The sequence below is a fragment of the Durio zibethinus genome, chromosome 1, assembly GCF_047325235.1.
Source record: "Durio zibethinus cultivar Kanyao isolate XHJ-2024 chromosome 1, ASM4732523v1, whole genome shotgun sequence".
In the NCBI taxonomy this organism is placed as follows: Eukaryota; Viridiplantae; Streptophyta; class Magnoliopsida; order Malvales; family Malvaceae; genus Durio; species Durio zibethinus.
In genome coordinates, this window is record NC_143162.1 from 32275409 (window position 1) to 32419587 (window position 144179).

General features: G+C 29.9%; 9 protein-coding genes and 4 pseudogenes across 26 annotated transcripts; 6 read left to right on the plus strand and 7 right to left on the minus strand.

Annotated features, from left to right (window-relative positions):
- Positions 1-2976: 2976 nt before the first annotated feature.
- On the plus strand, positions 2977-5745 carry LOC111312350 (ABSCISIC ACID-INSENSITIVE 5-like protein 3). Its single transcript, XM_022912539.2, has 3 exons — positions 2977-4196; positions 4294-4365; positions 5395-5745. Exons 1-3 carry the CDS (start codon positions 3429-3431, stop codon positions 5473-5475), a joined length of 921 nt encoding a protein of 306 aa, XP_022768274.2. The 5' UTR covers positions 2977-3428; the 3' UTR covers positions 5476-5745.
- LOC111312349 (uncharacterized) lies at positions 5241-13383 on the minus strand. 7 transcript variants are annotated; one of them, XR_016344667.1, is made up of 14 exons: positions 13095-13383; positions 12915-13002; positions 12729-12837; positions 12573-12646; positions 12411-12482; positions 12191-12268; positions 11757-11881; positions 11486-11558; positions 10727-10788; positions 10268-10648; positions 9410-9512; positions 8281-8490; positions 7961-8013; positions 5241-5257 (listed from the first exon to the last, which is right to left on the minus strand). XR_016344667.1 is itself a non-coding variant. In XM_022912537.2 (13 exons), exons 1-12 carry the CDS (start codon positions 13175-13177, stop codon positions 8290-8292), a joined length of 1440 nt encoding a protein of 479 aa, XP_022768272.2. In that variant the 5' UTR covers positions 13178-13383; the 3' UTR covers positions 7748-8013; positions 8281-8289. The 7 variants fall into 7 exon arrangements, 4 of the variants coding, with proteins under 4 accessions (XP_022768272.2, XP_089621316.1, XP_022768271.2 ...); XM_022912537.2 differs by lacking the exon at positions 5241-5257 and having other exon boundaries at positions 7748-8013; positions 12738-12837; XM_089765190.1 differs by lacking the exon at positions 5241-5257 and having other exon boundaries at positions 7872-8013.
- Positions 13384-16726: 3343 nt separating this feature from the next.
- On the plus strand, positions 16727-17333 carry LOC149520544 (uncharacterized; annotated as a pseudogene).
- Positions 17334-21833: 4500 nt separating this feature from the next.
- Positions 21834-26000, minus strand: LOC111312351 (uncharacterized protein At4g37920). 3 transcript variants are annotated; one of them, XM_022912542.2, is made up of 6 exons: positions 25731-26000; positions 24883-25295; positions 24260-24428; positions 23423-23667; positions 22623-22816; positions 21834-22224 (listed from the first exon to the last, which is right to left on the minus strand). In XM_022912542.2, the coding sequence occupies exons 1-6, from the start codon at positions 25885-25887 to the stop codon at positions 22182-22184; spliced, it is 1221 nt and encodes a 406-aa protein (XP_022768277.2). In that variant the 5' UTR covers positions 25888-26000; the 3' UTR covers positions 21834-22181. The 3 variants fall into 3 exon arrangements, with proteins under 3 accessions (XP_022768277.2, XP_022768276.2, XP_022768275.2); XM_022912541.2 differs by having other exon boundaries at positions 21834-22232; positions 22629-22816; positions 25731-25997; XM_022912540.2 differs by having other exon boundaries at positions 21834-22232; positions 25731-25997.
- Positions 26001-26584: 584 nt separating this feature from the next.
- LOC111311262 (pentatricopeptide repeat-containing protein At4g18520, chloroplastic pseudogene) lies at positions 26585-29546 on the plus strand (annotated as a pseudogene).
- A 3146-nt stretch (positions 29547-32692) lies between these two features.
- On the plus strand, positions 32693-41874 carry LOC111312352 (uncharacterized; annotated as a pseudogene). Its single transcript, XR_016344759.1, has 8 exons — positions 32693-33650; positions 34176-34180; positions 37965-38934; positions 39708-39763; positions 39853-40086; positions 40194-40485; positions 41004-41200; positions 41534-41874. The product of XR_016344759.1 is annotated as an uncharacterized LOC111312352 (transcript).
- A 14974-nt stretch (positions 41875-56848) lies between these two features.
- LOC111311263 (putative glycerol-3-phosphate acyltransferase 2) lies at positions 56849-58865 on the minus strand. The gene is made up of 2 exons (XM_022910637.2): positions 58119-58865; positions 56849-58013 (listed from the first exon to the last, which is right to left on the minus strand). Exons 1-2 carry the CDS (start codon positions 58824-58826, stop codon positions 57141-57143), a joined length of 1581 nt encoding a protein of 526 aa, XP_022766372.2. The 5' UTR covers positions 58827-58865; the 3' UTR covers positions 56849-57140.
- A 1607-nt stretch (positions 58866-60472) lies between these two features.
- LOC111312355 (S-adenosyl-L-methionine-dependent methyltransferases superfamily protein) lies at positions 60473-63711 on the minus strand. Its single transcript, XM_022912547.2, has 4 exons — positions 63431-63711; positions 61625-62738; positions 60867-60950; positions 60473-60727 (listed from the first exon to the last, which is right to left on the minus strand). Exons 2-4 carry the CDS (start codon positions 62644-62646, stop codon positions 60676-60678), a joined length of 1158 nt encoding a protein of 385 aa, XP_022768282.1. The 5' UTR covers positions 62647-62738; positions 63431-63711; the 3' UTR covers positions 60473-60675.
- A 309-nt stretch (positions 63712-64020) lies between these two features.
- On the plus strand, positions 64021-69588 carry LOC111312354 (putative LL-diaminopimelate aminotransferase, chloroplastic). 6 transcript variants are annotated; one of them, XM_089765193.1, is made up of 12 exons: positions 64021-65001; positions 65140-65192; positions 65437-65700; positions 65814-65842; positions 65950-66017; positions 66173-66289; positions 66381-66443; positions 67802-67906; positions 68043-68093; positions 68316-68636; positions 68731-68937; positions 69064-69588. In XM_089765193.1, the coding sequence occupies exons 3-12, from the start codon at positions 65600-65602 to the stop codon at positions 69358-69360; spliced, it is 1359 nt and encodes a 452-aa protein (XP_089621319.1). In that variant the 5' UTR covers positions 64021-65001; positions 65140-65192; positions 65437-65599; the 3' UTR covers positions 69361-69588. The 6 variants fall into 6 exon arrangements, with proteins under 6 accessions (XP_089621319.1, XP_089621317.1, XP_089621318.1 ...); XM_089765191.1 differs by having other exon boundaries at positions 64021-64555; XM_022912546.2 differs by having other exon boundaries at positions 64064-64555; positions 65437-65676.
- Positions 69589-75700: 6112 nt separating this feature from the next.
- LOC111312356 (uncharacterized) lies at positions 75701-90824 on the plus strand. Of its 3 annotated transcripts, XM_022912550.2 has the most exons (12): positions 75708-76141; positions 77208-77347; positions 80161-80361; positions 80566-80688; positions 80917-80954; positions 81034-81163; positions 81901-82783; positions 82919-86370; positions 88251-88406; positions 88577-88678; positions 88762-88904; positions 90159-90824. In XM_022912550.2, the coding sequence occupies exons 2-12, from the start codon at positions 77270-77272 to the stop codon at positions 90436-90438; spliced, it is 5586 nt and encodes a 1861-aa protein (XP_022768285.2). In that variant the 5' UTR covers positions 75708-76141; positions 77208-77269; the 3' UTR covers positions 90439-90824. The 3 variants fall into 3 exon arrangements, with proteins under 3 accessions (XP_022768283.2, XP_022768285.2, XP_022768284.2); XM_022912548.2 differs by having other exon boundaries at positions 75701-76141; positions 81901-86370; XM_022912549.2 differs by lacking the exon at positions 75708-76141 and adding an exon at positions 76493-76885 and having other exon boundaries at positions 81901-86370.
- A 260-nt stretch (positions 90825-91084) lies between these two features.
- On the minus strand, positions 91085-93755 carry LOC111312357 (membrane-anchored ubiquitin-fold protein 6-like). Its single transcript, XM_022912552.2, has 3 exons — positions 92980-93755; positions 92008-92178; positions 91085-91480 (listed from the first exon to the last, which is right to left on the minus strand). Exons 1-3 carry the CDS (start codon positions 93107-93109, stop codon positions 91425-91427), a joined length of 357 nt encoding a protein of 118 aa, XP_022768287.2. The 5' UTR covers positions 93110-93755; the 3' UTR covers positions 91085-91424.
- A 12885-nt stretch (positions 93756-106640) lies between these two features.
- LOC111312358 (F-box/kelch-repeat protein At1g22040 pseudogene) lies at positions 106641-109306 on the minus strand (annotated as a pseudogene). The gene is made up of 2 exons (XR_016344873.1): positions 109142-109306; positions 106641-108462 (listed from the first exon to the last, which is right to left on the minus strand). The product of XR_016344873.1 is annotated as an F-box/kelch-repeat protein At1g22040 pseudogene (transcript).
- A 29469-nt stretch (positions 109307-138775) lies between these two features.
- LOC149520545 (uncharacterized) lies at positions 138776-140024 on the minus strand. Its single transcript, XM_089765032.1, has one exon. The coding sequence runs from the start codon at positions 140022-140024 to the stop codon at positions 138906-138908; it is 1119 nt and encodes a 372-aa protein (XP_089621158.1). The 3' UTR covers positions 138776-138905.
- Between the last annotated feature and the right edge of the window lie 4155 nt (positions 140025-144179).

Here is a 144179-nt window from a genome sequence, read left to right on the forward strand (position 1 = left end):
ATCATGTAGTATATAGAACATAGATATATTCACCTTGGAATATAGTTAATTATTCCTTTTTATTTATTTATTTCAGAAATGAAAATTTAAGTTCAAATTTTAGATTAAAGATATATTCACGTGCTTCTCATTAAGCTTAATGCTTATGAGCAGTTGCAGTAATTCCTTGAACTGGCAACTTTTTAAAAATAACCAGCAAAATTATCTATATAGTATGCAAATTGAATAATTATAATTTTTGTTTATGTTTTCTTTTGAAAAAAGGGCAAATAATTAATAACAATAATAATATACTAAGAATTAAAGTTGTGCACGACAATTTGCTGTCACAAAGCAATCTCTTTTTTTTTTTTTTTTCTTTGTGCTTGCTTTGCATGGCCAAAGCAAGGAAATCATTTGATGTAATAACTTTGTTCATTGATATCAGTGATTAGACTACATGATAGGATATTTCTCCACTAGTGAGACTTATTCTTTTTCGCCCTCTTCCTTTTTGATCAAATTTTGGAACCTTTTTGGAAGCTCATCACCTCATAATTCAATTCTTCTTCCAGTACATTCTGCCTGGAATTGCTTTTTGGAAATGAGCTCCAGGCCGAAGGTGTTGGGTACCAATTATATTCATGCAAGAGTCTCACTTTTCGCCACACAATGAAACAATATTTTCATAGAAAATTCTCTTCAAAGAGCTTGGGATTCACTCTTTTCTTCTATCAGCCAACAAAAAGTCTGGCATATGTATATATAGACTTCAATCACAGTGCTTGATTAAAGCAATACAAAGAACTAACCATTCAATGAAAGTTATGTTCACAATGTATATGAATAAGCAAACAAAATAGTAACTGAACCTTTTTTTTTTTTTCTGTTTGATGGGAAAAGAAGTACAGATCGTATAAGTGGCTGCACAAATATTTCCACAAGGTACCAAGTATAAAGAAAAACTATGCTGCAATATGATATATTCACTGCAGGCATGGAGAAAGTAATCAATAATTATTTGTTTAGTTTTGATTCTGCAATATTGGGTTTTTTTTTTCTTTCAATATATTCTTTTTCATGTGTCCTGGATGTTTTCCATGGATACCATTCTATGCTAAATTTGGTGGCTTGAAAACAAGGAAAGATTTGAAGCCAGTGGAATTGCTTCTACGGCCAAAATTTTCATGTGGTGTGGCTTAAAAGTCGAAAAAGTGCAAATATAAAGTGGCGAAAGCACTTGGATTCCTAAAGTGGGGGGATTCTTGAGTCTGATGTAACCATTAAACAAAAAAAAAAAGAAAAATCAAAGTGAGAATATTCTCACCTGCGACTGGGAATTTTGCTGTTTAGAGGGCTATAACCAATGAAGATTTTAGCCCTAGTACTGAAATTTTGTCAATTGTCACCTTCTTATAGGGCAGCCCTTGGAGAACAATAATCAGGATTCGTCAAAGTGATCAAATGGCATACTCTCATTCTGTCCGTTGGCCAGATTGGAAAGGCGTCATTCCATTCAAATGTCATCTTTCACTTCTATCAATCTTTGGTTAGATTTCCTTCCCACAATCCAAAAGGCTACAAAAGATCATCAGCATTCGGCACCTGTTCATAGGTTTTTAAACTTTTATGTAGAAAGACCATGCTTCGATGAACGCATGGTGCACTAGACTTTGTTCCAAAATTTTGGGACCATGTTACCATTAAGAAGATCGATCTATGAATAATTTGTCACTTTCTATTTTCATTTCTTTAACAAAAGTAGAGAGAAATAATTTTCTTTTATTTTATTACTCATACTTACCGTCATTTTTTTTTCACAAGAGTAGATGTTCATTTACATTACATATGCTATCAATTTTATATTTAAATTTGATAATTTGTATATTTATATATATTGTGTTTAACATATATAAAATATAAAAATTTTCTATCATAATTTATGTCATATACATCAAATAAAAAATATATTTTTATAAAACATATTTTCTATATATTTTGTCAATTATATATATATGATTTTTGTTAAAATTTTAAATTATATTACTTTTATTTTTTTCATATTATATTATCATATCATTTTTAAAATTACCATATTAGCTTTCTAAAATCATCTTGAAAAATTCTAAACAATACTCATAACATCATTTCACTCACGTATTGGGACACAAACCTAACACTTTAATTAAGGATATCAAATTAATTAGATTACACATTAACTAAATATGCATTTCTTTTTGTCACAAAACGTATCTCATATCTACACTTTCAAGGAAAAATGCACATTGTCAAAGATTGCATATGTTAAGTCAAGTTTTTTAATGTATCTTGTTAAGGAAAAATAATTAATATTTATTTTAACCTAAAAGTGTATTAATAAATTATTTCAATGTATATTTTAATATTATTTAATTTTTAAAACGTTACAATTTTTATTTAATAAAAACATTGACATTATTTTATATTAAAATAACAATTAGGATTTTAAATATTAAAAAATTATCAAAGTACTTTGGAATATTTAATGTTTAAAGAAATAATATTAAACATATGAAATATAAAATATAAAAATAAACTAATTTAAATATAAATATAAAATAAAAACTTAAAAACAAAAACAAAAAAGTTTTTAGTTGAAGGGATAAAATGGTTAAAGGTCCAGCAAAGTGGATCACTGCACTCTTTCCCTCCAATCCAACATCATGGCTTCAGTGCCGCTTGAGCAATTGCACCGACAAGTCCTAAAATCGTACATTCAACTTATGACATGGCAAGATGTCTAACTACCTTAACGGTCAAATGTTCCTTTAATTTTTCCCTATCAAAATGGAAACAGCAACCTACTAATCAATCCCCTCAAAAATGAAAAGAAAAGACCTTAAAAAGAGAGTGATGAAATGAAATGAAACTTATTATTGTTTGGGTTTTGATTTTTTTTTTTTGGGGGGAGTCTCTAATCTCTATATATAGATATCCCAACAAATTAGCAATGGAATCAGGTGTGGCTGTTAAGATGAGTAATCTTTTCTCTCACTCACACACACACACTCTAAAAATAGGATTCTCCTCAACAATTTTACATCTGCAAGATAGTTTCCAACGCCTTCTTCGATCTTTCTGGCAGTTCAGATTTTACTCTTTAGATGCCTTTCACTTCTCACCCACAAATTTTCTTTTTTTCTCCTTGTTTTCTTGACAATTTGGTACAAACCCTTTCTTTTTTTTTTTTTTTTTTTGGTTTCATGTCATTGTTTTTCTTTCCTTGAATCTGTTTATAAATCCCTCTCAGTCCAATATTTTACTTTATTTAAGTGATAGTGTGTGATTAGTCAACTCAACTCTGATCTGAAATTTTATCACTTTTGATGGGTTGATGTTGATCTTGACCTAGGAGGTTGTTTTGCTGGGAAATTTTTGAGTACATTGTGATTTTATTGATTGATTGGTGAATGGGAGATAGATTTATGATGTCTCCAAATAGACTGAGTTCTCTATATAACCTCACTTTTGATGAGGTGCAAAGACAGTTGGGGAAGATAGGTAAGCCTTTGAATGCTATGAATTTGGATGAGTTGCTCAAAAGTGTGATAGCTGTTGAAGGAGGAGGATTGGTGCAAAACCCATCTTCTTCTTCATCATCTGCTTCTTTCTTTCTTGGGAATTTCAGTTTGAACGGAACATTAAGTAAGAAAACTGTTGATGAGGTTTGGAAGGAAATTGTTGATCATCAGGGCAATGTTAATCCATTGGATAACCAATTTGTTCAACAGCAGTTAACTCTTGGAGAAACAACGCTCGAGGATTTTCTAGTTCGTGCCGGTGTTATCAACAGTGGGAGTCAAGATTGTGTCCTTAATCCACAACAATATATGGCAATCGATCCAATGTCTGTGGTTTCACAACAGGCTGATTGGCTGCAGTTCCAAATGGCTGCTGTTCAGCAGCAGCAGCAACAACAACAAATGACAATGATGGATTCAAATTTTAATGTTCCCGAGTCAGTCTATGAAAGCCAAGTTGTAGATGTTGGGTACCCGGAGAACCAGCTGGCTATGACAATGCCAATGCCTGCAATGTCAGCAACATCTTCAGATTCTCAGCCAACTACTGCGACGAAGGGCAGATATTCAGATGTAATGGAGAAGACCATCGAGAGAAGACAGAAGAGGATGATCAAGAACCGAGAGTCAGCAGCAAGGTCGAGGGCAAGGAAGCAGGTTGATATATATGAAATCTTTTTGCGAACTTTTTGTTTCAATGATTGGAAAACTGAAAAATAAAGTTTTTTTGTAACTGTTTGTTTGGTAATCGTAGGCTTATACCAATCAATTGGAGCTTGAAGTAGATCAATTAAAGAAAATGAATAGCTGGCTCAAGAGGCAAAAGGTACCTTACTTGAACCTCTTCTTTTGTAGAGCAAGTATGTGTTTTAAGCGATATTTCTTTCAAAGTAAGTGTTTAAACATTCTAAATCTGTTAGCATTGTCTTCTTGATTCACCTAGTGATGGAAACAAATCTATTTTTTTGTTAACCTTTGATGAAATTAACAAAACTGAGAGATAATAAGGTATTGCTTGTTCTTGCAGCATATTTATGTTATTAAAACAGAAACTGGTTGAAAAACAAGAAAATCCAGTTTGATTATAAGCTTTCAGAACTGTTTTTAAAGAAAATGAGATCTTAAAATCTGGGCTTTTGAATTCATTTAAACAATTTTTTATGTTCTTATGAGTTTCAAAGAATTCTTATCCCTAGAGCTTTGAGAACATCCAGCAAGTTTTCATGGCTTCAAGTGTCTACTCTTTCAACCGTTATCAAGATTAATGCAATGAAGGGAATTTAGCCCAATTCAGACCCCCAATATGGCACTAGCTCGTTAAACTAAAGTCTTGGATCTAAACACAAAGTCATGGATTCCCCTGCAACATTTGGCAAATTAGCAGTTTCTCATGCACCAAGAAAACAAGGAACTGAATAGCATGGAATTATATTTGTTGATGCAATAAACATCATAGGTAGCTGGAAAATTAAACTAGACTAATAATAGCTGCCTATCAGTTGATTGCTGATTAGATATAGATATCAGTCAACCAATTCATGAGAAATTAACGGCATCCTCCTCCTTTAGGTTGATCAGATGGCCATGAAACTTATGAGGATCAAAAACATAAGTTACTCAGTCGTACTACTCCTTGCCTCTTTGTTAGCAGTGGAGCACCCAGATTGTGTTCTGTTTTTGAGCTGTATATCTGATATATATATATATATATTAAAAAGCAGCAAAAGACATGCATGCTGGAAAATGTTATATTTGACTTTGTTTTGCAGTTAAAAAAAAAAAAATCAATTTACAGGTTTTAGCTTCTATAAACGGTGGAAACATTAATAGTCACAATTAACAAATTTTTTAACAGGAAGTGGAGATGGTCTTGTCCTCAAATGCAAATCCTCTGCCGAAGTACCAGCTGCGGCGTACCAGTTCAGCTTCATTTTAGCATTTTTGTCCATGGCTTAGGCCATTTTTAGTCATCATAAGCTATTCTATTTATTCATTCTTTTAGATTGACTTGGAAATTTTTTTGGATTGCACTGTGAGCTTTCCTTTTTCTGTCAAAATAATTCCTTTTGTGTCTCAAAAGAATTTGTCTACAACAACTGTATTAGCAATGGAACAAAGGATAACCTAGGCCAAACATCTTCTCCATGAGGTTCATGACTCAAAATGGCACCACATTTTGAAACAGATTATACAGAATTTATTATGTTAGATTGGAGTTATTTTCATTAGTTTTATTGCCAAATGATGTTAAAGTTAGGATTTAATTGCTTAGATGTACCTCATACAACAGCATATTCTAGGTATGATTGGTTTCCTTTTTAACCAGGAAAAATGGAACCAAAAAATTGAGTGGGATTCATGTTTCAATTCTCATAAACACGATATTTTTTACATTATATTATTAAAATAAATTATATTAAATTAAAAGTTTTCAATTTATAAAAATATTGAGTATATCTCATTATTGAAAAATTAATATAATAACAATAAGATATTATCTCATACCTATATGATATAATCATTCATGAAATTTATGAGTTAAGTTAGGTTTCATTTTGTTCTTATTTTATTATTTATCCTTTTTTTTTCTAAAAGAAAAAGATAAATAATGTATTTAGGTACAAGAATTAATAATATTGTTGAATAAGTAAAGGTTAAAGATTACTATGTAATTTGATAAACTGAAAAATTAACTACTGAAATTTTTAGTGCGAATTTTATAAGCATTGATTTGTATTATAAAAACTATTTGTAATGTTAAATTATGTACTGAACATAATTATATTATTGGATAAATATAAATGTTGATTTTTAAAAATAAATAGATTTGAATAAAACTTAAAAGGAATAATTTAGTTCAAATATAATTTTTAAATAAAATTGACTGAATTAGTTCTGCATTAAGTGATAAGTAATTCCTTGTTACATATAATTGTTGAAATTTTTTTCAATGCATTATCAAACACACCCCAATTTTTTGATAATATATTTGAATAATGTCACGTTTAAGGCTTTAATCGAAAATTTTTATTAGAGTAGGATCATATTTTATTGAATAAAAAATTTTAAATAAATATTTGTTATAAATATAAAACTTTTTAAAGATTTTTTCAAAAAAAAAAAACATGTCATTTATCTATCTATAAATATAAAAATTTTACTTATTTAACCCTTCTCTCTCTAGATTTTTGTTAAATTTTAATGGAGTCAATATAAAAAAAGGTACACAAAATTTATCGTTCATACCTATATAAGCTTTTTTTTTTTTTTTTTTTTCTCTTTTGGCCGTTTAATTTTTCTCAAGTTGAGTGGGGTCTCTTTATAAGTAACTACGCCACTGAATGGAACCCAAAATACACAGAAAAAGCAAATTATATGCAAGGAGTGGAGCAATCTCAGTCTTGGGGGATCGGAGCCCTTAGAAAGTGAGATTGTACTGTGAATACAGGAAAGAAATATTGTATATTAGGTGTGGGTCCGACGGAGAACAATATCGTCAGCAATATTGTATCTTAGAATAAATGCCGATGCCATTTTTATTTCATTTCTAACCCCCTTTTTATCGTCTACTAGGAAAAGAAAAAGAGAAGAAAACTTTACTTTCTCTAATCTAATGAAATTTGACCACGTTAATTCTAACGATGCAAATGGCAACTACGAGACGGGAACATAAGGAAGGACTCAAGCCCAAGGAGGATAACAATGATTATGAAGACAATGAAGGTGGCGATGAGGAAGAGAAAGAAATTGTAGAAGATGAAGAGCCTGAACATAGCGAAGATGAAGAGTGGGCTCTGCCACCCAAGAAGAGGAAGAAGTAATTATAGAATTTTGAGTTTTCTCTTTTTGTCGGTTCAACAATGAGAACTAACTTCTTTAACCAAACTTTTACGTAACTTAATTAGGAGGGAGAACAATTAATGACTTCAATTTAGTCCATTAGCATGTTTAACAACTTTGAAACCTTTATAATTTGGTGTTAATTAGAGAGTAGAAAGGACGTTATGATGAATTTTTTAATTTCATCAGTTAAAAAACCATCGCTTATTTCACTTTTTTTTTAATTATTTTTTTACTATCCCCTAAAATATATGTATCACCTAACTCTACTCGTGGAATATAAAAATTCCACTATCAATGCATGCAATAATTTTTCTTATTTTACCGAATAATGTTTAATTAGTATAATTTTATGATAATTGGATAAATGAAAAGCAAAGCTATAACCTTTATAATAAATTAAAAGTTTAAAAATTTTGTTACTCAAATTTGTTTCTGCTATTTCCTTTTCCATTAAAAATAGGAAAAAGAAGGCCTCAATCTATATCTATAAATATAATTATATAAAAACACATCTCTACCCAAATCATCTCTATTTACTTTTAACACAAGCCAAAGGCCACGCATTAAAGATATAGTACCTTGGCAATCCTCCATTCCAGCATTTGTTTTAAGTATATCTTCTTCCGTAAACCTATCAGTTTAAACAAAAATGAAAATAATCTGTTTAAGAGAGAAAATTTAACAATAATCTACATTGGAGAGGACCAAACAAATTATACGTTTCTAACATCACATATGGTAGATACATGAATTCTTCCTATAGAAATGACATCGGCAACGGTAATGCTCAACACCATAGTTTTGTTTGGTTTAAATCTATAACTCAGGCGAAATAAGCATTGGCCTAAGGTATCATTACTCGAGACTTTACTAGATTAAATTACAATATGCCACTTACAAGCACCGGTCATCTCTTTGTGGCATCAATAAACATGGCTCGAGTCCAATGCTCAACATCCTCTGTTTGTGATGGTGGAGGGGGAAATGTCGGATGCTCCACAAGATCCCATTCATCAATAAGGCTTTCGTTCTTTCCAACATCAGACACCTCAGTGGCAAAAAGAAAACTAGCAGCTGAACTTGGAAGGTTACGATCATAAAAGTTTTTCTGCAAGAATCACAATAATTTACTCAAAATTCTGAAGCTTCCGAGTTTCAGATCAAAACCAATCTCATCATTGTGGTTATTACAGTTTCTCTAGAAGTGGAGATAACAATGGGAAAAGCATATAAAATCACTATCAAAGCCAGAATAAAAATCAAGAAATGATCAAACCATGCAAATGGCTTTCAATTGAATGGAAACAGCTTAGTAGTAGAATATATTTTAGTCATATTTTTCCAGGACTTCTACCTCCCAATGGTAACAGCAACAAAAGAAAGAAAAGTAGATAGAATAGAATGCATATAATGTAGGATCTTTATAAACCGCACACTTAGACTAGATAGAGGCTGATTTAGGACTTAAAGTTTAGGTTCAAACAATAACAATAGGATGAATAAATACAATTAGAAAATTGCGAAGAGGAAAACAAAAGGAATTTAGGTGAACTATGAAAACTGAAATCAAGGAAGTCGATAACTTCAGAAAACACACTTAAGATTAAAGAATCACTCCCTAGGAATGCATCATACATTCAACACTCAAACTTAATTAATTTCTCTCAACTCTACCAAACACACAAAAATCTCCCAAATACATAGGCAGCCTGTTTTAGTCATGATTAAATGACAGAAAGTAGATAATGGCTTAGGCAGCTTTGCTATAGACAAGATTAGAAGACAGCCAGCTTCTTCTTAATGTCCTAGTACGATGGATTATCATTTCCATAATATATTATTTATGTTGTTGTCCTTGCCCCTCCTCCTATAGGCTTTACTAGGTTTCCATCTTGCATCAGTATATAGGAGTATGTATGTCAAAAAACCACACAACAAAATTCCATTATTAATCTTGTGAATCAGAAAAGTCAACAAGCTAAAATCTCAAAAGTTTCAGTTGAACAAGGTCAACAGCAATTTTATACCGTCAAAGGAAGCATGTGTGCGCTCTCCAATAATGTGCTTGATGACATGGTAGAATTCACATTCCATACAGATTTGTTAAGTTGTTGAGCTTGCTTGCCTGACCTGAAAATAAAAAAGATAAGCACAACAAACAGCTCTAAAATACAAAATAGATAGATGTGCACATGTATAAAGAAAGCAGCAAATAGAAAATAAACAACAATTGTTCTCATCCTCATCATGCCAACAATGATACAAGAGACTCAAAACAGGTCATGTCAAAGTCTTGTCCTTCACACTTGATCATCAAGAAGACAATTCCTACTTTGCAAGACCAAACAAATAACAATAAGTGAATTAAACTATAGGCTGTGAGTAGATTTGACAAATGAAAGAGCTAAAAACAAATAAAATGCAATTGTACGAAAGCTAGATGGGGAAAAAATAATTCATATCCTGCCCAAGAGATGTATTCCAGACCATTTATTATCGTTATGTTGGTGATCTATTCACTTGAAGCAAGTTAGAACTGGGAATAAGGTGCATCTTAAAATCAAAGCACTATAATTTGGTTTTAGCATGTATGATGACACCCAAACTCTTCCCACGTGAAATGTGACTGTGTTCTGATAGGAACAATTCAAATCGCTCATTCATGAATCCAACTCCTGATACTTCCAAGTTTAGTAATAAATTTCTCAATACTTACTTTGTGAAGAAAATTTTCAAACTTAAGGTTACCATCTGAAAGATAACTACAAATACTCTTCCTATGTAAGTACAACTAAACCACTTGTTTTCATACTTCAAAATTTTCCAAATAGTACATTTAAACACATAATTTAGCTCATAGATCAGAAATAGAAGGCAGGATGTACCTTGTACAAGCCATTTTCAAGGATAAAACAGATCGAACTTCCTTGGTTGAAGATAGTGTGGCCAATAGTTTAGAAAATGCTTCAAAGGTAGATGCTTCTGCAGGAACATCTACACAGAGTGAGTTATAGCAGTAAGCTGTTATGCATGCCACACTTTTCTTCAGAAGAGATATCCCTTTCTGCAAGTCCTTATGAGTTTCAACAGTGTGCGGAGAGGCAGAAGAATAATTAAAGCTATTACTTCCAGATGAATCCAGGCGGGACCTTCTCTCAGATTCCATTGAAGCAACACCAAAATTACTAGAGCATCTATCTGTCCATGAATTATCGCCACTAGTGGAGCAATAATTTTGTCGCGGTATAAAAAGTGGATATTCATTGCTGCAAAACACAAAGTATATTCAGTCCCACAAGATAAACCTTAGTCAGCAATGTCAAATAACATTTCTGGTGAGATACCTTCTAGAAGAAGGGCGTGCATCCCAATAAGAATCTCGTTGCCATATCCTTGAGCAAGACCCCTGAGATGAAACTATAACATGATGAGTATGATAATAATGGAGGTAAAAGAGATCTCACATACACTCGATTTGTTTGTTTATCAATATAGAAACATACATCCTCCTATCTGAAACAGCAGAACTTCTAAAAAGGAAAATATTTCCAAAAGATTGTTGCTAGTAGACATTTCTCACCACCCGAAGCAAACAATGCAAAACGAACAAATTTAAAGAGAAAAAAAAGAGGAAACTATCACCAGCACAAAAGCGTCAAGAAGCAAAAAACATTTTACCATTTTAAAACCAAAATTCATTTGAAGGAAGAACAATCATCATAATGCTTTTAAGCATAAATAAGTCACAAACTTTGAACTCTTTGAAAGTCATTCAGAAAACCGAAATGCAAATTAATTTTTTATTGTATTCAACAAATTTTAAAGATGCAAGTAATCATAATAGAAATGAAGTGATATTTGAGTCACTTACAAACATAGACTACATTCAAACATTAAAAAGAAAAATCTAATAAATGCTTAAGAAAATGCCTAAGAAGGATGAGCTATTCTTTTACCAACACTTCACATTTTTAGACCCTTGAAGTTACACACAGGAAACCCGAATGACTGAAAAACTCAAAAAATTCAAACAAATCCAAAACCAGAATTTCAGGAAATTTTTTAGACATAGCATACAGGTGTAATCGGTTCTTCGTTCTTACCGCAAAACCCGAGTTATGAAGTGCAGGAGCAGCCAAGTTATGAACAACGAGATTTAGAAGTTGCACCATGTATCTGATTTCAAGTCATATGGATTACCAAAGTGTTAGAATTCAGAAACTGGAACATTCATACTAATAAATAACTTAGATAAAGAAGAACAATTAAAATTGAGGAAAGGGGTGTCCCAATGTTATATTATCCAATGAGTGAAAATAGTTGTAGCAGGGATACAGCTGTCATATAGCCTTCTATGAAATAAGCAAAAATTACCCTAACGAGGCAGCAAGCTCCTCTGAGGGAACAGAGTGTGGGTCAAGCCCTCTTGGTAAGCGTGCATTGCAAATCAGATCATACTGACCACTAGATCCATCTCTTCTCTCCCCATCTAAATTTACCTGCAAAAATAGAACCAATTAGCTTACTTAAAAGAAACACGATTTAACCTAGGAGAGCTAGTGCCTAGAATATGAAAGGAGATGAGGCACATATTGGGCTAAAAATCCTCATCTTAACCACATTGCTGCGTCTTTAAGTGCTTGTAAAAGTAAAATACCATCCTAGATTTTTGGTAAAAACCTCTGTAACTTGCATAATCAATGAAGATTGTCAACATACAGTGATAACTAAAAGAAGCATATCAAGCACACTTACTGGCCACTGATCACTATCAGTGATCAAAACAAATTTAACATAGAAGCACTTACTCGACGTTGGGGAAACAATTTGCATATCTGTTTTATGACCATGGACTGCTTATGAAGACGTTCCGAGGTAATTGCCATCTACAACTCAGAAAAATTCTTAATTCAAAACTTTTAGAAAAATAAAAGACATTCTATGAATTACAAAAACCAAAGAACCCAACATAATCGCAAGCCTAAATCCTCAAAAGTAACACAAACATCAAAAACAAGTAGTCCTCACATGAGCCAAGCTTTGAGCGCAAATATGGTTGGGATATATCTTCTGGAGCTGTTCCACACGATTCTTTTCCAACTGCAAAGAGAAAAAAACACAATGCATATAGTTATCATTCATACAACTTCCGGTTCTTGCAAAGAAACCGAAATGGAATAAGGTCAGTACCGTGCCACGAGCAGATTCAAGCACTGCATACTTAACCTTTAAGTCATGAGACACTCTCTCAATCTCAGCCTTCCCTGTAAATAAAGAATCATTTAGCATAAACCTAACAAATATAAACATGAATAAAAAAATTAGTAATAGTAACTAAGGAGCAACCATCAAAACCTTGAGCTAATTGTTCTTTACTACGACGAAGCTTCTCTTTCAAGTTAGCTAGCTTCTCATTTTGACGAATTTTCCAATTCAGTTGATCATCAGCTTTCCCCTAATAATAACACAAATCAAAATTACAAAAATCGAAAAAGGTATTAAAAAATTCCAATTAAGAGAAAGAAATCAAACCTTTGCAGCAAGCACTTCGGCTAATTTTGAATATAAAAGATCACGACGGGTTTTCAAGGATTTTAACCAAGAATTATACTCAATTAATCTGCAAAGAAAAGTTTCATCAAAAGAACAAAAAAATTAACAGCTTAAAAAGTAAATTCAATAAAGTTTTTACCCACGATTTTATATATATACCTGTAATTTACGCAAACGGCGCAAATAGAAGCGCGATTTGAATTGTCACAAATAGCACAGTTGCTGGCTTTTTTGGACATCATGTAATTTAAAAAACCTTGGTATTCTTCATCAAAAGAATCGAAATTCAAAATCCCTAAAAATAAAATTAAAAGATAAACGAGAAATCGTGTTTAATTGACAGAAAGATATAATATTATGGATTGAAGAGGAAGGATTTCCCTTAATTATTTTTTTTTTCCGCTGTTTTGAAGGGAAAAGCGTAGCAGAGATTAAGCTGAGATGGGATGGACGGTGATTGATGAGTCTGCCACCATACACCTGTCATGATGGGGCAGAGTGCAGTTTTGATGCGACGACGTTTTATTCTCGCTTGTATATATGCTTTACCGTTGACGTATAGCTGCGTTATTCCAAATCCCAAGGATCTGTCTTGCGGACAAAATTATAATATGAAATGCTAAGATAATATTATAAACTAGTTTATTATCCGTATAATGAATCAGTTTTATTTATTTAAATATATATAAATTAATTTTATTTAATCATTTATATATTTAAAATATATGTAAAATATATATAATATAATAAAAGTATTAAATAATAATAAAATTAATCTTTAATTAAAAAATTTGACGAAAATCAAAACATATTATAAATAATATTTGAGGAAGAAAATATCCAAAAAAATATTATAAATAATGTTTTAAGTACACCAATAAATTATTAAAATAAAAATTAAAAGTTTTATCATTCAAATTATTTTTTTTTTTTTAGTTTTCATATTTATGCGATCATTTTTATATACATACAAGTTTTTATAATTTTAAAGTAAAATTTATTTATTTAAAAGAAACAATAATTTTAAATATATTTAAATAATGTACATGATAATTTACTTGCAAGTACAATATTTTTTTTGTAAGAGTTTAAGTTATATTTTGATCTTTAGCATTTATAAAACTTGCCAATTTTTATGCCTTCCAATAATTTTGAGCTTCACATTTGAAATATAATTCTAAATATTCCTGTAAAAGCTGAAATAGTTTTAAATTTTGAATAAGTAATAGTATTAAATTTTAAATTATTATTTGAAAAAAATTATTATCAAAACTCAAAAAATTTCATTAAAATGTATTAAATTACTTGTTTTTTGTATTTTTTTTGTGTGTAAATATTGACTTTCTTTTATATAAAACATGTGTAACTGCATAAAGTATTTCATCTGCATAAATAAATTAAATAAATTTATTGAATTTATTTTTTATTTATTTTTAAATCATAATAAAAAAGATATTAGCTTAAATAGACTTTAATTAATTTTATTATGAATTGAGAAATAAAAAAAAATAGTAAAGTTGATTTGAAAGAAAAATCTTACGTAATTAAATGAATAGTTAAAACTTAAGTAAAAAATGCTTATTAATAGAATCTATAAAATAAAAAAATAAATACTTTGTAACTTTATATTTTGTAATATATAAAAAAAAGAGTTACGTAAAAGTTTTACCATTAATTTTTGAAAAAAAAAAGAATGAATGCTTCTATAACTCACACTTTATAATATATATATATATATATATATATATATATATATATATATATATATATATAAAGAGGTGCACACAGAGGTAGAGAACAATGATAGAGAAATAAAATTCTCAAAACTTATTTTTAAAAGATGTATATTTAAAATATCATTAAATAAAATTTGATCTTTTGTATGATAAAGGATTATTATTAAATATATAAAGATAAAACTACATTTAAGATTTATTAAATTTAAAAAATATCTAAATTATTATAAAACGAATTTTAAAAGATAAACTATATATTTAAATTATTATAAAAATTCATTTAAAAATAATATATCTCTACATTTGAAAATTTTAATTTTAAAATATATATAACTAAATTATTATGAGATTCATTTAAAAAAATATTTGTATAATTTGGCGAAACCATTCAGAGCTATTATTGGCTTTGGTTTCCCAATTGGTAGATAAGGCAAACGGTTGGTTTAATTAAACTTTTGATGGGAACTTGCGATTCTTATTTACTTCTAGAGGATCAAAATTTGATAATGTGAATTTTGATCATGTTCGACTGCTAAATGTGTTTATTGCCAGCTTGAGATACAACGAATTGTAGCGGTTATTATTTATCTGATATTATTTCAAATCTCCTTCATGTATTTGATTTTTGAAATGTTATTTGGGTTTGAACTAGTACGAAGGATAATGATTTTTTAAAAAAAATTTATTAATTTATTTTAAATCATATTTTAATAAATTTAAAATGTCACATTTCAAATAATTTATATAATTTTATCTTTTGGATAACTAATAATTTTTTAAATATATTTATTTGATAAATAGTATAAAATTAGAAATTGTTCTATGTGTTATCTTAAGGATAAGTTTTCAAAATTTTCTTATGAGTCAAATAGGAAGATAATCCACCTAGTATATGCATAAATAATTTTTATTATTTAAGCATGCATTATGTAATATAATAGATATAAGTTTTTTTAAAAAATTTTATGTGTCAAATAGGAAGTTCATCCACCTAAATGTCCACATAAATAAATTTTATCATGTAAGCATGCATTCTCTAATACAATATATATATATATATATATACTACATTATGACTCCTACAATACATGAAATAATGTTACTTATTTTATGTGCATATACATATAAGTTAGTATTCTTTTTAAATTTCTTCAAGTTTTCAATTTTTATAATATATAAAAATTTTATATTTGACTAACTTAGCATAAAAATAAATTTTAAAAAAAAGGAAGAAAAAATGACATGTTTTCATTTTGCACCATTTTTATTTGTAATAATATTTATGCAATTAAAATTGATATTAAATAAAAATAAATTGCATATCTTTTATAAAAGAACAAATATATATTTTTTTCAAATGATAAATTAATAATAAAAAAAGTATAGGGACACTTTCACTTTTTTAATTTTGTTCAAATTATTATACAAAATATAAAAATATGTTAGGAGATCTGTGAAAAAAAATAAACTGAAAAAATATTAATTTTCATAAGAATAAATTTACAATAGTAATAGAAAATGCCTTGAAAAAAGAAGACTTAATAGCACATGTGGTCCTTAAACTATAGGTTAAATTCTATATTGGTTTTTAAACTTTAAAAAGTTCCAATTGAATTCTCAATTGTCCAAACGTGTGTTAATGTGATCCCTCTATTTGCTGGAATGTCTAATTTATGGTAAATCCTTTGTGACATGACACATAATCTGAACAAGTTGTATTACATGAAATTTTTTAAATGCCAACTAAGCAAATAAAAAATGCAAAAGAAATTTTAATGTCCACTTAAAATAAATTAACCATCTAAAAAAAGAAACTTGTGAGATCTTGTCAATCTTTCATAAACTTGTGAGATCCTGTCCATGTTTCAAGTGTTGAAGAAAAAGGAAGGAGTTAATGGTTGAAAAAAAAAAGCTACGAGTTGTCATATTAAAGATATCGGCTTGTAAGAAACCTAGTTTCAGTCTTTGAAATGAGATGATTTGGTGACCATGAAGGACAACCCATTTTCTCAAACCCATTTTCAGTTCTTTGGAAATCTTAATCTAAATTCAACCATGAAGGAGTCAAAAAATACCATGGTTAAAGTAAGATAAAAGCTCATGGTTTCTTTAATAGGCCAAAACCAAAATCCTTGTTCAAGAACAACCTATTTTCTTAAACCCATTTTCAATCCCCTTAAAAACCTACTTTGCAAGCTTTCTTCCCTATGTCTTTCCTCTTTGGAACAACTTTCTTTTGAGCCTAAAAATCTACATTTGAGTATCAGCTTTCATGGGGTAAAGATGGAAGGCAAAGAATTGGTCCACATGGATTGATAAGATGGCTGCTTTACATGAATCGACTTGGAAAAAAGTTGATATATCTATAAAGCCATCATAAATTCAGCTTATTGGATCAAAATAAACAATGATTTGGTTCTTGGTTTAGCTAAAAAATGGTGTTGTGAGATCAAAAGTTTCATTTTTCTTAAGGTGAAGCCATTGTTACACTTGAAAATATCATGATCTTGGAAGGTTTCTCTGTTATGGGTTTAAGGTATAGAAACATTAAAGTTTCTTTTGCTTTTTTTATTTACTTGGTTGGCTTTTAAAAAATTCCATATAATACAATTTGTTTAGATTATGTGTCATGTCATATAGGATTTACTATCAATTTAAATAGTTTAGTAGACAGAGAGACCACATTGACACATGTTTGGATAATTGAAAACTCAATTAGAATTTTTTAAAGTTTAGAGACCAATACAGAATTTGGTCCATAGCTTAGGGACCATGCGTGCTATTAACTCAAAAAAGAAAAATGCTCAAAAAATAAATTACAATAACAATAGAATTCTAAAGGCTACAAACTGAAAAATAAAAAATGATATAACACATTACATTTATAGTTTTTAATTTGTAAAATAACTCATGGATGACATTTAGGATTGAATAGATAATTTTTAAATTGATATTTATAAAAATTAAAAAGATATAATAAGTGATAGAAATTAAATCAAATTTCTTATATATTTTTTAAATATAAAATTGATAATATGAGTTGATATGGATACAGGTCCTATCATTTAGAGATTTAATATGAAAAAATTATTTGAATTTTTTATATTTTAAGTAAACTTTTGAAAAAATAATTTTTGTTTGGTACAAATAAGATAAAAAGATATAGTGAAATTTTTAAAATTTTGTATAAATTTAATTTTTATAATTAAATAATTTATAAAATAAAGTTATCTGGTAAAAAATTAAAATTATTAAGATAAAATTTATATTTTTAATTTTTAATTTAAAAAATATCTCTAGATTAATATTTATTTGCAATTATAATTTAAATAATTTTGATATTTGAATAAATTTAAAATTATTTAATTCGTAATTAAAAGAAGTTATACTCTTTAAAAAAAAAAAAAAACTATCCTACATGTCATCTAAAGAAATTGCCTACATAAACATCTATGTGACAAAAATTATCAGGTGTCTGTGTATGTTGTAATCTAATAATGTATGTGATAAGATTAAATTAAATAAATTTATTTTATTTTATATTTGATTTATGCAAAAGTTATGATATGATAATTTTATTTATTAGTCAAAATTATTCTTTCTAAAAGTTTATATAATTCAAATTATTGATGTAATTTTTAAGGTTATAATAAGACATATAAGTTTAATCTCATGAATTAAAAATAATCATTCATACTTTGGGATAATCGAATCATCCTATGACAAAAAGATAATTAATTATCATTTCAATTCTATTCTTTTTTTCATACACAAATCAAACATAATATAAGATGATTATAATTCTATTTTATTTATCATCTTATACACCAAATATGATTTAAGGATGTATTTGGTATACAAGATTATAATAGGGTAAGATAAAGATAATATTATCAATAAGATTATATTAAATAATATCATCTTATCTTATGTTTGATATGTGCATAAATTAGAATAAGATAATTTATCTATTGGTTAAAATTATCTTTCTTCAAAGTTTATATAATTTAAATTATTGATGTAATTTTTAAAGGTATAATTGAATCATCTTATACCAAGAGGATGATTAATTTTTCTTATAATTCTATCCCTTTGTCTAGATACAAACTAAATATAATATAAGATGATTATCATCTTATTCTATTCATCATCTTATGCATAAGATAGAATAATATTATTTAATTTAATCCTATTCATAATATCATCTTATCTTATCATTTCATAATCTTATGTACCAAACATATCTTAATGATATTAATCATATTCATAATATTATCTTATCTTATTCTATCATAATTTTGTGTACCAAACACATCTTAATAGTATTATATTATTTCCAAAAAAATATAGTGTCAGTAAATTTTTTTTTTTTCACCCAAAATTATCTTATTGTTTAAAATTACATTGAGATTTTTAAGAATGATTATACAGTGGAATTTAGTAATTGAGATATGGATGAGACAAGTAAATAAATAAATAAATAAAACTTAACCCAATAATTCACCCACCTTTAAAGGGATAATAGTTCACCCACCTCTCAAAAAACTATAATTCAATTTAAGCGATTAAAATTTTTCTTTTTTCCATTTCTTCCTTAGGTGTTATAATATATAAATTCATAGATTTATTGTTAGACATAGACTTTAAAAGTTGCCACCAATCTTTTTTGTTTAAGTTTGATCAGCCACCTTAACAAAATCTACCTATTTAAAAAGAAATCTCAAGATTGACTTAGGTTTCTTTAAATAGTATATTCAAATCTACGGAACTATATTTTAAGTTTGAGAGTGTAATTACATGTGAAAAAGGTTATAATATCCTTATAGCATTCATCTAAAAGATGGTACTAGTTTGATTTCAATTTATCCAAACTTTTAAAGATATTTAAAATTTATCAAATAATTTAATATTAAAAAATTTTCTTAAATTACTCTAATACATTGGTCATAATTTATGAATATTTTTTCACCTTTGGAGTATTCAAAGAAACTATTTGTCACGCTTTGAAGAGACTTCGTTGTTGGATTCATTTAATTTTGTATCTAGAAATAGATATCTATAAACTAGGTTTTTAGTTAAAAATATCCTCAAATTTGTTGGTAGGATTTTATGTAAAATAAACAAAAAATTTTGCTTATTTATTATTTAAAACAAAACTTATTTTTGAAAATTATAAGGTTCTCCAATACATTGATAAAATCCTATTTAAAAAAAAAAAAAACATTGGCCCCTTAATACGTTGGTAAGGTTTTTATTTAAAATTTAAATATTTCAATAGTTTTGTAGGGTTGAAAAATATTTTTTTTTGTTTTTTGAAAACTTTCTTGAAAAGAAAGAGAAAAAACTCAAATAAACTAAGTAAAAATTATAATGCAAAAATCATCATGCAATAACATCTAATATATCATACAAATATAATAAATTTATGTTGAGTAAAAACTAAAAATAAATTAATAAAAACATCTTACAAAAATAAAATTTTCATCACATCAATATAATCAATAAAATATAAATATAAATACAAATACAAATATAATATATATATAAAATAAAAATAAAAAATAAACAAAAAAGGAATACCCGTGCTATGGTTTAGATCTTTGTCGAGTTGACGCACAAGTCACATGTCGGCTAACGGGTCCTTACTCCAAACCACGCCATTTTGATTATGCTATATAAGTAAAAAATCCTTTATTTTTCCTCAAACTTGGCTTGGTCCTTTCTCTCTCTAGAAAAACGCTCTGACATCTTTCTAGAAGATTTAATCGAAATTTTTAACCTCTTCAGAAACTGGCCAAATATCTAGTCTTCGATGCCGTGAAATTCAAACAGTTGCCGAAAATTTCAAGTTTTCTGAAAACCCTTATGAACCCAGAAGATAGCTACCTTGGTCCCCCCTCAATCGCCATGAAAATCAACCAAAAAATGCAAACCCCCATCGAAAAATTCAAGTTTCAACCACAAAATTCATATCAACCTAGAAAAAAAACCCAGATAAACTTAGAAAATTAAAATACCTTCCCAGAATCCCAAATTAAGAATAAACCCAAAAATTTCAACTAAATTTTAAAGAACAATAACCCAGGGAAAATTTTTTAAAAACAAATCCAAAGGAATACAAAAAAAAATTTGACTTAATCCCTAAACCCCAAAAGATTCAAATTTCCCATAACCAAACCCTAACCATGAATTCTAGAACCCAATTTTCCCCAAAAAAATTCCTAAAATTTCTTTATGAAATTTTCCTTATTCCTTTATGTCTTATTTGTCTAATTTCTCTCTTTCATACAAATTTATGTTTGATTTATATGCATTTTTATGAGATTTTAGGAATTCATTGATTAAAATCACACATGAATGTTGGGATTCTATTATGGTTTGATGGAGGTCAATGGTTGCATGATTTTAGTTATTCATTTTGGTCATATGAAATCCCATAATCTTACTGTCGGATTTGCTCAAAGAATTTCTAACAGATTTGATTTTTTTTTTAATTTTTTTCTTTTTATGATTATTAACAAAATAATAATAATAATAATAATAATAATAATAGTAATAATAATAATAATAATAATGAAAGAAGGTTGGGCTTGAAATCTACATCCAATTAACAATTATTGGGCCTATAACCCAAACAACATAAATAAAATTGTAAAAAGCCCCGAACGCCTTCAAGGCTCAATGATCGAAAAGATCTGAATAAAAAATTCAATCACACCCTGGATGAAAATGGGTGTCTATAATTGCCTTTTTTTACGCATTTCTGTGAAATAAAAATTATGCAAAAATTAAAAACATCCATTTTATTCAAGTCCATAAAAACTGAAAACTTTTAACTTGAAATACAAAGGTTCACAATTTGAAAATTCAAGATTTTGTTATAAAATTGCTAAGATTCGCAAAACTTCATAACAAAAACTGAAAAAGTTCAAGACTTTAAGATTCACAAAAAATTTATAATGATTTCAAAATTTGCAAAGATTTAATATTCGTAAAGGTTTCTAGATTTGCAGAGATTCTCAAATTCATAAAAGACTCAAAATTCTTAAAGATTTCAAAGATTCAAGATTCGTAAGATTTTAAGTTTTACAAAGATTTCAGATTTATAAGATTTCAAGTTCACAAAGATTTTAGATTTCACAAAATGGAAAATTCATAAGAATTTAGATTCGCAAGAGTTTGTATCATGTAATGAATGAGATGATTACCAGTAATTCTTACAGAATCTGACTAACAAGTTTTAATAATATAATAAAAATTTTAGAGTTGCCACTAATATATGCTATCTTGCAGAAAAGCAAACCCCTGGACTTAAGAGTCGCCACTCAGATACAGATTCTCAAGCAAGTCAGGCTCAAAGATTATCATCTTTGGACCAAGAAGTATATGTGAAGCTCCATGTCACATGAAATTTTTCTCCACAATCTTTATCAACTCCTCTAGCTTTACAATTATCTTTGGATTCATCAAATCTCTAGCTTCCCTTAAGAGAGTGCCTTTCGGGCTTAAGTTATAAGCATCCACCAAAGTTCTCATCAAGGTATGGAGCTTCTCTGGAGTCCTAAAATTTCAACACAAAAAGTTAAATGAAGAAAACCAAAATTAGCCAAATAAGGAGAACCATCCAAAGTTAAAAGATAAAAGTAAACAGTGTGAGCTTCTGTCCTTGGTTTGTTTAGATAAATTATAGGAAATCCAAGCAACCCATCCTTTTCTTTTTCCTTTAATGGGATAAGTACCAACCCAAGCTATCATTTACACCTGAATCTTAGTGTATCATTTCACCATATACCCTTGGAAAGGGCAATTCAAGGATGCTCACTAGGTGAAAACTATAAAAAAAAATAAGGGCCTGAAACCCTGACTTAAAAGACTAAGCCAATTCATTGCAAAGCCTAATTCATAGATGTACTAGATTTTGACATAAATTAATGTAGAGCAACAGACATACACATACGTGTAGAGGTAGTCCAGATCCTTCCCTTCAAATTCTTCTCCTGGTGTAAATGCATCATTTAAGGCACATAATCGCTCCTCAGGATCCTCAATTGTAATAAGATGCTTCACAATCCTAATCTCTTTTGGCAAGAGTCTCTGTAGACTAGCTACCGTAGTCATATACAAGTGGTACATGATGTCTTTTACCTACAATCAATAAAATAAGTTGGTAAGATATTTCAAAACAGCACCTTAACACCTGCAAATTAATCATAACATGCATTTTCTGAAGCAATTAGCTGCTGGTCTTAAATAAGCTATCCTGTTCAGTATAGAAATACTAGAACTTCCACAATTCACCTAGAGCACAACACAGACAAAAAAACAAAAAAGGAATAGGAAGAGGGCAAAGGTTCATAATCAGGGAGCCAATATTGCTTTTCATAAGTTATTCATCAGCTGGCTTCTCATGAATGACTATATGGTTGCACCTCCTAGAATTAATTCTAATTTATTCCACTTTTTATTGAAATGGATAATCATGTTTCCCTTTCTTTGCATCTAAAATCTCTTCTCTATCTCCCAATTCTTCCAAACAAAATGATGCTGGAATTCAAATTTTTGGGCCATTTGGAGAATTTTCATCCTTCTAGTCAGATGAATCAGTCCATTAATTTATAAAATCATCATAAGGTTCTTCTCAGTGAAGTCCTCCTGAGTCAAAAAACAAGAACTACAACTAGATGACCCATCATATGATAACACAGAACAGCAGGGCTTTTTCTTTTTCCCCATCAAGTCAGCAACAGTCACCTCATCCTTCGTCATGCTACATTCCTTGGCAGCTGACCAAGCTTTAGTGATCATTAGCACCAATGCTGAATCAAGTTGATTTTTCTTAGCCAAACTGTCTATCTTCCGGCAAGCAACATCTAGAGAAGGAGAATTCATGATATCTTGGAGTTTCAACTCTGCTGCATTAATTGCTTCAGTGCTTTCAGCTGCAGTATCATAAGCTTGTACAGCAGCCAAGCATGTATCCCCAAGCTTTACCAGAGCTGACATATAGAAATAAAAAAATAAAGGAATATTTTCATAAATTTCTGCAAGGCATAAAATAATAATTAAGATCTCAGGCCAAGATGAATTTTTCTTCAAGCTTCAGTTTAGGAAAAGTACTGGCTTATTAAGGCCTTGCCCTCCAACAAATGGATTGACTAGGTACAAAAAAGCTAAGGTCAAGGTGGAATTTTGCTTTCAGGTTGAGTTTCTTTATCCTTATTCAGCTCAACGGTGCCAACCCATATGACACTGGAAACCTGAGACTCAACTTGTTTGTAGCCTTTTCAACAAGAAATTAGGAAGTGATAATCCTGGATTTATTAAGTCTGACTATTAAAACAGAGTGTGATTCTGTAGTTATCCAGTGGCCAAATTTAGCTAAGATAAGGCATGGACTTTCCTAGTATTACAATTTTGCATATTGATTATTGGATAGCTAAAAGAGTTTCAATTTCTAAATCTTCAACCTAACACGTTTGTTTATGTTGTCCGGAATATAATATATTCTGGCACACACTAAAAACCTATATTATAAATTATCAACATAGAATTGATTAAAAAAAAAATCACTCTCTCATTCTGCCTTACCATTTTGCTCAGTTGGATTGTTATAATATGATTCTGCTACAGTGTAAAAATGCACAAAGAATTCTTTTGTAAAATCTTTACGACGTCTAGCAACAATTTCACTAATCTCTGATGGTGCACCCTTGATTGCTTCAAGAAGTTCATTGTGTCTTTGCACATCTTCATCGATCTGTATAACAAAGTTTCCCACTGAATCACTATGACATCAGCATGAACTTAAGAACAGGAGCAGGATGCATCAGACATGCCTCTATTATTAAATATCGAAATGCATTTTATCTCCATAGGATATAACACTGCAATCCAAAGGATATAAAGAATTGGATTCCTAGGAATATTCACTGCACATGGATCTGCTCAGCATGAGAATATCATAAAAGGAGGGTATGTTTCTCTCCCTCTCTCTCTCTCTCTCAAAATCCAAAAGTAGGGAGGATGTCAAGCACTAATTTTCTCAAAGTAAACAAGTTTAAATACAAATAATCAATCCATAATTCTGAATAGATCATGTGCAGCCAAACAAGTCTCCAGATTGAATATCTCATATAAAAATCCTGATAAAAGAAATCTGTAAAAAATTGTTACTGCTGTCAAAAAATCATATTATAAATCAGATAACCCACCTCTTTCAATTTCCTTCCAAGTCGGAGAAGCTTATGCTTCATTCCAGGATCACTTTCAACATCAGCTCGATTCTGAGAACGTTTAAAGAAATAAGGCCGGATGCTGCTCCATTCCTTACTGAAAGCGAATAATCTTCTCCAATCAGTCGGCGTGGGCTTGTCCACCATGAAAACCTCAATTAAATTGTCACAAACTCTGATCATTTTACAATCATCCAAGCCCTCAAGACTACCTTTTTCATCCACATTTTTCCTATCTTTATTGATCTCACCAATAATAGGTGAGGAATCAGAAGAATCCGGACCTGAAACCTGCTCATCACAATCGTTTGGCACTGCAGTTTTATCAACAACAATGGCAGCAAGAGAAAATCGATGCAGCCTCACCCGATTAACACCCAATGAAGGACAACCTGCCATTTCATGACAGTTATCAGTTACTAACATCTTTGCAAGTACCAAAGAAGTTCCTAACAAAAAATGCTTTCCCAAATCATCATGCTAACCAAAGTTCCCAATTTTCTTTATTGAAACATTAATAACAATAGGGATTTTTTAAAAATAAACTTTTTTTTTAATAAAAGTCGAGGAAACTAAAACATTCCCGGAAAGCACCGAGGAATATAAAAGTGACCCAACAAAAAAAAATTGAGCAAATCATAAAATCTTTAGCAGTTGCTTACTACTACTGCTACTACTACTATTATTATTATTATACAAAACTCCTGGTGTAACCCAAGTCATTTACGGAGGACAACACAGGAAAGGGAAATAAAACAGTAAAAAGAAACACTACAGTTAATAAACGGCGGTTGCAAATTATCAGAAAAGAAGAAAGAGCATCTTACTTGAGAACTTTGAAGATAAACAATGAAACCGAGATGAATTCCAATTTTTAGAGAAAAAAGCCAAAGCTGAAGACGACCCAGAACTAGTAACTTTTGAAGATTTTAATCTCACTGGAAAGAAACAACAAGCTTGACAACTTGCACAAACCAATTCCATGGAAAATGATTAAATTTTAATTTTATTAATTTAGAACAGGAGGAATCTAGCTAAGTTCTCGCAGGGAGGCAGGGTTCTCTTAAGGCTTTAGACCCAGCCAAAAAGGGGCTGATATTTTAACGAAGTCAAGGACGCAAAATGTAAATTGCAAGCTCTCGGCTTCGGTGGTTGAAACGACATCGTCGTTTGTGGCTTAGTGGCAAAAGGGTCTTTTTATAGTTTTTAGCCGAACGTTCTGGTTGGATTGAGGTACTAAATGCAATTCTAATTTTTCTCTCCATATTTTAATTTTTTTTAATTTTTTTATAAATAAAATTACTTAATTACTCTTTTCATAATTTTTTAAAATTTTATAATTTTTAAAAAATAAAAATAAATTTCTAAAAAATTATAAATTTTTTTCAAAAATGAATTTTCAAAAAGTTATATTACTTTTTAAAAATTTATTTTAGAAAGGTAAGATAATGAAAATTTTTTTTAAATTATAAAAAGGAAATTTTTTTTAATTTTTATTAATTAATAATGAAAAAATAATTATTAAAAAAATTATAACTTTTAAAATTAATAAAAAATTAATTTTATTATTTTAATATTTTATAAATTTAAAATTCATATTTTTTAATTAATATTTTTTATATCGATTATTAAAATTTTATAATAATTCTAATTAAATTAAGTTCTTTAAAAAAATCTCTTTATGTACTTATCACAATCAATTGATTCAGTTAACATATTAAATTTTAACAAAATTATATAATATTAAATAATATTATTTGTACAATTTCTAAAATTTTTAGATATTTATAAAGCTTTATAATTCTTTTGTCATTTCTTGTAATATTAATATATGAAATATTTAATTAGCATTTCATAAAATTTTATTATTTTTTTAAAATCAAAATAATAAATCAACTTATTTTTTATTAATTTTAAAATTTATGATTTTTTAAAAATAAGTTTTTTATTATATTAATTAATAAATTTTTTTTGTAATTTTTTTTAAATTTTCATTTTCTTACCTTCCATAAATTCATTTTTTGAAAATTTTATGATTTTTTAAAAAATTATTTTAAGAAAAGTTTACGATTATTTTTAAATTCATTTTTAAAAATTTTTGCAAAACAAATATATAATTAAATAATTTCACTTACAAATTTTTTTGAAAAAAAAATTGGGGTGTGAAGTGAAAAGACTTAGGCGGATTTAGTCCTATTGACTTTGTAAGAGTTTTTTTTTAATCATTTCATATATATTTTTAAAATTAATTTTAAGTTAAATTATTTAACTATTTTCTTATTTTAATTTTAAAATTTTTTATTATGCGTTTTTATTAAGTTATATAATTTATTTAATTTTACGTTTATTAAAAAAATACATTTAAAGTTTTAAAAAATTAGTTAAGAAAAATATCTCGAAAATTTTTTTAAAAAAATATAAATTGTTTCAAATAATTATAAGTTTATTTATAAATTAATATAAAAATTTATATATGTGAATTTTTAGATTTTTTTTTTATTTCAAAGTGTTGAAATAGAAACTTTTAAGCTTTTAAATATGTGAATTTGAAAATTTTTAAAAGTTTATTCACAAATTTTAAAAAAATTTTGAATTTGTAACTTTTGTATACAAATTAAAAAACTTAAAACAAAAGAAGAGAAAGATAATTAAATAATTTTATATAGAAGTAATTTAAAAAAGTTTGAGGAGGAAGAAAATAGTTGTTTTTAGAACCACTCCTTTCTGAAAGCCCAGGAAATGTGAAATGGGAGCTCGAAGGGAAGTTAATCGAAGCTCGAAAGGAGTTTGATAAAATGGCGTAGAGAAATGTTATTGGTTGGACGGCGATGATCCATGGGTACTCGAAGTTGGGTTTTGATGATGAAGTTTTGAGGTTGTTTGGGGATTGGATCTCAAGTGGGTTCGTGGGAATGGGAAGATGTTTGTTTGTGTGATGTATATGTACTAGGAAAGTGGATTTTGAGTTAGGGAGACAAATTCATGGGTGTATTCTGAAAGGGAATTGGAGGTATTTGATTGCAGATAGTGCCGTTCTTTATTTTTATGCGCAATGTGGGGAGTTGTCGACGGCTTTTCTTGTGTTTCGTGGGATGGTAGAGAAGGATGTGGTTTGTTGGACAGCTATGATAACTGCTTGCTCCCAAAAAGGATATGGGAAGGAGGCTTTCTCAATGATTTTGAGAATGATAAGTGATGATTTTTGGCCTAATGAGTTCACAATTTGTAGTGTTTTGAAGGCTTGTAGAGAGGAAAAGGCATTGAAATCAGGGAGACAACAACATGGCGCTATAATGAAAAAGATGTTCAAGAATGATGTTGTTGTAGGGACTTCTCTTGTGGATGTTTATGCAAAATACGGGGAAATTTTGGATGCTAGAATTGTGTTTAATGGGATGAGGAGTAGAAATACTGTTACACGGACTTCCATTATTGCAGGGTATGCTAGGAAGGGGCTTGGCGAGGATGCCATTAGTCTTTTTCGAGTAATGAAGTAACGAAATGTAATTGCTAATAACTTTACCATCATAGGAATACTCAGGGCTCGTGGTTCAGTGAGGGATATACTTATGGGCGGGGAAATCCATGCACAAATAGTAAGAAAATATATCCAAACGAATATGTACAAAGGAAGCACTCTAGTATGGTTCTACTATAAATGTGAGGAGTACAACATTTGCCTCCAAGGTCCTCCAAGAGATGCCACTTAGGGATGTTGTCTCATGGACTCCCATGATTTCTGGCTGTGCAAACTTGGGGCATGAGGCTGAGACTCTTGATTTTTTTTTAAGGACATGATGGATGAAGGTGTAGAACCCAACTCTTTTAGCTATTCTTCAGATTGGAAAGCTTGTGCTAAGCTTGAAGCTGTTTCAAAAGGGAAGTTAATTTACTCCTTTGCAAATAAAACTCCTGCCTTGTCTAATATGTTTGCGGGTAGTGCTTTAATAATGCGGTTTTGAATCAGAGGCTTTTTGATGCCAAAACGGAATTTGGTATCTTGGAAGGCTATGATCATGGGTTATGCAAGGAATGGACTATGTCGAGAAGCTTTGCAGCTCATGTATCGAATGGAAGCAGATGGTTTTGAAGTAGATGATTATATCCTCACTACAGTTCTTATTGCATGTGGAGATATTAAGTGGGATGCAGAGCCTTCCACGAAAATATTAGTGGCGACCTAATTGGCCTGGTGAGCACTTGAGGTGTAAACTTGTTTATGAAGGCATGGAGTTGGACTTGTCAAAATTATTTCCATTAATGGAGGTTGTATATAGGATGGACAAGGGAAAAAAACAGTTCAAGAGAATGTTATACTGATATCCGATTAAGCCATGGCTTGCCCTCGTGTGTGAAGAAAGTTATGCCAGACGAAGAGCAGAAGACAAAGGGAAAATATTGGCACCAGTGCTGTTTCTTGCGAGCTATATAACTGTCACAAGTTTTTTATCATAGTAAGCGGTGACTATCACTCCAGCAACAGGAACATATATGTAGGCATGTCCTTTGTAAACTAAACACCATGTAACTCTACATTCATACAAACTTCAAAAAAATGAGGTTTTAGACAAATTTACAGAAATTTGTCCTCTGCTTACACATTTGTCTTTTTAATTTGTTTTTTTTTTCATTTTTTTGGTATATAGGAGGTCAAAGGCTTAAGGGAAATCGGGGCAGGAGAATTAGTAAAAATATCTTTTATTTTATTTATTTATTTCATCTAAAAATTTATGGTTTATTTTAATAAAATTGAGTATTTTATTTTTTCATCTATTAAAAAACACAAAATATTATAAAATATTTTTTAATATTCTACAACACTTCTACATAAAATTTTTCCAAACATTATAGTCTTCATACAACGCTTTTAAAACAATTCTACTCCAATTAGATTGGTTAAAATAATAAAAAAAGCCCTTAGAATTTTATAATTTTATTTAGATAAACTTTTATATTTTTATTACATTTAAATAATCTTTAATATTTAATTTGCACCTAAATAAATTTTTAACCTTTAATTTATATCTAAATAAACTCTGAAATTTTTTAATTTGTATCTAAATAATCTCTTAAAATTAATCATTCTTTTATTTGAAATAAGATAAATATCATGAATAACCTCTAAACTATTGTAAAATATTTAGTGTGGTATCTAAATTTTAAAAATTTTTAATATAAATTTATAAAATTATTAACTAATATAATATTTTTATAATTATTTATTTTTCACGTATCATCATTTAAAGTTAATCACATTATAAATGAGTAGCACATTTGTTAAAATATTTATAATTCAAGTACTCATGAAAAATTTTTAAAATTTATGTATTATATTAAATATTTTACTACAATTAAAAAATCATTTATGACATTAATTATTTGAAATAAAAGTTTATTTGAATAAAAATTAACATAAAAAAATACTAATAAATATAATAATTAATATAATATATTTATGATTGTTTATTTGTCACGTGTTATCATTTGAAGTTAATCACATTAAAAATGAGTAGCACATTCATTAAAGTATTTATAATTAAAGTACTCATTAAAAATTTTTATAATTTATGTATTATATTAAATATTTTATTATAATTAAAAATTTATTTATGACATTAATTATTTGAAATAAAAGTTTATTTGAATAAAAATTAAAACATAAAAATGTTTATAAATATAATAAAAATATAAAATTTTATTTAAAAAATAAAATAGTTTTAAGACTTTATTTTTAATATTTTAACGTACATTTCTTAAAAAAACTCATATCAATGCATTTGGACTCTGGAGATTTATTCATGGACCTGCCTTTGAATGTAATCATCACATGCAATGCCCGAGAAACAGAGAGCTACTTTCATGTAGCCATTGCACGCAATATATAATCATGTGTTTGAGAGACACTTAAAAAAGTTTGTTAACTTCATTCACCCGTTCACCGCTGTAATCCAATACATTTTACAACACAAAGAAGTGTTAATAATTAAGCAAAATATATTCATAAAATGTGTCATTTATCTTTGAAAACTTTCACAACATAAAAGCCAAAAGTTAAATACACGAAACCCAAAATCAAAAGTTGTGCTATAGTTTTAACAAGTTGTGTTCAATACTATTATACTTTATGCTAACAAGTTGTATCAAAACAATATAATCCATTAAGAAGTAATAGTGCATCTATAAGATAAATTTCTTACCCTTTTCTAATCTCATTGTTAAGGGTTGTCTACAAAAATCATAAATATCAAAACAATAAAAAATATCTTCAATTAAAATTTGAGTTTAATTTAATTTAATTAATTTATACAATCATTCAATAACAACATTTTATGATCATTTCTTTTATTTTTAAATTATAATTTTTTTATAAAAAAGATCAATAATTCAAAATTATAACTTTAAAGTTTTATTGATGACTGTCTTAAGAATATTCTTTAAAATTATTATATTAAATAATATTTTCTTTTAATGAATTGATAATCAATATATTAACTATCAATTTCTATATTTGATGAAAAAATTAATTATAAATAAAATATTAACTAAACTTAAAAGTGTCTTAAAAGTATTCCTTTGTAAAATTCTATAATTTTATCTTTTGACTATATGATAATACTAAAGTACTAATAGCTAATTCATTTATACTTTTAAACTATGTTTAATATATAAGATTATAACAAGATAGAATAAAATAATATTATGATTAATATTAGATTAAGTAATATTATATTATCTTACGTTTGATGTATACAATTATTATAATAAAATAATTTATTTATTTATCAAAATTATTTTTTAAAAAATTTATATAATTTAAATTATTGATATAATTTTTAAGATATAATAAGATATTTAAATTTAATTTTATAGATTAAAAATAATATTTTTTACTTTAAAATGATTGAATCATCTTATGTCAAAAGAATGATTAATCTCTTTTATAATTTTATATATTTCTTAAAATATAAATTAAATATAATATAAAATAATTATCATTTTATTTTATCAATAATTTTATTGGTATATTGGTTAGCGGCGAGCCTTTACCTTGTAGAAATTAGGCAAAGATCTACCAATGGTACATTTCTTAAATGGGTTGATTTTTATGAAAATTTAAAAAGAAATTGGGTTGATCCATAATAATGGAAACAATGAAGGGGTTTTTTGCAAAACAAATCAAGAGTTGGGGTGTCCAAAGTACACAAAGAGGATATGGGGGTCCTAAAATCTAAAAACCAAAAAGTGATAGTAATAAAAGAACAAAAAAACCAGCCCACGGAGTTCCTGCTTCTCCCGCTGGTGTCCACCACTGAAGTTCATCCCCTATCCTACGCTTTCATTTCAATTCAATCCCCCTTCAAAACAGAAAATCGTAACTCCATAACTTATTTATTAATTAATTTCCTCTTTTTTTAATTAATTTTTCTTTCCATTAATCCTTTCTCTTCAGACAAACACGACCTCGCTCTCTCCAAATCTGTAAGTTCTCGCTCTCTCCCTTTCTCATTTTCGATTTTCATTGTTTCCATTACGTTAACTCGCAAAACCCTGATTTCTTTTTATCAACTGATAATTTTCTAGGGTTTATTGACTTTTTTTTTCATTTTTTTTGGGAGAGCTAAGTAGTCTTATAATGAAATGAAAACGTGATCAAGTGTTAAGGATTTGAGGTTTAGTCTTTTTGTCATTTGATTTTGAACTATCTGAAGTGGAAAAGGAAAATACTTTGGTCTTTATTTTAATCCTTTTGTTTTGGCCACATGAGATGCATTTATCTGCTAGTTTCTTTTGCCTTTGACATTTATGTTTTTAGAATTATGGTATTATGCCTACATATTCCTGCTTTACTTACATCATGTAGGATTTAACATTAAGCCACTTGTTTAACTATGGTCGAGTTCTAAAGCTTTATGACTTGACTTCCTTGTTAGATTGTAGCTAATGCTTTGAGACAATATCTCATCATGAGTACTTTGTGAGTAAAAGATTTGGTTAAATAGGTCTGCTTATATTTATATTGCTGGTTTCAGAATGATACAAGAAGTCAATGTCTCTAGGAAAATCAATGAATAAGAACCTATATACCCAAATTCAGATGTTGATAATTTTTGTAAGATTGATATTGATAAACCATTCCATATTTATCATATTCTTTTTCCTGTTTGTTCTAACCGTTTGAATAGCCAAAAAGTGAAACCTGGAGAACTTGGTCTTTATCAAGCAGATTTGGTGTGGTTATCTACTTTCAAATATGACTCTGTGTAATGTACCCAAAAAAAAAAAGACTCTGTGTGTGAGATCTTATTATTCAAATTTTATCCATAATGGAATTGGTCTTGTGTTGAATTTGGCTAAGTTATGTACAAACGTCCTGCAGGAATCTGCAAAGAAAATTTTAAATTCTTGTGTGCAACAAGTACTAGAGCAATTAAAAGTTTAAGGGCCATGTTTTAGCAAGTTGGATGACAAAACTTATGTATTGCTGACATTATGGAAAAGGAAAATTCCGGTGACAAAAATATAACAGATTCTCCAGTTGGTGAAAAACTAGAGGGAAATACTGGTGGTACTCACAAAGATCAGGGGAAACCCATAGAGGAGATACAAAGTCTGAACATCATCAAAGATGAGATTAATAAGTTAGATGACGGTAATGGACAAAACGGGTGGGTGACAATAGGGATCAGAATAGTCTTGGAATCTGGAGCTGTTGGGGACAATTTATACAATGATGAAAAACATGTTCTGTGGGAAAACACTTATTTACAGTTGGTTATAATCTTGTAATTTGTATATTTATAGTTGTATCTCTAGAATTAAGTATTTGTATCCCTAGAATTAAGGAAAAAAAATTAGGAAAGACAATCCTTCAATTATAGGATCAATTTTTAGGAAGATTTAGTTTTCTAGTTTAACCCCTAATTGGTTGTATATAAACCTAAGGTGTTTGAATAATTCTTAATGAGCAGTTTTTTAATATACATTCACTTTTTACTCTTAGTTTTTTACACAGTTTTATTTCTTAGTTTTTTCACATAGTATCAGAGCTTTAGGCTCTTCTTGGGAAGTTAAATTTTCAACTTTCATTGTTGACTTCTATTTTAGGCCTTAATTGTTGAACCTCGTTAAGGCCTTCATTGCCAAACCCTGTTAAGCCCTTCATAGTTATTTTATTTTTTCCTTCTTTAGCTTTCATTGCTAAGAGTCATTTCTGGTTATACCTTAAAATTTGTTTCAGTTCAAAAAAAGATACCACTACTACCCAATTTGAGGAAGTGTCAACTGAGAAAATCACCGAAGTACTACAGATGTCTCGGAACCAATGAGGGTTGGACAGAGAAGAAATTGAGAAGCTGAGAAGCCTATTGAAAAACCTACTGGGGTATGTTCTTTGGGTAAGATCTCTAGTTCAGGTAAAGCTTCTAGTTCTTATGGATTAAATGTCTCGGTTAAGCCTATTGTGAGTTCTTGGGTCATTGACTCCAAAGTCACAGACCATATGATACATTCATCACAGAAGTTTAGTACATATACCCTGTAACCTAGTAATAAGAAAATTGTTATTGTAGATGGTTCACTTACTATGGTGGCAAGATTAGGAGATGTTGAAATTAATCTCTCGTTTGTTCTTAAAAATGTTCTTCATGTTCTTAGATTGTTTACTAATATCATATCTATATAAAAACTTACCAGAGATATGAACTGTAAAGTGACTTTTTATCCCTCTTATTGTGAACTTCAGAACCAGAGTTCAAGAAAAATGATTGGATTTGCTAAGGAGAATGATGGACTATACTATATTGAGACATCAAACAACACAAGTAATATCAAGAATAGTTTACCTTTGTCATTTCTTTCTGAAAAATCTCCTAATAAAGACAAAATCTGGCTTTATCATTTTCGTATTGGACATCCTTCTTTTGGAACTTTGAAAAACATGTTTCTTTCTTTGTTCAAAGGATTAAATGCCAAAAATTTTCATTGTAATGTTTGTAAACTTGCAAAGCATAGACGTTTGTCTTTTCCAGTTAACAATAAAAGAAGTTTTATTCTTTTTTACTTGATTTATAGTGACCTATGGGGTCCCTCTACAATTCCTAATATTTTAGGTGCAAGGTGGTTTGTTTCTTTCATAAATGATTGTACCAGGGTCTCTTGGATATTTTTACTTAAATCTAAATCAGATGTGAATAGTGTGTTTTTAAGCTTCCAAAACATGATCTAGAATCAAGTTGGAGTGAAAATCAAGAGATTTAGGTCTGATAATGCAAAAGACTATTTTAACCAGAGTTTATCTATCTATTTCTAAAAAGAGAGGATTATTCATGAGTCATCTTGTGTTAATATTTTACAGCAAAATAGAGTGGTAGAGAGGAAAAACAGTCATTTACTAGCCACAATCTGAGCTTTATTTTTTCAAGCAAACATACGCAAATCCTATTGGGGGAAGCTGTTCTCACTGCCACACATATTATCAATAAGTTACCTTCAAAGGTTTTGGGATTGAAAACTCCTATGAAACTACTCTCACAATTCTATCCCAACTTTAATACTACAAACAATCTCACAGCTAGGATATTTGGTTGTACATCATATGTTCATGTTCACAGTCACAATAGAGGGAAGTTGGATCCTAAAGCAATTAAGTGCATTTTTGTGGGATATTCATCAACTCAGAAAGGGTATAAGTGTTATTATCCTCCAACCAAAAAATTTTATGTATCTGCAAATGTCACTTTTAAAGAAAGCAAACTATTTTTTATTCAACCTTATCTTCAGAGGGAGACTTCATTCATAGAAGATAAGGATAAAGATTTTTTTTTGCTTGATTTATCCTCTTCTTTAACATTTTCACCCATTAATTCTTTAGAGTTGAAACCTGTTTCTACTGAGCCTAAGTCAAACATTAAATTTGAGTCTAAACCCTTTCCAAACACAGAAGATGTGATAAAGGATGATATTGTTCTTGATTTTATGAAGGAATTACAGGTGTACTCAAGAAGGAAAGTTCTAGATCCTGAACCAATGCCAATCTAAGAACTTGATCCTAACTCTGGAAATGAGGTAACTACAATCTTTGACTCTATTTCTCAAAATGAGCATGAATCTCCTAAAACTATAACTAGTGATTACGATCTGCCTGTTGCCATTAGAAAAGGAACTAGAGAATGTACTAAGCCTCCACTATACCCAATCTCTAATTTTGTGTCAAATGAAAAATCTCTAATTATTCGAGGCATTATCCAATAAGCAATGGAGGCAAGCCATAAAAATAGAAATGGAGGCCTTGGAGAAAAATAAGACATGAAAACTGATAGAGTTGCCTAAAGGAAAAAATTTAATGAGGTGTAGATGGGTTTTCATTGTAAAATATAAGGCGGATGGTATTGTTAAAAGGTATAAAGCCAGGTTAGTGGTTAAGGGCTACACTCAAACTTGAGAAGTGGATTATCAGGAAACTTTTGCTCTAGTTGCTAAGATGAATACAGTTAGGATTTTGTTATCATTGGCTGCAAATTACAATTGGCAGCTTCAACAATTTGATGTAAAGAATGCTTTTCTACATGGTGATTTGGAAGAAGAAGTATCCATGAAGGTTTCACCGAGATTTGGAGGTCATCTAGAAGTAAACAAAGTATGCAAGCTGAAAAAGGCTTTATATGGCCTTAAACAATCTCCTAAGGCTTGGTTTGGGAGATTTGCCAAAGTGATGTTAGCAATGGGATATAAACAGAGTCAAGGAGATCACACATTGTTTATCAAGCACTCTGATTCAAGAAGAGTCATAGTGCTATTAGTGTATGTTGATATAATTGTAACTGGAGATGATGAAAAAGAGAGAGAATCTTTAAAACAGTGTTTGGCTAGAGAATTTGAGATAAAAGAGCTAGGGAGATTGAAGTACTTCCTGAGAATTGAAGTAGCTCACTCACGGTATGGTATTTTTATTTCACAATAAAAATATGTGATGGATCTTCTGAAGGAAATTGGGAAGCTCGCATGTAAACTTGCAAATACTCTTATATATCCTAATCATAAAATTGGATAAACTAATGAAGATGTTGTTGTAGATAGAAAGATATGCCAAAGGTTAGTTGGAAGACTCATTTATCTCTCACATACTAGACCTGATATAGCATATGCTGTGAGTTTGGTAAGTCAATTTATGTATAGTCCTAAAGAAGTACACTTACAGGTTGTCTACCATGTATTACACCATTTGAAGGCCAATCTTGGGAGAGGTATCTTATTCAAAAGAAATTCAAGACTAGTTCTAAAAGCATATACAGATGCTGGTTATGCAGGTTCAGTAACTGATAGAAGATCCACCTCAGGCTATTGCACTTTCTTAGGTGGTAATCTTGTGACTTGGAGGAGTAAAAAACAGAATGTGGTGGCAAGATCAAGTGCTGAAGCTGAGTTTAGAGCAATGGCTCAAAGAATTTGTGAACTACAATGGTTAAAGATTATCCTAGAAGACTTGAAGATCAAGTGGGATAGACTAATGAGACTCTACTATGATAACAAGTCTACAATAAGCATTGCACACAATCCTATGTAACATGACAAAACAAAACACATTGAAGTAGACCAACATTTCATAAAAGAGAAATTAGACAATGGGTTGATTTGCACACCGTATGTATCAACCAAGGGTCAACTTCCAGATGCGTCGACTAAAGGTTTCAGCATTGCAACATTTTAAGAAATTATTTCCAAGCTGGAATAGAAAACACCTATTTATCAGCTTAAAGGGGAGTGCGGGAAAACACTTATTTACAACTGGTTGTAATCTTGTAATCTATATATTTATAGTTGTATCTCTAGAATTAAGTATTTGTATCCATAGAATTAAGAACAAAAAATTAAGATAAATAATCCCTCAATTATAGGATCAGTTTTTTGGCAAATTTAGTTTCCTAGTTTAACTCCTAGTTAGTTGTATATAAACTTAAGGTGCTTGTATAATTCTTAATAAGCAGTTTTTCAATATACATTCAGTTTTTACTCTTAGTTTTTCACACAGTTTTATTTCTTAGTTTTTCCATATGTTTAACAAGGTGACAAAATGAGTAAGGATGGGGATTCAAATTCTAAATCTCAAGTAGAAATGAATGAGCCTACAAAAGAAGTTCTTGTGGAGAAGGAGCCAGAACCTGTCTTTGATAGCATAGAGGTTCCTGGGATGGAGGCTAACCGGCGTTCATCAACTCGTTCCTTAGATAGTGATCAGGAAGAGGGATCTGTGTGGCCTGAGAAAGCAGTGGCACTTAAGAATTTTGTCAAGGAGAAGGGTGCAGTTGCAGTGACCAATGTCCTGAGTTGCCTTTCTGTAAAAAGGATGAAGTTGAACAGGTCCCTGTTGATGTTGATAAGGACACTTCAGATTCTGCTAAACTTGGGGAACAAACTGCAATATCTCCAAAAACTGCAGAAAGATCTGCTTGAAATCCCCTAAACTACATTAAGATGTCAGTTGATGCTGATGCAGAAAGCAAAGTTGAGCAGGGAGAAAATATCATTGAAGATTCACTTATACCTATTGTCACTAAAGGAAAAATTATATTGTATTCAAGGTTAGGATGCCAAGATTCTAGAGAAGTTAGGTCGTTTCTTTACAGGAAAAGGCTTAGATATGTTGGGATCAACATTGATGTATATCCCAGTAGAAAATTGGAGCTAGAGCAATTCTCTGGTTCTTGTGCTGTTCCTAAGGTTTTCTTTAATGACGTATTGATTGGAGGCTTGAGCGAACTCAAAGACTTAGATGAGTCTGGCAAGCTTGATGAAAAGATTGATTTTTTTATTACTGAAGCACCATCAGTTGAAGCTCTTTTACCACCTCTCTCTGGTGAAGATGATGTGTCTAGTAATGGACCTGTTGATGAACTAGCTCTAATTCTCCAAACAATGAAAGCGGCTATTGTTGTTAAGGATCAGTTTTACAAGATGCGCAGGTTCACTAATTGTTTTCTAGGTTCTGAAGCAGTGGATTTCCTATCAGAATATCAGTACTTTGAAAGGGAAGAGGTTAGTTGGGATTTTTATTATGTTTTCTGGGACCAGTATAGTGAATTTAAGGTGATAATTGTTTACTGCATGGTCTTTGCCCTCTATTACTATTATTGTTTTCTCCATATGGAGTTAGGACCAAAGATTTCCTGAATCAGAACACTCTTTCAGTGGTTTCCTATGGTGAATGCAAAGTTAAACCAAGGAAATATTTCTTTGCAGCATGGTAAAATGTTGGTTCTTTTGAACTTGAAAAATGTATGAACTTCTCATTATAGTTGATGGCTTTTAATTTAATTCTTGCACGTCAAAAAGTACTCTTCAGTAGACCCTTTACTGATATTTATTGCAGTCTGATTAAAAGATGCAACAATTGACCTTTTACTTAAGTTCTGAAAGTTTCCTTGATGTTTTTTCTTTCCATCCTCCATTTCTACTTTCTAGCAATCAGATGAAAACCTAGATAAGGATAAGTACGCATATCGTGGATGCCAATATTATCTCTATCATCATGTCTTGTGATACCATATGATTAACAGTTTTAAAAATAGTAATACATATTGCAATAATAACTCCTCTTTTTCCTTATCCTCTTGCTTTTCTGTTTTAAATGGGTGCTTTTGAGAGATTTTATTTATTGCATAGGTTTTAGTTTTTGACCGATCAAATCAGATTACCACTGGTTTTGAGTTTAAAATTTAAAATTGTCTGCTTGCTCTTTTTGTACATGTTTGGATGTTGTTATATCACTATTAACTCCCCCTCCCCTTTCCTTTGTTATTGTGGAACAGGCTGTTGAATTTGGGCGAAAGCTTGCCGGTGAACTCTTCTTTCGACATGTTCTGGAGTGAGTCCACGTCTTTGTTTGTGTAACACTTTTAATCTGTAGTAGAAAATCCATATAATTTTTTTTTTCACGATGATGCTTTATAATAGTGAGAATCTATTTGAGGATGGTAACCACTTGTATCGGTTCTTGGACCATGATACTACTGTGTCATCTCAATGTCACAACATTCCGAGGGGTATAATTGAACTGAAGCCAAAGCTCATCACTGAAATTGTATCAAGGTTGAGATTTTTGCTTTATGCCATTATATAATCCTATGCATCAGGAGATGGAAGACATGTTGACTATCGAAGTATTCATGGAAGTGAGGAATTTGCAAGGTTTGATGCCTCTTACTGTATGATATTGCTCACTCTAGTATCTTCAAAACTTTGTTTGCTTCTTTTTAATGCTTAAGTATTCATTGTTACTGGACAAACATTTTTAGGTGCTTAAGAATAGTTCAAGAGCTCCAAAGAGTAGAAGTGCAGGATATGCCAGGGGAGGAGAAGCTCACCTTCTTCATAAATTTGTACAATATGACAGCCATCCATGCAATAATAGTGTGTGGTCATCCTGCTGGTCCATTGGAACGAAGGAAGCTGTTTGGAGACTTCAAGTATGTTTTTATTGGGTGCACATACTCACTTACATCTATTCAGAATGGCATTTTAAGGGGCAATCACAGGCCACCATACAATCTTTTGAAACCATTTGGTGTAAAAGATAAACGGTTGGAGGTAAGACTGTGGGTAAAATTGATGCTTACTGTTACACTATTATTCTAGCCACTGTTTTAGAGGTTTGCATTTCCTGGTTAGTTTATTTACATGGTTTTCTGTTAATTATGAAAACCGGTTGAAAATACAAAGCTTTATTTGTTGGCAGAAACTATTGAAATGAATATAACCTTTAGAACCTGTGTTGAATATTTTTCTCATATCCTTAAAATTTGGTGTTCTTTTCGATTTCCTTATTGTTTCAAAAGGAAGAACCAAGGTTGTGCGTATGAAGTTACCTCACAATGTTCTGTTGATTAGTTGATTAGGTTGACTTCACCTCACAATCCTCTGCTAGGTAGTTAATTAAGTTGACTTCAGGCTTGTAAGGGTGTAGGCAGAATAGGTTTTGTTAAAACATATCTCATCATAATGTACCAATAATAAAAAAAAAAACATATTTCATCATCAAGAGTTAGTTGAATGTCTCATGTGGAAATTCAATTTTAGCTCATTCCAATGTTATATATTTTTATTAGGTGGCTCTACCCTATCCTGAGCCTCTAATTCACTTTGCCCTGGTTTCTGGTACCCGATCTGGGCCTGCTCTTTGATGCTACTCCCCTGGAAACATTGATAAAGAGCTGATGGATGCAGCTCAGGATTTTTTAAGAGCTGGTGGACTTCTTGTTGATTTGAGCGGCAAGGTTGCATATGTTAGTAAGATCCTCAAATGGTAAGTTATTTCAAGAGGGGTTCTTGTTGCACAAATTCATTTTTCCTCCCCGAGACCTTTATTTTCTGTCAGGAGGTAAAATCAGATTTTAAAATTTTCCCTAGACACATGCATGCATTCTAAAATAAAGGTCTCTAACATAAAGGCCATCAAGGACCAAGCTGTAGTAAAGTGATATTCTTCAAATAAATAAAAGTTGGATGACGCAAATGCATACCAATTTCTTGGTTATCAAGAGATTTTATAAATATATTAAGCTTATAATTTTTTGCTGCTTTGTTTATATACTTCTGGGATAACAACTTATGTTGCTTGCTATTAATCAACAAGCAGGTTTAGTGTTGATTTTGGCAAGAATGAGGTAGAGGTATTAAAACATGCCTCAAATTACTTGGAGCCAACTGACTCTGAAGCTTTGCTCGAGAAACTTGCTGATGCTCAGTTGAAGGTGATATACCAGCCGTATGATTGGGGATTGAACTGTTAGGGTTAGACTACTTCTTTCTATATCCCAGATACTTTGATCATACAAGTTCCCATTACAAAATATTCACTAGGGAAATATAAATAGTTACCTTGTTAAACTTGAAGATTCATGCTGCTTTAGATATCGGTCGGGCTACAGTTTTTTTTTTTTTTTTTTATCAAATTACATACCAAGTGGTTTAAGATCATATTTGATACACAAGATTATGATAAGATAAGATAAAATAAGATTATAAATAGGATTAAATTAAATAATATCATCTTATTTTGTGTTTGATATATGCAAAAATTAGAATATGATAATTTATTTATTTGTCAAAAATATTTTTATTTAAAATTTATATAATTTAAATTATTGATATAAATTTTAAGAGTATAATTAGACATATAAGTTTAATTTTATGGATTAAAAATAATCCTCTTCACTTGAGGAGGATTAACTAATCCTATATTAAAAGGATATTAATTTTTTTTGTAATCTTTTATTTTTTTTTAAAATATAAATTAAACATGACATAAGATAATTATTATTTTATTTTATTAATAATCATATGCATCAAATATGATCATAGTGTAACCAACATGTGCCTTGAGCGAAGATAGTCTGAAATGGATCATAGCTTATTGTCATTTGGCCTTATGTCTCTTTGGTTCAGAAGTAATAGCTCGATGATGTGATTATCTGTTTAGGCTTTTTACTGCAACCACTTAGGTCTCATTTGGTTTCAAGTGCACCTCCAGTCCTCCACTGGAGGTGCAGTTGCTAAAAAAAATTTGCGCCCGTCATTGGTGTTTGGATGTCAAAGTAGTATCGTGATTGGTTGCGTTTTTTCATTGATGATTTTAGCTCCGGTTGAAAAATGCATGTCTTCATTTTTTTTTTGTTTCCTTTTTCATCTTTTATTTTATATTACAAAGTCAAAAATAACCTTATAGTTTAACTTTTTTATTTTTATTTAAAAATTACAAAATAATTTTATTAATTTATTATAATAAATAAAATTTTAATTAATTTTATAAATGTTAAATAATTTAAAATTTTTGGTAATATAATTTTTACTTTAATGTTTTTAATAATTATTTTTTTCACTATAATTTATGTTATCGTTGTTGCTTTTGCAATCAAATATATATTTTATTATTAATTTTAATTTTATTATTATAATAATTAATTTTATTTTTACTGATATTTTTAATTTCATCCAAATTAATTTTACTGTTTATTCAAATAGATTCATATGGCATTTCATTTTCTTTTCGATCAATTATTTTTATTTTGAACATGTAATTATTTATGAGTTTATATTTGATGCATTATTAATGTGTAAATTTCATATACTATTAGTGAATCAGATAATATTGTTACATTAATGAGATGAATTAGATTATTGCACCTCACTAATGAGTAGGCTTTTTAAAAAATATATTAATTTTTTTGTATATTTATTTTAAGAATTAATATTTACTTATTAATAAATTTTAAACTCGTGTTATGCATGGGCAAACAAATCAATCATATTTTTTTTACATAAAATACTACTAAAAAAGTAAAAGATTATTTATTAAAAAAACAATTTTTATTTTAAAAAATAGTATATTTATAACGTTGATAAGAAATTGAATTTTCATAATAATATATAATGTTAGAAATTTCATTTTGTAATAAGAGTTGTATATGTATATATATAAATATATGTATGTATATATATATATATATATATATATATATAAAAGATAGCAACCTACGTGTTGTAGCAATTTATGATTTTATTATTTAATATATATTGCAACAATAAAATTGAGAAAAAAAAATAGCTGCATTACAGGAGAAATTATAAATAACTTAAATGAAAATCAGGTGACGAGATAATTATTAATCAAATTTTAAATTTAATGATTTCATCTAAAATTATGGATTTTTTTTTTGTTCAAATGGATTATTCAAACAAAGGGAAGATTGTTCTATTTTCAAGTTTCAATAGAAAGGGAGAAAAAAAAAATTTTTTTTTCAAAACCAAATGCAAAAAACATAAATGAATTTGGAGATAAAAAGTTATGGCCTAGAATTTAGCAACCAATATCTGTTTAAAAAATCACTTATATAGATGAATGTATCCAATAAACCTTTTAATATAGAGAATAAATTTTTTTAAAAAATTAAGTAAAACAAATATTTATACTTACAATAAAAGGTTAGATGAATAGGTTTTTTTTTTTTTTTTTTTGGAGAATGAAAATTGAAAACAATAAATAAATGATAATGAGTAGGGGAGACAATCGATTACTTACATAAAGAATTTCAATAATGTAAGTTCATCTCTTCTTAAACTGTAAAAAAGATCCATTGTTTCTTGAAAAAAGAAATAAAATAAATTTTTTTGAAATAAATGAAAGAGTAATATAAATAATGAGGTAGTAGATTAAAAATGAAAGATGAAGCATTCTTGACTCTAAACCCTAAAAGATGAAAGACAAAAAATATGGAGAATTAAGCTTAAATGACTTAGCAACTTAAAATGAATATATGGCAACTTAATGATCCTACATGGCAAATGAAGACTACTCATATGACAATCCACATGTCACAATTCCAAACAACAAATGATGAAAATATATGTATGTTAGATATGTATATGAAGAGGGATGAACTTACACTAATATAAAATTTTTTAATTTTATACTTTTAGTTAAGTATTGATTTCAATAGATCCAAGGAATAAGATTAAATCATTTTTTAGACTTATCTCTCTCATCCCTTAAATTCATTGAAATTAATGATAAAAAAAATGTAAAAAGGTATAAAACATTTTTTATTTAACTCGATCACTACCTCCATATATATTTGTCTATAGGTTTTTTACCTAAGCAACAAGTGTCCACTTTAGGACACAAAAGAAATTTATAGATTTGTTAATAATAATTTTGAAATTTCACAGACAAAGGATAAGTTCAAACACTTTTTGTAAGAAATCTGTGTCCCTTTTAGGATAAGAATGAAATTATCTCATTTGTCTTTATTAAAGTAAAGTTTACGTTCAGAAGTAATTATTGTGGGAGATAATAGGGGTAGATACAATCAGCTCATTAGAGAAAAAAGGCATTCAAACTGTCAGATAATTAATGGAAATAAAAGAAAAGCATATGCTAATAACAATAGGCATGCACACATGTTAATGTGAACATATCTTATCAATCATTATGACTTTTAAACTCATTCTCAAATTTAATATTTAAATAAAATATTATAACTTACATAATTTTATCTCTAAGTTTTTATTGGTGTGAATTGTCCATTTTAAAACATTAAAAAAATTTAATAATTTTTTAATAATATTTTTAAGTTTCCATAGATAAAGGATAAGATCAAAATATCAATGGTGATACACATGTATGCCTTTTAGGATAAGAACAAAATTACATTCATTTGTCTTTTTAAAGCATAAACCAACCATTCATAGCCTTCCATCTCCCTATTTTGTTTCTCCTTGAGTTACTGTTTGTGAGAGCTTTTTTTTTTTTTTTTTTTTTTTTAAGTTTGAGGCATTTTAATAGGAGCACTAAGAAGAAACTTCTTTCATTAATTTAAAAAATGATTTGGATTTGTTGATTTTCTTACAAAGCAACGATGTTTCATCTTCTATGGTTAAATTGTCCCGAAAAATCCAAAGATTCACAACCATTCTTTTATTTCTATTTCATTTCGCTAATAGAATCCTTGCAAATCTAACTCAATTTTTGGAAAAGTGAAATCTTTCAAAATACTTTTTGACAATGATTTCTACATTTATTTTGTATGAGATACTGATAAAACTGTGCCCATTTCCAATTATGTACCTAACACATTTTTCTATTTATTTGATGGTCAATGGGCTTTTTAATATAATAAGTTTGAGGTTTCAATTTGAGTGCATTTTCATAATTTTTTCAATTTAGTTTGTAAACATCCAATTTGGTCTAAGCCTAGATTAATTGGGCTTGGTCTAAATGGGTAAGATGAGCTCATTTTCATTTTTAATTATTATTATTATTATTATTTATTTTGATTTATCTGTTCTAAATTTGGTTTTAATTATTATTGTTTTAGAAAAAACTTTTTTGTCGTGAATTTGAGAGCTGATAGGGTTGGGATTGGATTCAAAGATTGAATCCTAATCACAGAAAGAGTTAGGATTGATTAGAAGCTCTTCTGATTAATCTCTATAAATAGATGCTGAAACACACACCGAAAGGACACACAGAGAAAGAACAAAAAAAAAGGGCGTTTAGAATGTTTATGAGCGATTTTTAGATTTTTAAAAAAAATTTTGGTGATTTTTTTCTGGGAAATTTTTGAAAATTTCAAATTTTGGTTGAATTTTCTGGTGAGATTTAAATTTTTGGGTGACTTTTCTGGCATCGGTTGAATTTTTTGGCTAGTTACTCAATTTTTGGCATAACTTTCCAAGAACAGATCAACTTTTCGGTGAACTTTCGACGAATAACTCAAATTCTGGCAAGAATTTACAGAATTTGATTAAAGTTCAACTGGTGTTCTTGAGGGGGTAAAGAGAGAGAGAGAGAGAAAAAAAGAGAAGTAGAGAGAGGGATGAAGATGATTCTGCTGAAAAAGGCTGAAGTTAACCTTTTATAGTAGCATAAAACGATGTCATTTTGACCGTTAATAAACCTAGGATCCGCACCATTTGCCAAGATCCAACCTGACCCGTAGCTCGACCCAAATCAGCGACTCGTGTCTCTGCTTGGGCTTCAGCCAAGTCGAGCTAAGCCGTTTCCCGTCGAGCCACCCCTTTGAGCCACCTCTATCTCTCAAGCCGAGTAGAGCCGTTCTCAGATTTTTTTTTAATTAATTAATTAATTTTATTATTATTATTTCTAAATTAAAATTATTTGGTATTCCTTAATTTTTTATTTTTATTTTTATTTTTTAATGATTTTCCTAAAATAAAATTTCTCAAAAAATTATTTTTGAGAAAAAATTGAAAGAATCAATTTTTTTAAATAAAAAAGTTAAAAAATATATTTTTAGGAAAAAATTGAAAGTATTAATTTTTCTTAAAAATAAAATTTCTAAAATAAAAATTCCTAAAAGCATTTTTGGGGAAAGTTGAAAGTATCAATTTTTCTTAAAAATAAAGGTTTTTAAAAAATATTTTTAGGAAAAAGTTGAAAGTATCAATTTTCCTTGAAAATAAAAAAGTTAAAAAAATATTTTTAGGAAAAAATTGAAAATATCAATTTTTCTTGAAAATAAAATTTTTAAAATAAAAGTTATTAAGAAAAATATTTTGAGAAAAAAATTGAAAGTATCAATTTTTCTTAAAATAAAAACTCCCAAATGCTTTAAAGAAAAATTGAAAATATCAATTTTTCTTATACAAAAGCAAATGAGTTTTTTTTTATAAAATGAAAAAAAGATTTATATCAAAAGTTGAATCATTATTCCTCTTTTTTTATTTCTTTTATTTCTTTCTTTTCTTGAAAATTTTTTTTAATGATAAATAATCTGACGATGGAGTTTCGATAAGTGAAACAATAGTTTTCTTGCATACTTGAGGTGAGAAATTTTCTTAATTTTTTATAAAAAGTATTGGAGTTAATTAAGAATAATTTTTAATAATTAATTACTTTGTAAAATTTAAGGCTTATTGGATAACATGAAATTAAGCTGGTACCATTTTTCGATGGGCGTTATGAGGTTGCTATAACATTTCTCACACGTAATCGTACTCTCGAACCCTGTTCTGATAATAGACCAAAACTTATTCTTTTAAGGACTATTAGTCAAGCTTGGGTGTTCATTGAAAGGATAGATTTTTTAGGTGATCAATCGCACCTAAGCAAAAAAGATTTGTGGTGACTTCTAAATCAATGTCTAATGATAGATCCCCATATCTATATATTATGACATAGCATTTTCTCAATTTAAAGATATGCTTTGGTGTGTTAACTTATAGAATCATTTGCAGTCATCTTGCTTTGTATTTGCAAGTTTAAAATTTTCAAAGACAAAAGACAAAGTTAAAAAGTATGGATATGAGAAAATCATTTCAGATATTAAAAGCAGAATGATTGAACTTAAGAAAAAAAATTTAAAAGGGTAAACAACCTTTTTAGAATTATAATAGCAGATGTTTAAAACATTTACCATGAGATTTTGGCCAATTATAATGAGATTCTAATATATAGGACAAGTCTTTTAAAAAACAATGAAAGAAATTATGCCAAGATTTTTGCCATCAAAGAAGCTACTTGTGATCTTGGAAGGAGTGTTAATCTTTCGATGAAATAAGTAAATTTAGCGTTGAGATTAGAAAGGTTGAGTTTAAGAGAAGTAAACTCATTACAAATTCTTTGGCTAATTGGGGTGTTAACAAGATTAATATGTTTTATATTTAGGTTGAAAGGTTTTATTTTTTTCTTTTGGTTGAATTTGTTTCTAATAGATTATGTTTTTCTAGAGCTTTATCCCTATATTGTAGGTCTTAATTTAGCTTCAAGTGTAAGACTCTTTTATGAATAAAAATCATATTTTTGGTAAAAAATTTTTTTATCACTTTGATGATGTGTAGGGTATGAAGAATTTGAATACAAATAATTAGACCTATTTTGCTTAGCAAGATATCATATAAATTTTTTAATTGAGATTTATATCTTTTGTTTTTCGTTGCTTATCAAAATTATTAACGTTTCCTTAAACTATCATTTGAATATATTATTTGTGCTTTAAACTTTGAACTTAACTCTTTATATTTAATATTTTAATACTGCATTATGTAAATTCTTTTATATTTGATAATTATATTTTTAATATTGGATTATATAATGTAGATTTTAAATTTTTTTATTAATTTCGTAGTGAAGCGTGAATTGATTTTCCGGTATATATATATATATATATACACACACATACGCACATATATATAATGGTATACTTAGGATAACTTAACTTGTTGTTATCTATAAATTAGTAATTTAATATTCATCCTTATCACCTCTTTATTATAAATTTATAATTTACTTTTTATCTTTAAAAATACAACACATAAATTTTCAAAAGATATTAAAGTGGAACAATTATTACGTATTAAAACAAATATCATATTTATTTGATTAGTAAACTTTCAATTAAAATTAGTATTTGATTGACCTAATTAAGAAAATCATTAAAATGCTTTAAGTCAACATACGGTTATAAGAAAAAAAATCATTGGAAATGAAAATCAATTATTTATTTTAAGATTTCATTGTTTTCTTCAAAATTAGAAAAGTTGTCCAAAATATTTTTCAGATATAATTTTTATTCACATTTTTTAGAGAAATTATAACATGAATATTTAACAAATTTAATATAATTAATTGAATAAGAAAAAGGAATTGTTTTGAACACCTATTTCACAATATATTTTTAGTACGTGCAATTGTATGAATTGAAATATAAAAATTAGAATACAAATATTGTCAAAAAGAATGTGCATGATAAAATTTTGAATATAAAATTATATTGAATCAATGTTTTTGAATTATTTGGTGAAAATAAGTACATCACTTATCTTAAAACTTGTATAATTTATCTTGTTATATATCATAAAATTGAAAAAAAAGAGCTACTTTTATCTTTTAACAATTTTCATTATAATAAAATTTATTTAATTGTTTGTTATATATCATTTTGGATATTAAATAGCAAGATTGTCTAAGTTATTATTTTTAAAATCTTTAAATCATCAAACAATGATGCATATATTAGAAAACACACATTAAACACACCACATATTTCTTATTTAATTCTTTTATTTAATAGCAATTAAATTAACCATTAGCAAATAGTTGGTCATGACAAAATTGTTGACAAAAAATATCCATTCATAGAGCACATAAGTGAAAGCAATTGACATCTTAATTTTAAAATTATGTTGTTATACCAAAAAAATTGTGTTATTAATTTATGCAAAGCAAATTAAACATAATGTATATAATAGAATAAAACTGCATATATTAAACATAATTAAATAAAATGTTCAAAAAAACTACAAATGAAAAGTAAAATCGGAAAGCGAAAACAAAAAAAAAATCTATATTTTCTTTCTTATTTCATGGAATGTGAGATATTTATCTTGCCATATTATAAAATTTTAGACAAAATATTTTGAAATTAAAAAGAGATTCATGTCGGTGTGAAATTCAAGTCAATGGAAAAGTAAAAAATTTAAGATCATTAAGAATGAATAAATTATAAATGGAGTTTAATTGAATATGCATAAAAAATAAACAAAAAAGAAGTAATACCAAATATGATAAAGTAGAAACATTTATTAGTTGAAAAAAGTAAACAAACGAGAAATAGTAACAAACGTGAAATACTACCTAAGGTAAAAACAATACATTTTTATTGTTAATAGTGATTGAAAAACTAAATCAAATTAAAAATAACTAAAAATAAAAATAATTGGTTGCTGTATAAAAGATTCAATGAAATTTTTTGAGTAGAGATTTATCTAATCACAACTAAACAAATGCATTTGAAAAGTTTTGATAAACGTTTAAACAATTTTATATAAGGTAATTCCCTATTTATAATAGGGAAACTTTTGAAAATTTTGAAGTAATTTAAGCAAATTAATTATAATGGTTTATTTAATTATCAGCATGTTTAAGCTTTTATTTTGAAAAGTTTACATTTTATATTTTAAAAATCTTTTGATTATTAGTAAATTATGCCTTCAAATTAAAATATTTTATATTGTAATTAATCACTTGTAGTATGATTCCTACAAAAAAAAAAAAAAGCCTATATAGTATATATATATACTATATAGCAAAAAATATGTTTAAAAATAATTAAGCATTTTATTTTTAATTGAATTCCTGATATTAAATGATTTATATATTTATTTAGGTTAATAGATTATCTTATTAAATATCAAAATTACATTAATTACTTGGAAAGTTAATGTAAAAAACAGTGGATTGACAATGAAAACTTATTCACATCTCAACAAGAAGAATTGAATATTGGAAAGTGAATATTTTTAACACAAATGTAATTCAAAGTTGAATATTTATAATTGAAAAAAGTTTTAACAAAATTATTCATTGTATTAATGATGGCAATTAAATTTTTATTACGTTGTTTATAAATTGAATTAAGAATAACTTAAGGCAAATAAAAATAAATTTATTTAATTTAATTTTTTTAATTATTAAAATATATTTATTAGAGAACATACGTCAATTTTTTAGATTGGCTACACATAAAAAATGTAGATTATCCACATCAGATTTTTTTTTTTTTTTGAGGTTTTAGCTTTTATACATTTATACTCAAGTTATTTAGGCGTTGGACCTAATCCATTTGGTTTATTATTTTATTTATTTAATTTTGCTTTTATTATTATTCTTGAAATAAAAAAAAATAAAGCAAGTGATAAAAGTTGGTGTTTGAAATTTAGAGTTTGGATTAAATCCTGGAAATCTAGTGTTTCTTGAAATTAAAATTCAAATTGAAGGTGATAGGATGCTTAATTTTTTGAATTGAAATCCTATCTTTAACATAATATATAAATTGTTGTTTAGGGCAAAAACAATGAGGGTGATAAATACAGAGAAAAACCTAACAACAGCTCCATCATCATTTTCCTTCTTTTCTCTACCATATTGTCACCACCATTAAAAGCACCACACGAGTCCTTAATCTACCAGAGTATTGCCAAACAGTTCATCCTTTAACCATAGCCACCAAGCCTTCCATCATGTATGATTGTCATTTGCAACCACAACCTTTAATAACACTAATCCACACCTCACTTTCTCCAACAATTAACATAGCACATTCAAATAGAAAAAAAATTCATAAAGAGAAAATCACAAAAAAAAATAGTCTAGCAGAAAACACAGGTAGATAGAAAGCCACTGGCCAAAAATCTATCACCACCAAACTACTTAATCCTACCATCATTGAAATCGTTGTGACCAGCAGCTTAATCACTAAATCACTATATTCAATACCATAAAATCACAATTATCCCACACCATTTGCAAACATACCTTCTAGAATCAAGACATTGCACAAAATCCAATAAGTCAAAAAACTCAGTTTTAAGCAAAATACAAGCAAATCACCCACTACTAACAATCAACAGCCAAAAATCTTTCCTAACCAACCTCAAGTCACCATATACAGTCAAACAATTTCAATAAATACCCAAATCTCATAATGCCTTTGTAGACAGCAATGCATGAAAAAATTACAATTAGCCCAAGATTCCAATAATAGAGAAGATAAGCACCAAGCAATAAAGAAAAAATAAGGGCTCTGGCAATAGCTTTGAGGTCTTAAGATATTTTTTTGAAGTTTCAAATAAGGTAGAAGGTTGCAACGTTGACTTTAGATTTGGGCGACAAGTGAAAAGATTTTTGTAGACCAAAGAAGGCAATTTTCAATGACTAATGGAAGCCCACTGTGGTGGAAATGACTGAAGGCAGTTAAAATTTGAAGTTTGGGTTTGCTAATATTTGGTATTGATTTTGGAATCTTTAGGGTTCTAGAGAAAGCTAAGAAATAGAATTGGAGAGATAAAAGAAAATGGAACTAGACAGAAAGCAAAGTTTAGCAAAGTTTTCTGGCCATAAAGCAAGTGATATCGTGGAGATTAACTTACTTACCAGCTTATATGCTAGCCCATGGTCTAGTCCAATCTCTCAGCCCATATGCCATTTGAATAAGTTTGAGCCCATTCATGAGCCTAAGTCAACAAGCCCTCTTTTTTCAAGTCTAGATCAAAATCTAGATTAGGTTATTCCAAACTTAAATTTTTTGGATTTCAACTTGGATTTGATCCAATAATTGGTAAAATTTTTATTTTAATACTATTGTTGATCATTTTGCTTAGAGGATGAATGTTTTTAATATAAAAAAAATAATCTTAAAAAAAAAAGGTTAAATTTTTTCCTAAATAAAAATAATTTTTAAAATTTTTTGAGAAAAAATTGAATTATCAATTTTCCTTAAATAAAAAAATATTTCAAAAAATGTTTGAGGAAAGGTTGAAATATCAATTTTGCTTAAATAAAAAATATTTCAAAAACTATTTGAGGAAAAATTGAAATATCAAATTTTCTTAAATAAAAAATATTTCAAAAAATATTTTGAGAAAAAGTTAAAGTATCAAAATTTTTTTAAATATAGCATCAATTTTTTTCTTAAAATAAAAATAAAAAAGAATTCTTAGGAAAAAGTTAAAGTATCAATTTTTCTTTAGAATTTAATTTTTAATGTTAAATAATTCAATAATAGAGTCTCTACAAGAAAAACAATAGTTTTCTTATATATTTTTCATGTGAGAAAATTCTTTTAATTTTTTGCCAAAAATATTGGAGTCATTTTTTTAAGACTCAATGGATAACACAAAATCAAGCTAACACTATCATTTGATGGGCGTTGTGAGGGTGTTATAACATTTCTTACACATAACCGCATTTTCAAACCTAGTTCTGGTTTTATAAACATTGAATCTATCTTTTAAAAATACATGAGTTAAGCTTGGGACATCTTTTTAAAATAGAACAAATTCAATTAGGTAGTTAATCACACCTAAATAAAAAAAAATTGGTGGTGACTCCCTAAGTCAATGTCTAGCGATAGATTTACAGACCTACATGTTATGACAATATTTATATAAAATATGATTATATCATATGATTCATTAACAATATATAAAATTTATATACTTATAACATATTAAATATAATCTCTTATTTAAAAATATAAATCAGTTCTTAATTTTATTTTATTAAGTAAAAATGCATACTTATTTTATGTATATAAAATACTTTCATGGTAATATTTTTTACTTTTAATCATGATTGAACAATAAATTTTTAACATCATACTTGGTGGTCCATATAAATCTTGATTAAATACTATTAGTAGTAAGTACCCATATACTGTTTAAAGTTTGATTACACCCCAAGCTAACTACCTAACTCATTCGCATACAACCACTTATATCGAACATTACTTTGATAGTTGTTGATGGCCTTTTTCCATGAATTCTTCTATATATATTCATTCAAGAAAAACACCTCTCACTCTCACCATGTCTAATAATATGTGACATAGATTTATTGTCTGAATTGACACAACAAACTTGTCTTTATCTCACTATTGAAACCTTTTTTCTTTTGGAAACCCTGGCCATTTGGATTTACCAATACAATTTTTTCTTTTAGACTTACCCAAAATGTGGCCATTTTTATAGGTTTAGCTTTGGCTGCCATGAGAATGAGCTTGACAATGCACATGAGGGGGAGATATTAGAGGGTGAAAAAGAAATAAGTTTAGCTTGTGTGGCAACTTCAACCACAACCAGAACGTTGTCAGACAAGAAACATTTAAGAAGCGATATTGGATTAGTTTATTTGGTTAAACAAATAGCCTATATCGATGTTGCATATTGTGAGGCAGCAAGCAAAATCAAAGGCATTTTATCTTTTTTCAAGAAAGAAATCGAGAGCAATAATAGATGAATATCGTTTTTCAATGAAATAATATAACTAGATGATTTCTCTCAAGATAAAATGCTTTTTACTGGTGAGTATATCTCGAGGGATACTTACAAAGTTGATTTCTTCTTTACACTATCACATTAATTTAGATAGGATTATATATGAAAGCAATTAGATGAATTTAATATCTATCGACCATCATTTCACTTTCCTCTTCTAAGACATATGTAGTTTATTTGTATTCTTGACAACATTCATATATTATGTATTGTTTAGTTACTATTTTTCATTTATGGATATGGTTGACAGCTTAAATATTATAATTACAGATTGTAATGGATCATATTAGTTTTGTTATTATAATTATATTGGCATTTTGTAAAATTTTTTTAATTATATTGGCATTTTGTATTTTGTTTTGTATTGTTGAGTTACATTGGCATTTTGTAAAATTGTTGATTTGTATAAATTGAACAAATTTGAACTTATGTAAACGATACAATTTTGACTTGTATACATGATACAATGCACCACTTGTATAAATTAAATATGTATTGAATTGTATTATTAAAAAACATGGAATCATATGAAGTACAATGAATTGAAGTTCTATAGTTGAATTTACAAATTTACATAAACCAAATTGAAAAAATATGAAATCATAGAAATAAGTTCGCGTACCTTTTAATATTTGATTACACTTCAAGCTAACTGCCTAACTCGTACCCATATAACCACTTATATCTAACATCACTTTAATAGTACTTATATCTAACATCACTTTAATAGTTGATGATGGCTTTGTTCATGTGTTCTTCTACATATATTCATTCAAGAAAAACACACCTTTCACTCTCACTATGTTTAATAATATGTAACACAGATTTATTGTCCGAATTGAAACAACAAATTTGTCTTTATCTCACTCTTGAAACCTTTTTTTTTTCCTTTTGGAAACATTGACCATTGCTATTTACCAATATAATTTTTTTCTTTTGGACTTACCCCAAATGTGGCCATTTTTTTAGGTTTTATTTTCTTTTTCATATTATGATAATCCACAGTCCGCACCATGATGAATGACAAAGTAAAAAACGGCAATAACTTTTAAAGAATAAGAAAAAGTAGTAAAAAAAAATAAAGCTTTTACAAGAATTGAATCATAACCATCAGCTAAGTTTATCGTTTTACCAACAAATTATACTGTTAAAAACTCTTCTTCAGTTGTTTATAAGCCAATAATTTGATTTTTTTTTGTTTCAAATATCATCATTTATTTTTGATAGAAGAGGAAAATGAAGAAAGAAGATAGATTAGTTTAGTTTGACCTTTTGCTTCCACTGATTAAATGAATGAGATGGCTCTTTCTTTTGAAATATATAAATTAGCTACAAACTACCAAGACTCTGATCTGCTTTGTAATGCTTTGTGGTGCAAACCGGCTTATGTTTGAGGCTGCTTATTCATGAAGATTGACAATGAGCGGATAGCCGATGGAGGCCTTTGGCATTGCAATCTTTGATCAATAGATGAAAGACCAAGGTTAATACAATCGACCACATCATAATCAAATCTTGGATGGTAAATTACTCTCAATAAAACCCTTTGATGCATTCTTCTACAACATTTTTCTAAATCATCTTATTCATAGTTCGACTTATTTCATTATAATCGCGTTTGTATTTTATATAAACTTTATAAAATAAACAAAAATGATAGGTGAGTGAAAATAATGAATATATATATATGTACATATGTAAAACACCCCGTCTAGTATATTAAGAATATATGATGCTTGAAAAGATTAGTTTTAAGATGAATTTAGAATCTGAAGTGCTTGAATTGTTGGGAAGACTTAAAAGCAACAAGAATGTAACGTGGTGCACAAGTAATCATGGATTCTGGCAAGAAAGAGGTAGAGGTATGCATATGTCCCAAAATCCAATTGGAAATGACTTACTTTTAGGTTCATTTGGATATACGATAAAATTGATTTTGATAAGATTAAAATTAATAATAAAAGTAAAATTAATTACTGTAGTGATGAGATTGATATAATAGCGGTACGAGTAAAATCAACGATGAGAGATGTGTTTGAATGTAATCATAATAACTGTGAAATCAAGTGTAATAAAAATAAAAAATGATTATTAAATATATTAGATTAAATTGATATATAATAAAATTTATAATATATGATTTTTTTTAAATAATAAATTTTAAAAAAATTAATATATTTGTATATCTTAAAAGAGAAAAATTAATATAAATAAATATTAATTTTTCTCTTTTAAGATATACAAATATATTAATTTTTAAAAAAAAATTATTATTTTGAAATAAAAATAATCATATATTATAAATTTTATTATATATCAATTTAATCTAATATTTTTAATAATAATTTTTTATTTTCATTACACTTGATTTTGCAGTCATTGTTGCATTTACATTAAACACATATTTCACCACAAATTTTAATCTTATCACTACAATAATTAATCTTATCACCATTACTATTTTTAATCTTATTGAAACTAATCTTATCGCTTATCCAAATGAAACTTTAATCTTATCTGAAATTGCTTGCCAAAATGAGAGGGAAGGTTATGTGCTGCCAGTTTATTTTTTCTTAAGAAATAGGGATTGGAACAAATATTTAAACCCTCATATTTAGTCGCTTATTTCGCTTTTTGTATAACATAATCGAAATTCACTACTTACATTTAAGATTCACAAATTTTCCTATTCTGAAATAAGCTTAATCATCCAAGCTTATTCTTTTCATGCTTGAAGCTCTTGTCCAATGAACTAGATCATAAGTACTGCGGGGCTTACACTCAGTAGCTACATCTTTAAGTATTATAAACAGGAAACTTGTTTCTCCTGGAAACGTTTTATGCTCAAATGAAATTTGGGAGAATGTTTCTTGTATTGCTGTCCTGGCATCCTATACGATTCCCCCATTACCTGCCAAGATTGCATATTTGTCTTTCCTTGTAAGGTCGGTACACTCAAATCCTAAAGCTGTTGCAATCTGATTCTGCACTTGATTGGCAACTTCAAATCTTGATTTCCCTCCAGCATTGTGTGTTTGCCAAGTTGGTAACTTGTTAAGAATCTTGATAAAGCACATAGGATTTGGATTCATGAGGTGAAATGTTGAGTCTAAACATTTGAGTCCGGCAGCTGTTGATCCATAGAACATGCTAACCTCCAATTTTATAGCTACAGGAACTATTTCATCAGTCATCTCTGCAAATAGTGGACTAAATCTTAGCAGATAGGGTTCTCTGCAAGTGGTTCCTTCAGGGCAAACCAGCAGGTCACCTTGGCTCAAAAGCTTCCTCATCATTTTCCCATCTTTCTCTCGATCTCTTGTTAACCGGACCGTCTTGATAGGGGAAATTAACTCACTGAACCTGCTAATGCTATAGGTGACTGCCGAGACAGACTTCATGAGAGCGGTAGTTACATATATGGGGTCTAGTAAAGTTCTGTGGTTGCACACGTAGAGCATGCCTCCTGGTTTTTCTTCACCATTAATTGAAGCAATGCGAGGTTCTGCTTCCGAAATGGTATTTATCACCCCAGACAAGGCCAATAAAGGCATAGATAACTTGTAAGGAAATGATGAGAAAATAATGATTCGGGTGATGTTCAAGAGGAAGCCAAATGGAAGCCAAATGAACATAACAAAGGCAGCTAATGGGGTTGGCCTAAAAGCCAACCTCCCATCATGGAAGATTAATGGCTTTGGGTACCTATTCCTTGGGAGGACTTGCCAAGTCCTCTTTTCTGCCTCTGTCACCAAGTAAATTTCCTGTTGCAACACAGATTTCTGTTCATACTCCTTTCATAAATAAATGAACAAATCAAAAATTAAAGAGAAAAAGGAAAAGGGGCTGAGAGTAGGAACGCTACCAACCTTGCAATGAGAGAAAATTTTCTGATCATGAGATTTTCTGAAGCAACCTAAACCAATATTTTGAGTACTTATTTTCTGGTTTATAACGAGTCCAGCATCCATCTTTTCCTCCATTAAACCCAGGAAGTATCCGCCGAATTCTTTCAACTCTCTTGCAACAACAGCATCAATTCCCAAGTAATCTGTCAAGAACCCTTCAACCATGATTTTAGGCATTCCAGTCACCGCTACGTTTCTTGTAAAACTCATCACTAGATCAAAACCTTCACAACCAACATCTTCCAGGAAGAACTTGGGCAAAATGGCAGTCCCAGCTCTAAACTTCTCCTTCCTAATACCAACAAAGCTTACAAAAACCAGAATCCTCAGTCCAAGCTCCTTGCCAACCAACAAAACAAGAGGGTATAAAAGAAGCAAGAAAAGAGCTCTGAAGAGCCCTCCAGCTTCAAAAGCCACCAGCATGAAGTAAGGAAACTGTGAACATGACTTCAAAAGTGCACCCTCCAAGTGAAAAACCAATGTCTGGTTTGCAACCTCATCCGTTCTATGCACAAATGAAGAGTGCTTAAGATATTTGAATTGGGTTGCTGGGGCATCATTGCTGACTTTGAACCTTAGATAGGGCAGCCTCCCTGTTGTTTTAAGCAGGATTTCAAACAATAACGAAAGAACCTTTAGTGGGGGGAAGAGCTTCCTAACCTTGGCCATTTTTTGTTTTTGTTTGCTTACAATGTGACAAAGGGCTGAAAATTTATAGTAAACGAGTATTGTTATTCGTTGGGTTTAAGATAGTGAATGCCACAATGGCTCATTTAATTCTTCTAACCGTGGCCATTCTTGATACTCTGATTGCGTATTGATAAAGGATTAGATAATTAGCTAAATTTAAGTGAAAATGTACTAGGAAGACTTCGAGCATACCCAAACTTGTCCCACAGCACTAATTGGCCATGCCCACCTTTGAAAATTGATGTAAACCAGCCAGCACCCCTGCTCTTGCAGGACTTTATACATAAACTAACAAACTTTAAGGCAAAAAAATAAAAGGAAACGGAGGCACTGTTTTGCTCGTTTCATGTTATTAAGTTTGTATACTTTAATAGTCATATGATTTATTTGTAGAATGTTAAATTTTTAATTTTAATAATAAGAGTTCGTGACATCTTCAAATATTTAAAAAATTATTAATTTGTATTCAATAATAATTATAAAAATTCCTGAAAAATATATAAAAATATAATATGTGCCAAAATAAGACATCCCATGTCTATAAATCAATTAATGCTCAAGGAGATTTTCTTGAAAATCTTAATAGAAGTCTCAATTCTCATGTTATTAATTAACTACTTAGGCAACTTCCTTCCAAACTAGAGGGAGTTGGGGAATGAGCATTTGCTGTGTTTTGGCTCATTGAATAATGAAGGATTGAAAACTTGAAATATCACAAATAGAAGATATTCTTGTTGTACACGCCAATCCATCTGTCTTATTAAGTTTGTTAAAGAATCATTTTCCATGAGCGTTGATGTAATTGATGAATTTCGAACTTGCTTACTTCAAGAATTCGGTGGTAGATTGATAAGCCTCCTATAACTGACGAATGTGCTTTCAATCATTAATGCTAAATCAAATTTTTGTCCTCATTTCCATTTTATTAAATCTGCTTTTGATAAATGTAAATTTTGTACATATTTCAATTTTGTTGAACTAAACTTTCAGTTTGTTGAATTTAACAAGAATAAACAAAAAAAAAAAAAAGTTGTTGTGACTAATTTAAAGCACTATAATTCTCCGTACATATACATCGATACAGGCAATAAATAACGTTACTGTACTTTTCAACTGATTGCTTTTTTTCTCAGTAAGTTATCTTTTAATTCAAAGCTGGACTTTTAATTACAATGATAAATATAAAAAGATAAACTAAAAGGAAAATCACAATTTTCCTTTATACTTGTCTGGGAAGCATAAATTCTTTAGAACTTGAAAAACAAATCATATGTTATGATTCTTTTTCTTTTCTTGATAGTCATATCACATCAAACTTAGGTGATAGCATTAAATTCAAGACAATCAAGGCTAGAACCTCCAACCAAAAATAAAATTTTCAATGTGGATTATTCCTGTTGGCTTCAACTAAAATGAACCTAAAATTATGTGTATTGGATACAAGTCAATTGCATTTCCTAATTTCTTTCTTAAAACTTAAATTTCTAGTTTATTTTAGTAATAGAATTTACAAAATATGATTCAATGATCATTCTTTACTTTCTGTATGTTTCCAGGCAACTCACGTTGCTGGTTTCTTATCATTTTAATGCAGTCTCAATTTGCATGGAGCACATATGAACAAGTAAATCCGAAATGAACCATAAACTCACAATCAGAAACCTGTAAACAGAATTCTTCACTATTTTTCCTCATTTAGAAAAGAAATACATGCCTCAGCAATACCAACACATTGTACACTGGAAAAAAAAAAAAGGTTGATTAATCAATCTCTTTGGCCGAATCTCTTGAGTTCGTCTTTTGCCATATTGATCAAGCACCTCTGTTGCTATATAAGAGATGGTGAAGTATCCTTATCCTGTAAATGTTTTAAACCCAGTCTGCATACGGGTAAAGACAAATTTTTTAACCTCAACCATGAAGTGTGTGCAAAAGGCTGCCACTGAAAAGCAACAACCGATTTTCTTTGATACTAATTCCACTAAGATCCATTGAAGTAATGCAATTCTTTAGCCTTACAAGGTTTTCTCAAGAATGATGCACCAGTTTGATTTGTCATAAAACTTATCAATGATCACAGCATTATCCATTCCAGATACCAACCTGCACAAATTGATGTGAAGTAAATGAGCAGAAAATATTTATCTGCAGTGTATATGACAATATGTAATTTACATTCCAATCATCAAACCTCAATATTGTATTCTGAAAGCAACAAAGGAACTAATAGATCTTATTATGATCAAAAGTATATGCTTGACAATGTCCTTTCTTAACCTAAATCATCTAAATCCCTTTGACATAAACTCCTAATGCAGTTATCAATTTCCAGTTTCGGCTGTTGTAAACCATTTCCATCCCCTAGATGCAAAGAAATGCAACAAGAAATTACTACTGGGAACATAACTTTAAGCCACATTCTTAAGTTCATGGCAAGCAACTTGGTCTTGAACCAAGGGGGTAGATAAAAAAGATTATTTTTATTACTTGAAATGGGCCGTTGGTTCAAAAAACTTTCCACTATTGTCTTAAAATATCTTGTCCGATTGGCTTAGTAAAATTAAGTATATTGAAAACAACAGTTACTAGGTAAAATTCTTCAGCAATCACATCATACATATAGGATTAGAAGACAGAAGCCACAGTCAACCCAGTTTGGAGAGTCAATTGAATGGGGGAGGAGGTTCGCCCCATGTGCAGCACAATCATTGGATAATATGTCAGAAAATGAATGGATAAATAAAAATGCAAAAACTTGCAACGAAGATATTGCATACCTCTCAAGCTCGCCTTCACCAAACACATGGTAATATCTGTTGTATACTACAGCACCCTTCTTATCATCTTTCTTTGCCAGACCATTTGCAAGAGCACCAGCAGAAGCACCACTAACTTCAGCACGATGATATGGTAAGTGCCAAGGGACAAAATATTCCTGTTGATTACTTCCATCTTTAGAAACCAATGAATCATCTTTGTTTTCAGGGGTTAAGCACATCGATTGGTGCATATTCTCAGTATTCTCCCTAGAATCTTTTGTGTGCCCACCCAAACCATTTTCCTCAGTTTCAGGAATGCTTTCTAGAGTGAAGGCAGAAGGGCCACGAACACGAGGACTACCTGGTCCTATCCACTCTTCTACATATTTTTCAGTAAGTGGAGTCCATTTGGTTAGTAATGACTTATCCTCCTGTTCTACAGCCCAAACGGTTATTAGAACTAGACCGCCCTTTTTGATGACTCGTACTAATTCTTCAATTGCTTTCTTTCTCCTATTCTCTGTACTTAAGTGATGTAACACAGCAATAGAGATTGCTGCATCACCAAAATTAGTTCTGTAAGGAAGATTAACAGCATCTGCAACCAAAACTTCATGCCCTTTATCGGCACATATTTTGATAAGCGGAGCACTTATATCACATCCTATAAAATAGCAACTGGAATTTAAACCTAGATATTTCCCATTTCCACATCCTGCATCCAAGATAAGAGAGCCAGTAGGCAAAGATTCCAAGAAAGCAGAAACCTTTGGCCATTTAGCAAAACGGGTGGAACTAAAATGGGGGGCGATAGCATCATAAACACAATGGACATACTTCTTTTCTAATTCAGGGGTAGATTTCACACTTATAGATGAGGACCTTTGCTCCTCACCTACAAACACAGATTGCTGGATATGGGGTTCTCCATCAGGTAGAAGAGTACACAAAGTAGAAGCATCTTTTACTTTGATCTCCTTCATACTGCTGGAAATTACTGGATAACCAAATACACTAAAATTACAAGGGATAGAGTGCATGTGCCGTGATATCAATGGATGTATCTACCAGCTCTCAGAGAATTAAAAATAAGAACCATCAGTCTTAAGCATTGTGCCTAAGCAGGTTTGACCTGCGCAAAAACCATATATCAAAACACACTCAATCCGAACATAAGAAACAGTGTAAACTGTAAACATGTGTTTTACACTACAAAATCTTAGAAGAACATTTAGCATAAATCTCAATCTGTTATCTACAGCAGGGGATTAGGACACATTATTAAACGCAACATCAATGTGATGGTTCTAAAATGCTATTCCAAACACAAAAGCAACATCCAGGCAAGAACAAACACACAATTTTAACTAACTCATCTGTTTGAAATTCAGCAATGTTATTTCGCGCTCTTCAGCTGATTAATTCTATCAAGTTTAATACAGCAGAAGAAACAAAGATACGCATTGAGATAAAATCAACAACTTGAACATTTCTCCGATGAATGCACTCTTAAACTTTAATTAAAACAAACCCTAATTTCATATATATAGAAAACTAAGAAGGGGCATTATACCAAACTAGCAATAACCTATTGCACCCACATTGCTTTACAGAATTTCAACCAAATTACTATTCTTTTTTTTTTTTGGCTTAACAAAAAAGAAATAAAAAAAATTCAATCATATATTCTCATCAATATAACTAAGAAGAGAAAACAGAGCTTAAGAAAAATATAGAGTATTACTGAAAAACATTAAAAATAAACATCAATTATTTATCAAAAAAGAATTAATACTCTTTTATCAAGAGATTATAGCGGCTTACCTGATGCGGTGGAGACGGAGGAGAGAAGGATTAGAGCGGTGGGGATTTTGGCGATATTTGAGAATTACGGACATAATTTTATGGAGAAATATTAGGAGGAGGACATGTCTATGATAACCAGCGTGAACTCTTTAATATTGGCCATTAGATTATTCTTTTGTTTTTCAAATTGTTGCAATATTATTATATGCGGAAATGATAATTGTTAGTAACAAAAATGAGCGTTGATTTCCTATTATTACTTGAAATTACAAAATTCATTCCAATCAACTTCTCAGTAAAAGACACATTTTGTCTGACTCTTTCAAATCAAATTGATACTTCAATATTCAATATCAAACACAAAAAATAAGAAGGCCGTTAGGAAACTCAAGAACGCTTTTAATATTTTGACTAAGAAATATATGTAGTTAGCCTTTGATGGTAAAACAAACAAATTAAGACATCAGTCTGATCAAATCATAACAGTTTAAGTATAAAAGAAATAAACAAAATAAGGAACAGTGATTAAAGTATTTTTTATTTTAGGTATTTTGAATTAAGATTTAGTGTATCAATCTATAATGGAAACGTGAGGAAGACAGAAAAAATATCTTTCTATATATATTGCCCTATATAGTAGCAGTTGGTGATTATAAGTGAGCATAAATTAAACATGTGTTTCAGGAGGCGAAATTCATGTAGGAAGCTTGATCGTGTCGCCAGGTAAACTACCGCTGCTTTCTTTTGACTTTTGTATCGGATGATAATAGGGCAGGCATATATAGTTGACAGTCCAACTTGGAATTCATTGAAGGATGGGTTGCGAACTTGCGATTGCTATCTGATAACTAATGGCAAAAAGAAATTATGATATTGAATATGTTGGTTGATTTGAGCTGAGGGATGAGGATCGAGGAATATGCTAATTGATGAATAAAAATTTGTCTTCAACCTTTCACTTAATAGCACCTTAAACTTTAATTTGAGTATAGTTTTTAACAAATGATAAACTTGGGTGTCATTCTCATTACACTTTCATGGGTGCTGAAATGGAAAATGGCAAGGATCCGACTTTTCCAGGCTCAGAGATGAGATAAAATTCCAAAGTGACGGTGACTTGGAACTTGGAAGGCATTGCTTAAGGTCCATCAGATCATAAATTCTGCATTCTTCTTTTCTCTTGTTTTCACCAAGCTGTCCTGATCTTCTTGTAATATCTTGCTTAATCCAGTATGTTGAAGTATTATCTGTGGCTCTTCGGTTGTTAATAAGAAATTTATTGAAGGGGGAATATGTGCTTTTTAAATGGTCTATTTTCTTGCAACCGTCAGACCAATGTAGCTTCAATTCGTTATAAGTTGCTTGAGGGGACGCAATTCTTAATATATACATGCATGAATCCAATTCCAATGTTTAAATCACTTAGATGTTAGATTGATCGATTCGTTTGTGAATGTATTAACGCAAAGTCAGCATCAGAATGGAAAATGTTCCGCTTATGTTCAAGATAATTTGGTCCAATCTAGCTGCTCCACAACTCCTTTTAATGTCCTCTAGCAGCCAGTTATTCATCAGTTGACAGTGTCATGGTATTTTTGCTTTTGGTCCCTTACAGTTGAATTGTTTTTGTGCCATGTGGCTGAATAATTCTTTCTTGTTAAACAGAACTGATCAACCATGCATATAGTCTCACTGCAAATGGTATGACTTTTTCTTTCTTTTTGTAGAAAAGTTAGACCATGCCAATATGAGGTTCATAATGGGACACTTGAAATTCGAGGTAAGTTCAAGGAATCTTCCAGGCTAAAGTTTTTGCATTGGAAAAGCATTAAGTTTGTATGATGTAGTAGTGTGGAAAAAAACAGTACTTCATGCAATCAATTGTGAAGCTAAATGGCTAAATGCATATATATGTGATGTTCAGAGAATAATGTTACTAAAACAAAAGAAAAAAGAAGAGATCGAGAAGAAACCTTTGATGGCTGGCGTGAGCAGATTGATCTCATTTTTTTGTTTGTTTCTAGGAAATTCTGTTGCATATCCACAACTGAGGTGGTCCCCGGTTGCGCATGTTTTCAGTGAGCCTGTGCCCAACAAACAGCCAACTATATATAGGCATTGTAAATGCCATTATTCTTATAACAAAGCCTCCAGTTTAGCTATTGAACCGAAATCTGAAACAGAACAATGTATCATTCTCAGCTTTTATCAAGCATTTGCATACCTTGCGCGGTGTTATTACAACCTAAAAAAAGTTGGAGCAGGTTATTGAGTACATTAATGAAATGGTCCTTATATATCATTTTTTTTTCACTACTATTCCTCTAGTTAATTTTTATAAGCAATATCTTTTTGCATGGCACTTATTTGTTTCCATTCTTTTCTTTTTTGTAATTTACAGTTCAAATTCTAAGGCCGGGACGACAATTGGTAAGTCTTTTAACATTTTAAAGTGATGTAGATATGAATCTGTTTTACCAAGTGTAATACAGAGAAACGCACACTAATTACCAAGTTTGAATTCGATATCATTGTAGGTGATTGCACAAAGGTCCCACGAAATGTGAACTTGGAGAAACTACGAAGTGGATATCTTTTTCCTGAGGTTGGTTGCATCTAAATTTTTGTTACTTTGTTTTCACCATATTGCCTCCTATGATAATGTTTGCAGTATCACTATTATAATGTAGGACTTGATTAGATCTCTGATATTCTTCTTCGGACTCTTCAATTGACTCACTTTGATATTTGCATATTCAGATATCCAGGCGTGAGTCTGAATACATGCAGAAGAATCCAGATGCAAGCTTAATAAGACTTGGTATTGGTGATACAACACAGCCTATACCAGACATCATAACACTAGCAATGGCTGAGGTATTAATTAACCAATTGGGTGTGGTACTTAAAATACTTCCCCATTTCTTCATGTTTTCAAGCTTCCTTTTTTCCTGGTTTACAATTGCAGCAAGTACGTGGCCTATCGACGATTCAAGGTTATAGAGGATATGGGGCTGAGCAAGGCAACATGGTATTAAAGACATTTTCATTTCTTCATTTCCTTTTTATTTTTTTTTTCACTTCAATTGCTGGCAAGAAATGCCAATGACTGACCATTTTATATTATGAATTACCAGGGTTGTACCCTTGTAATTACTAATTAGGAGCATTTTACCTGGATTTCTGATTGAATAATAGTGCATTAGATTCTCTTTGCTATTATCTGCCAACCACTGTCCTGCATGTATCCATCACTACAAAATGTGATGATCAATCTGTTAACTTCTACCTTTTTGTGGATATGATTTATTAATTTTTTAAGATTTATAAAATTGGCAGAGACAGTTGCAGAAAGGACTAGTTAATGAAGCCCAGAAGGTTGGAGTTAGAATTCTTTTGTATTATCATAGATGAATTATGAGGCGGTGTCCTAATTTTGTTGAGACATCTTTATCAATGGTAACAATATGTCAAAACCATTGTCGCTGGAGTGGCACTAGGTTGATGGCCAGAATCATAACAAATCCATCACAGTAAAATATATAGGTAGACACATTAAAGCTTGATCGTTTTATATGGATCCCAAAAGAAACTTTAATATAATCAGAAATCAAATTGCAATAAGTTATGGTGTAAGAACCATCTTTGTTACCAGAAAAAGTCTAGGCCACTAAAGGACTTGTAATTCAATAATTTTACAAGAGAATGCTTCATTTATATCACAAGGATGCAAAATCATGAAAACTAGATGATGTAGATACATATATATTCTTCAGGATGACGACATTAAATGTTTTAATTATGTATTGAAGTCGTCACAGGGATAAAAATACAAGTACTGATTGAAGTCATCCTGCTAAGAAGTATAGTATAATTTTTTCACGAACAAACATTTAATAATTCCACTTCAAGATATGAGTACTACTGCATTTTTTTAGCTAATTTTTATACTTATCGGAGCATCAAAATACATAATATCTTCTGTTTTCTTTACCTGTTTCACCACTTTGCATTCACAGCTTTATTAAACATAGGTCTGGTCTTTAGTTTGATAAGACCACTTATTTGAATTGTCAAAAGCTTTTTCACTGCTAATCAACATTATCTCATGTGAAATTGTACAAACTAAAGTTGCTGTTCAATCAATTATTTGTCAAGAAATTAAAAAAGGGAAGAATGACATGTTGTTTTTTGGCCAGAGAAAGTGTTTAGCTGTTTGTTGAACATAAAGTATTTCAAGGGTTGTGAAATGAATGTATGCATTCTTCAATGATTCTATTTCCCTGGTAATCTGGGACATAAAAGTGAATGAAGTGCGTTTTTAAGCAGCTAACCATCCTGTATCCTTTAGGTAGCCTAATATAAAATGATCTTCCTCACTTTTTGCAGGCACTAAGGAAGGCTATTGCAGGAAAAATTTACCAGGATATGGGTATAAAAGCTGATGAGATTTTTGTATCTGATGGTGCACAATGTGACATTTCTCGCCTTCAGGTAAGAAACTTGGTATATGTGGGAAATGTGCATACTCATTAAATCATCAGAAAACAAGTGATTAACCACTTTGCTTTCTGTTTTAGTTGGCTTTATGTTGAATGACGTAATTTTTCTTGGCTTTCTCCCATGGCAGATGCTTCTGGGAGCCAATGTGACAGTGGCCTTGCAGGATCCATCGTTTCCAGTAAGCTTATCAGGGCTTTCAATTACCATTTTTGTTTTTAATCAATTATACTTAAAAAGAAGCATTTCATTAAGTACACTAGGATTTTGTTTTTGGTTATAAAACGCAAGTAGATATCTTTAAATTTAGCAGAACCCCAGCGACAAGAATGATTGATTGATATCATTCTTTATAATTTATACCCCTTTTGCCACCACATTGATGGGCCAAATTTTGCGATAGGCCTATATTGATTCAAGTGTCATAGTTGGTCAAGCTGGCGAGTTTGATGATGAAACTGGGAAGTATGGAAACCTCATCTACATGAACTGTGGGCCTGAGAATAATTTCTTTCCTGACCTATCAACTACTCCAAGGACAGATGTCATTTTCTTTTGTTCTCCAAACAATCCCACCGGTCATGCTGCAACTCGGCAGCAACTAAAGCAGCTTGTAGCGTTTGCAAAGGCCAATGGGTCAATAATAGTTTATGACTCTGCATATGCTGCTTATATTACAGATGAAAGCCCCAGATCAATCTTTGAAATTCCTGGTGCCAAAGAGGTTAGTCATTGTTATTAATTTTCTTATTCATTAGCTAGATTTGCTGCAAATTTAATGTGAAGGGTTGTTTGGCTACTGAAATTTGGTGATGCAGGTTGCCATTGAAATTTCATCCTTCTCCAAATTTGCTGGGTTTACGGGTGTGAGACTTGGCTGGACAGTGGTCCCTGAAGAACTGGTGTACTCCAACGGGTTCCCCGTTATAAAGGATTTCAACCGCATTGTGTGCACTTGCTTTAATGGCGCATCAAATATTGCTCAGGCCGGTGGCCTAGCATGCCTTTCAACAGATGGCTACCAGGTACTAATCTTTTGTCGAAGAGTCTGATTAAAATTTCAGAACTAAAATTTACTAATAAGAGCAATTTCTATGAGTTGCAACGACAAAGTTCATCTATTAACTGAAATTTTCTATTTCTGGGTGCAGGCACTACGCAATGTCATTGACTACTACATGGAGAATGCCAAAATACTTGTTGATGCATTTTCATCACTTGGTTTGAGCGTCTATGGTGGCAAGAATGCACCTTATATATGGGTACACTTTCCAGGATTGTGTTCTTGGAATGTATTCAGTGAAATTCTTGAGAAAACAAACATAGTGACTGTCCCAGGCAGGGGATTTGGTCCTGGTGGAGAAGAGTATATTAGAGTCAGTGCATTTGGTCAAAGACAACGCATATTAGAAGCTTCGAGGAGGCTGAAAAAAATTTCGATAGATTAATTTCATATCCTTCACCGACTCAAAGATGAGGGAGGGCCTCCTTGTCCAATTTTCTTTGGAAAAAAAAAGGGAAACCAACATCAATATAACTATAACTTTGTCCACCTAATGTTCCTGGAAATATTGAAGCTTTTCTTCTTTGCTGGTCAGTAGACTGGGAATATGTTCAACGGTTTTGAGTACATTTCCATTGTTGAAGTAATTTCAAAATCTTATCTTACTGCATAAGTTTTGAAAATTATATTGCAAAATAAGTTTTGAGTACATGTAGCACTGTCCCAACTCCGTAGCTCGCTCTGAAACCATATGAAATTTGTTTGAACATTTGGTTTCATTTTTTAGTTGCAAATTATTTGAAGAGGAAAACTAACCTAAGTAATAAGCAGAAGACTAAAGGTACCAATTCAAGTTCCAAGCATTTCAACTTCACGCTAACTGAACTTCAAGAAAAAAGAAATTGTTTAAAATGAGTGAAAGGATTGTTGTATTTACTCCTTTGCAGTGGACTAGTAATGTCATCTAATCCAGAGTTTAATTAATGTCAAACTATGAGCAATTGTATTGGTATCGATTTTAATAATATCTGAATCCAATAGTATGATTTTTTGATTAACTATGATTCCGATATTAATTATATATTTCAACCTATAATAAGATGAAGTATTGTTTATTAACGTATTAGGGAGATGCATATTGTCACCCTATATGTATACATATATGTGGTTCGTCCATTCAATTTAATAACTTCAATTTGAAACAATGTTTGAGAGTAATTCCTTCTCTTTTCTCTCCTTTCATGTGAACATCGGGAGGCTTAGAGGCACTATCCAGAAGCAAGAGATAGTGGCTTCAATTTTGGGAATTTCGATAAAAATTTGATTTTCATCCACATCCAAATCAGTTGTTATTTAAATTTAATTATATGATAGTGATTTGTTGAACTCTCAGTTAATTATCTAACATGTGTTTGAAGTAGAAATTTTCAATTTGACAGTAGCTAAAATAATTTTCAAAGAAGTGTAATTTTTTATTCAGAAAAGTAAAATGAAGAAAAAAAAAATGAAAACAGTGTATAGCGTCGAGCTAGTCTCATTGCTTTGGCTCATTCTAAGTCTTTCTCAGGAAGAGCCAAGATTTCAAAATTCCAAACAACATGGCATCATCTAAAAAAATTTATAAAGTCAGAAAATCAGCAAATCTAATATTATACCTTGCTCACCAAGCTAAACGTCCACCATCCAACAAATCAGCACTTTACACGTTCCCTGTTCCTTTTCTAGTGTCCTTGTCTAAAAATAATCCAAACCGCCACCAAATAGTTAGCAAAAACAAGAAATATTTACAATAGTAGTCAGTTCAAGATTTTTGTGATGGCTTGCTCCCCAATCTGATACAAACAGCTATAAATCTGATATAAACCATAATTTGGTTATCGCTATAGTTTTAGCCTCTAGGCCATGGCAACTTCTGAATGCCAACTTGCTGAAGTGTACATGATGCGGAAGCTCCATAAAGAAAAAATGAAGAGAAAGGAAGAAGAAAGAGAAAGACAGATTGATTTTGTAGTGAAAAAATCTAATGGTTGTTTCTCATCAGTGTTCAAGAAGATAAATCCCACTCATGAATCAACATTGGAACACGAGAGAAAAGAAGTAAAGAGTTGTGACCACAGCAAAGGTTAACTGGAATTATCTGCTGTCTGTTACATTGCTATCTAAATGTAAAATATTGGTTCCTATAGTAGTGTTTTCCTTGCTATCTTTTCTGTTTTATTTCAGTTTTCTCCTAGATGTCAGCAACGCCCAACGATCTGTAGTGGGAAATGAAAATTAATGCAATTGAATAAGCTACCTATTTGCTTGAAATGTGAATTCAACCATATCGTGAAATCGATTGGACTATTCCTTTGAACTTATCGCAATTAGCCTCGTCTTAATCTTATTATTATGCTTATTTTGTTGAGGTTGCTGTAAGGTTGGGGTTATTGATCTTATCGAATCATGCTGGAACTTGTATACTTAGCAGCCTTTGTATAGTTAAAATGGCCTGTGTACTTTCTTTACTAATTTCTTCCTCTTTATTCGCAATGTTTTAGCCAAAGTATTGGTATCTCATATATATAGTGTTTGGTAGCAACTCAATGTGAATGGTATATCATAAATCACAACAACGACTATGGCATTTTGGTTGTATTCGGTTTCCTAATTAATCTTCGTGTTTTTATCCTTTCATGATCATAAAGCATGCCTTAGTCCGAATAAACATGATGATAGCCAAGCTTTTTCTTTCTATTTTTACTTAACAATTAATGATTTTTTGGAGAGAATTGATTAATGACATTGACAACCATAGATTGATGAGTGGTGATGATAATTCTAATTGATAACAAGGAATATTTGATATCCCGAACGATGACAAAGTGATACAATGTCAATTAGTAGTATGATTTTTCTTAAAGCACATGAACAATTAGGAAGAATTAATAGGAATCCAGAATAATGATTTACTAGAGGGAAATGAACAGAATCCCAAGTCATTTTGGGACATAGGGGAAATCTCATAAAGAAAAAAAAGCCAGCAATAACAGGTAAGAAATTTACTCCAAGCATAAAGTGGGGCTGAATGAAACAGCTGTCAAAAATTGGGAAAAAAAGCCAGCCACCGTTGAAATCTCTATAATGCATTATTTGTTCAATGACAATTTTTTTTGGAGATGAAAAAGGATAATTGCTAACTATAATAATTTGTGAAGAAAAAATACGGTAATTTACAAGTGATGTGATGGATTTGATTTATATTCAGTGAACTCTTGACATGCGAAACGAGAAATTGGCAAAGGCATGACCATCCATGAAAGGAGCATGGACTGCATAGTCCACTCAAAGAAGTCTCTGAGTACTCCAACGAAAGGTAAAAACCAAACCAAAACATGCCACATCATTGCTGACGCACGCCAACTCAGTGACTATAACTTTTTGACAGATTTTCGCTGACGCCACCCCTTCAAAAATATTACGTAAAAGAGAGTAGAATCCAGCACGTTCTCAGAATCACTCACACCACAAAAAAAGAAAAAAAAAAGGAATTCAACTAATTCAGCCTATCGATTCCTTGGCTGCCAAGCCAAATTCAAACCATATTCCACATGACCCTACATGGAAGTTTCCCCATTTTTCCCCCACGGCAGCCTACAAATTTCCTGGCAAGCTGATCGTTCCAGGAATCAATTATTTCATTCCATCCTAATTGTTTGCTCTCAAAGACAAGCCCAGCTAAATATCTCACACCATCTGAATCCTTAGTTCCTCAAACAAGTTCTTAATTATCAGTTTGGCAATGGCAACGGTTGGAGGTGGTCTAGCAGAAGCTTACGTAATGCGATCTTTACATAAGGAGAAAATGAAGAAAATGGAGAAGGAACAGGCAAAGAGTGATAACATTCCTGATGAAAAGAAAATCCCTGCTGGTTGTTTCTTCTGGGTGTCTAAGAAAACCCATTCTGCTAAGGTTTCTTCTCCTGATTATTCTAAAGAAAAAGCTACTTGAAACCAAATATGGGATGACAAAAGTTGTCTGAGGGACCATGTTGTTTTCTTTTAATTATGGGCTCGGTCCTAGTTAGATTTTTGTTGTTTTAATTTTTTGGTTTTAACCTTTTAGATTTGATATTATTGCCAAAGAAAAGACCTTTTAGCTTGATAAAGTAGACAGATCAGGCAAACTTTGCATTTGTGTGGTGAAGAACTGATGAGTATGTACTCTGAATCTTATTTGTGCCAAAAAAAAAAAAAGGGGGAAACAAAAACCCAAAAGGTAGATAATTGAAAATTTTTGTTTATGTATATAAATTCAGCATCAATAATTCGATACACTAATATTTTATTTAATTTTTTAGTATTACTTTTTTATTTATGAAAGGCAGATATATTTCAATCTAAACTATATTTAAATTAACATAAAATTGTTACTTTTCACACCTAAAAAAATTAGTATTGCCACGTAGTATAGAAATAACTTATAAAAATTAATATGTACCTTTTAAAAAAAGGTCACTATTAACTAAGATCGTTCATCAATCAAATCCGATAAGATTTGAGACATTACTTAATTAATAAAAAAATATTTTTGTTTAATTTTGAAAATATTAATAATTAGTTTTTTTTTTGAATTTTTTTGATTCAACATATTAAATGGAGCTTTGAGCAAATTTTCAAAAGGTCAATGGAGTTGACTCGGTCATGAACATTTTTACTATTCATGCATAGATGAGCAACATCTGTCAAAAAATTTTTGTTAATTATCAAGGATAATTGAGATTTAAAACAATTTATCTATGCATGTATGACACCTATTCCACTTCGCTGGACTTGGGATGGGATGGATTTTATTGAAAAAATTATAATAATTCTTTAAAAATATAAAAATTTAAAAAATTATGCTAAAAGTATAAATTTTACAAAAAAAAAATTATAAAATTTTATTAAAAAGATAAAATCCAAATCATTGAATGAAATACACTCATACACTTCTATTAAAGTAAAAACTCAAATAATTTATATTCTGTTTAGATAAAAGAAAATTATTCTTCTAGACATAACTGAGTAAAAAAATTTTAAAAAAATTAATATACCTACTTCTTTTGCTTTATTATTTATTAAATTAAAAAAAAACATATTTGTTAAATATTTAAATTATATATTTATAGATATATACACATATACAATAAAAACAAAATCAATGATTGAATAAAAAATAATTAATTTTTTTCTAACAATTGTAAATATCGTCGCATAACATGGCTAATTTTCTAATTGTTTATGATTTATGAGAACGGAAATGGATTCAAGATTCTTATAAAAAGAGAAGATAAAGATAAAAAATGGGCCCATGGAGAAGTTTGGCCCTCTTATTTCGGTCTAAGGGTAACATCATGGCAATTTATGACACTTTATGTAAACAACTGAGCCTCTTTATCGCAAAATAATAAAGTAGATATGATTAATCATGTCAAAGACAGGTAATTTAGTTTATGAAAAAATGAAAATTATTAGAAATAGATTTTTCTTTTACCATTTTTTTATATAATTAAAGTCAAAGAGACTTGTAAAAATTAATATGAAGTTACTATAAAAGGACAATAAAGTTGGGATTTAAAGTATATTAAATCATGATCTCATTAAAAAAAAAAAAACCCTATGTTTCAGATCTAAGATCTGTTCATGTGAAGGGGAAAAATAATAGTATCATGATCCTCCTTTTTCTTTTCAACTTGGGGGGGTGCACGTGCTTCCTGGGCCTATCACACTGTCACTTAGCTTTTAGCTAAGGTGTGTTTGTGACAAAATTAATATCATGAAAATTCTGATTTAGATTTCAAAAAAAAGAAAAAAAGAAAAAATGGAGGGCCTTTACCATAACAAAGCCATGTGCATAAGGTCCATTTCGGCCACTGAATATGCCCCATGATGGCCTTCTTCTCTTCATTTCTTTTTCTTTGGCTGGTACTTTGGTTGGGAACCATGGAATAAGTTAAAAAAAAAAAAAAAAAACCTGAATTGACACCTCCAAATGGTAGTCCATTGTCAATAAAATCATGCTTTATGTTTGAGCTGTAAAGAAGTTATAGGGTATCACCATATTTTCCAAAATCTTAAGTCCTTTTGAAATGATGAAAATTTTTTTTCATTGTCATTTTATGATCGTGAAAATTATCAAAATAAACTTTTTTGTAATAAAAATACAGTGTGTTTTACTGTAAACAGTCAAAATTGAAAATTAAAATTGAATTACTTGTAGAGCTAGAGCATGTGAAGCTATAGAAGTAAATTATAGTACTAAATAAATTTTATCAGGGCATCCAAAAGTCATTTAATTTTTTGTTATGATATAAAGTCAAGTAACAATTTCAATCACAAATTCGAAAGGTACAAATCACTAGGAATAAAAAAAAAAGAAAGAAAAAGAAAAAGAAAAAGCAAAATTTCCTAAGCAAGCAATGGAAAGAAAAGATTAAAATTTGTAACTATTTTGAGTAATTTATGGTGGTCCAAAGAAATATTGATCCCTCAAACAACCATCAAATTCAGAATTGGTCCAGCTATGTCTGAAATGGAAATCAGTAATGGCTGAATCCTTTTTTTGCTTAAACATCTGAAAACTCCAAACAAAGCCTGAGCTAATCCCTGTAATAAAAAAAAAAGCCAAAAAAAAGGTGGGTTTTTTCAGTAAAATAAAAAGTGTCATACCCCACATATGAACATTCATAATTGCTTTTTAAATTCTAATAAATCTATCTAAATTTTTATTAATTAATTTATAATACTCCATCGCCAACAACTCCAAGCTTTGGCGGGATGTCTCTTTTTTCTGCTAATACAAATCAAATCCCATCAATTGAATTCTGAAAGCTGATATTTTACCTGCAAACAAGTCTCCATTTCACCTTATTATTATTCTCTTCTTAATCTTCTTTTTTTTTTTCTTAAATCAAAGCCAAATTCCAACAGTTTTTCTTTGTTTACGCCAACTAAAACACCCAATCTCCCAAAAATCTCACCCAACTGAAAAGATTTCAACTTGCAAAACACCCACGCAACAAACATTAAAAACAACCCAACAGTTCAAAAATATAAAAAGATTGGTTTTTTTCCTGTGTCTCTCAAAACTTGCTTTTTTTATTTTTTCCTTAATTACTGTGGTTTTGTCTGAAAAAACACAACCTTCTCTGCAAAGATTCATCTACTCTTTCTTCTAGTTTAAGCAGCTGCAGATCCGCTACTGGGTACCTAACCACATTGCTCCTTAGCATTATTTTATTGTGTATTTGTTTTTCTTTTCTTTTAGTGGTTAAATGGACTATAAATGTCAACTTTTTACATGGATTATTGTTTTTCTGTGCATTTATTGATGTTTTTTCAATTGGATCAGTTTTGGTTTTTGTTTTTGTTTATCCAGTGACAAGTTTGGGTTTTTTTTTTTTTTTTTTAAATGTTTTCTTAGAAGAAAAAAGAAAAGGAAAAAAAGAGTGGTGGTGTTTTGAAGTTTTGTCATAGGTGCTATTCCTTTTTCTACATTTGGCTGTGGCATTTGATTTTGGATTCTCTTTTACTCTATTCCTTTTTCCTTTTGTGTCAGTCTTTTTGAAGGTGATCTTTTGCTTCTTTGTTTCTAAGTGTGTGAGGTGGCATTTTCTCTTCTTTCCTTTTTTTTTTTGGTCCTGTTTTTCAGATTAAAAATTTTGAAATTCACTTTCTTTTTTTTTTTTTTAAATAAAAAAGGGTTTGGATCCGAGAATTTTCAAGTCAGCATTTTAAAATTTGTTTCTGGGGTCTGGCATTTTGGGGAAGTTTTTGCCTTTCTTTGAGCAAGTTATGTTCTGGAATTAGCCATTTTCTTTGTCTCTAATTTGGCTTTTAGTTCAGATGTTCTCTTTACACTCTGTTCTATCTGGATCTTGTGTTGGTTTCTGAAGCAATGGTGAAGTCAAACTCACTAGACCAGATCATTGAACTAAGCAGAGTTTAAGGTTTTGTTTTTTTTTCCTTTTTAGTCGTTAACTTGGAATTGCTTTTAGTTTGGGTTCCTGTTAACTGAACATAAACCTTGATCTGAATTGACCTTGTGTGCATTTGGGGGTTTAAGAAAACTCTGTTGTTTGCTCTTAATATTTTTTCTTCTAATTATGTTATTGTCTTGGTGAAGTATACTTTAGTCATGGGATCTCAATGCTTGCAGTAGGCTTTGGATTTCAAGCATCTGTTACACTTGCACTTGAACTAGTTTTAACCGGTCTCAGCAGTCTATGTGGAAATGATATGGTCCTTTTTTGGTTGTTTTGATATAAGCAGTGGCAGTTTAATCAAAGGGGGATTGTATGTCATACAGCTAGTGGCTAATTGATTTGCTGGTAATGTCGAGGATCACTAAGTGGAAGATTGAGAAGAGTAAAATAAAAGTTGTATTCCGGTTACAATTCCATGCTACACATGTAAGTCCCATTTTGTATTTTTGAAATTTTGTGGCACATGTTTTTTGTTTAAAGTTAATCCCTTATTGATCTCCATATAGATTTGATCAAATTACAGGTTGATGAATTGGTATGTTAGAATTGGGTTAATGTTACGAATAACTTCTGAATTATAGTGAAATGATCAATGTGGTACTTGAACTATGAATCGATTAACTAATATGGTACTCACCCCTAATGTGGTTAGCTCCAAACAGTGACACGTGATGGACAAACAATTCTTCAAGTACCACATTAGTTAATAAATTCATAGTTCAAGTCTCACATTAGAAATTTTTAAAGTTTGGGTACCACATTAAACATTTTACTATAGTTCAGGGCCATTCATGACCTTAACCTATTAGAATTTAATAATTTATCTAACAATAAATGTGTGCCAAATTGAAGAATGTAGCTTGTTAAGGTGAATTAAGAAATCTGATGACAATGCATTGAATGTCTTTAGTTCTATTATCTGAATGTTCTAAGATTTTATCTTCTATGTTGCTTCTACCATGTGACTACATTTCCTTCTATATTGCTTGCGTTTGCTAGGAAATATGTATTTTGAAAGCAAAGTACTGTTTTTGAGTCTTTGGGTAGTATTTGTAGTTAAATAGTTTTGGTTCAACCTTTTTGGCACTTCAAAAAAATATATGTTCCATTTCCCAAGGAAAAAAATTGGAAGGGAAAGTTTACAAAATGGTTGTAGATTGTTCAATGTCCGGGAGTTTTACAGGTCAACTGCTTGAGAGAGTAATTTTTATGCAGTAGCCATGAATTTAGTTTTTTCCAGAACCTGTTCCTTGACTGCAGATTGCATACTTTAGCGTATAACATTCCTGCCTATGGGTTCTATATCATCATATCTATAAGGAAAAGGTGTCAATCCTCTTGCTTCCGCAATTGACACATGATCATCTTGAGTCTTGCATTGGGGCCATGGTGTACTAAAAAACTGTAAGGGGGCTTTAGTTCGTGGAATCTTGGATTCTAGGAGAAAGTGTGATCCTCGGGAAAGTGCGATACCCGGGTTTTCTTCCATTTTCAGGGTATTCAGTATTTAGATTCACTTGTTTGGTTGGAAGGAATCCACATATATTAATTTTTGAATAATTACCATAATCTCCCTGACATATATTATGGCAACTTTTTATTAGCTTTTATTAATAATAAATGCCCAAATGACAAATGATGCCTTTAGTAGCAAAAGAAGACATTTTATTTGATTGATGTTTTTATTTATAAAATATCATCAATAAAAAAATATTGGGGATTATTTAGGATGTTTTTGGTTGAGAAACGCCTTAAATAATCCGCTTAATTTTTTTAAAAGGGATTATCTAAGGCTTTTTTGGTCTAAAACCCCTTAATTAATCCCCTTTAAAATGTATCAGGGATTATTTTGGTCCAAAAACGCCTTAAATAATCTGCTTAGTCGGTTAGAGCATATGGTTATTAACTATAAGTTCGTAGGTTTAATCCTTCCTTCTAGTGCTTTAATGTTTTTTGAGGGGTATTATTTAAGGCGTTTTTGACAAAAAAATGCCTTAAATAATCCGTTTCATTACTTATAAGATTTAAGAGATAAAATATAAAAGAACTAGAGTAGCTCAGTTGATTAGAGCATATGGTTATTAATCATAAGGTCATACATTCAATCCCTCTCTCTAGTCCTGTAATGTTTTTTGAAAGGGATTATTTAAGGCTTTTTTTCATGCCAAACGCCATTAATCAGGTCAAATTTGGAAATAACGCTACTTTCCCCTTGAAATCTTAGAATACCATAGGGAGAGGCGTTTTTTCATGCCAAACGCCATTAATTGCAATCACAAAAAAAAAAAAATTTAGCAGCAAAAACCTACAATTGAGTTGCAGTTACTTTTATACATGCTTTTCATAAGGGATAACGGCTATTTCACAATTTTTTATTCAGGTCAAATTTGGGAATAACTCTACTTTCCCCCGTAATCTTAGAATATCATAGGGAGAGGTGGGCTTCTGATTCTGGGACTTTGAGTACTATTGGAAATCTGTCACTTTCCCCTTGTAATTGGATTACCTTGAACCAAATGTTGGAATAAAATACCCACCAGTAAGATTCCGAGATAAAATTTGTGGATTCCCCCGAACCAAAAGCCACCTAAAGATTTTAAGAAGGTATAAAACCTATTTGTATATAGGATAACATCCATGTAATGAGAAAAAAAAGGCAAGCAATTTATTGTAATACCCATCCGTACGATTGAAATTAGGATTTAATGCTTTAATTGGTAATTATGTCAATGCTTTAAGTTAATGCCTGTTTTAGCTTTGATGATATATATTAACCATCCATGATACGAGGAGAAGATTTAGTACGTTTAACATTAGTCCTCTAGATTTCAACCCTAAAGTACTGGAGTCATCTAAATGAATCCTTTTCGTTCTATATATCTGGTCTGTGCATAAATCTTATGTTTCCTGCTAATTTGTGAGCATTTGTTGCATGCCATTTTTTCAGCATTTAATTGTTCTTATCAACCATAAAATTGGGGGAAGAATAAGATGGTTAAACTTTAGTCAACTAGACTTCAGCTCTAAACTGTTTGAACTTGAATCATCTAAATGAATATTTTCCAGCATTTCATCTGGTCTGTACTAAAAGTACTCTGAAGTTTCCTACTATATATGTTGCTAATCTAACGTATGACTGTTTGTCCATCTTTCATCACTGGAAAACATATTCTGATGCATCATTCATCTCAATTGCTGCACTGACCGCATACTATGTATACTTTTTCTGGGCAATTCAGATTCCACAAAGTGGATGGGATAAACTGTATATATCCTTCATTCCTGCTGATTCTGGAAAAGCAACTGCAAAGACAACCAAAGCAAATGTGAGAAATGGAACTTGCAAATGGGCTGATCCAATCTATGAGACTACGAGGCTTCTCCAAGACATCAAAACAAAACAATTTGATGAAAAACTGTATAAGCTTGTTGTGGCAATGGTTAGATCCTAATCCTTACACTCCAGTTGGAAAACTTGAGTGCACACACACACTGTTAGTATGATCCAAAGGTGAATTGCAAATTCCCTTGATTGAGACAGTTCATTTCACACCTCTAGTCACAGTCAGAGCAGATTTTTCTTACCATCTTCTGATTTTAGCTGAGTTTAACTATGTCTTTTACCTTAATCTGATTGGTATCAGGGTTCCTCACGATCCACTCTTCTTGGTGAGGCTACCATCAACCTTGCAGATTATGCTGATGCATCAAAGCCTTCTGTTGTTCCATTGCCTCTTCATGGCTGTGATTCTGGAGCTATATTACATGTGAGGACTTTTTGATTTCTCAAAACATTCTTGGGGGATTTTTTTTTTTTTTATTTCTTGTTGGATTAATTGGGTCATGCATGTAGTTATAGGCTAAAATGTTTCTGTGTAGCTTCCTCTATAAACTGTGTGGAACTCTTTCTTATTTGTTGTTGCAGTTTCTTCTCTGTTAGTGGAGATTTATATTATTTTATGCCTAAATAATGTTTAATTTGTATTCAATGACAGGTCACTGTACAACTGCTAACATCTAAAACTGGCTTCAGGTATTATTTATTGAAAACACATAAACTTCGTGCTTCAGCTAAATTCAGACTGCTTATTGGTAATTACAATTGATCTCAGGGAGTTTGAACAGCAACGAGAACTTAGAGAGAGGGGATTGCCGGCAGGGCCAGATCATAATGGTCCTGATCAGTCTTCTTCCGGGAAAGTTTCAGTTTCTGAGGAGATCATCTACAGTCATACGGATAAGGTTCAGTCATTTGTTTCCTTTTTATTCCTGGATACTACTATTTGCGTTGTATTGTAGTTAAGGTTCTTTACTTTTGTTTCATGCTTCTACATTGAACTCTTTACACATATACCTATAAATAAACCTTTGCCAGAGAAGCATAATTGGTCATAGTTCTTTCCTTTCCATGACAGTTCTTCATCTAATGAGGAACACAGGTTGCAATATATATTCCTCTTGAAAAGATTAGTGATTTTAATGTCTATGAGATCACTTATTGAAGAGAAGTGTTGGCACCTGGTTGAAGTTAGAAGAATATGAAAATCACAGAGATAATGATTAAATAGAGCTTGTTGTTACTGAGAATGCCATTAATATTTGCATGGATTTTTATGGCTTTTCTATAGAAACCATGGAAGAGGCTGTGGGTTATGAGTCAATGTGAAGATGTTACTGAAGTTAATATGGTTAAATGATTGTGAAGATGAGTAAAATTCATATTATAAAACTCTTTAGCAGTCCCATGCTACAATACCAATGTGCAACAAGTACGTTCAATGTATCTTTTGAATAGAGTTTTCACATATGTTCAGGTTTTTCTACATTTTGGGTTAAAATTTGGTTAAGTTATATGAAAGTCTATATTATAGGATCTTTAGTTGTTCCAAGCTTTTTTATGAATGAGCAGCAAGTGCTTTCATGTTGTTTTCTGCAATAGGAGATAATCTAATCTTTGTCACCTTTTCTTCTGTATATAGATCAATGCAAGGGTTAGATTTAAAGAAAAATCTAAAGAGCACCCTTTGCTTGAAGAAGATGTTGGCTTGAATGAAGACTGTGAAGACTCGGCTGTTGGGCTTGATGGCTCTTCAAATACTTCAGAAAGTTTATATGCAGAGAAGCATGATACGTCCAGCACTCATGAAATTGACAGCCTGAAGAGTACAGTTTCCGGTGATTTGGTTGGACTTAGTCACAGCCCTCAGCAAGAGAAAGGGGATCCCTCTGATCATCGGTTTTTGGCACAGGGGACTAATGATTGGGTTCATGGCTGGAGTTCAGACTATTCTGCGGATAATGACTTAACTGTTGCTTATGAAGAGAATAGCAGACTCAGAGGATGCTTGGAAGTGGCAGAGTCATCCATTCAGGAACTTAAGAGGGAAGTTGGCTTGTTACAAAATCAAGCTAGTCAAATAGGTGCTGAAACAGAGAATTTTGCTGAGCAACTTGTCACTGAGATTTCTTCAGGAGAAAGGTTGGTAAAAGAGGTTTCTGCTTTAAAATCTGAGTGTTCGAAGTTGAAAGATGATCTTGAGCGGATGAAAAATTCTAAACTATGTTCTCCATTGACCCGCAAAGATGCTATTAAGAAAGATCAGGATCACTTATCTCAAGACTTAGAGGTGATATGGTCCAAGGGGATTCTTGTTATGGAGGATAAGATAAGGGAACTTCAAAACAAGACATATTTGAATTACCATGAAAGAGACCATAGGTTCCTTCATGCAGACTTGGATGCATTGCTTGGTATTCTGCAAGATCTCAAACAAGGAACTCAAAAAGAAATATCTGTTCTTAGATCAGTACAATCTGACAGATGCAACATGAAGGGTACCAGAGAAGTGAGTTTAATTAATGGTGAGCCTTTTATGCCAGAAACTAGTTTTGATGCAGACCTTTCTCAACCCGAACTAGGCATGGTTCCATGTGTTAGTGTGCCTGGTCTTATGTCACATGAACCTGATTCTCTGGGTGCTACTAATGCAATGACAGGCAAAATATTTGAACTTCTGAGAGAGTTGGATGAATCAAAAGCTGAGCGGGAGTGCCTTGCAAAGAAAATGGACCAGATGGAGTGCTACTATGAAGCTCTTGTTCAGGAGCTTGAGGAAAACCAAAGGCAGATGCTAGGAGAATTGCAGAGCCTCAGAAATGAGCATTCTACTTGCTTGTATAGGGTGCAATCAACTAAAGCTGAGATGGAGACTATGCGCCAAGATATGAATGAACAGATCTTGAGATTTGCTGAAGAAAAACAAGATTTGGAATCTCTTAGCAAGGAACTGGAAAGCAGGGCTATAATTGCTGAAGCAGCACTCAAAAGAGCACGTCTTAATTATTCAATTGCAGTAGGGCAGTTACAAAAGGATCTTGAGCTGCTTTCTTCCCAGGTTATGTCTGTGTTTGAGGCAAATGAGAATCTCATCAGGCAAGCTTTTGTAGATTCTTCACAACCAAATTCCCAAGGATACTTGGAGATGGTGCAGAATCGTGGACTAGATTCTGAAAAATTCCATCCCACCAAGCCTTTGCATTGTCAAAATCAGGATGTAGGGGTGAACAAACAGCAGTTGGGTGGAGATATTCTTTTAAAGGACTTGAAAAGATCCCTCCATTTACAGGAAAGCCTTTATTGGAAGGTTGAAGAAGAAGTTTGTGAAATGCATTACCAAAATGTGTACTTGGATGTGTTTTCAAAGACTCTACAAGAAACTTTGCTTGAAGCAAGTGCTGATGTTAAACCTATGAAAGAGAGAATAGATGAACTTACACGGCAATTGGAAATGTCGGTTGAGACCAAGGAGTTATTGATGCAGAGGCTGCAAACAGCTATGGATAATGTTCATTTCCTTAATGAGTACAAGGCTACTTGCACTGCCACATATAATGACATGGCTCTGCAAAAACAAACTCTGGAAGCAAATGTAGAAAGTGTCACCCATGAAAATAATCTTCTCTGTGAGAAGTTGGCTGAATTAGAGTGCCACTTGATGGAATACGAAAGTTACAAGAACAAATATGATACCTGTGTCATGGAGAAAACAGAGTTGGCTAATTTATTGAAGGAGGAAAACCTGGAAAATAGTAAACTTCAACATGATAATTCTTCTTTGCAGGAAGAGTTGAGAATGATCAAAACTGAGTTTGAAGAATTGGTTATTGTGAAGAAAAATCTGCAGAATACTGTTGACTTTCTGCGAAACAGGTTGCTGAAGTTATTGTCATCCTATTGTAAAATTTTTGGCGAATCCCTTGGAAGTAACTTGGCTGGTCAGGATATTGAGTCCAAGGACTTGACATCTGTCATGGTGTGGTTAGAAGAGGTCCAGAATAATGCACTTGAAAAATTTCTTCATCTCTTAAAGGAAAAGAAAGGTCTGATGGATGAAAGAGATAAGGCACAGGTGTCTTTAAGTGTGGTGGAATCGGAGATGGTGGTACTGAAACAGAAGTTCGAATGTGATATACGATCCATGTTTGATAAAATAGATTTATCCAATGTAGTGGTACAAAAGCTTCAGTTAGAAATTGAAGCTGTTGCTGAAAAGCTCAAGGTTAGCTCTGAAGTTGAAGAGACTTATGCACAGCAGCAGAAAGATCTTTTATCTGATCTTGAGCATTTTGAAGCTGAGCTGCAACAGTTTATTTCTAAGAATAGGGAGATTGGTGAAGAACTCCTGGTGTTAGAGGCTGTCAATGAAGAACTTGGAAGTAGTAAGTTGACTGTGGCTGAACTCATGGATGAAAACAAAGCTTTGATGCAATCTTTAGAGGATAAATCTGAGGAGTCATCCAAGCTTTCTTTGGAGCTTACTGGTTTGAAAGAAAATTTGCGTTCTGTGCATGAAGAGCTGCAAGCTGAAAGAAGCTCCAAAGATAAATTAGAGAGTTTGGTTACAGACCTTACTTGCCAAATGAATAAGAAGCACCAACAGTTGTTGCACTTTGATCAGCAGAAATCTGAACTGGTCCATCTCAAGCAAATTTTATCAGATCTAGAATCAGAGAAATCTAGAGTTTGCAGTCTTTTGCAGCAGTCTGAGGAGTGCCTTAACAAAGCTTGTGAAGAATCTTCCTCTATTACGTTTCTGGAATCTCAGTTGTCTGGATTGCATGAAGTTTCAATAGCTGCAGATATTAGTTTCATTTTCTTAAGAACTCAGTATGAGACCTGGACAGCTGACCTTGTTCATCAACTTTCCCTCCCCAAAAGGCACCTTGTGGAGCTTCAAAAGAAGCATCTTGATGTTGACAGCATGCTCAATGGTTGTCTTGCTCGTGAAGCACACTGCATTGAAGAAAATGGAAGATTATCAGTGAGCCTTGACTCCCTCAAATCTGAGTTAGAAGCTTCCATGGCTGAAAACAGGTTACTTCTCAAAAAAAATAGCTCGGTAACAGCTGAACTTCAGGACTACAAAAGTAGGATTGAAAAAATTGAGTTTGATTACTGTGAGGATAAAAATCAGCATGCTCTTGAAGTTGAAAGGCTGAAGCACTTACTAGCTGGTTCCCGAGAAGAGATTGATAATATGATAGTATTGAAGGAAGAACTGGAACTCAAGGTCTTAGCACTCAAAGCTAAATTGGATGAACAGGGCACTCAGATAAACTTACTGGAAGGGCGTAAGGATGAAGTGCTGCTGCTGCAGAATCAGTGTAATGAGCTTTCTCAAAAACTTTCTGAACAGATTGTGAAGACTGAAGAGTTCAAAAACTTGTCCATTCATTTCAAGGAGCTTAAAGATAAGGCTGATGCGGAGTCCATCCTGGCTTGGGAGAAAAGGGAATCTGAACCTCCACCAACTGCTATGCAAGAGTCCTTAAGAATTGCATTTATCAAAGAACAGTATGAAACACGGCTACAAGAACTGAAGCACCAGTTGGCCATCTCCAAAAAGCATAGTGAGGAAATGCTATGGAAATTACAGGATGCCATTGATGACATTGAGAATAGAAAGAAATCTGAAGCTTCTCATTTAAGGAGAAATGAAGAGCTGGGAGTGAAGATCTTGGAATTGGAGGGTGAGTTACAATTGTTGATTTCGGACAAGCGTGAAAAAATGAGGGCTTATGACCTGATGAAGGCTGAATTGGATTGCTCAATGATTAGCCTTGAATGCTGTAAGGAAGAAAAACAGAAACTTGAAGCTTCTTTGCAAGAATGCAATGAGGAAAAATCTAGAATTTCAGTTGAACTTAGCATAGTGAAGGAATTGCTCAAGACCTCCTCATCAACCATGAGTGTTCAGAAGGAAAGAAATGACAAACTGAAAGATGGTTGCATCTCTAATGAGGTGGTTAATGCTCCAACTAGGGACGTAGATCTGAAATTTTTGAACCAAGATACTTCAACGAACTCTGAAGAAGCAGAAAATTCATGCTTAGTTCCCATTGATGAAAGTGACTCTAGCAGTGCAATCACGAACTTGCAACCTGAGAAGGTAACTTCTAACATTTTGCTTGGAATATCTTTTGGTTCAATTAGTAATTCACTGTTTGTGAATGAATTATAATACTAAAATTTTTATGTATCATATGATTCTGTTGTTTCTGTTGTGTTGCATGTATTTGTTCCACATTACCTTTGATTTAATGATATAATTGTAGAGAATTTAGTACGTTGATCAACTTATTGTAAATGCTGAGTGTGCGTATCTTCCTTTGTAAGGAAGAACCATAAAAGCATTTGGTCCTAAGAATTAATATCTAAAGACAATTGCATTATATTTTACTTAGAAGCTATCTATTCTGTGTGATTAATTCTATGCTTTAACATAAGAATGTGAACATAATTGTGTGATCTATTCAGCGGCTTTTCTCCTATTTTACCTAATTTTCTATTTTGTGGGTCATTTAGTTGTTTCTCTTCCCTTTGCTAATGCTTCATCCTTATGTTCTTGCTTGAGACTGCTATGAGGACTTTTTTGGATGATTTATACCAATCATGATGGTTAAAGAATTGTGCGGAATCTCAACCAAAGCAAAGAGGGAAAACACGAGGAAATGTATAAATAAGTGCATGGGCCATTGGTTTTGAATTAACCACAATGTTAATTTCTTTCAGATAGAGTATGAATCAAGTGCATTCTGAACATGTTCACATTACAAATTCAATTTCCTTAGTGATTTGACTTTGTTAGAGGTCCATGCAATTGATGAGTTATTATGGTAGATAGAAACGCAATGCAATGGATAAATTTGTTACATCAGATAGAATATGAATCAAGTGCATTCTAAACATGTTCACATTACAATTCAGTTGCCTTACTGATTTTAAATTGTTAGAGGTCCATGCAATTGATGAGTTATGTAGAAATGCGAAGTATTAGATTTGTTTGTTACATGTTATAACTCTTTTTGCAGTACTTGCAAGTAGTGAATAGGTCATACTATTTGAATTTTTTTTTTCTTTTAAAAAAATGTAACTATGTAAGTGATGATGTAACTTGTGGATGGGCTTGTCTTCCTTTATCCTACATTTTCCTTTTACTTGGCCCTCAAATGCCAAAGGGTGAATTCAGGAGGAGATTGTGATGCATGACGGAAATTATCTAGGGGAGGCATGCTTTAGCCAGCACAAATTTGTTTCTTCAAAAATACTTTTCTATTTCCTATTTATTTTGTGGGTCCTATAAATATGATAAAAATGTACATGTGAATGTATATGGTGTTATGTGTGTGTGTGTGCGCGCGCACGTGTGTGTGTTCGATCTGTTTCATCCTTAGTAACATAATGAGAAGTAAACTCCACTTAATGCCTTAAAAAATAACCCTTAACCTTCCATTCAAGTTCTTCTAGCTTCCCGGCAAGAAATTTTCCAACATAATCTTGGAGAAATTTAGATCATAATCAAACATATATATATAACCTCTGACATAAACTAACTTTTAAGTACCTGTGGTTATCATACTTCCAACATAATCTTAAGAGAAATTTAGATCATAATCGAACTGGTAAATAAGTGCTTACATAAACTAACTTTAAGTATCAGTGGTTGTCTTACTGCTATGTCCCTGGTAGTCTAGTTCTTGCCTGCAGCTCGGCTTCTTCAAATTAAGTGTTCATCTTAAAGTCTGCCTTTCAGTTCTTTGATAAGCTATGTTGCATATTTGTGCTGGTGTGCTAAGTGATTAATTTATGCTAACAGGAAGAAAACCTTTATTTCAAATTTATCCTACTTACTTTAGCAAGAATCTTGGATGAAGATTTCTTTGAAGAAAATGTTAATGTACTTTCACTTTCTTTCCTCTGCTGTGTGCAACCTTTCTATTTACTTATTCAAATTTCTTTTTCATTATGATTTGCTTAATTGTTTATCAGGATCTTCTTGCATCTAATGAGGTAAATGGAGTTCAAAGTCTTGCACTTGTCAACCAAGAGAACTTGCTGAATAATGATGCAAAACATCTAACTCTAATCAATGATCATTTTAAAGCCCAAAGTTTAAGATCTAGCATGGACCACCTAAACTGTGAGGTACGTATATTGCATAGGCCTGTAAGGTGCAAGTTAGTGAGAATATTGCAATTTCTTATATTGTTGAGCATGAGACAATGTTATTTAATTTTCTGTTACAGCTGTGGCATAAAATTTGTTTAGGATAACACCCAATATAATGGCGATTAATATACTTTTTTTGCTTCTAGCTGGAAAGGATGAAAAATGAGAATCTGCTTCTTTTGGAAGATTTTCATCATTTTGACCCCAAATTTCCAGGTTTGCAGCGGGAATTGATGCAGTTACATAAGGTGAATGAATATGGACCTCTTACTTCCATAAAGTTTTGGTAAAAGCCCCTTCAAGTAGGCTCTCAATTTTTGCCTTTGCACAGGTGAATGAAGAATTGGGAAGCATATTTCCTTTGTTTAATGAATATTCAGAAAGTGGAAATGCATTAGAAAGGGTACTTGCATTGGAACTTGAGCTTGCCGAGGCATTGCAAACTAAGAAGAAATCAAGCATCCTTTTCCAGAGGTATGCTATGTCCTACAAAAGAATACTAGTCTACTTTTCTTATTCCTTTTCTAACTTAACTGACAAAATATTTTGATCAAGTCTCTCACTTGTGAGAAGCTTTTGCTTAAGGGAAGCAATTTACCTTGGCCTCAGGGGCTTGTATAGCTTAGGCCTTGAAGATCACTTCAAGAGTTTTTCTGTGTCTTCCATGTTTAAAGTTCTAAGCCTGCTGCATATTAAATCCCTAGAGTATTGCATGCATGTATGAGTTTTACATATATAAGAGGAAATTCATAAAAGATTAAATTTATTTTGTGACTTGAGCATCTTTTTGTCAATCTAGTTTCCAACGAGGATAACTGGCTTATATGAAAGTAATTTGTTACATAACTCTATCATGATCTACAACAACCTGTCTGGGTTCTATTTATAAGGCGATCAGGAACTGTTATATCTTTGTAACTTTGTTACTGTCTGCAACCTTTATAAGTTAATTTAAGTTTATTTTTTCCCCTCCAATGCGACTGTGGTCATATTCTCATACGTTTGTTATTTCTGTTCTGAAATTGTTGGCTATAACACATGCTTATCATTAAGTCACTATGAATTAACCAGAGAGGAGGGATCTCCCTTTCATAATTTCTGGTGTGGCATTCTGATACACACTTGTATGTACGTCGTGAGTTGTGACTCTTTTTGTGTTAACAGATTCTGGCTTTGGCCAAGTTTTATTTGGTTGAAAAGATGACTGAAGTGACCTGTTTGGTGACCTTTTATCTGGTGTACCAGTAATTTAGATGCAGCAATCAAAACAATTACTAGTCCTCAGATATCCTTGTATGCCATACAGAGGATGCATCTTCATACGCATTTAATTTGCTTGTACTTCCCCTTCAAAAGAATTTGAAAACCATTTGCAGTCATGTATAATGTAACCAATGAGCTAAAAGAAAACATTGACTGGGAAAGATCTCATAGGCATACACTTGGTATATCTTCTCTTAGGTGGAATCCCCGCAAAATTAGCAACCCCCTCTCACTAATGTTCATATCCTATTAGTTTTGATTTCCACTGAACTTTCCCTTTATTGCTTTGATTTCTCTCTTTTTGGGCCTCATTGTCTCATGAAATGTCGAACAAGTTTGTGCAGAAAATCCATATTTTATTATGCATTGCTGTTTTAAATTAGGGACATTAGGATAACGATAATTTAAACTCTAGCTGAGCAAATGAAACATCAAAGAATTTGACATAATATTCTCGTGGTCCAGCTCTTTCTTGAAACAGCACAATGATGAGGAAGCAGTGTTCAAAAGTTTCAGGGACATCAATGAGCTAATCAAAGACATGTTGGAGATAAAGGGAAGATATGGAGCTGTAGAGACTGAACTAAAAGAGATGCATGAGCGGTACTCTCAGCTAAGCCTTCAATTTGCAGAGGTTGAAGGAGAGAGACAGAAACTCATGATGACTCTCAAGAATATTCGGGCATCCAGGAGAGCTCAAAACTTAATTCACTCCTCATCTGCCTCTCATGGAGACCATTCCTGAGCTAGAAGAACAAACCGTGCACTGGATGCCCTGTTTACTGTCCCAGAAATGACGCTTACAGTTTAAGTTAATGCCTGCTCCTTCCCTGTCATTATATTATCAAATTTCCTGTGGATTCACGGGCTATTGAACAACTGCAGGGTTCAAGTTTTTCAAGCTTGGTACACAATGTTAAAATGCAAAGCAGCTGTATTTTATGTAAAAAAATATATATATTTCCCGGTCATTGTCACGGGTTTGCTAGTATCATAAAGTATAGATAGACGTAACATTTGGACCTTTTTCCCCCGGTCCTAGTGATGTAGTCCTTCTATTGTATAGTGAATCAAATTCTTTGATCGACAAGACCATTCTTATTTCAATACTAGGAGCAACAATTCAACCCTTATGGCCCTCTCCCTTAATCTCTGCTTTCATTGATCTGCATCACCACTAGTTGGGGCTCTGCTATTTGTTGATTAGCTGCTTTACCTTGTGTTTTCTTTTCGTCACCCCCATTAATCTTCATTTTCTCCCGTCTTTCTGATTTCAATCAACCTTGTTTTCCCCTGGGGTGCTCAATGGTACTAAATTTAAGGCTTACTTACCATCCATGATGAAAAAGATAATTGCAAACAATCAAACATGTGGTCATCCACCATGCAGGTGACTTAAAAGAATTTATATTTTCAAGAGCAGTCTAATTAGAAACAACGAAATCAATAATTTCTCCTATGAATTTCATTTTTAACTTTTTTTGGTCCGTCATCAAAAAAGTTTCAAATTCAACATTTTTTTTTTTGCCCTTTCTTTCACAAGCAACAATGGAAATGCAAGGTTTTCCAGTAAAGCAAACCACAACATTTTTATGTTTCTGCTGCCACCTGAATTGATAATATTCCTGAAACATATAATGCTGAAGAATTGCAATCTAAACAAATCTATAACAGGAATGCAATGAAGGAACCGGCATCAGAAGAATAAGCGTGAGCTATCTCATTAGACAGCTACAAGATTGTGCATGAACAGCTGTTTTTCTTTGGAGAATCATTCTGTTGCTTCTCTGTTGGATAAATTGTCAGGAGTTAGTACTTAAGTAGGGATATGGCATGCTGATCATAGACAAGAGTTAGTACATGTAACAAAGTTCAAAATGCAAATAAACAGCATATATTTAAACCCCACTTTTCCAGACGAGTTATAGCTATAGCATGCTGATAAACACGAGCAATGATACAGCTTCAATGAGAGAATGGATAGAATAGGAAACAACAATGGATAAGAACCCTATTTTTTGTTCAGCTACATGGAATGAGTAACTGCTGAAAGAATATTGAAGAAAAGATGAATATATTGACTGTTACTATTATTTACTCCAGAGAAAATTTTCACATGGAAAGCAGCATTCGATTTTGGTGATTTGGTTCATAAATTGTAACAATGATTGCTCATACAGGTAGCTAATTCTGGGCTTATTCAGCTATTTATGAACGAGATCAAAAGAAAGATATCAATAATGCTTGGAAACGATTTTTATAAAGAAAATGTTCATCCAGGTGTAAAAAATAAAAAACATATGCTGTGGATTACCATTGTTTTTGTCTGACAAAGGAAGACGCAGAACGACATGCATTGTGATTGCACCTCCCGGAAGTTCACCAACCTGGAGTCTGGACTCAGCAAGTGTCCTGTTGTTTTCAAGTATCTTTCCAGCATTAATTAGCTTCATATCATGTATTGATTTTGGGCAATTTTCCTTGTCTGAGAAAGAGAGAAGAGTATTCCATATGAAAACAGAAGCCGATTGTATAACAATGTTATTAACAACAAACAACACAACAATTCAGATATAAGGCACAGTATGGGACGATTAAAAGCAACATACTACCTCAATGTACTAAAAGCTTTGCTTGTGTTCATTATAGAGAAGTAAAATTGAAGGACAATGAATGAGAAGAGACATAAGTGGAAATCAGTATATTGCACATTCAACTAAACTTCATCCTGTCATCCAAATTCTGAATTGAGATTTTAGATAGCAGAATGCAATATGTGTAACCATAGGCATGATATAATGCCAGAGTGGGGTTCTTCAACTTTTCAGCCTCAACTAGCATAGGAAAAACAAGAACAAAGTTTCTGATAAGCTTTTGCCCTTTAGACTGCCTTTCTCTTTAGATAACACTTGGAAATCCAACAAAATAAATCACTGACACTTTATTATTCAAGAAATCAGTATGTTATTGATGTAAATCCATATGCCTTTGAGTTCTTGTGGCATGGATCCAAGAGTACAAAAATAACCCCCACCCATTTCGTCATCTAAGAAGAAAAGTACATATGGATAAATATAATGCAAATTGGAAAAGAGTAGAGCCAAAAGACTACTCACAAAATCAACTACTTTGCAAGCAAAAAGAATAATACAGCACCTTGACTCTTGACACAGATAATTTTGATTTTGAAACAATGAAAAACAAGATACAGTAATGAGAAAAGGCTAAAAGCATGAAATTCATGGTGCATACAATTAAACAGGTAAAAATGAAAAAATTGAACAACCATTAGGCCACTGTGCAAGTATTTTTTCTTTGAGAGATGCCACAGTTGTAGCTGGACTATACTTGCTTGGACCAATGTCAGTCCCATCTGCAAGCCTGAATTTGAGTTCCACTAAGTCTTCTCCAGCCATAGATGAAATCTCTCACCAATAATCTAACCTCAAACACTCATGCTAATCTCCAAAAAAACCAGATTTTTTCTCAATCAGATTGAAATAACTGTTAACTACGAAGTCTTTCTTTTTCTGTGCAAAATATGGTTAACAAACAACTGAAAGTTTACTTCTTGTAAAGGAAAACCAACATCACAGAAGAAACTATCAGTAACCCAGATATTTTTTTTGCAAAATTGACTGCGAAGGTTGATCACTTGAAAATTGAGGAGACTTAAAACTCCAAGAATAAAAAAGGTACTTTTAGTGGTTTGACATGGGACTGATCAGAAACGTAGGATAAACAGAATAAAGAGGGAGAGAAACCCTTGCAACTTGACATAGAAAGAGAAGAATGAAACCACCCAAAACTTTTCAAGTGAGATTTTTAACTGAATCTAACATAAAATCTAATGCTATAGAAAGTGACACTTTTACATTGTCACCCATAAATAAATACAAACTAATTCAATTTCATGTAAAACATGTTCAAGATAAGCAAAACTCATATTTCATGAACGGAAAGGGTATGTGAAAAACCCTTTGAGCTCAGTTTAAGAAGTTGACCCAACAGCTTAGGCAAAGTTGGAAGTGATGAATGGAAATCACGTTTTCTCTCACTATTAGTGAAGTATAATTGGGGATTTTGTTTTTTGGTTAAATAAATATTTGACCTTAAATTTTAAAATTTTTGTCACATCAGTGTTTTAAATTTTTTTTTGTCATATATCAATATTGATATATGAACTTTCAAATAAATATTATATTGTTATTTCGGACGAAACGTCGTTAATTAATTTTAGAAATATAATATAAACGTCGACTAATATATTAATATATGTCAAAAAAATTTAATTAAAATCACATATCATTATCACGTTAGTACAAAAAAAATTTGAAAAACTTACTAAAATTTTTTAAAAATTATGAAAACATTCAAAAATTTTAAAAATTAAAAAACAACTAAAACATTTTCAAAAAAAAAAATCTAGAAATTCTATAAAATTTTAAAAAATAAAAATTATTAAAAAATTCAAACAATTTTAAAAATTTAAAAAAAATCTTAAGAAATTACAAAAACTTCTAAAAATTTTTAAAAAATTTCAAAAATTATAAAATAATTAAAATTTTTTTTATAAAATTAAAAAATTAAAATAAAAAATCTAAACTTTTTTAAAAAATTCCAATTGTTTTTAAAATTAAGAAAAATTCAAAAAATCTAAAAAACTTCTAAAAACTTTTTAAAAATTCTAACAAATTTTCAAAAATTCTAAAAATTCTAAAATAATTACTAAACACTTTGAGAAATTTCAAAAAATTAAAAAATTCTGAAAAAATTTAAAAAATTCCAAAAACTTTCAAAAAAATTTAAAAGTTTAAAATTTTAAAAAATTTTAAAATTTTTTTAAAAACTTGTAGAAATTCTAAAAAAATTTAAAAATTCAAAAATAATTAAAGAAACTTGAAATTTTTCAAAATTTTTTATAAATTTGTAGAATTTCATTTTTTATAAAATTTAATTTTTTTATTTTTAAAAAATTCTTTCAAAATTTTTAAAAATTTTCAAATTATGATAGTTTTTAGAATTAATAAAAATATTTCATATTTTTAAATTTTTATAATTCTAAAAAAAATTTTAAGAAATTTTTTAAAAATTATCAAATATTTAAAAATTTTTAGAATTAAAAAAATTTATAATTTTTTGAAACTAATTTTTTATAAATTTAAAAATTTTTTAAAAATTGTTTTGAATTTTTTGAAGTTTTTAAAATTTTTTTGAAGTTTTTAAAATTTTTAGAATTAAAGAAAATTTAGAATTTTTTTAAGAAATTTTAATATTTTTTGAAAATTTTAAAAAGTTTTAGAATTTTTTAAAATTCTTTGAAATAATTTTTTTTATAAATTTTAATAATTTAAAAAAAATTTTAGAATTTTTTTCAGAATTTTTTAAAATTTTTTAGAATTGCTTCATAGTTTTTTAAGTTTTAAATTTTTTTTGAAGTTTTTAAAATTTTATGAAATTTTAAAATTTTATAATTTTAAAAAATTTTAATAATTTTTGAGAAAATTTGAGAATTTGTTTTAGAATTTTTTTAAAAATTTCATTTTTATACTAACATGCCAATGATGATATAACGTTGATTGAATTTTTTAGCATGCATCAATATTTTATTAAATATTGATGTCATGTCAAAAAAATTAACTAATAGCATTAGTCCGAAATTTTAATATGATGCGATTTAAAAAATCAAGTGTCAATATAATAGAAAATTTCTTTAAGTACCAATGTAACAAAAATTTTAAAATTTATTAGCCAAATATGTATTTAATTCTTTTTTTTTTAGTTCTAAATTTGCAAGTTGAGCACTCACAAATCACACTAGTTCCACTTTTTTGTTTTATTTTTTTTTTATGTTAGAAATCTTTTTCTTTTATCATCTTAAATTTAAATTTTAACTTAATTAATTTATACAAATAATAATCGAATTCAGCAAATGTAATTTCTCAAATTGTGCCGTCTATTTTTATTAAAACAAAGTCCCAAATATGATATTTTTGCAGAACTTCCGGCTGTTGTGAAAAGTGAAAATTATCAAGAAACTCTTCAAACAAAATAACGGGGACATTAGAACTATTATTATCATATTGATCAACTTGCTCCTTCTGACGGTGACATTACAACATTAGCAATTATTTATGAGCGAGCCTTATCTGACTGGCTTACCAGGACCACCAACATTGGACAAACATGAAACCTTGGTTGGCACAAATATTCATGTTGATTCACTGCCTGATTGGCGTATAGCATAACAACATGCAGCAATTGATGGCCACTAAAAAATTAATGAAGAGTAAATTTTGATTCTTCCAGGAAAGCGGAAGGTTGAACTAATAATATAAAAATGAAAAATCATTATTATTAAGATATAAGTTGCATAATGAAGAATCTAACACCATTTGATGTTCATCAAATATTTTACATTTTTTAATGTGTGGAGACGACTTGTGCAGATGCTTGGTTAACCAATTCTTTTGAAGCAGCCTGGAATGGCGGCCACGTCTACAACCCCGCATCACTTTGTGGATCAAAGTTAAGGAAAATCAATCACCAAGTATATTAATAACAAGATGAATAACAATGAAAATTTCCTAGGCCGGCAGACTAAATCATGCCGTCCAAATTGTGACCAATTCAGCTTGAATCCGTCAATGACAGATAAAATGACAGAGCTGAAAGCGCAGCCCTAACAGCAATCAACTTGGCAAGCCGAAGGCTGACTAATTAGATATTCCTGGTAAGATAGCAATCCTCCTCCCACCCCAACTAGGGACAGATGATGAAAATTGCAGTCAAATTAGAAGGAAGCTAGTGATGGAAGAAGTTAAATGTCAAATCCTTTATCTTCCATGTTTTTTTTATTCCACCATCCCATTTTACCAATGACTGGTCAATATTTCGTCTATTTTTTGCTTGACATAATTTTTTATTAATATTTTCATTGATTGAATGTAATTATACGTTTCGTTAATTGAAAACTTAATTTTTTATTTAAAAATTTTTATTAAATAAAAATATTAAAATTCATTATTTTAGAAATTAAAATGAAATAAAATAAAATTTTAACTTTGGTACTTGTCACTTTTTTAAAGGAAATGTTAATTCTCAAACTAACAAACTTGTTACATAGCACCTCTATGATTTAAAATGATTCCATTTTCATCAATAATATAAATTTTTATGAATGAATATAACATTGGTAGTGGCAAAAAAAATGTAACATTGATATAAATACATTCAAAAGATGGTTCCAATGATTTTTGTCGCACCTTAAAAAATTCACCAAAAATAATTAATGTTATTTCACTTGATAATTCTCTACTTAGATAATTATATTAAGAAATCAATCACTTTTAACACTTTTGGATTTTCCATTTTTAAATATTAAAAAATAATTATATTTACTTGTATTGAAATGAACAATAAATTCACTATTAATATTATTAATTAACTTCGATCCCCATGGTTTATGTTAGTTAGAAGTATAATATCATATGAGGAAAAAGTCTTGTACGAAATATATGTTATATATTTATATCATCTATATATAAAATTGTAAACCCTAAAAATACTAATAGTGATTGACCTAAATACCGCTATAACTTTTTAAATTAACAAATATATCCTTAAATATATAATTTTTATTAATTAATTTAAGTTTAATTTAATCAACCAGAATTAAAAATAGAGTTTATGAGAAATTAAACTACTTAAAATTTTAATTTTAAAAGTGTTATAAATAATTTACTAAACTAACTTTAGTAAACTTTTTTTATAAATTTTAATTTAACTTAACTTTTTTATTATTAGACTCTTTTTTATAATTAGACTAAATATGTGCTAAAAGTAATTGATTAAACTCTTAATAAAATTTTAATTTCAAAAATATTAAAAGATAGATTAAAATATTATTAGTAATTTTTTTTATAAATTTAAATTTAAATGATTTTATTTTTATTATAAAACTTTTTTTTATAAGTAGAATGATTTTTTGCATTAATGAAAATACAAATAAAATGATATAAAAGCTTAATGTGCATAGGAATAAGACAATTATATGAAATTTATTTCTTTAATTGTTATAAAAACAATTGTACATGAAGTTTATGTTGATAAATAAATTAATTAAAAATAATTATAATTAAGTCATTTAAGCATATTTATTTATTTCTATTTTGTGCCTTTTAGTTTTTTTGTTTTAATATATTAACTATATATGTATGATAATGATTTTATTATTTGTATGTTTTATAAGTTGAACATTTGATCATTGATAACATAATTAAATTTTTTTAATCTCTTGAAATAATTTATTAACATATTATTCTTACACTTTAGTATGACATTTATAATTAATTTTTCTTTTATATTTTTTCTTTGGAATTTTATAATTATTATTTTTATAAACAAAATCTAATGTCAAATCAAATGCAAATTAATTTCACTTTCCTCACCAATAATTAGCATTGTGTCATTCATTGAATACTTTAATTATATTTTCAACCTGTAGAATTAGATAATTCAAAAAATGGTGGAGTTATCAATAGTTCAATATTGAATCCCATCAAATTGTCATAAGAATTGTTCACTTTAATTGAAATAATAATTTATTTAATTTTTTCTAAATGTTTATTTTAAAATGCTTATATATGATTAATTTATATACCAAGATTATTTAATCTTTTTCAATTATATTAAATTGCTCATTTTTTGTCACTCATGCAGTTGAACAACCTGATGTGAATTATTTTAAGTAAAAAATTATCAAGTGAAGTAAAATTAATTATTTTTGATAAATTCTTTTAAGATGTGACAGAATTTATTGGGATTATCTTTTAAATGTGTTTATACTAAAGTTATATTCATTCATGAAAATTTATGTTGCTAATGTTGAAAATGAAATCATTATAAATTGTATAGGTATTATATAACAAGTTTGTTATTCTTATAATTGAAATTTTCTTAATAAAACATAATAAGTACCAAGACGAATTTTATTTTATTTTATTTTTTTAAAATTATGTAATTTAATATTTTTATATAATAAAAATTTATGTATAATAAAATTTTTTTTAAATAAAATAAATTATGTTTTCAATTGATAGAATGTATTATTGCATTCAATTGACGGAAGTATCAATAGAAGATTATCCTAAGCAGAAAAATAAAAAAAAAGATTAATTAGTTATACATAACTCCATATTTTTCATATGACAAAGAAAGATAGTGCTATATGATGTTCAATGAAAAATATACAAATGTGTTGGTTTCAAATTTCTTTAAGATTAATATGAAACTTTTATAAATTTTTTTTGAGATAAATTATAATTTGAACTCTTTTATTATTAGACTTCTTAAAAATTGTAATTTAAACTCTTTTTTTTATATTATTGACTTTTACACCAAAAAAAAATAAAATGACTTTTTATTATTAAATTTTTATTAAAAATGATAATAATGAATGACCAAAATACCCTTAATAAATCAAAAGTGATAATAAAATAACTTTTTATTATTAAATTTTTATTGAGATAATTTGAACTCTTTTATTATTAAACTTCTTAAAAACTGTAATTTAAGCTCTTTTTTTTTTATATTATTAGACTTTTATAACAAAAATAATTAAATATTCACGCTCTTTTAGAGAAATCAATTTGCAATTTCAACAAGAAATCTTCTTTTTTACATTAATATTAGATTTTTCACTCTCCCTATTCAAGTAACTTTGCAACTTATACTAACTTTTAATTAAAGTTAGTTAATTTAATTATTTTTTCTTTGAATTTCAGAGTGTTTAATGCTTATGCTTCTTTTATTGAACTAAAAACAAATATATATAGTTACAAGGAATGTTTGTATACTCATTCATTTTCTTCTTTATGTCAATTGAAGAATATTCACTATTGTATCAAAATTTTTTAAGTTATCATATTAGGTAGTATTTGTTCAAAAAAATTGAAATTCATTGAATTAATTATCACTATTACATTTAATATAAAAATATTATTGTAGATTATAAATTAACTAAACTTAAAATTAATTTAAAAGCATTCACTAGAAAAATTCATCTAATAAATCTTTATTTAATTGTATATTTAGTATTTCAATCAGTTTGAATTTTGACTTTTCATAATTTTGAGTTGGATTTTAAATTTAAGATCAATGACCAATTAGGTTAAGATCAAGTTTTATCATTTAATTTTATTCATAGTGTACTTAATTATTTATTATGCAACTGAACAAATTTGACTTAATAATTAGCGTATGTTTTTTTTATTTAAAAAGATAGATTCAAATCGTTCTAAATTTAAATAAAAAAAGTGTACTTGATTACTTATAATTGCAAATTGATTTTAGAAATGCTTTTAAAATTAATTAACTAATTCAATCATAAATACAATAAAAATAAAACATTGAAGATTAAGAAAAAAAAGCTTAAAATAAGGAACTTTTAAATTATTACAGAAGATGAATAAGAAATATTAGATTTTAATTGGGCTATTATTTCAATTGGGATTTTTGGTATGTTCAATTATTTCAAATTTTAAATAACTACTAAGTTGTTGACTTTTAAAATCAATTTAAATTAAGTCAAATTAGTTCATTTTTATAATTATGTATATTATATTATTTTTAATTATATTAAAATTTTAAAATGAGTAAAAATTTTATTTATACTCAATTTGAGTTTTGAATTATTTCAAATTTGACTTGATTAATCCTTGTTATTTTAGCTATACTTTTATGACATCAATAATAAATTTTAAAATATAATGAAAATATAATACAATAAAAATTTAAGTGCAAAAATATGAAGATACTAATAACAATTTAAGAAGAAAATCCTTATATTCAAGTCTTGCAAAGATTAAAGGATAAATTTTCTTTTGAAGATTTTGAAATACGTTTTGTAGAAATGTTAATATAGATTAATGAGCTTATAATCGTTCATTTGTAAATCAAGTTGCTATTATATGGATTGAGAAAAACAATTCAAACATTTCATTTGAAAAAGATATCATAGTTCATACTCATTTAGGAAAACATCCTAAAGTTAAATATTATTTAAGTTGTTATGACCTATTACAATATTCTTTACTCTTTTTAAATAAAGAAGTTGATTGGTACCAAAATATAAAAAAGGTCATTTTGAATGATGGTAATAACAATAAAGTAATAATTAAAAATATATCATCTTTTTATTTAGTATAAGAAAATTTTTATGGAGCATGTGAAGGTAATTATTGTGAATTTAATATTTTTTAAAAATTGTAGTCTGTTTAATTTTTATAAATTTATTTAGTAAATTTATTCTCATTGCTTTTATTACATATATAACAAACTTTTTATCTATTGGTGACAGAAGACTTCAAAATTTTTAATTTTTTATATTTAATTGTACTTTTCTAACATGTATAAAAACATATATACTAATAATTCAATCAAATTATTAATAAAGTTTATCTTAATATGTACTGTTTTATAATGAACTAAAAATTTTAAAGAATATCTTATAAATGTTGAATTAATATATATAGTATATATTATTTAATTTAGTTTTAATACTTGTATTGGTATAAAAAGTTATGATTTTAATTTATTATTACATGTTAAACTACCTATAATAAATTAAAAGTATTTACTCATGCTTTTCAAGCCATTTACACTTGAACTTTTTCTTCTTTTTTTCTTTGTCTTATGAATTACATCATTTAGCTGGCATTTTAGCATATATTGTGATTCTTTTCTTTTTGGATATATATAAATCAATGATCACATAGTAGTGGATAATAAATAACTTAATAATTAATCATTGAAAACTTAAATGTAATTAGTATAACTTAGTAGTAATCATCGATAATTTAATAGTAAATTAATAATAACTTAATAGTAAATGAATGATAATTTAATAGTCAATAGTTGATAACTTTTTAGTGAATCTCTAATAATATAATAATAAATGCATAATATTTTACTAGTAAATCAGTTATAATATAATTATAAATACATAATAGCATAGTTTTAAATCAAGAATACTTTAACAAAAAATAAGTGATAGCTTAGTAGTTAATTATTGATAATTTAATAATAAATCAATGATAATTTAATAGTAAATTGATGATAATATAATAGTAAATCAATTTCAATTTAATAGTAATTAATTGATAGTAGTTATTTATTAAAAACTTAAGAGTAAATCAATATAACTTAATAGTAAATCATCGATAACATAATGGTTAATCAATGATAATTTAATAGTAAATTATATATAATTGAATATAAAACAATAAGAATTTGGCAGTGGATCATAAATAATTTAGTGATAAATTAATGATAATTTTGTGATAAATAAGTAGTAAATCAATGACAACATAATAATAAATATATAAAAATATAATAATAAATCATTGATAGTTTATTAGTAAATCACTGATACCGTAATAGTAAATTATTAATAACTTAACTATAAATTAGTGATAATTTAGTAATAAATTAATTAATCATCGATAACTTTTTAGTAACTCATTGGTAAATTAGTAGTAAATCAATTATAATTTTATAATAAATTATCAATAACTTAGTGGTAAATTACCAATAGTGATTGGTAAATTATTCATAAAGTAATAGCAAATCATTCATAAAATAGTCGTACATTATTAATAACTCAGTAGTAAATAACTAATAACTTAATTGTCAATCATTGATCACTTTTATTATACTTATAGTTGCCAGAGATCGAATTCTGAGTACTAGCAAAATGAAGTCAAAACTTTCATTTTAGGGATTAGGATAAACCTATCATGAACATATTGAATAACAAAATTAGTGAAAAAAAATTATAAACTTAAATAAAATAATAATGTTATTATATATAAAAAAATTATTTCGTATATTATTACTAGACTTTTAAATTTCATGTTTTATAGTTGTAAATGCATAATAACAAATTAAAATCAATGATAGATCAATAAAAAATAAGTGATAACTTAGTAGTTAATAATTGATAACTTAATAATAAATCAATGGCAACTTAATAGTAATTCAGTTTTAATTTAATAGTAATTACTTGATAAATTTAGTAATAAATCATAAATAACTTAATACAAATCAATGATAATTTAGTAATTAATTATTGAAAACTTAAAAGTAAAATAATATAACTTAGTAGTAGTTAATCATTAATAACTTAATAGTAAATCAATGATAATTTAATAGTAAATTATGGATAATTTAATATAAAACAATGATAACTTGATAATAAATCATAGTTAATTTTGTAATAAATTTGTGATGATATTATAGTAAATAATCAAAAATTAAGTAGTAAATCAATGATAACATAATAGTAAATGCATAATAACATGATAATAAATCATTGATAATTTAGATGTAAATTATTTATAATTTACATCTAATCACAAATAATTTAGTTATAAATAAGTGATACTTTAGTAACAAATTAGTTAATTATTAATAACTTTGTAATAAAATCATCAATCAATTAATAATAAATCAGATATAACTTTATAATAAATCATTAATAACTTAACAGTAAATCATTAATAATTTAATAGTGACTCAGTCATAACTTAATAGTAAATTCATTCATAAATTAATAGTAAATCAATGCTAATTTAGTAGTAAATTATTGATAATTTAGCAATATATTATTGATAGTTTAGTAGTAAATCGCTGATAACATAATAATGAATCAATGATAACTTAATTATTAATCATTTATAATTTTTTTTGTATTTGAAGTTATCGAGAATTAAATCTTGGTTATTGGTAGAAATTAAGTTAGAAATTTTATATCGAGAGATTAGGATAAACCTACCATAAACCTATTCAATAAAAAATTTAGTGAAAAAATTCTAAATTTAAATGAAACAATAATGTTATTGTATAAAAAAATTATCTTATGCTAGAATTGAACCTGTGTTTTCTTACAGGAATCCATTGTTAAATATATGATGACACAAATTTTATCAATAATTACTAAAAGTATATCATAAGTTATCAAATTTATCAAAAATTACTAAAATTATATAAATGGTTATCAAAATTATATTATAAGTTACCAAGATTTTATCAAAGGTTATCAAAATCAAAATTTATCAAAAGTTATCAAATTTTACTTATATTATACCAAAATCAAAATTAAATTATTAGTATTTATTGTTGTTATCATAATATCAAAAAAATTATTTATTGAAATGAATTTTTAAAAATAAGAATGACACGCGCATCGTGCACGTTTCAAAAACTAATATATATATATATATGTATGTATGTATATCTATTAAGATTTAGTGATACAATTTAATAAAGAATTTAGTTAACTTTTTATGTGCTTTTTTAAAGTTTAAATTAAATAAATTTAATTATATATAAAAATAAATTTATAAAGTAGGAACAAATAATGAAAAGAATATCTGTTTAAAGGTTAATTTTTCATCAAACCTCTATTTTAATTGTAAGATACACTTTTATTTATTTTTTTAAATTCTTACAAATTTAATATGAAATAAAAATCAATAACAAAATTATCAAAATAATAATGATAAAAATAAAACACATGTTTAATAATAAAAAATATTTAAACTAAAATTTATTAAAATTTTAATAAATGAGAATTTAATAATAAAAAATATTTAAATTAAAATTTATTAAAAATATTTTATTAAAAGTATTTTAGTCACTCACTTGTAATATTTTAGAAATTAAAATTTTATTGAGATTATTTTTAATCTGTTACTTTTAACATTTCTAGAATTCACTCTTTTATATATAAATGATAAATGATATGTTACGTCTTCTGCAACCAAATTCTTACAATTATTAAAAGGGTTCCAATAGAGGCTGATTATTCAAAATGGCCACTTGCTAAGCCAGCTTATCGTTGTCCCCCACCATCATTGTTTTTACTTGTTCTTTTCAATATTTTGGAAGTTCCACTAGCAATTCAAGCTTCAGCCAAAGTAGTCTTGCCAAACAAACTAATTTATGACTTCACATATTTACCATCAAATATGCAGCAGAAAGAACACCCCAAATCTGATTCTGTATAAACGGGTAATAGAATCACTGAGATTATCAAATATTACAATGAGAAAATGTTTTACATTTTTGGTATGTGCAAAGCAGGGAGGTCCACCACTAAGAAAAAGAATACTCAGTGGAACTATGAAAATCAGGAGAATATACTTACAATAATAATGTTTCAACAGCATAACCAAGAGAATATGACCTAGATTGCCACTTTAGCCTTTGCACAAAAAATTCAACACCCCTTCCCCCCCCCCCAAAAAAAAAAAAAAAAAGAAAATAAAATAGCCTGGCTAGGAACTAGGAGTGGATTCTCGTCTTTCATACACAGAATATGAAAAAAGTAACACATGATTCATGATCTTAGCTGAAATTAGGGGAAAAGTAAATTGTAGACCCGCCATTAGTCAAAAGATTAGTTACCTGATATTTCTTCTTTGTTTTTCCACCAATGACCATAGCACTTAGTCCTTCCTCTTTAACATAGAAAACAATTATATCACCCTGTAAAAGATTTTACCGCTGTTCATAAGCCAAAAGTGTTTATCCAATGTAGCAGGCTAGCAGCTTCCAAATTCCAACCAGGAAATTAAAGTTTTCCCAAAAACAGAAGGTTGAGTCAAGTAGCTTCAACACATGTCTGATTTCCCAAGTGCGGAGTCTTTCTAGTTTAGCCATCCACTAGCAAGGATTAATGGAGTTCACTTTGAACTGATTCGACAGCATTCAGGCACGGAAGGTCAGGTTATTTAGAAGTCATAAGAACAAATGCTAATGTTGTCAGGAATTATAAAAGACACCAAAACTGAATAGTATAAGTAAAAGTCGTGCTTCAGAATCACTAACCAACAATTTCTAACTCCTTATAAATAATTTCCCAGTCGTTGTCCCAATATATATATATATATATCTTGAAGGTCCAACAGTTGTTGTATGTTTCTCCCACTCGAAAAGTTTATCCTTTAACTCAGTTATTTCGTATAACCACCTTTAAACATTAGCATTTTGCAAGTTTATATTCAAATTTTAACACCTATAATTTCTTTTTTCATCTTAAGTTCTCACCTCATTTGTAAAAAAAAAAAAGAAAAAAATATTTGTGGCTAATACAATATAAATCTTTCGCACGGAGCAATTTAAAAGTGGGCTAAAATTCGACAAAAAAGATGTGCTTAATTTCTGATACTTAACTTTGCATAATTGTTTGGCCAAAAGAAAAAAAAAATGGAATTAGGTTCTAATTTTCTCTAACCTATTTCTTTTAACCATATAAACAAGTCTTCACATTATTTGAGACATTCAACGTGGTTCAGTGAATCAAAAACAAAACATTTAGTAACTCAGGGTATTTGTTACACTGGTTGGTTATTTGAATCAAGAAACCGAATTATATTGATAAATATGATTTGATTTAACTTTATTTACGCATGAAACATATTAAGAACCAGTTTGCTTTATAAACAATTACCATTCTGATTTCCTTTGCCTTACAAGAAATTAGAAGCCAAACCGAAATATACTTGAATTTAGGCCTCTTTGTTTCGAGAAAGCCCAAACCATAATACAATTACTGTTTGATTTGGTCTCAAAAAGATTTGACAAACACAAATTACTTTGGGTTTATCCAGAAAAAAAAAAAAAAAGAGAAAGAAATAACTATTTGGAGGTTTCTTCCCCCCAAATTCAAAGCAAAGAAGCCCTATTTAAAGATCTGGACCTGCTGGAATAGAAACCACAAATTAACAGACAAAAAAAGACTCCAAATCAATTAGTAACCAATAAGTAAACTCTGCTATATACTACTCCTTGATTTGATTTTCATTTTTGTGGAGTTTGTGACAAATATGCATTACACAGATATATTGAATGATGGTGCAGATTAAATTAATGATAATGCTCATATCTAAACCAAGAGGATATACTGATATTGTATTATTCTCCTTTGAATTGCTATAACGCTACCCTTTACGCGTTGAAAGGAATGTCGATCATTGTATATATCACCACGTATCCATGGAAGCTAAGGACATTCGATGAGATGACCAACAATGAGCCACAAAAACAAATGACAAACTCGATGATGATCTTCTAGACAGGGAAGATTTATAATTTTGACCAATTAACAGAGATTTTAGAATTTGCTGAATTCCCTGAACTCACTTCTGAAGATTCCAGGCAATAAACATCTTAGAATTGCACCCTAACATGTTACTTGATAAACCTATACATCCAGAACCTGACAACTGACAAGTTCAGCAGTGCCAAAATCTCTGGATGCAATAACCTTCCAGTTAACTGGTTCTGATTCAGCCGGTGAATCATGAAATTTGGGTAAGGAACCACCTGAAAGAGAAGTTGAGCTTGATAACAAAGGGCTGAAATTATCCTGTGGATCAGCCTGCAGAACAGCAATGTCACGATTGGCATCTTTTGTGATAACATGAAGCCTTCCATGAAATCCAGCAAGTAAATATGGAGATTCTGAATTACCATAATCCTTAATAGGGACATTTTCTATGAAAACTTTCCAAGCATCTTGTTTTTGATCATACACCTTTATTATACCACTATCCAAAGAGGCGGAAGCATCACAAGCAAATAATTCACCATCTACCACAACACTCAACTTCGTACCTGCCTGCTTTGCAGGCCAACCCTCCCCCATGCCAGTTGGCATATCAGCCCATGAATTTGTTTCAGGATCATAAATCTCACCCCCAGCATCAAAAAAGAAGGGCCAAGAATATAAACTCTGAGCTACACATAACCTTCCCATGTATGAAGCCATACCAGTGGCGATAGGCTTCAGCACATCAGCCATAAAGGCATTAGGTAACATATGAGCTCTTGAGCATGGCATACTTGGAACTTGGGACCATGTACCAGTGTGGGGATCAAAAACTTCAGCAGACTGAAGAGGAATCAATCCACCTCGGCCTTGACTAACCCCTCCAACGACATATAGCTTATTATTTAAAATGCTTATCTTACAGTAGGCCCTACCTATTGACATGGAAGTCATTTCGCTCCATGCATTTAGAATTGGATCGAACCGCCAGACGTTTCTCATGGTAGAAGCTCTAGAGAATCCCCCTAGAACATAAAGACATCCATCAACAGAACCAATGGCACAACCACAAAATTGTGTGGGATCTGAACCACCCTTCTGCCCAAGCCAGCCTCTTATAAATTCAGTAATTTTAATGCTAGGTCCCACCATGTTCCATAAACTCTTCCTAGATTCTTCTTCACAAATGACGCTTGGAATCGATGGCAGCCTCTGCCATTTCCTCGACAAAGGGTCCAAAGCATGCCATTGAGGTTGTTCCTCTTCAACTTTAGTTAACACATATAACCACTCCTCTGTCATTCCTAGTTCTTTTCTCAATTTAAACAGCAGAGGGCTCATAACGGTTGCCTTCCACTTCTGCGACACCAACCTCAAATTTAAGTAGTGAATTCTAGGAAGTCGAGCAAGGATCTGCATTGATAACTCATCAGGAAGACAAGGAATCAGTCTTGAGCTATCTTCATCGAAGTACGGGGACTTCTTCTGTTTCTTGCAGGTTTCACTCAGTGAGACCTCATTGCAGTCATTTATCCAACTCCTTGGAGCAGCCAAGCTCAGAATAGCCCCCATTAAGAAATTCTCAGATTAAGCAATATTTGAACGAGTTCCCTTTGGAACCTCACCTTCTTTTAGTTAATGAATTTAGTCCGTGTGCTGCAATATTAATGTCATTGTACTTTCATTGGTCAATGAAAATGTTACAGATGAAAGACTTGAAGTAAAAATATACGATAGCAATGTGCCTTAATCAAGAAGAAATTATTAGAAATCCATTACTGCTTTCGATATGAATTTCAATTCAACTATTCCTCCAACCTCCCCACCTCCAAAAGAAACAAAGACAGTATAATTAAACTAATACAACCTTGAACAAAAGAATTCACCAAAATCAATTTCAGATCATCCTCCCTCCCATTATGCTCAAAGCGAAAAAAAAAAAAATTACAACACTACTCTGATTCAAATTCTACAATTTTCTCAGATTCAACAAACAAACACCCTTCCGCAATTTACTCCCCCCATCAATACAAAGAAATAAGCCAAATAGCCCCTCCCCAATTTCATTCCATCATCAATACAAAGAACTAAGTCATATAAATGATCATAAACCTTCGACAGTTTTTCTCAAACTTAATCCTTCCACTTTATCATCAACAAAAAGGAAACAGATAATTTAAAAAAAGACAATAAAATCAAATGCAAAAACAAAAAACAAAACACCATTTCAAAAATTAACAGAAATGAACCAGAAACTGCATAAATTTTCACGTGCATTACTCATATCTTTGACTGAAAAACAAAATTAAAAAACTGGGTAAGAGAAAAAGTTTACCTGATACCCAACAAAGAGTACCATGCAAATTAGCTACTAAAACGATCCAATCTGACAAAAAACGATTTTATCGGACTCAGTTTGCAATGGCAATGGCATTTCAAGTTTGGCTGCTTGAAATAAAAAGATAAAAACAGAATCAGATAATTTTTTATTTTTATAAGTATAATAATCACGAAAATTTTGATAAAATAAGTGTAAAAGGTTGTTGGCGACGTGACACGTGGATAAAACATTGCCCACGTGTATCACAGAAGATATGATCTTTATTTTGTTGTGCTTTTTAAGGAATTATTGGTCAATGAGTAAATTGTGTTCGATCTTATCAGTTGCATGTTACAGGTGACTTTTTGGTTGGCTGTTGTTTCAGACTTCAAGTAAATGCGTGGAAAATGGATGTGGAAAATGGTAGATCATCGACGTTTTCTCTTCCCGTGCGAGGTTTGTCTTATTCTGCCCAAAAAAATTTAAGGGCTCTTCAGGCCCAAGTTAAGCCCATCAACCCATAAGTAACATTTTTTATTTGCTTTTTGCGTTTGGTAATGTTCACATTTATAATTTATTTTCATTGTTATTATTATTAAGATTATTATTATTATTATTATTATTATTTTTGCAAATGAGAAATTACAAAGACCAGTGCCTCTTCTTGCAGTCCACGTTTGAGTGTGCATAATATGATCAAAACCGAGTTAACCAATAAAATCAAAATAAATAGGATAATTTTTTTATTGATAGTCAAAAGATTTTCTTTATAATTCAAAATTTTGAATTATCCTAAATTTTTAACTAAGTGATAAAATATTTATCTATATTGATCTTTGTTAGATGCTTTTAGATTTATATATATTTTTGGTCAAAGTTAGTTTTATGTTATGGAAGTTCTTCATTTATAATTGATATACTTGCTATTTATGGTTGGTATTTGAATATTTGTTGAATAATTTAAGCATATGTAAATTATGAAAAATTAAGAATCTAAGATGTAATTTTAACTTATGTTGTAAGGACATTACACTATAAGGGAAATAAGTCTTTAGCAACCTCTTTTTTTTTTTTTTTTACGAATTTATAAATGCCATTTATAAATTCGTGTCATTTACCAAAAATGTAGCTAAAAGTATTGACTATACTTGCATCAAAGAAAATAACAGCATTTATGTCAGAAAATGCTACTAAATTTAGTGACCTTTTTACCCAAAAACATCACTAGAGTGGTATGATAAACACTAATAACTTAATCAAGCTATTAACAAATAATATCTTTTCGTAAGATACATTTATCAATAACAAACCGGTCTATTGACTTTTGCTTCTTATGAAATGTAGATAATCAAATGCATCATCATAATGAAAAAAATTGAAGGAAAAATCTTCTCTAAATTGTATAAGGAAAATTTTTTCTAAATGACATGAAATAATCACTATTCGATTTTGAAGTTTGTCAAGCTTTTCCATATTCAAAACTTTCCCACAGAGAGTTTTAAATATATTATGCAATTCAATTATAATTGAAGTGACTTGCTTTGACATTGATGAACGTAAGGCAAGGGAAAATAAGTCTTACATCAAGATGTGATAATTATGTGACTTCAATGAAGAAAGTTTTCACTCTTTTAGATTCACACATCTCGATATATTTGACATAAAGCCATAAGGGATTTTCATATTTTTTTAATACCCTACAAAATACATCTTTCTCACCTTTAGACATCCTGAAACAAGTAGGAGGCAATCGGGATTTGTCATTAGGAAGCAACTTCAAATGAAGGTTAGGGCGAACCCCTTATGTCAATTAGGTCAAGCTGACTCTTTAAGTCATCATTTGATCTTTTATTCATATTGAGAATTGTTCCAATAAAATTTTTGTAAACATTCTTTTTTATCTGCATCACATCAAGGTTATGGCGTAATAAATTATATTCTCAATAAGATAATTTAAAAAAGATACTTTTTTTCACAACTTAGACTTATTGAGGTCATCTTCTTTATCTTCCTTCTCATCACCTTGAACATCAAAATGACCAATTTGAGTATTGGTATCACTAACTTGAGAAACAAGAGGTCGGATAGCTTTAATGATCTCTCTCACTTTTTTCTTTGATTGAATCATTTTTTCATAAGTAAAATTGATATATTTTTTGACAAGATATTAAACCTAATAATTGGTAAGGGCACTTTTCTCTACTCTTCATTTTCATTAAAGAGATATTTTTGAAATCTAAATTGATAATTATCATCTAACCATCGATGATGTGCCATATAACTAAACTTCCTATCATTATGTAATCATTTTGAACATGTCTGCATAGCACAACATACACAAGCATAATGACCTTTGATGTTTCAACCAAATAAATTTGCATAAGCAAGAAATTATTGATAGTCTATAATAAGATAGCACGCATATTGAAGTTCTCTTTTTTTGAAACATCATAAGTCTAAATTCTTTTCCATCACTGCTTTAAATCTTTAGTTAAAGGTTGTAAGTAGATTTTCATATCATTTCCAGGACCTTTCTCTGTAGGAATTATCATAGATAAAATAAATAACTATTGCTTCATGGCAATCTTTGGTGGCAAATTTAAGAAATTAATACAACTGGTCAAGTACTATAATAAGTACTCATCACTTTGAATAGATTGAATTTGTCAGATGTCAGTCTATGCATAACATTTTGAGGATTAGAAACAAAGTTTGAAAACCTAGAGTAAAATAATTTTCATGCTAAAAAATCAATAGGATGCCTCAATAATTCATCATTCGTTCACTCATCATGATGCCACCTTATAGAATTCATAGTTTTGAAAGACATAAAAAGTCACTAAAGTCTTGTTATAAATAAAAAAATATCGTAAAAGCTTTACAGGTTTCTTTTTGACATGGACTTTATCATCATTCTTATTGAACCTTTTGTTAGGATTTGTGTCCAACTAACGTAAATTACCATACATATGACAAGATTGTTGATTTAAGATACCTATGAATTTTCTCATATCCAAAACCTAACTCATTGATCATTTTCTTTGAATCCTTACAAGATTCAAGAATTTTGGCAAAACGAAACATTTTTTTTATAAATTCAAGTAAAGAACGTATTCAGAAAGACAACCTTGAATGCTTAGATCCTTTATAAAGTTTTTCATTCATATCCTTAAACAACGTATAAAACTTTAATGCTTTTTCACTAAGTTGTTGTCACATACACCTATCCCATGTTCACCAAATTCATTCATTTCAACATTTGACTTATCTAATCCATCATTTAGGAGAGACAGATTATGAAAATGTTGGTTATGAATGTTGAAAGCATCCTGTACCATGCCTTCTATGTCATTTTTTCTAATAAGATAATGTTACTATTGAGGAGCCCTTGAAGTTTAAAAAACTTTGGTCAATGACCTTGATGGTGTAAACTTTCCTTGAAAATACCAATTAATATATCCTGAGATAAATCCAATACAACTAAATATTCGAAAAACAACTTCACAAATTTGCTGATCGATATTAGCACACCTTAAACACAAGTATAATATTATATTATCTTCACTTGTATTCTCATATGCAAAATTAAAAATTTTTTTGCTCCATCTCAATATTCTTAACTTAATCTTGACTTTTGCATTCAACTATTATCCATTTAGTACTTGCTACATTATCAAACCAAAGTTATGTAATTAATTTGAAAAAATTCATGAGAATTTTATTTATGAATTCTTAAGAAATTTTCTAAAGTATAAGAGTATACATATAGCTAAAACATCAAATTTGACAAATCCCATGATATCCTAAATATAATAACAAATCACCTAAAAATCCTCTAACAATAAATGGAAACTACTAAGTACAAATTTGATTAATGAACAAAATCCCTTTTATTTAGGAAACAACTAAACTACTAAATGAATGACACCTAATTAAATTTGGTTAAGAATCAATTTTTCACTCTTCCCCTCAAATTGGGTGATAGATATCAATCATACCTAACTTGGACTTCAAATTTTCAAAATTGTCATGAAGAAGAGCTTTGGTAAGGATGTCAACTGTTTGATGTTTTGTTAAAGTGTAGACCAGTTTGATTGCGCCTTCTTCAATTTTCTCTTTAATAAAGTGATGATCAATCTCTGCATATTTCATTCGATCATAATGAACATGATTCTTAGTAATGTTAATAGTTACTTTATTATCACAAAATAGTTTCATTAAATTCTCAATTGACTTCTTTAGTTTCTATAGCATTCTTTCAAGCTAAATTCTTTCATAAATCCTGTGAAATGTAACCTTAAATTCAGCTTCAGCATTATTTCTAGCTACCACTGCTTGTTTCTTACTCCTCTAGGTAACCAAGTTACCCCACATATATGTACAATACCCTATAGTTAACCTTCGATCTGTCACAGAACTAGCCTAATTTGTATATGAAAAAATCTTCACATCTCTATTTAGTGTTTTTCTAAAGTATAACCTTTTACTCAAAATTTTTCAAGTATTAAAAGATTTGATATACTGCCTCCATGTGTGTCTTTATAAAATTGTTCATAAATTTGCTTACTATACTTACAAAGAAGTCAATGTCAGGTCTAGTGTACGCCAAATAAATTAAGTTTTTCCTAAGTCTCTAGTATCTTTTTTGGTGTGTAAGAAGGCTTCAATATCTGGTTCTCATATTGACATTTGAGTCTATCGAAGTATCCATTGGTTTACACTTGAGCATCCCTATCTCTTCGAAAAGATTAAGTACATATTTTCGTTGTGAAATAGAAATACCTTTTCTTGATTGAGTTATTTCTATGCCAAAAAATATCAAAGCTATCTCAAGTCCTTTATTTTAAACTCTTTAGCTAGAAGAGTCTTCAATCTGACTATTTCCTTTTCATAATCTCCTGTGAGGATAATATCGTCAACATAAATAATCATAATAGCAATATTGCTATTTGATGAATATTTAACAAACATAGTATGGTCGGATTGGTATTGTAAAAACCTATTCTTTTTAACAGCCTTAGTTAAACATTCAAACCAAGCGCGAAAAGATTGCTTGAGGTCATATAAGAATTTTTGAAGCTTACACACCTTACTGATATTGTCATGATTATCAAACCCTAGAAGAATCTTCATGTAGACCTCTTCTATTATATCTCCATTCAAAAATGCATTTTTGATATCGAGTTGATGAAGAGGCTAATCTAGGTTTACAGTAAGTGATAGTAACACACAGACAAAATTTCATTTTGCTATAGGAGCAAACGTCTCCTTATAATCAATCCCCGTAAGGTTGAGTGAACGTCTTATTCTTTTTTTTCAGAGAAAAATCTAGGACCGGTCGACTGCCGTTGCCACCGCTGTTCGCCAGTCACTGGTGGTTGAAAAATCCAAAAAAACCAAAAAACTCCTCCTCGTCCCTCTAAACATAGATCTGAGCTTGGTTTCACTCGAAATATCCCAAACGACCCAGATCGACCTTCAAAATTTTGGCCAAAATTTTTTTTTTGTTGTGTTTTTCTAGTTTACCTTTTTTGTGTGTTTTTGTAGGTGTATTTTGGTGCTGGGTTCCCCGTTCTAGGGCACTGCTTTTGCTTTTTTTTTTTTGTTTCTGTAAAAAAAATTTTTCAACAGAAAGCTCTATTTTTTTTTTACAATTTTTTTTTTGCAGTTTTTTTCACCATTTGTTTGCAAATTACAAGCTCTATTTATAAAGCTTGCTGGGATTCAAATCCCAGATCTTTTGGGATTCGAATCCCATTTTTCAACTGAAAATTCACACTTACCATGCGTGTTAGACGGTTTGTCGGTCGATCGCTGACAGCTAGCAACGACGATTTTAGACTTTAAAGATTGTGCATTTAATGCACTAGATTTAAACCGGATAAGAAAGAAGAAGAAGGAAAAAGAAAGAAAGAAAGAAAAAAAAAGAAAAAAAAATAATAATAACAATTAAAAAAAATGCTATTTACAGCTGCCCCTCTTTGCCTATTTCTAAGAATCAAGAATAAAACAAAGACAAACAAACAATCATTTTGTTCTTGAAAGAAAAAAACATTGAGCACAAAATTTTTTTTTTTAAGGCTCAAGAAGTTCAGCAACATTTTTGAAAATTTAAAAGGCTCATCTGAGCAGAGGCTCAACAATTTTAAAATTCTCTTGAAAAAGCTCCTCTCAGCAAAGGCTTAACAACTTTATGAATCTTATCTTGAAAAAGCTCCTCTCAACAGAGGCTCAACAACTTTAAAATTCTCATCTTGGAAAAGGCTCCTCTCAGCAGAGGCTCAATAACTTTAAAAATTTCATATCTTTAAAAGCTCCTTTTAGTAGAGGCTCAACTACTTTAAAAAAAATCTCTTATCTTGAAAAAGCTCATCTCAGCAGAGACTCAACAACTTTAATTTTAAAAATATGATATTAGAAAAGCTTATCTCAACAGAGGCTCAATAACTTTTAAAAAAAAATCTCTCATCTTGGAAAAGCTCCTCTCAGCAGAGGCTCAACAACTTTAAAATTCTCTTGAAAAAGCTCTTTTCAGCAGAGACTCAACAATTTTGAAAAATATCTCTCAATCTTGAAAAATTGATTTTTCATCTTTAAACAAGCAAATTTCTCTTCTTTTAAATCTTTCGTTTGATTATTATTTTCATCCGAATATCAAAATCTTGTTTTTTTTTTATTATGAAATAGAAAGTTTTTGTCCTTATTAAAACTACTCATGGATGCATGTACTGAGTGCTTTGCATATAATGCAATCAAAATTATCCATTGTAGTAAAAAGGTTCTCGAAATCTCTCGCTTTTTGTTTCTTTTATCAAAATTATCAACAATTGCCAAATAACCAATCTGTTTTAGCCATTGTATTCTTCCTTAACATTACTTTTCTTCTTCAAAAGTTTGCTCCATCAATGTTTTGTTATGCATTTCTCATCCTTTTTCATTTGCCTTTGTTAACTTTTAAAACGTAATGCTGAGATCTTTCATGTTTATTTTTCTTTTCATCATTTTTAAGTTCAAGACAAACAATATGCAATCACACATTTCACCTATTTGTACGATGAATAAAAATATCAAATGAGAATAAAAGAATGGACAGGCATTGTTTTCAAAGAAAAGATAGCATATTTCATTAGATGGCAAAGTGTTTGAGTTGAAACAAAGGTATCCAAAGAATGATCATAAGATAATCATGAACAAAATATTTCTGGATTCTTTTTCTAAAACTAAATCAGATGACTTCTTTGATAATTCAGAGTTCGTCAAACTACACTTGCCCTTGCATTGTGGAATTTTCTCTTGATGATGCTTCTTCTTCATATCCAAGCCGTCTTTTCAAGTTTTCAGCTTAGATAAGTCATCATTTTTTCTCTATCTTTTTTTTTCTTTTTTTTAAGCAAAATATTTCTTCACAGCATCTGAATTTATTAGAGTAGGCAAATCACCTCCGTCCATCTCTACCAAAATCAATGCCTCACCAAAAAATGCATTTTTCACCACATACAGGCCTTCCCAATTTGGCGTCCATTTTCTTCGATTATCATGTTGATTTGAAATGATTCTTTATAACACTAAGTCTCCTTCCCTAAAGCAATGAGGATGAATTTTCTTGTCATTTGCTTTCATCATCCTCTTTTGATATAATTGACCATGATAAAATGCTAACAGTCTTTTCTCTTTAATGAGGTTTAACTGCTCGTAGCAATTCTGAACCCATTCTGCTTCCTCTAACTCTACCTTTATTAGGATTCTCAGTGAGGGAATTTTTACTTTGACCGGTAGCACAGCTTTCATTTCATATACTAAAGAGAAAGGGGTGGCCCTAATAAATGTTCAGACTGATGTTTTATAAGCATGCAAAGCAAAAGGTAACTTCTTATGCCAATCTTTACAAGTATCAGTCATTTTCTCCAAGATTCTTTTGATATTCTTATTTGCAGCCTCCATTGCCCTATTCATTTTTAGACGACATGGTGTCGAATTACAATGACGAATCTTGAGCTGAGTGCATACTTCATTCATCATTTTGTTGTTCAAGTTTTTGGCATTATTAGAAATAATTGTCTCTGAAAGCCCATATCTACATATTATCTCTCTTTTTATGAACCTACATACCACAGATCGGGTCACACTAGCATATGATGCAGCTTTTACCTATTTGGTGAAGTAATCAATCATCACAAAAATGATCCCATTTGAAGCTTTTGGAGTGATGGGACCAATGACATCTATGCCCTACATAGAGAATGGCCACGGAGAAGCCAAAACGTGTAATGTTGATGGTGGAGCATGAATCTTGTCAATATAAATCTGACATTTATGACATCTCCTAGCATAATCAATACAGTCGCCTTATATTGTCAACTAATAATAGCCAACCCTCATAATTTGTCTAGCCATCATATGACCATTTGCATGTGCCCCACAAACTTCATCATGCATTTCTTCAATAATCTTCTTTGTTTCAGCTGTATTTACATATCTTAAGAGCACTTAATCTTGACCTCTTTTGTAAAGGATATCTCCATTAATGAAAAAACTCGTAGCCAATCTTCTGGTAGTCCTCTTATCATTTTCTGTTGCATGTTCTGGGTATTGTTGGATTTTAATGTATTGTATGATATCATGATACCATGGCCTCTCATCAATTTTTTTTGACACCTGAGCAATATGCTGGTACATCCTTCACATCTAGCTTGATGGGTTGGATTTTAGTATTTGCATCTATTTTAATCATTGCAGCTAGAGTAGCTAATGCATCAGCAATTTGGTTTTCCTTTTTGGGTAGATGCTCAAACTAAACTTCTTTAAATTGCTTGATCAACTCAAAGATGTATTTATGATATCGGATATACTTAGAGTTTTTTGTCTCCCATTCACCTTGTAACTGATAAATAACTAAAGCAAAATCTCCAAACACATCTAACACTTTGATATTCTTTTCAATTGCTGCTTGTAGACCTATAACACAGGCCTCATATTTAGCCATATTGTTTGTGCAATTGAAATTTAACCTGGCTGTGATGGGGTAATAATGCTTATTAGGAGATATCAAAATTACCCCAATACCATAACCCAAAGCATTAACAGCTCCATCAAAATACATCTTCCATGATTTTTCAACAAGTTCATTTTTTTTAATGGCCATCATATCTTCATTAGAAAAATTTAATTTCATTGGCTCATAATCTTTGACTGCACGATCAGCAAGGAATTCAACTATTGCACTCCCTTAATAGCCTTTTAAGGCATATAAATAATATCATATTCTGAAAGCATAACTTGCCATCGTGCTATTCTCCCTGTCAATCAGGATTTTTCAAAGATATACTTAATAGGATCCAGCTTTGCTATGAGCTAAGTAGTGTGATAAAGCATGTATTTTTTAAGCCTTCTAGCTGTCCAGTTTAATGCACAACATATCTTCTCTAATGATGAATATTTGGACTCGTAATTAGTGAATTTCTTATTCAAGTAGTAAATTTCTCGTTCTTTCTTACCAGTTTCATCTTTTTGCCCTATCACATATTCCATTGAATTTTCATGCACTGTCAAGTACAAAATTAAAAGTTTTCCTGGTATTGGTGGTAACAACATAAATGGATTTGATAAGTATTCTTTGATCTTATCAAAAGCTTCTTGGTATTTATCATTCCATTCTCCAGGATCATGTTTTTTAAGAAGCTTGAAAATAAGATCACACTTATAAGTGAGTTGAGAGATAAAGCGAGCAATATAGTTTAATCTCCCTAAGAAACCTCACACTTTTTTTGAGGTATGAAGAGGAGATAAGTTTTGGATGGCTTGTATCTTATCTGGATCAACTTCGGTTCCTTTTTCATTGACCACAAAACCCAATAGTTTTTTTGATTTAGCTCCAAATGTACATTTAACAGGATTCAACTTCAACTGAAATCTTCTTAACCTGTCGAACAAGTTTTTAAGATTGACTACATGATCCTCTCTTTCACGAGATTTTACGATTATATCATCCACATACACTTCTATCTCTTTATGTATCATGTCATGAAAGAGAGTTACCATTGTTCTTTGATAAGTAGCACCAGCATTTTTTAACCTAAAAGGCATGACTCTATAATAGAATGTCCCCTACATGATCATAAATATGGTTTTTTCTATATCATCTTGAGCCATCTTGATCTGATTATAGCCTGAAAAACCATTTATAAAAGAAAATGTAGAGTGCCTAGCAGTATTATCTATTAAAGTATTGATATGGGGCAGAATAAAATTATCCTTGGGACTTGTCTTATTTAGGTCTCGATAATAGACACACATTCTCACTTTTTCATCCTTCTTGAGAACTGGTATTATGTTGGCTACCCATTCAGGATATTTGATCACCTCTAAAAATCTTGCATCAAATTACTTTTTCACTTTCTTTTTTAATTTTCAACAACATTTCTGGTTTTATGCGCCTTAGCTTTTGCTATACTGGTTTAAATTCTGGTTTCAAAGGTAACTTATGTTTTACGATATCAGTACTGAGTCCTGACATATCCTGGTAAGACTATGCGAATACATCCACATATTCTTAGAGTAGCTCTTCTAGTTCTACCTTTCAGCTGGTAAAAAAGATGTACCAAATTTATTGATTTGATTATTTTCTAGTGGGGTTCAATTGGCTTATTTTCATGTTCCATTAATTTTAACAAATCAGGAGGTAATGTGTAATTATCTGAATCTTCTTCATTATCAAGTTCATTAACATGAATTAAGTTTTCAAATTTAAATCCAAGATTATTACCATGATTATCTTCATGTTCATTATTTGAGACCTTACAAAAGGGTAAGATGAAGAGAATATTGGCACATAAAAATGGAATGGTAAGAAAATGATGGAAAAAGCAAATGAAAAGCAAAATGAAGATGAAAACAATAAAAAAAATATGGATGCATCTTCTAAGTCTTTTATTAAAATGACAAACATAAAGACACCACAAAAGATCACCCAATGCTCATAAAAGTAACTAGAGATTTAAAGTTTCTTATTACTTTTCAAAAGTTTTAAAGACAACAGATAGCTCTACCATTTTCCAGTTATTTAGCTTGAAATTTACAGGATAAGGGTGCACGAACAACTCTTCATCTTGACTCTTCTTTTATTCATCATCCACCATTTGAATGGCTAGCTCAGAAAACTCTTCCATGAATCTTGCATTTAGGGTTGTAGGTAGATCTGGGTAAATATATCCTCCCGAACGAAAAGAATCACAGAGGTATGGAATGACCATGAGCTCCAACTCCGGCTCATACCCTCTAAGATTAGCTATCTTCTTCTTTTTTTTCATTCACTATTCTCACTTTATCCCATCTTGTTGGCTTATACCCTAAGCTAAATCTGTCTTTCTTGTCACGTATGGTCGATGGCTTCGTGATTCCTTGTAGGTTCTTCCTAAGTCCAACTTCAGGTCGTCATCCCATCTTGGTATGCTATTTGACAACCATTTCAGTTGTCATAGACAAGTATGGCAAATATAATTTATATCCCTCAGCCACATATGCTGTATTAGCAATCTCGAAAGATTTATATGAGCATTCTAAGGCTCATCCGTTGCTTCTATATCATGAGTATTTACTGGTTGAATGACCAATAAATTTTCTTTTCCTACTATACATATCAATTTTCTATTAATAATGAATTTGACTTTTTGATATAATGAGGATGGAACAGCACCTACCATATGGATCCATGGTCTACCTAATAAGTAACTATATGAAGAAAAAATATCCATAACTTGGAATTTTACATTGAAAGTGTATGGGCCAATCTGCAATGACATTTTTATGTCTCTCAATACCTCTTTTCAGATCCCATCGAAGGCTCAAACTATCATATAACTAGGTTTCATATAATATTCATCAACATGAAGTTTTGCTAGAGTAGTCATAGGCATAACATTGATGGACGAGCCATTATCAATTAAAATTTTTACCATTATATGACTCTTACATTTCACAATAATGTGGAGAGCCTTGGTATTTTCATGACCTTTAGAAGGAATCTCTTCATCACTAAAAGAGATATAGTTTGTAATTATCAGATTGCTAACAAGCTGTTCTACATATTCAATAAAAGCATTGTGAGATATATATGCCTAATTTAGCACTTCAATAAGCATTATGATGTGACTCTAAGCTGAGTAATAACGACAATAGCAAAATTCTAGCTGGCATCTTGTTCAACTATTCTACCACGCTATACTCACTATGTTTTATTAGCTTTAAAAATTCATAAGCTTCACTCTTAGAGACTGGCTTCTGAAATTCTTTTTCTGGGGCTGTGACAGGATTATTCTAACTTTTTTCTTCTTCTCTTACCATTGCTTTCTCTTTTCTGACTTTTTTTAAATCTTTTGGAGTATAACATCTTTCACTTTGGGTTATACCTCTTACGCCCATTATGTTTGCAGTATCTGGATTGACTATGATATCACAATTATATTTTTACGGTACTATTTTATCATTCTTATATAAAAAAGGACTAGAAACTTTAATTGTTACCACTGGTCGAGAGACGAGCTTTTATAGCTTCAATGTCAGTTTTTCATCATAATAGATAGTTATTGGTCTATGCATAAACTTATTGTTGGAATCAATGGTAGATACTTCAATTTTCGCTAACTCTTTTCTTTTTTCGTAAAACTCTATATGGTCCATATCCATCAACTTCTGCACCTTTTGATGACATTGATGACAACTCTCGATAGAATGCCTCAAAGCACCTTTGTGATAATTGCAGCTCTTAGTTGAGTTAATTGCCTTAAAGCAATTCTGAGATTCTATTGACTTCAATATGTCAGTTTTGACTAAGGCTTCAAACACTTTAGTCATAAGAGTTTTGACCTCTTCTATTCTTCTTTTCACATAGCTTGTTTGTCCATCAACCAAAGTATTTATTGATGGCCTAGTATGATTTGGTAGAGGGTTTCTATTAGCATTTGAAGTCCTTTATTGGTTGGTATCAAAGTTTAACACCCTTTCATTGATTAACCCCTGCACTTTATGCTTCAAAGTAGTACGATTCTTAGTGGAATGACCCAGATTCCCATAGTGATAATCACAATGCAAATTGAGGTCATACCATTTGGGAAATGGAGGTTTCAAAGGTTTAACAATAACAGGAGCAAGTAAATATTTCTCAACAAGTTAAGGATACAAATCTGTGTATGTCATGAGAATGAGATCGAAAGTGAGTTTTTTTTTGGATATTTCTTGAGGCTCTTGGACCACTATTAGGTCTTCATTCTAGTCTTGTAGGTATAGTAGAATGGTTATAGGAATAGATGGGTGTCCAAAAAGATGGCTAAAAATAGGATAGATAAGCTGGTGGTTGTAATAGTTGGTATGGTTGATATGGATGAGGGATGGATGTAACATTGTTTACGGAAGGGTAATAGGTTTGGTAGACTGGTACATAGTAGGGCATGAAACCTCTGAACTATTACCCTACATAATTTACTGCTTGGGCTTCATTCTCTTTCTTTTTGAGAGCTTCACCTTTCTTTACTCCATTGTCTCTCCTGTATCGAACTTACCATTTTTTATGGTACTTTCAATAATCTCACTCGATATCATCATATCTGTAAAGTTCTTGGTTGCATTACCTATCAATCTCTCATAGTATGGTACTTTTAGAGTATTCATAAATAAAATAATTGTCTCTTTCTCAATAAGAAGAGGTTGAACTTGTACAGTCACGTCTCTTCATCTTTGTGCATACTGCTTAAAATATTCAGTTGCTTTCTTTTCTATACTTTGTAGAGATAGACGATCTGGAACTAGATCCATGACATGCTGATATTGTGTAAGGAATGCCTTTGTAAGCTCTTGCCAAGAACGAATACGAGTCCTATCTAATTGAACATACCATTTAGCTGTAGAACCCGTAAGACTATCTTGAAATATGTGCATTAACAACTTCTCATTGCGAGCATATGCTGTCATCTTTCGACAATACATGGTGATATGGGTCATCGGGCATTTTATGCCATCATATTTTTCAAATTTAAAGACCTTTAATTTAGGTGAAATGACCACATCATGGACTAAACAAAGCTCGGTTGCATCTATGAAACCATAAAAATTCATTCCTTCCACTACTCTAAGCCTTTCTTCTAATAACTTCATCTTTTCCTAGGCACTATTATCTTTCACTTTCTCAGATATCTTTATCCCTAGCTTTTCTCTTTCTTTAGGATCATCCAAATCATGAACTAAGATTGGCTTGGGTGGTTTTTCCATCATAACATGATTAACAAAATTTTGAAATTATCTCAGAGCAGGTGTGGATGTCATTCCTGGATAAGGATTGAGATATCCACCGAGAATAAAAATTTGTACTCTAGTTCCTTGAGAAGGTTGAGTCAATTGTGGCTCAAACCCTGAAGGATAAATAGGATCCACCATGTCTGACGATTGCTCTTAAAAGCTGAGATTTTTTTCTATTGCTTTTCCCTGGTCAAGTTTCCTACGCATATCCATTATTATACTGAAATCTTCTCTTAGTTCTTCTTGAGCTTTGTCGATTCTCTCAAATCGATTGTTATGTTCTTATTTCATAATTCTTGTTTGAGTCCTGGTGTTGTATGAATGGCGAGTGAGTTGAGTCAAAATTTTTGAATGACGAGCTATTCTTAAACCTTTATTACCATAAAATTTTTAGAAAAATCAAAATGCCATGTGTTAAAAAATTTATTTTTGTTTGAAAATTTTTTTTGAAAAAAATAAAAAATGAAAAAAATGGTACAAATAATGCATGAATACAAGTGAAAAATATTTGCTTTTGGAGAAATTTCAATATTAGAAATTTTCATTGATTTCATACAACTTTGATTACATGAGATTTATCATCCTAGAATTATATCCATAAAAGCATTTGACTTGCTCATAATAGTCCTTCACCTCGTCTAGAAAGTTTACTAGGCGCTGTCCATATTCTCCTACAGGATTTACTTCTTGTCTTAACGCTTCTACCTTTTCAACCATCTCTCATGCCTTTTTTACTGATTTACAAACTTGACTAGTTATGTGCTTTATGTACTGTTGCCTCCCTAAACTTTTTGTTTTTCACATAATGCGAGCATTTCTTTTTGAATCACATATGAAGATCCAATCTTTTTCCCTTCTATGCCATTCATCTATCATTGCTGAAATATGGTTCTTATGATCTTGCAGTTGTAGCTCCAACCCTCAGATTATCCGGTGAATTGATTCTTTCTCATTTAGTATTTCAAAGTGCTTTCTTCTTTCTTTTGCAAGCATGGCTTTCAACATTTCTTTTTCTTTTTAGCGTTCCACCAATCTTGCTGAGGTTGTAGAGTATAACCCCTTTCAATTCTGGCATTTTTGAAAAATTCTAATGGTCTCCTCTTACTTTTTTTGAGCTTTACCTTTCCATTAGTTTATTTTTTCTTGGAGCTTATCCACTTTGTATTATCGACTAAGGTAAGACTTAGTGACTTTTTCAGTTTTGAATTGGATTTGTAACCTCTTATTTTTCTAATGTAGATCTTTCAAATCACTATTAACCACATCTCGTTCTTTTAGTTGCCCACATTCTCATGAAGTCTCAAAATTTCTCTTTTTATTTCTTTTTTTTTTCAACTTTTAATTCTTTCTTCACAAGCTCAACTTCTGATAATTATACTTTTGTTGAAAGATTAGCTGATTGGTGTGAGCTATCATCAGGAGAAAGTACTATATCTCTAAGTCACCTTGCTTTCCAAATCTGGTAATCTGGAATGACTTTGTCGATAAGAGGCCCTAATCTCATTCTTTGTGTTTTCTTTCATGCTTGGATTAACTGCTTTAAGGTTTTTGGTGAATTTAGTTCTCCATAAATAAATTCTACCTGAACCAAGCCATGAGTGGCAGGAACAAACTGTTTTGCACTAAATTGCCTAAGCACCATCAACGGAGCGTAACTTACAATACCCCATAATCCTAACAACGGTATCCATGGCTCATTTCCTTCATGATACAACAAAAGCACTTGAGGCATCCAAGGTGCCATCCATTCAATTTCATTATCGATAATCTTTCGTAAGAAAAAAGACCCATTCTTCTTTAATCTTCAATGTTGGCCATTGACTCTTGCAGAACTCTTCAATTGGTGCTTTATTTTGTAGATACGACTTTGAAAATACACTCTTCCCGTATTTTAAATGACTTCTAACCCACACATATAATAGCGATGCACATCTTATGAATCGTCCTTTTTCATTTTGTCGACAGAAATTCAATGATCGAATTGTTTCTGTTAAGATTGCTGGTGCGAGATTAATTGCTTGGGTTTCAATTTGCTCGAAAAAATCCATCATAGTTATCTTAATGTAACCCAAAGTCTTTGAAAAGATAACCATGCCATACAATGATAAAACAAACACAACCATGCCTTTGTCATCATTTAAATGCTCCTAAATGAAGTTTTCAAGAAAGTCCTAACGAATGCCGAGATGTTCACCTTTAGGCTTCGCAAAGGAATCAATGGTTTCCACTTTAACCCCCATAAGCTTGGCCAACTTTTTACGATAACCTAATTTTGGCTTTCGAGTGAATACTTTATCTGGACACTGTAGTTTTATCCCAAGCAAAATTGAATACTCTTCAATAGTTGATATCAAATCTTTCCAATTAAAAGTGAAACATCTATAGGATGGTTCCTAAAATTATATAGCTATCCTTATCAATTGCTCATCGATCACTACTGAAATGAGGGATGCAATCTGCCCATACTTCTTACAAAAGCTTTTTTTTTTTTCATTTAATTATCCCTAAATAGCAGCTAAATCTTCTAAATCATTCTGTGTGAGATCCAAATACACCTTCTCTGGCAACTTTGACACACAGCTGATAGGCAAGCAATCTTCATTATTTTGTTGGGCTTCTTTTGACCAAACATATACTTTATTATATGGCTCACATGGGACACTAATTGAGGATGAACAAATCTGAAGTTTTACGGGATCCATGAAAACTTTTTAGGAAGAAATATGTCATAGAGCAAATATCTCGATGCAAAACTATATGATATGATTTATGTAAAAAAAAAAAGAAAAATAAAATTTAGTGCGAGGATGAGGTTTGAAAATAAATTTTTTTTTGAGATTTTTTGTTTTATTTTGTATTACACATAACTTTTATTCTTAGGTATTTCCTACAAGAAGGTAGACGAGGCTGTACCTAAGGTTGGTTTTTTAAGCTTATTACATGCTAGATTTGGATTAACATATGTCTAAAGGTTCTCAAATTATTTCTCACTGTCATCCACGCTGGACTAGTAAGGGACCCCGATCCTCACCCATTATAGGCTATAAACGAAAATGGTTCAATTTGAGTGAAAGTATTTCGTTTGTCATTACGGAAGTTATCACCTCACAAGAGCATAGGTACTTTACTTTCTCTTATAAGGGACAGAGCTCGGGTATAGAGCTCATGCATGAGATGCAGTATGTCATTGTGTGTGCAAATGTATCCTAATTTATTGAGAGTAATATATACAAAAAAATAAAGTATAAAAAAGGCATAGTAAAAGAAATGTGTGTGAACTTTTTTTATTTTTGACTTTGTTTTTTGGTTGAAAATGAAAAATAAAAATCTAAGAAATCAATTAGGACTGTTTAAATCAAAATTTGAGGATAACATGTAGTTAATTTTGGCCTGACTCTTAAAAACAAATGTATCCCCAGTGAAGTTGCCAAGCTATCGTAATGGTTTTGTATTCGCCCGACAAATTTGAAAATGAAATAAAAAAAATCGAGTCATCACCAATCTTTTTTGGCTATGTGCGATTGGCCACCTATTAAAACATATCTTTTTAATGAAATCTTAAAATTTATTAAAATTTATTAAAAGGATAATTTTAGAGTCTGCACAACAATCTGGGTTCGGAAGTCGGTTACGTGTGGGGAAGGATTAGCACCTCCACAGTGCCCATTTAAAATGGTACCAATTAACTACGTGTTATCCTTTGATTTTAATAAAAAGTAGTCATATTTTCGATGTTTGAAAATTAATTTTCTTGATTTTTTATTTTTTATTTATTGTTTTTATATTCAAATATTATTCAAGAAAAATAAATTAGAACCTTTTTATTGAAATAATTCTTAAAATGTTCTAGTATGTTGGTAATATTAGAAGAACTCTTTATCACCTACAGAGGTTTAAATTTGCTTTTCGTAAAAAATTATGTCATGTATGCAATGCAAATAATAACATGTTGATGCACACATTTATTCTTTTTTTCAAAAATTTTATTAATTGTTTTATTAATTTTTTTTATTTTTAATTTTGAAAAAAAAAATTTTATTGTATTGAAGTTTTTCTATAAATTTTTCAATACGTTAGTAATATTTTTAAAAAAAATCTTCTCACCTAAGGATTTCGTAAAGCATCACTACTCGGAATACTTTTAGAATCCCATAATTGGATAAAATTTCTTTTTTCCTTATTTATACTATTTTTAATAAATTAATTAATTTTTATTTATTATTCTATAAATTTTTTTTATTCTATTGAAAATTTTTTATAAATATTCCAATACACTGGTAATATTTAAAAAAAAAATCTTCTCACATAGGGATTTCGTAAAGCATCACTACTCGGAATACTTTTAGAATCTCATCATTGGATAAAATTTTTTTTTCCTTATTTATACTATTTTTAATAAATTAATTTTTATTTATTATTCTATAAAAAAAAAATTTATTCTATTGAAAATTTTTTATAAATACTTCAATACATTGGTAGTATTAAAAAAAATCTTCTCATCTAGAGATTTCATAGGTATCACTACTCGAAGTACTTTCGAATTTCATCGTCGAATAAAAATTTTTTATTTTATTTTATTTATTTATTAATTAATATTATAAAACAATAAAAATTTATTTTGGTAAATTTAAACATTTTTACATGCATAAATATTAATAATAATAATTAAAATAACAAAAATAATATATAAAAAATTTTAAAAAATTTTAAAAAATTTTTTTACTTGAATCGGATCGGTCAACGATCCGGTCAATGCGAGTCTAGATCGATTTGATCGATTTGATGCTAGTTTGGTCTGGTCTAGGTGATTCGACGATTCAACGACAATCTGATTCGATTCACCTAGACCGATCGAGGGTTAAATGGAAAACGGATCGTCGAGTCGATTGCGCAGATTTCGGATCGGGTTGGGGGTCGACGCGCTGATCCTTAGATCTCAAAACGAAGTCGTTTTGGCTATTGGTATTCTATATAAAAGTTAAATTTTTTTTTTCATTCATTTTTTTTAAATGTTTGTTTTTTTTAGACAAAAATCCAAGACCGATTGGTTGCCGTCATTGGTGGTCGAAAAATCCTAAAAAATCCCAAAAAATGCTCATCGTCCCCCTAAACACAGATCTGAGCTTGGTTTCACCTGAAATTATCCAAAACGACCTAAATCGGCCTTCAAAGTTTCGGCCAAAAAAACTTTTTTTTGTTGTGTTTTTCTGGTTTACTTTTTTTGTGTGTTTTTGTAAATGTATTTTGGTGCTGGGTTCCCTATTCCAGGGGACTGTTTCTATTTTTTTTTGTGTAAAATTTTTTTTATAGAAAGCTTTATTTTTTTATAGTTTCTTTTTTTTTTTTCGATTTTTTCCACCATTTGTTTGCATATTACAAGCTCTATTTATAAAGCTTACTTTGATTCAAATCCCAGATCTTTTGAGATTCGAATCCTATTTTTCAACGGGAAATTCATGCTTGCCACATGTGTTAGGCGGCTTGTCGATCGGCCGCTGGAAACTAGTGGTGACGATTTTGGACTTTAGGGATTGTGCATTTAATGCATTAGATTTGAATCGAATAAGGAAAAAAAAGAAGGAAAAAAAAAAAGAAAGAAAGAAGAAAGAAAGAAAAAAAAATAAAAGAAAAAAAAATAATAACAACAATAAAAAAAAATGGTGTTTACACTAAATAAGTAGTATAATTTTGTGAACAAAGTTCATCCCAAGGTGAGGAAAGTTTGAGAAAAAATTGATTAAGCAAAAAATTTGAATGTTCTTCATCCAATTTTTGATATTCTGAAATATATCTTTTGCTTAAATCATCAAAATTTCTAATATCACATAATTTTAGTTTTGAGAGAAAAAACTGAGCTTCTTGATTGGGATACAAAGATTTTATACTCCCACAAAACTTATTTTTCAAGATTTGAATTAAATCTTTAAGAAGTTGAAGGATACTACCTGCTGCCGAAAAAGCTGATTTTTGAGTTTCTCCAAGCTTGGTATTTTCCCATTTTTTGAGAAATTACATAACGTCTCCTTGCCATGTTCCATAGAAATAATTTAAAAAATGCTCTTTATTCCATGAATCTTTGTAGCCTGCTACCACAATTTACATGGATTGTGCCCAATCATCTATTGCTTTTCCATAATCCTTCAAAGGAACTCTGGTTAGATCTAAATAAATGCCATATTGTGCAGCAGTTCATTTGTTTACGAATCTATCATAGGGACTTCTGGTTTTATTTGGCTTGTTTGGCCAGTTTCTAAAGTTTGTTTAATCTCATCCTTTTTTTGGTGAAGTTTGTGTTGTGCTAAGATTTTTGGGTTTTCTAGATAATCTGGGAAACGGAAAAGATCATCAATATCTAGGTTAGATATTTTTGATACTTTTTTTTTACCTTGATCTTTTGTTTGAGGATGCTGGATTTGTAATGATTTTGGATCTATTTGATCTTTAGAACTAGAAGATTCATCAAATGTGGTTTCATCTGAAGAAACTTGCTCATTTTTTACTACTAGGTTAGTAGCAAGAATTTTAAAATTATCATCAAAAACTACTTCATCTTCACTACTAACACTAGTTATGTCGTAGTTGAGCATATAATGATAATTATATTTTTGAAAAATTCATTTATATTCTTCATAAAGGTTTTCTATAACTTCTAAATAGTAACCCATTGTTTTAGATCTTCAGTCTTTTCCTTATCTATCCCAATAGGATGGTGTGTTAAGGATATTTCTGATAATACTTCTGAAAAACAAAAGGTAAATAGTTTAGAATTTTTCTCTTCAGGAAAAAACTTTTATTTTAAAAATCTAAATGCTTCAATCAGCTTTAATCCAAATTTGGTTTTACCTCATTCTAATATTTTTGAAAATAAAAAAGATGATGATACTAAGAGTATAACTAGTAACTAATTTTTTTGATACTCTTACTAAAAATTCTTTTGTAAGATTTCATAGTACAACCAGTACAGAAAATCTCCAAAAAGCAAACAGTACAAGCCATACAGGTAATACGTAAATTCCAATCTTTGTAGCAAATAACCAATCTTAGTATTTCTCAGGTGATAATCAATCACAAAAAAATTATTTTCATTCAATTAATTATGTATTAAATTCTCATAGTTCTTGTTCTTCTAGAAAAAATTTGGAAGAAATCAAAATGTTCCATTTTGTAAATAATTTTAAACTTTCTTCTCTCAAAATTATTCAATTTTCTAACAAAGATAGATATTATACTTTTGTGAAAGATGATTTTCATTTGTAGGGCTATAAACCTTATAGTTTACATGTATTGCTAGACACTGGAGTAACAATCTCAAGCTGTCGTAATAATGCTTTACCCTTAAACAAATAGCAACCAATGAAGCATCCTATCATCATAGTAGGTATTGATGGTAAGGAAACTATAGTTGGTTATAAAGTTAAAAATATTCATGTTTACTTTAATAATGTTAAATTTATTATTCCTAAAATATTATGTTTTCCTAATATGCATGGAGATGTTTTATTAGGAAACAATTTTATTTGTTCTTATGTACCATATCTATTTCAACAACTCATGTTACTTTAACAATTGATAAACAATCAGTTGAAATTCCTTTACTACAGGAACATGAGCATATCTGTGATAAAAATTTTGAACTAAAAAGTTTATCTATAGACATTATTAAATCTATCAATGAAAAACATTGGTTATATAAGATTTTGCAGGAAAGCTTCAATGAAGAACCATTAAAGTTTTGGAGCAAAAACCCAAGGTATTGTGATCTTACTCTAATAGATCTAACAAAGATTATTAAAGTAAAGCCCATGATCTATACAAAATAGGATATAAAAGAATTTGAAGTACAGATTTCAGAGCTATTCGAAAAAAGACTGATAGAACTAACTACAAGCCCTCATTTAAGCCCAGCCTTTATGATAGAAACCACTCTGAAATAAAATGAAGTAAACCTAGAATGGTTATTAATTACAAGAGATTAAACCAAAATCTTGTTTTTGATGGCTATTTTATTCATCGAAAAGATGTTTTATTAAATTTAGCTAGAAATGCTAAGTATTTTTCCAAATTTGATTGTAAATCTGGTTTTTGGCAAATTATGCTTAAACCTAAATCTAAATTATTAACAGCTTTTAGTGTTCCTACAGGCCATTACCAATAGACTGTAATGCCTTTTGATTTATGCAACGCTCTACAAATATTTCAACATTGGATGGACACTATATTTAATAAACATAAATAATTTTGTTGTATTTATATTGATGATATACTTGTTTTCTCTAATTCTCTTGATAAGCATAGGAAACACCTGAATATAATTGCTAAAGAATTCATTCTTCATGGAATTATATTGAATCCCAAAAAGATAAAACTTGAAAAAACTGAAATCGAATTTCTTGGACTAACTCTTTCTGCAGATGGTCTTATGTTACAAGATCACATTATATCCAAGATAAAGGATTTTCCAGAAACCTTGGAAAATATAAAGCAACTCCAACAATTTCTAGGAATTTTAAATTATGGTAGATAATTTTTCAAAAATCTTTCCAAAAAGGAAAGCATTTTGTTCAAAAAACTATGAAAGAACGTAGATTTTATTTGAACTGATAATGATTTTGATATTTTTAAACAAAAAAAATTAGAATTAACAATTATTCCTAAAGTTTATCTTCCTAAATAGGGTGATTTGTTGAAATTGGAGACAGATGCGGTGATAAACATTGAGGATGTGTTCTTAAAGCATAAAATCTTCATTAAAATGATGAATTGATTTATGGCTATAATTTTGGTAAGTTCAAATAGAACGAGATAAAATATAGTGTCTTTGAAGAAGAGTTATGACCATAAAAAATGGAGTTAGTAAATTTCATATTTATTTAGCCCCAAAGACATTTGTTATTCGAACTGATAACCAAGTAGTAAGAGACTTCCTTAAAAATAGAAAGCTCTCAGATAATTCCAAACAAATCAAATGGTATAATTTTCTTTGCTAATATAGCTTTCATATTGAGTTCATAAATAGTAACAAAAACTTGATTGCAGATTTTCTCAAGCAAACCGAATGGATAGAGGTAAACAACCTCAACTAAATTCTAAACAAATGGAGAACAGTTAAGAAGAAACAACCTAAAAAATGTTTTTCTTCATCTTCTTCTTCTACCCTTTTTCTCCTTAATCTCGAGCTCTATTTCAAAATCCTAAACAACGATTTCCAAAAAATCCTAACCCAAGATTATTTCTTTATCAACCACATGGCTACACTATTGAAACCTTACCAGCCAAACCTCTATACATGCAAGCCAGAATTCCATCAGAATTCTATAATTTTGCTCAGGATCCAAACTAATGGAGTCCAACGAGGTATTCATAAATTGTTTCTTCAGCAGAACAACTGCTAGTAAAAACCAGAGTCTCTAAACGAGAGATCAAAGATTTCTACAATCTTGGACTTGAATCACAAGTCTATGATTTATTAAATGTTATTTGGATATCCCATTTTTCCTAAAATAAGACCCATTTTTGCGAAGGGATGACCAATCTAGCTGAATTTATATCTAAACAAGCTATTAAAATTCAAAATTTTAAAGAAACTGCTTTCCAAAGCCTTCTGTCTACTAACCTGTTAAAACAACAAGATATAGGTTTCTTCGCTTTAAAAGAAAATGCCTATTTTGTTCAAGAAATAAACAATTTCTTGAATCTTTGTCAATATTTTAAAAATTATGATTCTCTCAAGCTAAACAAGTTGAAGAGAATTCTTTTATTTGAAAAGGCTGCACAATCTTAACCAAGGAATTATTTCAACAAATAAATCTTTCTATTTTACAAATTATAGAAAAATTGATAGTAAAAATTTTTTTTGAATATTATTTCTCTTTATATTTTACACTTCGGAGCTGGGAGACCAAATTCCAAAAATTAAATTTTATCTCAACCATGAACCCTTTGATGTAACTAGCATTGAATTGGGTATTGTTGGTTAAATTCTCATACAAAACTTTTTTTTTGATCTAATCAAAGATTTTTTAGCCTTCATAAAACATCATATGCATTCTTTTGTAAAATTTTTCAAACATTTTTATTATCTTAATTTTACTATAACCAGTCTACTTGGTACCTTTCAATGAGAAAGATTTTACCAATCTTACCAAATCTGGGAATCTGAAAAAATTACCTCAAAAAATTTGTTAGAACCACCAACTGATACCTTAGAAAACCCAGATGATCTAAACAAGATCATTTCTAAATACTCTAATCCTTTCTAGTATCATTTCCAAACATGTATTGATATGATCGAAAAAGCTAGATATCTATTCCATCTTGCTACTAGAACCAATTTTTTCAGAGTTGTTACATGGACAAATGGACGTAAAATTTTTGTTCGTAGATATTATGCACCACATGATGATTTGGAGATAGAAAGCAAACCAAAAGCACTGGAATTCTTATAAAACTATCCCAGATAGAAGACATCGATCATCCTCAAGAATTACTATTTTAGTATCAGGAAGGATGGCAGATGTTGAATAAATCTAGATCAATTTCTCCTCAATCTTTCAATCTAGAAGATGAAAATTTTAAAAATGCAATGAAAGGATAATTCTAATCCAGAAATATCCTGTAGCTATTCTAAACTAGAATAATTCAAGAAAAGTTGATCCTAGCTACCGACACTTCTTGATAAAATTGTTCAAAGCTATAGATCAACAGATAAAAATCACTGTAGATATCACTGTTGCAACCGATAAACGTCACTGTAGTGGTACTGTAAAAACAAGAAAAAGATAATCAATCTGAGTACTGTTTACTTTTTACTGTAAATACTTTTAGGCTATTAATACCTCTTCAAAAGACGTGATTGGGGAGGTTAGGTTTTCCTTTTTTCTTCTTTTCTCTTCTGACCTAATCATCTAAGCTAGTAATATACCTTATCTTATATATCCTATTTTAAGAGTTTTCTTTTGTAATATATCCTTTTCTTTTGTTTTTTTTCGATCCTTTCTTCACTTGTTTGTAAATGGTATTAGAGCAATAATTTAAACGATTATACATTAATACAACAATAATAGGAATATCTTTTATGGGTAAAAATAAAGGTTTAATAGTAATTAAAATCATCCTAATACAAAAATATTTTTATGATCAATACAGAATCTAACCACGATATTGGTTCAAAAATTTTTGTAGCTTTTATAAGTGCTAATCTAGCACCTGATGAAGTATGATTAAACTAAAAAATGTGATGAGAAAAAATCATCATATTTTTAAAGAAAAAATTAAAAAAATACAAATGATTTCGAAAAATGAAATTTATAAAAAAACTATTTCAAAAATTTTCATCCTTGGATAAAATGTCATATTGAGAAAATCTCAGGTGACAGTTGCTAATGACTCTAAGCAAGGGTTAATTTTTATTCCTCTTTTTTCAAAATAGAAAATAAACCATTTTCTAAGAAATACTCTGAAGTGAAATATATTCATATTGGGATATTTTAATTACTATTAAACCTTTATTTTTACCTAATAAAAGATACTTCTTTTATTGCTGTATTAATGGATAATCATTTTAAAAACCCTGTTAATGCTATAATTAGAGGAATTCAATCCAATTTAACCGCGGGTGTAGTATTATTTAAGGTCAAACCAAACTATTTTATTTCTATTTTTGATGAAAACATTGAAAAATGTTTATGTCTTCGAATCAAAATAACCAATTTTGATTTTGAAGAAACCTTGCATGACCTTTCAATCAATTGGTTTGCAATTTATGAATTTACAAATATTACTTCTACATCTGTCAAACAGATAGATTCTCATATTATTGAAATTTTTGAACCAAATAGTTTTGATTCAAAAATTAAATAAAAATTATTAAACCTCAAAGCTTTATTTATCCCAACAGGTTGGTGTCTTGAGGATATTTTTGATAATACTTCTGAAAAAGAGAAGGTAAATAGTTTAGAAATTTTCTCTTCGAGAAAAAATCTTTATTTTTAAAATCTAAATGCTTTAACCAACTTTAATCCAAATCTGGTTTTACCTCATTCTAATATTTTTGAAAATAAAAAAAATGATGATACTGAGAGTATAACTAGTAACCAATCTTTTTATACTTCTTCTAAAAATTCTTTTGCAGGATTTCATAGTACAACCAGTACAAGAAATCTCCAAAGAGCAAACAATATAAACCATATAGGTAATATGCAAATTCCAATCTTTGCAGCAGATAACCAATCTCAATATTTCTTAGGTGTTAATCAATCACAAAAAAGTTATTTTCATTTAGTCAATTCTGTATTAAATTCTCATAGTTCTTATTCTTCTAGAAAAAATTTGGATGGAAGCAGAAAAAGAACATGAGCATGCCAAAATTGAGGAAGAACGTGCTAGAATGGAGCAAGAGTGTAAAATTTCAACAGTTGCATGATCGATTTGATCATCTTATGAATTTTGTGCAACAACAATTTTTAGGAACTGATCTCAGTGGTCCTCCAACTCAAGTATTATATTTAGTAAATATTTATTTTTTTAATATCAAAATAGCTTACAATGAAGTGTTAAAAATTGTATGCTATTATTCAGTAGGTTTTTGACCACGCTAGTGACTAAGGTGAAAAAATTCCTTCATCAATTGACAACCTTCAAAATATATGCAGTCATCAATTTTATACCTTTTAATTTTTATTTTGTTAATGTATTATAAAAATTGAATGTTATTATACTATTATTAAATTTTATGTTAATTAGTTGCATATTTGAACGTGAATTAAGTTTATATTAATTTCAGTATCTAAATTTAACCTCGTTTATGAAAATAATAAATATTAACAAAAAAATTTTATTTAAAAAAACATATTTTTTAATTTTGTGACGTTTGTGTTCAAGAATGTAGCTAAATAAATAATTTAGTGGCATTTGTTCCATAAAACGCCACTAAAAGTAGCAACGCTGTTGCTAGAAACCGCACTAAATTAGTGGTATTTTTCTGAAACAAATGCCACCAAAGTAACGGCATTTTTTTGATAAAAACACTACTAAATTAGGGCATGTCAAAGATACAAATGTTGCTAATATAGCAACATTTTTCATATACAAATGTCGTTAATATAACGGCATTTTTCATATATTAGTAGCTTTTTTCAGATACAGACGTAGCTAATGCAATGGCGTTTTATAGAAAACGTCGTTATTTTTTATGATGTGTGTATAGCCGCACTCTGATTGGCATTTTTCTCAAACGCCGAAATCTTTTAGTGGTGGTTATAAACGCCGCTAAACATAAAAAAAAAATGCCACTAAAAACCAAAACCCCTGTAGTGAAAGAGTGGGAAGGAGACAAAGAACGAGAAGGGGATAGAGAGCCAGAAGGACCAAAGAGACAGAATGAGTGAGTGGAGAAAGAAGATCAGAAAGCCAAAGGGAAGAATTTGGGGAAGGAGACGGGCATGCGTCAGATTTAGGGAAAAATTTGTGACGTTTACTATTATAAACACCACTAACATATGGCCTTTAGCGATGTTTGTTTATAAAAAGGCCATTAAATATGTTATATTCGCGATGTTTTATTATTAAAACATAATTAAATTTGTTACGTTTTTAACTAAACATTACTAAATAATAAAAGACGATGTATTTAAACTTTAAGGTACGTTTTATAAATTTATAATTTCAAAATAATAAAATTTAATAATAATTTTATGACGATTTATTACATAAACGCTACTAAATTTTAACTTTAATGACGTTTTATATTCCAAACGCTGTTATATTTTTTTAATGACATTTATCTAATAAACGTAGTTAAGTTTGTACTAATACATCAAATAGCAACACTTGTTAAACAATGTCGCTAAAAAAAGCCACCAAATTTTCATTTTTCTATAGTGCTAGAATTAACTATAATTTAGTTAAATTGAAAATCGGTAATCAAATTATTCAAAACATTTCATTAGGATAAACCTGAAATCATAATCAAATTACCAAAAATATTGTTAATGGGTTAAATTAAGTTTGATTTTATTGAATTACAATTCGATTTATTGAGTAAGAAAACTAATAATTTGATTAATCCAATTTTGGGTTATTAATAGGATTACTAAAGGTTTTGACCGCACGAATACCCTAGCCCTCACTCTGTTTTAAAATAGACATACCTGCCTTCCAATTCCAATTAATTAATTAAGATTTTGATTTAATGGTTATCTTTTTTCTTTTTATTTGTTGAAAGAAATATTCAAATCCAATTATTGGCATAAAATAATAGCATCTAAGGTTAGAAAAAGAGCTCTTCTCTTTTTTATGATAGAGTCAGGGGTATCCACAGATTTTCGCCCAATCTAATCACACTTTCTCACATTGAATTATTGTTTTAAGAAATATTTTACTGTTAAGATAATATTTGGTACGAGTGATTATTTTAAAAATTATGATAATTTATATATAATGATTAAATTATTGCATTTGATAAATATTTGGTGATTTTACGTGATAGTAATTTTGGATCATTGAAAGTGATTAAATTATTGTTGTAAAAGGAGATCTAATTTCTATAAAAAAGGATGAAAAACTTTTGTTATCGAGATGAAGTGATATGTAAATTTAATAATAATTAATATCATTTATTTAATGTGTGAATTAAAAACTTATTTCTTCTTCAAATTGTAATTATTTTATATTATTTATTTAATATGTGAATTAAAAATTTATTTTTTTAAAAAATAAATAACAAATTCAAAAATGATTTGTGTATTTTTTAACTTTTTTAATATTTTATATATAATATAATTTTTTTGTTTTTTTATTATGATTTTAAAGGATTATTTTTATTTTCTAATTCAATTTTTTTACATAATTTATATTATAAAATTTATTGGTCTAATAAATATATTTATGAATTTAATAATTTACTCATACTTTATTATAAAATAAAAAAAATATTATTATATTTTACAAATTATTATTTTTATCAATATTAAAATTATTAACTTAATTATTACAATATGCATGATTATTTTGATATTTTTAAATAAAATAATGTTTGATTTTTAATAATACTATTTAATTCATATTAATTAATAATTATTAATCAAATAAAATAATTTCAAACCACAAATGATAAGATTACTTTAATAATAAAATTATCTCGATAATTGTATTAACAAAATCATCTTGAAAATTATATTAAATACTGCCTCCTAAGTGTTTTCCACAATAGTATGAATTATCAAAATGTGATTGACAAAAAAGAAAGGGTTCTATCCCTTACCAACTGTACTAATCCTTGTAGATAAACGATAAACACCTCCTACGCAATAACAAGTTAACTTATTACACTTTTTTTTTTTTCCGAAATACAAAACCATATAATTTGTGCTGCTTCATAGTAGCAATGAACATTGAACTGCATAAACTGGAGGGACGGTCATGGAGTAAATTACGCTGGCTTGATAACTTCTATATATACTAGTTTCTCTCTTCATTAACAGTCAGAATTTGTTCTCTACTTCACCAAACAAGCTACATCACAGGCAGTAATAGTAGTAGTATTAGTAGTAGTAGCAGTCATTGGAGGAATAATATTGCAGAATGGGAAAGGTGCTGAATTGCATTCTTCCTGATCACCAGCATTGCTGCAAAATATTGAACTCGATTCTGATATAATCCGATCCGAATACGTGAAGCACTTGCGTGGATCTCCATATCTTTCATGCCCATGACAGAATTTAGGCACTGAAAAAGCTGATGAAATCGTGATTGACCCTTGGTACACGTAGCCATCATCTGCATCCGCAGCATCTGCTTCAGTTTCTTCATCATATTCTTTAAACTTCTCTAATTCCTTATCAACTTGGAAAAATTCAAGGTTTTCTAGCTCAATCTCCTCCCTATCATCATCATTTTCGTTGCAAACCGCGTGGCAACATCTAAAAGTGTCATCCAAAGGCACAAGATCAAGAATAAGCCTACCATTTTCTCTGTAGGCTTCAAAATATTCATAATGTTTCACTTTCTCTTCTTTAAGAATGAGCCTCCCGTTACTGTAATGTCTTGCTAAAATCCAAGGCATGTGACCTGGCAAATTCCCCGTTCTTGCTAGTAAAGGAATAGGAGGTGGATATTCTCCGGTCATTGCATACCCTCGTTTCCTCTTATTACCATGATTATAACCATTTGCTTTCTGATCCATTTCTGGCATTTTCAATGCTTCAGGGCTCATGTAAACTCCATTTTCAGTCCCTAGCATATCGTCGATGCCAGAACAATAAGAGTACGATGAAGAGTGAGTGCTTAAGGATCGATACAAGGACGGGCAATCTGAGGAGGAGAGTGATGATGATGATGATGGCGCTGATGATGACTGTGGGATGGTATAGGAATGGATGATGAGAGGATTCAGCTGGTGAGTAGGACTCTGAGTTTGAGGGGTACTATATTGTGCATATATCAGGGTTTTGAGACCTGGTAGCTGGAGATATTGTTTACAGGCACAGGCAGTGCATTCTTTTTGGATTTGGATGGGAGATGATGGAAACCTCGATGACCTTGATATGATACTACAGAGGGATAAAACCATAGATTTAGTTTTTGAAATCAACTCATCTTCATGTAAAAATCCCATGCTTTAATAATAATGAAAGAAAGAACCAACTTTTCCCTTTAAATTGAACACTGGCTAGCTAGTTGATTAAGTAATGGAAAATTAAAAGACTTTTGGTCAAGATTCAAATAGCTCCCTTAACCTGCAAATGGGGAAAAGAAAAGGATAAAAGCATTTTGGTTAGATTGAAACTAAATAACGCCGGTCTTGTACGATTTGGGCTAATTCAACTAGATCGATCAAAAGTCAAAGGGAAAATGGGTCACCGGATTGGTTGCGTGGACCTCAGGTCGAATCGATGGGTCACACACAGATCCTTAGGCCTAAAAATGGTGTCGTTTTGGCCCTTCTTTAAACGACGTCGTTTTGGCTATGCAGTTTCATAAAAAGGCTAAATTTTTTTTGTTTCATTCCTGTTGGTTCTTTCTCTCTCTACTCTCTCCCTCTCTCAAACTTTCTCTTTCTAAAACCCCATTGGCCGTCATTGCTTCCAGAGTTTGGTGTCGGTACACCATGCTATCCATCGATCACCGTCGTCGGTCATCACCGATTGTTGGAAAACCCAAAAACTTTAAAAAGTCTTTCTTTCAACCTTTGAACACAGATCCGAGTTTAGTTTTGCGAGAAACGGCCTTGAATTACCTAGATCAAGGCTAAAAGTTACTATCAAAATTTCTTATGTATTTTTGTTTTTTGGCATTGTTGGTTCTTGTTTCAGGTACTGTTTTTTTTTTTTTGTGCTTTTGATTTTTTTATTTAGCACGATGTTTTTGATTTTTTTTTTTTAGGGCTTTTTTCTTTTTTCAATTTCCTCCTCTCAAGCAAATTTCTATGGCTCTATTTATAAAGTAAAAAGAAGATTAAAATCCTTGAAAATCTTGGATTTTGTAGGATTATGGTTGCCAGCTACCGGTGGCTATAGGTGGCTGGCAGAAAAATTACCAGAAAAGAAAGAAATAAAGAGAAAAAAAAGAAAAAAAAAATAAACACAAAATGGTTGTCTACAAACCCTAATTAGAACGAGGAGAAGGTGAAAAACAGGTCAACATCTTTACATGATTAAGCATGCAAAACCAATTCTTAGCTAGGTATAAGACATAGAAAACGACATTTAAGTTTTGTAGTATTTTGAGAAAGAAACTGATCTTTAACTGACACTCACCGAGTTAGTTCCACTGACATTTTGGTCTCAAATCTCAATATAAACCAAAAAAAAGAAAAGAAAAGGAAGATAGTGATTCTCTCTAGTCTTTATTATTCTGCCTTTGTGGAAAAACCAAGAATATAAGCTACCTTAGACTTGAAGAGAAGGGAGAGGAGAAGTTATTAATTAGAGCCAAACCACAATATACAAAAATGAACTTTCAAGAAACATTGTAATTAGCAAATAGTAGAATCAGAGACGTAGAGGGAAAAGGATTGCAACTATTTATATCTTTTAAGAATTGCAAAAAATCCTATAAAATTAATAATTTTTTTTGTTTACCAGAAAAAAGGGAAAATGATAGTTCGTGTAAATTGACATGAGTTACATGATTTACAATTTGAAAAGTGGGTTGTCTCTTCGTCTTAATATTGATTTGGTTTCAAAATGTTTTGGCAATTCAAGCATTTTTTCTTTACCGTTAATGGGGTTCCTTGTGTCACAAGATGAACAAACTTAAAAAGTACATAATGTACCAAATAAAAACTTAATAAGAGAGAAAAAGGAGTGATATGAACTTACTTTATTTTCATGTAGTAGCTACATTACTCCATTTCTGTCGCCTTGGCAAGCCATTTTTGTGTACATTTTCTCTCCAACTACCTCCACTTGACAGAAACAAAGCTTCACATCTATCTCTCTTGAGCAAATTTTCTTCAACTTGGTGACTTCTCTTTATAGGAGAACTTCAGGGCTTAATCTACAATTCCCCATTATTAATCTATTGGACCATCTTTGGCAGTACTCTCTCTCCGTTAAGAGGTAATATAGTCATTTTTCTTTTTTTTTTTTTGTTATATTTGAGGTTATTAAGATTTGTTAATAAAATTAAGAGTCAAATACTTTACTAAAAGACTACACAATTATTGGCCATACTCTTCATGCTTTAGAGAGAGAAACGGTTATGCTACTTTGGCTTTAATTAAGACTGCTTAGCAAGCCAAAGTTAAAAGCTTGGGAGAGGAGTTGATTATATAGGGAATCACAAAGAGAACCTTCGTCAACTGATTTTGTTTGGTTTTGTATCTTTTATTAAATATATATATATATATATATATATATATATATATACATATGTGATACATTGACAGTAAAATTGTTTTACTCTATAAATGAAGTTAAAATGGTAACATACATTACACTTCTTTTTTAAATTAGATTTTTATTTTTTAAATATATACTATGGGATATGTTTTACCATTTTAAAATCGCTTATGAAGTTAAAAAAAATTTTACTATTAGTGTACTTGATAATTTCTTAATCTTTTATTATTTTCATTTTTAACACCAATACCATTTCGTCTTTTACTCTCTACTGACAATTAATTTTGACACATATAGTCTCATCTCTTTATTACTTTTCTTCTTTATTTGGAAGAAAATGAATCTGAGTTCATCGTTTTAATTGAAAATAGATACATACAGCCATACAGTAATTAGTAATTATTATTTGTTAAATACTCATACGCATATTTATTTTTTCAAATATATCTTCACATGCATCTTAATTCAACAATAAAGAAAAAATAACAAAAGCAAAATGCCTTTGGTGTTTGTAGATCCCATAAAAGATATAAAACATTAAAGCAAAATGCCTTTGGTGTTTGTAGATCCCATAAAAGATATAAAACATTAAATTAATGGTTGTTTTTTTAATCTTCTATTTATAGAATAGTTTGGGCTATACTTGAATATCATTAATTGTCTCGTGTCATCAATCTATTCATTAATTTCCAAATCTTAAGCACATAGATTTATATGTATAAACTTATTTTCTCATCTAAAAGTTGGACTAACTACTTGTTTTTAAGGATGGTTTCGATTGGTAGCCAACTATGTTATCCGAGAACTAACAACTATGTTATCCGAGAACTAACATTTAACTTTTTTTTTTATATTTGAGATTATTGAAAATTGAACTCTAATCATTAAATTAAGCATCTAATACTCTATTAACAAATCATTTAACAACATTTCACCCTTTATTTTTTAATATATAATAAATTTTCTTTTATGGTAAATAGAGAGTAAGTATACTACAAGGACTAGGCCTAGTTACCCATAAATAATTTTAGTACATTAAATGTAAGTATGTGAAAATCACATGTTATTTAAAATTGAAGTTATTATAGCTAATTAATATTCAAATTCAAGTTATATGCTTTTTTCTTCATAAAATTCAAAGACTAATTCCAACCTTCATATAAATTAGAATATAATATTTGTTAAAAATAAAATCTTTCATTGAAAAACACCATAATTAAACATTGTTAAGATTCAAATTCAAAATCATATATCATAATCAGCACTATTATTCTTACCAATTCATCATCCAAAAAAGAATACGATTTTTTTTGCATTTAAAACAACATTTAAATTTTTAGAAGCAAAGAATTAATTGAGTATTTGATTCTAGGTAATCCGTTTGATGAAATGAAATGGAGGTTGTGAGGGTGAGGCCAAGCATGAAAGCGGTTAATTTCCTCACGTAGGCCAATGTGCCAAGTGAACAATAATGTAAAGTGCATTAAATTAAACCAACGCGTGCTTGGTAATACATTGTAATATAGCCCACGTGTGCTAGCTGATGTTTACTTTTGTGACAACTCAGACTCTTTTTAGTACGATTCGAACCTCCGCAGGTTGTCTTCTTGTTGTTGACTTCAATGATTTTATCGACCACCTTAATTATTACTCCACTTACTTTTTTTTTTTTTTTCACTTATAGGATTATTTGAATTAGTTACATCTTACAAAGTACTTCAATCACCTCCATCCAATACCAATTGAAGGGCATTTTGATTGTAAATTAGGAACAATTCCATGGCATTACAGTTGTATTTTATAATTAAATTTAAAACGATACAATGAAAAACTCTCATCATGCTATAAAAAGAAAAGCTTAAATGATAATTAACTTATAATTTTATATGCAAAAGAGAGCTAATTTTGTTTACTAAATCTTGAATTTC

What these genes read in the sequence shown, in the direction of transcription:
- LOC111312356 (XM_022912548.2), top strand. Translation starts at nt 77,270, where the DNA reads ATGTCGAGGATCACTAAGTGGAAGATTGAGAAGAGTAAAATAAAAGTT. An exon ending in CGAACTTGCAACCTGAGAAG is followed by an intron (nt 86,371 to 88,250) that starts GTAACTTCTAAC and finishes ATTGTTTATCAG; the next exon opens with GATCTTCTTGCATCTAATGA. An exon ending in TCAAGCATCCTTTTCCAGAG is followed by an intron (nt 88,905 to 90,158) that starts GTATGCTATGTC and finishes CTCGTGGTCCAG; the next exon opens with CTCTTTCTTGAAACAGCACA.
- LOC111311263 (XM_022910637.2), bottom strand. Translation starts at nt 58,826, where the DNA reads ATGGCCAAGGTTAGGAAGCTCTTCCCCCCACTAAAGGTTCTTTCGTTA. An exon ending in AAATTTTCTCTCATTGCAAG is followed by an intron (nt 58,014 to 58,118) that starts GTTGGTAGCGTT and finishes GTGTTGCAACAG; the next exon opens with GAAATTTACTTGGTGACAGA.
- LOC111312355 (XM_022912547.2), bottom strand. Translation starts at nt 62,646, where the DNA reads ATGCACTCTATCCCTTGTAATTTTAGTGTATTTGGTTATCCAGTAATT. An exon ending in GGTGAAGGCGAGCTTGAGAG is followed by an intron (nt 60,951 to 61,624) that starts GTATGCAATATC and finishes CAATTTGTGCAG; the next exon opens with GTTGGTATCTGGAATGGATA. An exon ending in ATCATTCTTGAGAAAACCTT is followed by an intron (nt 60,728 to 60,866) that starts GTAAGGCTAAAG and finishes ACCCGTATGCAG; the next exon opens with ACTGGGTTTAAAACATTTAC.
- LOC111312349 (XM_089765190.1), bottom strand. Translation starts at nt 13,177, where the DNA reads ATGATGTCCAAAAAAGCCAGCAACTGTGCTATTTGTGACAATTCAAAT. An exon ending in CCGAAGTGCTTGCTGCAAAG is followed by an intron (nt 12,838 to 12,914) that starts GTTTGATTTCTT and finishes TGTTATTATTAG; the next exon opens with GGGAAAGCTGATGATCAACT. An exon ending in ATTAGCTCAAGGTTTTGATG is followed by an intron (nt 12,647 to 12,728) that starts GTTGCTCCTTAG and finishes CTTTATTTACAG; the next exon opens with GGAAGGCTGAGATTGAGAGA.
- LOC111312350 (XM_022912539.2), top strand. Translation starts at nt 3,429, where the DNA reads ATGGGAGATAGATTTATGATGTCTCCAAATAGACTGAGTTCTCTATAT. An exon ending in GGTCGAGGGCAAGGAAGCAG is followed by an intron (nt 4,197 to 4,293) that starts GTTGATATATAT and finishes TGGTAATCGTAG; the next exon opens with GCTTATACCAATCAATTGGA. An exon ending in GCTGGCTCAAGAGGCAAAAG is followed by an intron (nt 4,366 to 5,394) that starts GTACCTTACTTG and finishes ATTTTTTAACAG; the next exon opens with GAAGTGGAGATGGTCTTGTC.
- LOC111312351 (XM_022912540.2), bottom strand. Translation starts at nt 25,887, where the DNA reads ATGGAATTGGTTTGTGCAAGTTGTCAAGCTTGTTGTTTCTTTCCAGTG. An exon ending in TTGGAAGGAAATTGAAAGAG is followed by an intron (nt 24,429 to 24,882) that starts GTGGGTTATCTG and finishes TTTGTTATACAG; the next exon opens with ATCGATGAAGATGTGCAAAG. An exon ending in CAATCCAACTGAGCAAAATG is followed by an intron (nt 23,668 to 24,259) that starts GTAAGGCAGAAT and finishes TCTATATGTCAG; the next exon opens with CTCTGGTAAAGCTTGGGGAT.
- LOC149520545 (XM_089765032.1), bottom strand. Translation starts at nt 140,024, where the DNA reads ATGGGATTTTTACATGAAGATGAGTTGATTTCAAAAACTAAATCTATG.
- LOC111312357 (XM_022912552.2), bottom strand. Translation starts at nt 93,109, where the DNA reads ATGGCTGGAGAAGACTTAGTGGAACTCAAATTCAGGCTTGCAGATGGG. An exon ending in ACTTGCACAGTGGCCTAATG is followed by an intron (nt 92,179 to 92,979) that starts GTTGTTCAATTT and finishes TCTCTTTCTCAG; the next exon opens with ACAAGGAAAATTGCCCAAAA. An exon ending in TTTGTCAGACAAAAACAATG is followed by an intron (nt 91,481 to 92,007) that starts GTAATCCACAGC and finishes TTTATCCAACAG; the next exon opens with AGAAGCAACAGAATGATTCT.
- LOC111312354 (XM_089765192.1), top strand. Translation starts at nt 65,600, where the DNA reads ATGTATCATTCTCAGCTTTTATCAAGCATTTGCATACCTTGCGCGGTG. An exon ending in TTGAGTACATTAATGAAATG is followed by an intron (nt 65,701 to 65,813) that starts GTCCTTATATAT and finishes TGTAATTTACAG; the next exon opens with TTCAAATTCTAAGGCCGGGA. An exon ending in TGCAGGATCCATCGTTTCCA is followed by an intron (nt 68,094 to 68,315) that starts GTAAGCTTATCA and finishes ATTTTGCGATAG; the next exon opens with GCCTATATTGATTCAAGTGT.